Source organism: Oryza brachyantha, chromosome 11 (assembly GCF_000231095.2).
Source record: "Oryza brachyantha chromosome 11, ObraRS2, whole genome shotgun sequence".
In the NCBI taxonomy this organism is placed as follows: domain Eukaryota; kingdom Viridiplantae; phylum Streptophyta; class Magnoliopsida; order Poales; family Poaceae; genus Oryza; species Oryza brachyantha.
This window is the reverse complement of record NC_023173.2, coordinates 3355935-3500113: the sequence shown is the minus strand read 5'-3', so window position 1 is coordinate 3500113 and position 144179 is coordinate 3355935. Positions and strand designations below refer to the sequence as shown.

The 144179-nt window shown below is 40.2% G+C and overlaps 10 protein-coding genes, 1 long non-coding RNA gene and 1 pseudogene across 12 annotated transcripts; 10 read left to right on the top strand and 2 right to left on the bottom strand.

The window, feature by feature from the left end:
- The first annotated feature begins 6399 nt into the window (after positions 1-6399).
- LOC107305261 (atherin-like) lies at positions 6400-9737 on the top strand. Its single transcript, XM_015842330.2, has 2 exons — positions 6400-7452; positions 9018-9737. Exons 1-2 carry the CDS (start codon positions 6491-6493, stop codon positions 9082-9084), a joined length of 1029 nt encoding a protein of 342 aa, XP_015697816.2. The 5' UTR covers positions 6400-6490; the 3' UTR covers positions 9085-9737.
- Positions 9738-15847: 6110 nt separating this feature from the next.
- Positions 15848-21819, top strand: LOC102716729 (TOM1-like protein 3). Its single transcript, XM_006662744.3, has 10 exons — positions 15848-16139; positions 16241-16384; positions 17306-17384; positions 17649-17747; positions 17826-17939; positions 18142-18314; positions 19050-19131; positions 19944-20029; positions 20142-20381; positions 20613-21819. The coding sequence occupies exons 2-10, from the start codon at positions 16278-16280 to the stop codon at positions 21403-21405; spliced, it is 1773 nt and encodes a 590-aa protein (XP_006662807.1). The 5' UTR covers positions 15848-16139; positions 16241-16277; the 3' UTR covers positions 21406-21819.
- A 955-nt stretch (positions 21820-22774) lies between these two features.
- Positions 22775-24585, top strand: LOC102716451 (zinc finger CCHC domain-containing protein 10-like). The gene is made up of 2 exons (XM_006662743.3): positions 22775-22863; positions 23420-24585. Exon 2 carries the CDS (start codon positions 23464-23466, stop codon positions 24274-24276), a length of 813 nt encoding a protein of 270 aa, XP_006662806.1. The 5' UTR covers positions 22775-22863; positions 23420-23463; the 3' UTR covers positions 24277-24585.
- Positions 24586-30952: 6367 nt separating this feature from the next.
- Positions 30953-34629, top strand: LOC102706888 (protein disulfide isomerase-like 1-1). Its single transcript, XM_040528701.1, has 11 exons — positions 30953-31199; positions 31962-31992; positions 32099-32386; positions 32494-32682; positions 32794-32919; positions 33118-33255; positions 33332-33451; positions 33578-33695; positions 33839-33951; positions 34048-34265; positions 34349-34629. Exons 1-10 carry the CDS (start codon positions 30985-30987, stop codon positions 34258-34260), a joined length of 1551 nt encoding a protein of 516 aa, XP_040384635.1. The 5' UTR covers positions 30953-30984; the 3' UTR covers positions 34261-34265; positions 34349-34629.
- A 15811-nt stretch (positions 34630-50440) lies between these two features.
- Positions 50441-64844, top strand: LOC102716167 (ankyrin-1-like). The gene is made up of 3 exons (XM_040528783.1): positions 50441-51143; positions 60580-61190; positions 64080-64844. Exons 1-3 carry the CDS (start codon positions 50441-50443, stop codon positions 64842-64844), a joined length of 2079 nt encoding a protein of 692 aa, XP_040384717.1.
- Positions 64845-69903: 5059 nt separating this feature from the next.
- LOC102706330 lies at positions 69904-71662 on the top strand. The gene has a single exon (XM_040528743.1). The coding sequence runs from the start codon at positions 70257-70259 to the stop codon at positions 71361-71363; it is 1107 nt and encodes a 368-aa protein (XP_040384677.1). The 5' UTR covers positions 69904-70256; the 3' UTR covers positions 71364-71662.
- Positions 71663-71907: 245 nt separating this feature from the next.
- Positions 71908-76971, bottom strand: LOC102706048. The gene is made up of 7 exons (XM_040528742.1): positions 76603-76971; positions 75674-76399; positions 74609-74961; positions 73840-74051; positions 72777-73033; positions 72515-72693; positions 71908-72428 (listed from the first exon to the last, which is right to left on the bottom strand). Exons 1-7 carry the CDS (start codon positions 76838-76840, stop codon positions 72348-72350), a joined length of 2046 nt encoding a protein of 681 aa, XP_040384676.1. The 5' UTR covers positions 76841-76971; the 3' UTR covers positions 71908-72347.
- A 10967-nt stretch (positions 76972-87938) lies between these two features.
- LOC102705762 (B3 domain-containing protein Os11g0197600-like) lies at positions 87939-93284 on the top strand. 2 transcript variants are annotated; one of them, XM_040529177.1, is made up of 5 exons: positions 87939-88404; positions 90560-91094; positions 91603-91686; positions 91762-91925; positions 92658-93284. In XM_040529177.1, exons 1-5 carry the CDS (start codon positions 88183-88185, stop codon positions 92937-92939), a joined length of 1287 nt encoding a protein of 428 aa, XP_040385111.1. In that variant the 5' UTR covers positions 87939-88182; the 3' UTR covers positions 92940-93284. The 2 variants fall into 2 exon arrangements, with proteins under 2 accessions (XP_040385111.1, XP_006663274.2); XM_006663211.3 differs by having other exon boundaries at positions 87940-88404; positions 91582-91686.
- Positions 93285-95135: 1851 nt separating this feature from the next.
- Positions 95136-96114, bottom strand: LOC102705477. Its single transcript, XM_006663210.3, has one exon. It carries the CDS (start codon positions 95767-95769, stop codon positions 95284-95286), a length of 486 nt encoding a protein of 161 aa, XP_006663273.1. The 5' UTR covers positions 95770-96114; the 3' UTR covers positions 95136-95283.
- Positions 96115-110852: 14738 nt separating this feature from the next.
- On the top strand, positions 110853-115653 carry LOC102715702 (probable magnesium transporter NIPA4). The gene is made up of 9 exons (XM_006662740.3): positions 110853-111165; positions 112561-112617; positions 113286-113376; positions 113469-113629; positions 113713-113840; positions 113957-114094; positions 114437-114529; positions 114762-114867; positions 114944-115653. The coding sequence occupies exons 1-9, from the start codon at positions 111006-111008 to the stop codon at positions 115132-115134; spliced, it is 1125 nt and encodes a 374-aa protein (XP_006662803.1). The 5' UTR covers positions 110853-111005; the 3' UTR covers positions 115135-115653.
- Positions 115654-118564: 2911 nt separating this feature from the next.
- Positions 118565-120605, top strand: LOC102705202 (annotated as a pseudogene).
- A 21346-nt stretch (positions 120606-141951) lies between these two features.
- Positions 141952-143409, top strand: LOC107305279. Its single transcript, XR_001551410.2, has 3 exons — positions 141952-142579; positions 142663-142746; positions 143037-143409. It is a non-coding gene; the product is annotated as an uncharacterized LOC107305279 (long non-coding RNA).
- The last annotated feature ends 770 nt before the right edge of the window (positions 143410-144179 follow it).

Sequence of the window (144179 nt, the reverse complement as noted above, 5' to 3'; positions counted from 1 at the left end):
TATACTTACTTTTTCAATAATATGAACTGAGTTTAGACTACAACGGCTGTCTGAGCTAGCTTAGTTTGAGAGGTACATATATAATGAAAATACATTAACTCTACCTTAAAAATTTTCTGAACTGGGTACCCGGGAACTCCCTTCACTACTTCAGCTCCGCCCCTATTACATTCATACATATTTAGATAATTTAGATAAAACTAAAAAATTTTACAATTAAAATGATGGAAGTGTGCGAAATACGCACCAAAAGAAAAATCATTGTTACAAAGTAATTGTAAAACTAAGGACGACAGGAACTTGTGTGGTCAAATATTGAAGTTGTGAGATTAGTGTGGTATTAATTGTTACCACGAAGTGAAGTGGAAGTAGCTCAACTGGTTATGTTCATTTGTGGTAGAACATGTTCATCCATATTTAAATACTGGATTTGATTTAGATGCTTATATAGACAAGTGTACGTATGTTATAAAAGCACATGTGTGTTTACAATTTATTTCGCAAATGAAAATATTTAGTAGTATGACAATATTTAACTACACTACTATCGCTATAAGAATATTTAGTAGTATGGATGAGGAAAACAACATGAGAATTTGGAGTTTGTTTCTACTGATACTCTCGTGTGGTCATGTGCTGAGCTAAAATTAACTAGCTAGGTCATGTTTACAAGAAATGTGCTCATCATTTTCGTTTTAATGCTAAAATTTGGTCATGCCAAAAATGAAAATTGACGCTGACTTCGCCAATTTCAAGCAAATTTCCTGACAAAATCAATGTAATCAAAACCTCCAAAGTTTAGCTCGGTTCTTTGGGGCATTTTTTTCGTCGTCGGCCTAGCTCCATTACGGCAGCTTTGGTAGTTTAGATTAGTTGGCGGCGAGTTGCTGTAATTGCCTTTTTCGTTCGTTTTTTTTCTTACTAACTGTATTATGTAATATTTGTTGGTTTCATTTCTTCTTAAAATAAGACCCCATCTTATATAACATATACGTTGACGACGGCTGTTGTTGTTCGAACAAAAAAAAAAACTGTCACTCCAATTTTATTTTGGCTCTGGTTCGAACAACAAAGCATCATTTTTTTCCCCCTGCATTAGCCATGTACGCCCAGTTTTAGGGTAATGTTACGCAACCTTTGCTTATAATATAACAGTAGTGTATATATATTTTTATAAGTATATTAAATATTGTATTCTAAAATGTGGTAAGATATATTTCTTAATTTATCTATTAATATATGACAAATAATTTTATTCTAGAGTTATACTTCATGCATGACACCGTTGACTTTTAAGATTACGTTTGATCATTCGTCTTATTCAAAATTTATATCCAAATATGTAAAATTATAATGCATACTTAAAATTCCTATAATAATAAATCATACTATAACAAAATAATTAATAATTATATATTTTTTTAATAAGACAAATGGTCAAACGTGTACCTAAAAGTCAACGGCGTTATATAAAAAAAATATAGAGGGAGTATTTATACTACGCATACTAGTGTTGCAGTATAACAAAATCATATCTATTAAATCCAAAGTAATAGACAGTTCATCCTCATTCGAAGCCACCTTTAAAAAAAATCCCAGTTTTAACATACCCAGCCTTTGGTTTAATTTGGCTACAAAACTTTGCCATCACCGAATTTCTAAGCAGCACAATCATCGTGCCAAACATCTGGAAATTATTGTATTCACACATGAAGTCAAATTGATTGATCATGGTATAATAGTGCTTCATAAAACCTAATTAATTAGTAGGAGTATATCTATCATGACGGATAGGAGAAACGATTGATTACCTTCACACACAAACCGAATGCCACGTCACAGCTCGATCGAGTCCATATATTGTGGTGGCAAACGAGTTAAATTAAGCACAAATTATGTCGATGCACATTAATGGAAGTGATTAACTTAATTATATAATATCCCCACACTGATCGACCATATTATGACATTTCACTTCGAGATCTTCTGATCAAGACCTGTATCTGTATCTAATGAATATCTAATGATAGAAAGCCAGCGGCGTTTACTTTTTCTCCGTTCCATATTCTAAGACTTTTTATTAATGTATATGTTTTATATATATATATATGTCTAGATTTATTAGCACATATATGAATTTAATGAAGGCCAGAAAGTCTTCTAATGTGGAACAAAGTGAATATCTGATTATTTCAAAGTTTTGTGCTGTGGATTAACCATTCCTGAAAACGACATAGATTATTGTCATACGTGGCAGACAGATCGTAATAGTACTTGAGATGATTTTTTCTTTTTTTTTCTGAACAAAGTTGAACTAGTATTAATTTCCCTTATATTTGTATTGCACGCGTGAATGCATGGGTATTCTAGATGGTGATCGTTCATAAGACAAAGAAAGGGGCTTCAAAATTACAATTAGAGGAGATTATAACAATTTCAACACCAGGCATGCATGAACAGCTTTACCCATAGATTTCCATTTTTATAATAATTGGCATAATATCCTCCACAAAAGAAAACATTGACCTAAAAATTCCGACATTTGGAAATATCTCATCCGCACAAATAATAAAACATTTATATTCCCTTTTCATCCTTAAAAAAAGTAAAATTGTTCTGGGATTATAACTGTATCTGAAAAGGACAGATTTATTTGTCTTTCAGGGAAATTGAGATCATCATAATAATTGAAGAAGCACTTCTTCTCTCTGTTTTCCAAACAAAGCTAAACTGGTGTTAATTTCATTTATGTTGTGCAGTAAGCATGCATGCGCGCATGATTATTCTAGATGGTGAGTGTTGAGAAAGACTAAAAAGAGGAGATTACTGCAAATTGCAATTAAACTACAAATTGAACAATTTCCACTCCAAGAATGCATGAACAGCTTTACGAACAGAAAATCCAACTTTATAATTCACTCAACACCCTCCGAAAACAAAAAGATTGACCTAAAAATCCAACTAAGATTCGGATCAGCGAAAGAACACACAGAGACATCTCATCCGCATAAATAATAAAACCCTCCTTTTTCATGCCTTTTTCATCGAAATAATCGACACTACCATCCCTGTGAATTGAAACTAAAGAAAAGGTAGAATCCCATCGAAAGAGAAACCTTGTCGTCCCCCACAGGAAAAATTTGTACTCGTTTTTCAAAAGCCATTTCATTCTAGACACCCCAGTGGCACCCCAACCACCTGCAAAATAATCACCAACATCTAGAAACCCATGACTTCCTCAACCCCCTGCAAATTGAAGTCACCTGACCTCTCGCTCTCACACATGTTGTTCGATTGTGCACGCGGTGTGACGACAAAAAAAGAAGAAAATGGTGAACATCCAAAACATTATTAGCCTCATAATTTCTGAGATTATGTTCTAGAATCTGAAGAAACATGCTAGTTGCAAATTAATAGTTTAGTTCATCTTTTGCTTTACTGGAGACATGCTACAAGTTACAGATTAATATTTGCTCCAATTTTTAATAGATGACACTTGCTATTTTTATTATATGTTTGATTGTTTTTCTTATTTAAAAAAAATTATGAACATCCAAGAAAAAATATTAGCCTAGAAGAGATTATGTTCTAGAAACTGAAGAAACAAGCTAGATGCATATTAATAGTTTAGTTCATCTTTTGCTTTACTGGAGATATGTTACAGGTTACAAATTAATATGTCCTCCAATATTTGATAGATTACACTCGTTATTTTTTAGTATATGTCTAATTATTTGTTTTATTTAAAAAATTATGTAATATATATATATGCAAGTAAATAAATTTAATTATAAAACAAGTAACAATAAAATAAAGATAATTACGTGAATTTTAACAAAATAATAGTCAAGTGTATATATAAAAATTAACTGCGTCGTCTGCGGATAAACCTGAGATGGTACTGTAGTAGTAGTAGTTAGTTCATATTTTGCTTCACCTCGAGCGATGCCCTGGAGGGGTATCACGAACGAGACATACCCTTTCTTATCACGAAGGAGGGATATTAGTATTACCTTCGTTTCGTTTTATATTATAAGACTTTTTAGTATTGTCTAAATTTATTCATTGATAAATGTATATAATTTATATATATGTTCTAAATTCATTAGCATCTATATGAATCTAGTCAAGAGTAGAAAGTCTTGCATTATAAAAAGGAGAGACTAGTTTGATTAACCAGGCATCCTTACGTGGTTGCGAGATTTTAGCAGCTCATGTCAGATTTTCCATCAGTCCAAGCACGCGACCAGCCATCTGGATGGTCACTAAATTATGCTGCAATTTTTACAAACTAAATCGTTTTCATCGAGCTGTTGCCACGGTGTTAATGGAGGGTTGAATGGAATGGATCGGTTTTATTTCAGTGTCATGGAAATGCCCATATTTATGCAGGACATATATCACGTTTACAATGAACTTAAAAAAATCATGAACTGAAAAATCATAAGTATTATTTTGGTGTCTCGATTAGGGTTGCACGGGAATGGATGATCGGTACATGTCCCCTGTCAAGGAAAATATCACATTTTATATACCTCACACGTTTAGCACAAAAGTAAAGTATCACATAGACTAAACCATTGCTAACATTTCCACGCTCAATAAATATAAGAGTGTACCCTTGGTTTTCTTTATCGATTTGCATTAATTAGCAATCACCCACGCCCATGCCTATATGCCACGTAATGATAACCAGCTCATCAAATTACATTAACACCTGACGATAAAAGAGAAAGAGGTTGTGCAAACGACACGTAGAGTACGTGGTAAGGAAATTTCAGTACACCACGACTTCTACGTAAAACCCATGTCGTCTGACCTAAGTAATTATTAGAAAAACTACGGAACGGTTCACAGTTAATGAAATTTTTTCTTTTTTTTCCTTTTTGTGTTTTTCTTTTGTTTAGTCTCGGCCAATGGCGACCTACCAAATACTGCTTACTTTAAGGTGTTAAAATCAAGGCACAGAAGAGAGAGGTAGCTAGCAAATAACACGAGATAAGATGGAAGAGACCTTGGCTAATCACGAGTAGCTGCTGGATACTGCAGAGTGTACTACGCTACGACGGGACGCGGCGGCCTGTCCTAGCTGAACACCATGGCCGCCGAAGGAGGAGTAGTAGGAGGTGGTGGGGTCGTCATCGACGGCAGCGGTTGATACCATCAATTATCATCCGGTATCATTTGATACTTGTTGATACTAAGTGGTATTAACAAATATCAATATGGTATCATCCAATGTACAAATTATAACATATGTATACATATTGAAATTAGACGATATATTCTGGTATGATGTGATACCACAAAGTAACTACTGATACCATACTGGATGATACCTAATGGTATCATCTGGTATCGTATGATACCTGATGATACTAAGTGGTATCAACACTTGTTTTATATGATATCATCTAGTGGTATCATGCTGATACATATGATACCATTTAGATCAACACTTGTTTTATGTGATATCATCTAGTGGTACCATGCTGATACATATGATACCATTTAAAACCATATGATACTGCTTGGTACCATCTAGTACCATGTGATACATGCATTTTTTTGAGTTTTTCTTGTCACGCGACGCTATGATACCAAATGAAACCAACTGGTATCACATCAGTGGTATCATCTGGTACCAGCTACGCGCTGGTAACGTGAGGCGCATCTGAGCGCGAAGTCGGTAGAGGCGTACGACACGCTGCGGCGAGAGCGCGACGTCGGCAGAGGCAGACAGACGACGACAGAGGTGGGCAGAGGACGGCGGAGGCGGCGGCACATGGCGATAGCGGATGCGAGCGATGACGGAAGCGGGCGGCACGCGGCGATGATAGACGCGCGGGCAGGGTAGGCGGCATGCGACGTGCCAAATTTTAATCATTAAATATCCCGTACTATAACGGGATTCCGTAGACTAGTCGTTCTCAAGTATAATAATACGTGACAGTGAGAGCGTCACTCACAAACACATCTTACACAAAACCTCACACATTTATTAACGCTTTTATCTATTTACTATATACAAATAACCGTCGGTCGAATTACATGAACACGTGACAATATATAAAAACACACCCCAGCATCTGACATGGCACGAGGTTGGTGTGTGAACAGTGGCCGCTGTCTGAAGGGTTTTACCATGGCTACAGTTGTACGGAATGGACCCTCACCTGACGGACACCCATCAGCCGCGCGAGCTGCACTTTGCCAACCCAAATGATTAATTTAATCCAATCCAATGAATTTATTTAATTAAAATAAATAAAAGGCGTACTCCCTCCAAATTTAAATCCGGCCTTAAATCTCTCGCCTCCCACCAACGACTTGCTGCACCGCCATCGCTTTCCTCCTCCGCTTCTTCCTCCCCGTGCAGTGCTCTGCTCCCCTCCGCCCTCTCGATCTCCTCCACCACCTCGCCATTATTACCCACCCCGCCTCCTCCTCTTCCTCCTCTCTGTTCGTGCGTATCTTTCTCTGATTCGCGATGGTGCCGTCGGGGCAGAGGCGGCAGGAGTTCAGCTTCCAGGGGTCGTCGCCGTCGTCGATGGCGGCGGCGGGGGGAGCGGAGTTTGAGAGGATCGGAGTGAGGATGAGGAGCCCGCTGGGGAACCCGATGGCGCTGAGGGAAGGGGAGGAGGAGTCGCGGTGGCTGCAGGCGTCGCAGATCGGCTCGCCGGAGTCTGGGTCCGGCACGCCGTCGCCGCAGTTCTGGGGGCAGCAGCAGCACCGCGGGGGCGGCGGTCAGCAGGTGCACTTCCACCGGCTCTACCCGGCGTCGGCCGGGAGCTCGCCGTCGCGGGCGCAGGCGATCGCGGGTTACCGCCGCGAGATGCTCGACCTCGTCCGCGGCCTCCCCGAGTCCGCCTACGAGCTCTCCCTCCGCGACATCGTCGAGTCCCCGCCCGCTCCTCCTCCGCCGCCGCCGCCGCACCCTCTCCCTCCTCCTCCTCCCACCCCGCCACCAACCACCACCGCCACCACCGAAGCAAAGATCGCCGCCGCGGCGGCGGGCGCCATGGACGACGAAGCCAACAAGAAGCAGAGCAAGAAACAGGGGAAATCCACCACCACCACCACCAAGACCAAGACGAGGAAGCAGAGGACGCGGAGCCGGAGCCTCGACCGCAGCGCGAGCCTCGACACCGGCCTCCTCATCAAGCTCTTCCTGCCGCTCTCCGTCGGCGGCGGGAAGAAGAAGGTGTCCCCCAAGCCCCCCGCCTCCGGCAAGAAGAAGACGGCGACGAAGAAGAAGCAGCAGCAGGAGGCGCAGCAGGAGGAGGAGTGGTGGAACAAGGGCGAGTTCAGCGAGGCCGGCAGCAGCAGCAGGACGAGCAGCACCAACTCTACCAACAGCAGTAGCAGCGGCGGCGGCGGCCATGGAAGCAGCGGCGGGAATGGCCATGGCGGCAGCAACCCAAAGGCTCTGACAAACAGGAGTAGGAGCAGGTAATTAAAAAATAAATTTCCCTTAAAATTGCTATATTTTCCATTGTTTCAGTTCATAATTTATGTTTAATTTCACTGGATTTTTATTTTGTCATCTCTGTTTTTGTTTGAAATGGGAGTTTCATCAGTTTGTAGCTGTAGTATATTAGTTGGGAAATTAGTTAATTAATTTGTTGAATGGAATATTTAGTTCCTATTTTAAAAGGAAGTACTGTAGATCAGAGTTTGTTTGAGGATTTAGGAGTATTTTGTATGGATGAGCTGGGTTGCAGCCTAGGTTGATGGAACTTAATTTAATTGTAATTTGGAATTTCACACTTTGTAGTTAGACATTTTGTATGGAAATACCGAAATTTAAGAAGTAACCGGCTTTGGCATAATTTAATCTTCATTTTTGTAGAGTTTTCCCTCACAATACAAAAAATGAATTTGGTTTTCAAGAAAAATAAAAAAAACAATAATAATATGAATGTATTTCCACTATTGTGGAAGATTTTCTGCCTTTAAACTTTTTCCTGCCAGTTAGCATCTCTATCCCAAGAACCCTCTTTTCCAACAGATGAAGGAGACAAATAGTACCTCTAGAAGATAACTTTTTGAAGAAAAAAAACTAAATTCTGAGGTCAAGAGCTCACACGTAGCCACAAACTAAATTCAAAGTCTGGAGATGGTAATAGAATAGATCAAATTTCAAGGTTTGTCAGCAAATACGTCAAGTGTGAGAAAAAAAGTTCAGCTTAGGCTGCTAAAAACAAGACACAAAATTACACTGCCCCCATGAGGAAGTAAGTGTGAAGCCATCAAGCTTGGAGGGCAGATTGGTCAACACGGCTGGAGAAAGAGTCATAGCTTCAAGTCCATCTTTGTTTCATCACAACCTAACTTATTAGCAGTCAATCTGTTTTACCTGTAAAAAAGTGTTCTTGGCAAAGGGGCCATGACTTGAAATAGTCGTTTGTTCACTCCTGGTTTGGTTTTTGTAGGTTCAGAGTTTCAGAAAAAAAAATGCTTGGTTTATGGGTTTCAGAAAATCTTCCATATGCCCATCATTTTGTCGACAATTTGGCCCCTGTTTAAAGAATGTGTGTTTAACTTGTTTGCATTTTGGATTCTAGCATCACACATTAGTAATCAATAATTTCTGGGTTGCACTAGTGATCCTTGAAAATTGGTCATCAGATAGATTGTTTCAGACTAGTGTGACATTGTTGTAGGGTCATTTTGAATAGATTTAACCACAGTTGGATGCTAAATGGACTCCAATCATACATCCAGCTTCTGATCAAACAAAATTTTGCAGTAGGATCTTTCTTCATGTTGGCTACTTTCGTTTTTGTTTCTTTTGGAAAAGCTTAACCTAAGGCCGGCTTATTGTCACCTGAATCCCAATCATTGCATAAAATGCTTTAGGGCATTTTGACGACCTATCGTGCTATTCACCAGTTGCAATTCTAATCATCATCTTCCCATTAGGGACTAGAACATATCTAATTCAGCTTATGATCTAACAAACCCACTTGAACTTTAGAACTCTAACGAACACATTAATCTTTCGTTTGGTGCAGAAAGAGAATTGGGTGCTATGGTTTCTTCAAGGCAAACAAAAGCAAAAATGGAGGCACTGAAGATTAATAAATCATGCAGATGATGCAGTGGGCTAGCTACACCCAAGAGGATATAAAGCTCTTGTCTAGTGATCTGCTTATACAGGCATCAGCATCCAAAAGGAGCTCATGAAAATGATGCAAAATGGCCAACTTTTTGCATACATAAAACCAGTGCAAGATGCATTGAAAGATATGACACCAGTGGACTTGTAATTGTGCACCATTATCACTGATCCACAGTTTCACACACAGAGAAATTAGAGAGAGGGAATGCATAATAATGCATGGGACAATATCCTGCATTGGCACTGAGATCTTCTGCTTGCCACAATTTCCTGTACTTTCTGACAGTCTCACATCTCCTGTACTATTTCTCTGTCTGTACATGTCAATGTAATAATTAATCTCTTTGGTTTTTTGTTAGTTGCTAATTAAAACAAATATTTGTGGATGATGACACACCAGTTCAGTAGTTAGCTTTTGCTTTTATGAGTTTGCCTTTCTTGACAAAGTTGTGTGTTCAACCAAATGGCCAACTAATCAAGGATAATCAAGATCTTAAACAGAGATTCAGGCCTAATAAAAGTCTTCGAGGTCAACATGCAATTCCTAGCATCCCATCAATATGCATTCTATGGTTTTGCTTTGCACAATACCTGCTACAAAACAATGTTGGATAGATCATAGCTATCTTTTTAGCCTTCATCGCTAGTTCAGATGTAATGGAACGGAAAAAGCAGATTAGTTGAACCGATGAAGTTGCTTTCCATGTGAATTAATGATTGTTAATGCAGTGTGTGGAGCTAAATGGAATCTAGCTTCTTACAAAAAGGAATAAAAAGGATGGATTCTAGCCATTTAGGTTTCTAAAGTGTACATCTCAAATAAAAAGTTCCTAACTGTAGTTGAGGTGATCATGCAATGCAAAGGGAACTAATCACTTCTCCTTTTTAATGTGTCCCATGTGCAGTACATCTTGTGTACCATAAGTCAATTTTCAAAAGATAAAAAGGACAACTAAGGCGGCATTCGTTCCCATGCTTAGCAGGTCAAATTACCTATTTTTTCACGCACTTCCTAAACTACTAAAATATATATTTTTTATGAATATTTTTTTAGGAAAGTTGTTTTTAAAAATCATATCCATTTTTAAATTTTTATATGTAATAATTAATTAATCATATACTAATTTATATTAAGTATAATTTATTATTAAGTATGCTTTTCGCTCCGGTTAAACGGTAGACAGCAGCCTGCACTGTGCAGTGCGAGCAAGCGAAGCGAGGCCTAATTAAAATTAGGCTTGTGGGCTTGCTATTAAACCAACAACTTATGGAGGCCCATATTGAAAAGCTTAGAGAGTTTTCTAACACAGTAATAAGCATGTAGGCTACAGCTTAGAGAATTTTGTTTTCTTCTGAAATGGTAGAATACTGGGAAATCCTACATGCTTTCAAAAGTAGTATTTGTTTTTATGAAATATAGTATAAATATAGACACTGTATGTGGACGCAAACACTCACTCTTATAAATATACATCATACCTCTATAAGTACCTCTAAGATATTATACCAGCATATTTTAAAATTGACAGAGTCGGCACAAACACCTCATTATCACATACACCCCCTGTCACTAAAAGAATAATTAATTAGCCATTAATACGAGCAAACAATACTAGAATGGTTACAGCGAGGGTTTTATAATACAACAATAACCACTCGATTATCATGGTTATCGATCCTATTAAACCAGTGTACATTTAGAAACTGCTCGATAAACAACTTAGTTCCCAAAGCACAAACTTTTAACAAAATCCAGTAAATTATGCTTAAATTTCACCGGTTTCATGGATGGAACCGATAGAGAGTGATTAGTTGTTGACAGGTCTTATTTGTGAACCTGGTGATGGCTGCTATTGGCTGGATTCGCTGGAATGCACGATGCATGAGGATTAAGAACTCAACAAAACCGTATCGGCTACCAAATGGTCAATGTAGGAATCTAGTTACATCCATGCGACTGGAGGTCTGGAGCAGGGAAGCTTTGGAGTTAGAGCAAGTTCAACGGTACAACCAAGTACTAGCTCTAATTCATCTATATACAATCTAATAGTTAATTTATATTGTAGTTACCTACAAAACATCAATGTATGGTCTCATACACATATTTTACCTTGGAGCCTGTGTACAGCTAACTATAAATTAGTAGCCCACATCTTTTCTATCCTCTCTTATCTTTTTAAAATATACTTATAGCTAGCTTATATATTGTACCTGCTCTTAAGGATCATTTGTTCTGAAACTTGTACGTTGTATATGCTGAGGTTGTGTTCTTCTCTTCGTATTATTATTAGTTTTTTCCTCAATTTTTATGTGAATGTTTCATAAACTGCTAAACAATATATTTTTAAGTAGATTTTCTAGTTAACTCCATTGCTTACAATGTTAAATAGTTATTACAAAATCAGATATTTTTTATCTTTAGTTAGAAAGGAACACATGCTTTATTACCTCGGTGGTCTAAAAGAATATGTTTACTACTTAACGTCGGTAAACAAATTTTTGGATGTTTGTATTTGGGTTTCTAAGCAGATTTTAGGATTTAGTAGGTTTTAAAAAAGCATTTTTGCACTAATTTGCATGATTTTAATTATTTTAATAATTTCAGAGCCAATCAGATGCTTAGAAAATAAATCTAAACAATTCAAAATTTAAAAAATGGCCATTAAAGGGAGTAGAGGGGATTATTTTATAATCTACTTAATCTAAATAATGTATAAAAACTTTTTTTTTGAATGGAGGTAGTATTAATGATAGAAGCCCCAATACACGGTGGGTCGTGAAAGAAATTGTCAAGAAAACAAAACTGAAGATGCAACAGACTCACCGTTGAGAAGTTATGACGTCTTTTCGTGTACTAAGGCTATCCTCAATATAAGTTTTATGGACACGATTACCTAGAGTGACATGTCGTCTAAAAAGTTTGAAACTAGGATAAAACACCTCTCTCTTAATGCATAGTTTTATCTATTGTTGTTTCCTAAGTTACCTACAAGACACAAGTTGTCTAGGTAACAGTGCATAGTCATCTCCAAGAAACTCATTTCATCTCTCTTTATTAATATTTTGCCACATCATCAAAAATATCTACACGGTGTTCTATTTATTGCCCATAAAACTCCCATTGAGATTGACCTAATTGCGACACATGGGCCACTATAACTTAATTTCTAATTGCATATGGAGCCGTTTGGTGGAATGTTTATTTATTTATTGTCAAGATATATGTGGAACTTAGGCATAACAAACGAGGGAAATTGGGTCAACCAGCTCTACCCTTGCTTGCAACCACATGTAAATAAACCCACGAGGCCATGACCATGAAGGTATATCTTTGTCGCTTTATTTTTTTATTTAGAAATAGCTTTGCTGGTAATTAATTAAGGGTGGATTGAAAATGGTTAAAAAATGATAGGAAAACATTTTAAACCATTTCCACAACCATATTTTCTTTTTTTAGATGGAATCGAAAACAGTAACATATAAATGAAAAAATATATTGGAAAACCAAAAACAAAACTATTTGATTGGAAAGGTGATGGTATATATAACTAAATTTATCAATTAATGAATATACATATATATATATATATATTCATTATCATTCATATAAATCTAAATAATGCTAGAAAGACTTATATTGTGAAACAGAGGGAGTAATATATGTTGGAAACAACGAACTACAACATCACATAATTAACTATATCAATCTAGCATGATTGCGTAAGTAGAACCCAAATTCATACGTACTGGCTACATTCAACACAAATACGTAGAACATGGTTGGCAAATTGATAATAACTACTAATAAATTTGCTTACGTGATAATAATTATAAATTGGACTATACATAATAAATAATAAGTCAATAGATTATAATAACACGATCCACAAACACTACGTAGGTTTGGGCTAGTTGGTGGACTGTCGGGTTGGCATGGGCTTGGAGTATATCACAATAATATTTTAACTGTATTATATAAATGGAAATTATCATAATAACATACCTCTTTTGTTTTATAATATAAGACTTTCTAGCATTATCTAGATTCATTTGAATGCTAATGAATATATATATATATATATATATATTATATACATTCATCAATTGATGAATTTAGCCAAGACTGAAAAATCTTCCTATACGAAACGGAGGAAGTAGTAATTTAATAAAATGGTCGATAATTAGTCGAACCATTTCTTTCAGTTCCATATCATTACTGTTTTTGCTTTTGATAATTACCGTTTGTGTATTATCTTGTTGGTTCACTCTACGAACGATGTATAATCGGCTATTAATTATCATTACTTTTGCCCTCGGAGCATCTCCGACGGTATCCAATATATGTCCCTAAAACTTATTTTTAGAAAATTAGTCAAAAATCAATCTTCAAAGTGTCCAATATCTGTTCTAAATTTGTAAAAATGAGTTAGATTTGAAGATATTTTTAGTGCTCCCAATCGCTCTAACCGGTAAGCATAGGAGGACCGTTTGGAGTTAGAAAAGACTTATGTGGATAATTTTTTGAGACAACGCTGAATATAATAATTTTGAGACTTGATTTTCGGCTCTATCTTATATACGCTCTTTAAGGGATCCCAGAACCAAGGTTAGCTTTATGGCGATAGGAAGATCACGTCTTAAGAGTCAGATCTAATCCAACCTTAGTCTTGCTTAACCACAACAAAGAATTCAACAACAACAAAAAAGAGTTGGGTGGCAAACAGCAAGCAATTTTGGCCTGGAACGGCAAGGATGAGCAAAGCTTGCTTGTTTCTGCATCAACTGGTGTGCCAGCGCGGTTGATCGTCAAATGGAAATCCTCTTTGCCCAACGGAGACGGCGTTTTAGTGGGCGGTGGGCCCACCAAGCTGGTCCAATTTGGAGCTTTGATCGTCTACTGATTAAAGCTGAAGGTTGGTTTTCATTGAATAATTCATGTGGGGTTCGTTTACACTAGTAGTATTAGTAGTATTATGAATGGTACCAACTATAAATCATTTCAAGCTATATACCTATTAATTGTTATATGTTCTAATAATATGTACTTTCCATGTGATAGGAAATTAAGCACTCCGTGATACATTAAATACTCCCTAAGTTTAAAAATTGTTCCTATTATTTAGAGAAATACACTACAACTCTGCTGCTTAGAAGCGGAGTCATCCGTTCTTCTCCATATCCCACTTTATACAGAAACTATTACTTCAAAAAACCAGATACAAAAATTAAGTGATTTCTTTAAAAAAAAACTATTTCTTTAATCTATGGGCCTTCATCTACTGTATGACACTTTTTTCCCTCTATAGGCCTACACAGTCCATCCTTAATTGTATGGACCTGTTGCTATGCATGTGTATATATTAATAGTTTATCTAATGTTCAAAGTTTATTATGTTCGACAACACCAAATAAACATATTTTTAATTATACCTACCTCCCACTCTCCCACTATATTTAATAATAATAGAGATATTTAAGGATATGTCACTCTTAGATGTGACAGTTAACATATATGTCTATGCCATGTGGATTTGAGACCCACGTGTTTTAGACATGTAGAGTAAATACTCGATCTCAATAATATAGTAATGGTAAATAATTAAATGACCTTCATAAATAGGGAAAAGAAATAAACCAACCTATTTCTTCAACCAAGTTAACTAACCCAAATTCTCTCGTTTTTTATGTAATTTTCCCAAATATGTAATGTCTTAACATTTTATGATAAACAAAAGAGTAAAGAAATAAAACTGAAAACTACGGTTGAGAAATAGACTTATCTCAAAGATAAGGATATTAAATGAGTGAAAATGACTTAAACGGGATACGTTATATAATTTGTTTGCTATGTAGGTTTTCACATTGTACTTGTACCAGCCCTTGACGTAACCAAATTATAGAACTTGCTTACTTAGCAAGTATCCATATACAATGGTCCTACTTAGGTATTAGGAAAATGATTCCTTATGCCATGCCATAACCAGTGTTCACGATTCTGACGTCGGATAAAAACCACCCGTGAGCAATTTCTCTAGATTTTGCTAAAACCATTATTAAACCGGCAAAAACGACGAACTTTGGTCAACTTTTAAAAGTTTAAAATCCAGTTTGAATATTTCTGAATTTATCCCCAAAACCAAACATTTCATGTTATAGTTCCAATCTAGGAAGTTCAAATTTCGTGAAGTTGAAACCAATTTTCACTGGTTTTGTAAATCCTCGTCACAACTTGGTATGACATCTCACCATAACAGCATGCTAATCATCTATGACTTACTCACGTGATAAAAAGAAAAATTAAACCCTAGAAAGAAAACCAAACCTATATTACCATGATCTAGAATAACGTCGAATGTTACGTCCATACTTATTATCCCACGGTCCTAAACCATAACGTCATAAAATAGAACTAAGATCCCATAACGACATGTTACACGCTGCACGTAATTTCAATAGTTTATTTTTTCTAACGAAATGTTACGGTTTCCATTCTACAGTAATTTTACATGGTTTTATTGGCTAAACAGCATCATAGAAATTTCAAACTTTCTTTGGATCACAGGAATTTACAAAAAATTTTAGAGAAAATAGTTTAATTCCTCCTCCAAACTGAAGAGGGCCTTAAATTTGCATCAAACGGCATAGCACGAGTCACGCTGCAAACTGCATGAGATCTGACTCCCACGGAATATAAAGTTTGCAGGCTCTCGCTTTCACACCAGAAATGAAGAAACAAAGAGAGGAAAAGTCTTCGGCCGCGTCCTTGGTTGCCTAGTCTACCACCCTCTCCTACCTTTCTCATTCCTCCTCCTCGCCGAACCAAAAATTCCTCCAATCCTACACCTCGCTCGACTCCTCCCACGCATCCCTCCCGTCCCTCCCGTCCCGGGCGCGCCCAGGAACCCCCGGATCGGAGGAGGAGCCCGTCTCCGCGCTTCTTGCCGCCGAATCTTGCGGGGTTGGCCGCTGGCAGCTCAGATTCGGCGAGGGGGTTGGAGTTCTTGCCGGGTCAAAGGTGCGGTTTTGCGGGCGGAATTGGGCTGGGAGCGGAGGGTTTGTACGGAAAGGTGGGGGATTTTGGGGGGCTGATTTGGGTGGGTTTGGCTTTTGATGCAGGATTTAGGGTTTTTGTGTGTTTGGGGGAGGGGAGGAAATGGCGACGGCCGTGGCGTGCGCGGAGAGGGCGACGAACGACATGCTGATCGGGCCGGACTGGGCCGTCAACATCGAGCTCTGCGACATCATCAACATGGATCCCGGGTCTGGCCGAAATGCCTCCGTTGGATTTACCGTTCTTTTGTTTGTTTGGATTGCTATTTACTATCGTATCGTATAATATCGTGGGAAGGAGTGTTCATAGCGTTCAACCACGTGTGATTTAGTAGGGTTCTGATGGCATCGTTGCACAATTGTGTGATTCAGTTGTGATTGCGTTCGTTTGTAGTGTCTTGTTGAAGCCATGTTTGCTTACAAAATTGTAGGTTTAATGCTTCTTCCATAATGCCTTGAATATGTGGTTTTTGCTAGCTGTTTGTTCTGTGATTGCGGAGTATATGTGCTTTGATTTTTTTTTTAAAAAACAAACTATTTCAGTTTTTGTCTTTCAAATTGATTAGGAATTTGGAATATTAGGTTGTACAGTTGTTAGCTTAGAGATCATAATAATTCGATAATTGATGATAGTTTGTGGTTGGTTAGTTGAGCTATAATCTCATGGAGGGCACTGATCTTGGTGATGAGTTGGTGTCATTTGTTGTTGAGGTGTAGTTTTGGCGTGACATCATTTTTTGCCATGATGATATCAGCAACCAGTGCATAGGAAAAAAAGAACTTAGTGATTGTTGTTTCTCTACTCTACCATGTATTGGTTCCATATATAGCTTCGGTAATTTTTAAAGGCTTCCAAGATGACCATTATGTCTCACTGGCGGTAAATTGTTTTTTTTTCCTAATTTGTGACATTTGATATCATTAAAATCTGTGTATGTGACACCACTAATTTGGATATTTCGCTATTAATTTGTTGATAGTTCATTTCATGGTTTAGTGATACATATTGCATAATGTGTTTCATATATTGAAATTTGTTACATAATTGTTGGTCTTAAATACTGTTTGCGATGCAACTTTCAATTTGTCATGTTTTATACTAAGCATTCTGATATGTTTCCTGAAGTGCAGACAAGCAAAGGATACACTCAAGCTCCTAAAGAAACGCCTTGGAAACAAGAATTTAAAAGTGCAAATTCTGACACTTTATGTGAGTATTTCAAGACTCCTTGTATATTGAGACTTAGTATGCTATGTTCTGATATATTATCTTAACAACGTGAGTTTTATGTAGATTCAGTGATAAATTGAGAATTCGCCTATCTTCACTAGCTATACAAGTTTTAGATGTTACTTGTGCTTCTTCCAAATTTTGAGAGCTACAATCAGCGTATATAGGTTCTATGTTGACGTTTATCTCTTGTTTAATGTGCTGATTTGCTGTTTGACTGTGTCCATCTGTCTTCCTTTTCAGGTGTTAGAGACTCTAAGCAAAAACTGTGGGGACGTTGTTTACCAGCAAATCATTGAGCGAGACATATTAAGTGAAATGGTTAAGATAGTAAAGAAAAAGGTGAGGATAATACTTACATCCAGTGGCTAACTACTGCTTTCCTACATTCTTATGCATCCTATTTGATTGTGGTTTCAGCCAGATTTAAATGTTCGGGAGAAAATATTGAGTTTGATTGACACATGGCAAGTGGCTTTTGGAGGTCCATCTGGTAGATATCCCCAGTATCATGCTGCTTACCAAGAACTCAGGGTACCATCTATGTTCCTTACATTCTTTTTGTTATTTATCCTGATAACACTGAACTCGTCTGCTTGAGTAGTAATCCACTCAACTTCAATCTGTTCTTCACTTTGTTTTAATGGAAACTTAGATCTGCAACAACCTTTTGAGTGAGTATTCAATTGCTTCTGTCCAAACTGTGAACAAGATATCTTCTTGACCCTGTGTGCAGAATGCTGGTGTTGATTTTCCACCTCGAGAGGAAAACACAGTTCCGCTGTTTACACCTCCTCAAACTCAACCATTGAGGCAACCACATCTATATCCACCACCAGGTCAAAGCTATGAAGATGCAGCCATACAAGCTTCTCTTCAATCTAGTGCCCCTCCTGCACCTGCCTTAAGGTATTTTTTTTTTGTTCTAATGCAAATTTTGTTCCTTTTGACTTGTCCACTTCAAGCATACTGTTATATTCATCAACCATTTCTTTATGCCTTGTTTTGTTCCCTTTTCCCTAAAGATTGTTATTTGCCCTTCTTCCTTGAGGCTAAGACCCGCATTTATACTTTCCAGTTATGTAACATTTATTTTGTATAAACAAGAATGCCCTACTTTGGATGGAGGTTTCTCAAACTCACAGTTGTGAAAAGCATGTAACACAGCATCTATCAGAAATATCAATCAAGCTACAACCACATTAAGTTGCTAGTAAAATTTTTTTCTTGGAGTATCCCATCTAACAATCTCCGATCTAAAGCTAGAACCTCTAATTCTGATGGTTGTCATTGCCAACATCCTTGTTTGCCCTCATCATAAACTCTAAAGCATACCGGCAAGTAACAGTGACACATTACATTAATAGTAATTTTGGTTTCCTGCAAGATATTCATAGAACTAAGGCCATGCTAACTTTACAAGAATTTGATACGTACATTGGTATTTCTAACAACAAAATACAGAGGCGTTAATCATGCCAAAATGAATACTTATTGCCTCGTGACATTTAGTTTCATCATCATGCTAAACAATGCATGAATACCTGTAGTTGTGTTTATTAAAGTATTTCACCATTTTTGCAAGTTTACAGAACTGCTTTAGTTATAATCTGCCTTTAATTTCTTGTTCAATCTCCATTACAGTCTAAGTGAGATTCAGAGTGCTCGAGGAATTGTGGATGTGCTGGATGAGATGCTAAATGCATTGGACCACAGACACCCTGAGGTGACTTTCTAAAACATTAAAGTTTGGTGCATTAAAGTATAATCCTCATATCTCTTCTGTAGCTTCTTTTACTGGTAAAAGCTTTAATATGACCTGTCATCTTCTAGACCTGTTTTTCACAGGAAACATAAATCATGTGTTTTGTTTCATATGATCGTAATATTGTATGAAATTGTAATTTCACATCTAATGAGTCGTGAGCTGTGATATTTCGTATAACTTATTCTTGAATTACATAGACGAAATATTGTTAATATGCCGTCTTTGATTAGATCTGTGTAATGGATGATAAAGTAGTTTCTTACTAGACTTTCAAGTTCTAACTTAGTAACATTTTTGTAATACAGTGTGTGATCCATTTAGAGCTTATTCATCCATGCTTCCTCATCTGTTTGCTGAAATGTGATTTTTTTATCAGAATGGATAATGTTTAGCGGCATAGGAGACTAAGGTCATTAGAATAATTAAATAGAGATTCCTAAGCTTAATATTTTTGTTCGAACTTGGTCTGGTATCTTGGGTTAACATAGTATGCCCTGATGTTCTAATGTATTATGACCAAACATAGGATGATAGGAGAATAATAACAAACTATAAATCTCTGTACTATTGAACTTTATTCCATCAGTTTGTGGCAGTCCATGTGACTCGTTCAACTGAAATTGTCCTAGCCAGGATCTTCTTCTCATAAAAGCTGTGGCCTGGTTAATGTTTTTTAGACCAGTTGATTGTTCTTTACCATAACAAAACTTGCACTAGTTTGATGTCTCTATGCTTCTCTGTAAATTTTTGTCTAATAGTGCTTTATGCAGGGTGTGAGGGAGGAGGTCATTGTTGACCTTGTTGGGCAGTGCCGATCTTATCAAAATCGAGTCATGGACCTTGTTAGCAATACAGGGTATGTTTTTTCTTGAGTAATTTCAAAAAGCTATAGCTACTTTGGCTGAAATTTTTGTTCCATATATTTTTCATGTTGTTGTGTGACTGATTGTCCTGTATCCCCTCTGCAGTGATGAGAGCCTTCTATTTCAGGCTCTTGGTTTAAATGATGAATTGCAGCGTGTTCTTCAGCGGCATGATGACATAGCAAAGGGAGTTCCTCCTGGTACAGGGGCACCAGTTCCTACTGCTGCTAATGTAAACCGAGGAACAGCCCCTCCTAGGCCTACTGGAGTTGCATTTTCCCCACTTCTTAATGTACATCATGAAGACGATGAACCAGAAGATGAATTCTCCGTGCTTTCTCGCAGGCAAGCTATATTACTTTTCCCTCCAAGTACCTGCTACTAAGTATTTATCATACATGCTATTGCTATTCTAAGCTTCAGATGGTTGTGGCGATATCAGCTCATATCATTTTGTCAAATTGCAGACTGTTGACTGCTGTTAAGAAAATGTTTTGTTGATATGAATCAGGTTATGTTACCAAGATGCATGGTATGTTTAGTTTCATCAGCTGATGTACAAATATATGCTTGTAGGTCTGCAAGGGATGGCACAGCTGCACAGGGTAATCTGCTTTCTGCTCCAAAAAGTGAAAGGCCATACCCAAGCCCACTTCTTCCGCCACCACCATCATCAAAGAGGCCAGTTTACACAGAGCCAAGCAATGTTGACTATCTTAGCGGTGACTCCTACAAGACAGAAAAAGTATCAGATGACTTTATTAACCCAACTGCCCCAGCCAATATACCTGCACCATCCCACTCAAAAACAGAAACAAATCTACCGCTAAGTTACGATAGCCGATCAGAAAATGTGTCTGATGACTTCATAAACCCAACAGCAGTACCCAGCTTCTCTATGCCTTCTCGTACTATGAGTGAGTCAAATCGTCCATCTGTCAAGAGGCAGGAGAGTCTACCTGATGATGATGATTTTATAAATCCAACAGCTCTGCCTAGTTTTTCTTCATCTTCAAATGCTAACAAGTATGGAGATTCAGGTGAAGATCTTCCAAAAGCTCCGTGGGAACCAACACCTCCAACCTCCTTACCTCCCCCTCCAGCAAGGTATGGCCAAAGGCAACAGTTCTTTGAGCAACAGCACAGCCTTCCTAGTGGTAACAATGGAGGCGGGTACAACGGACTTGTGAGCCAAACAGAAGGCCTCTCTCTTAATCAGAGGAATACTGACAATGAAAGAGGTGCATCAGTTCCAACTGCATCACGGCAGACCAAACCTGAGGATTCTCTTTTCAAGGATCTTGTCGATTTTGCTAAGAACAAGCCATCTTCCCCGTCTAAACCAGCCAACAGCCGCAGGACTCGCTGACTAATGGGTGCTAGGGAAGCACTTTGAGTTGCCAAGCTAATTGGCATTACAGGTTTAGCGGCTTTAGAGATATATACCTCAAATAAGAGTTTCAGTCTGGCTTTCATTACCTTTGGGAATTATTTTGGATGTGCAATGTGTTGTGCATTCGACAGTTAGAATTCAGAGATATCAGATACACTCAGTCATGATCATCCTGGGTGTGTGTTTGTGTAGCAGGATGTCTTATTACCTTTTGCCATATTTTTTCCCCTTTTCCAGCTTCCTGTTCCCATTTTCATTTGCTGTATATATTACTCCATTTGACAGCAATATTCATAGTTCAGGTTGCAATTTGAAGTCAGTGATTACTTACTGTTTGTTTCAGTGTGGTAAAACTGTTAAAATGGCCAGGGAAAAATCAGTAAGCTTTATTTGTAGTGATTTCCTGTGTAGACTTCAGTTTGGCTGCACATATTAGACCACCAGAAACTTGACAAAATTGTGATGGTTTTGTGATAAGTTGTTTCAATTTTTGTTAGAACGTCCCAGTGGTTCGTACTTCCAGAAACTGAGATTGCTCTGTATTGGCACTGTTCATTGACTTGAAAAGTGGAGTGGGATCGTCTTTTTCTCTATCCACATCTAGGCTGCGTTCGGTGCCTCCACTAGTTATTTTATCTCTCTCTTTTTCTGCGGCATGTTTTCTGAACTGCTAAACGGTGTAATTTTTACGAAATTTTTTTATAGGAAAGTTATTTAAAAAAAATCATATTAATCTATTTTATATTTTATTAATAATTAATAATTAATTAATCATGCACTAATCTATTACTGTGTTTTCCGTGGATAACTGACCCACCCTCTCGCTGCTACCGGCCCCTAGTCACGGAAAAACCAGTGCTTCAAAACGTCAGAAAAAATCGAAGTGTTTTCTTTTAAAAAAACTATTTATTTTTTCTACCATCTTCATCCCTTAAAAAACCTATAAAAAATAAAGTGGTTTCTTAAAAAAAAGTGTTCCATGTCATACAAAAATCATCATTTCAAACAAACAATAAATAAATAAAGTGTTTTCTTTAAGAAAAATGTTGCATTTCTTGATGAGGCTGTGCAGTCCCTTACTCCCACGTTTCGTATTATAAAATATAAATATGAAAACTGATGAAATGCCAATTATACAAACCTACCAATAAAGTACAAAATGAGAGGCCGATCGGGCCGCCAAATCCAACGGTCACATCTCCTCCGAGCAGAACCACAGCCCATGGCCGGCCAACTTAGCGCTCGGCCCACCCCGATCCGTTCACTTCACCTCTTCCGATTCCGACCCGCTCCTCTCTCTCTCTCTCTCTCTCTTTCTCTTTCTCCTCGTGGCCTCGCCCCGCCGCCTCCGCCTGCGCCGATCTCCGCCGCCCCACCCGCGAGCGCCGGCGGTGCCTGCTGCTCCCTCCCGCCGCGCCGGATCCGTCCTCGCAGGTGAGCAACGCGCATCCCACTCTCATCCCTTCCTGCCCACGCTTTTTCCTCTTTGCCTAAACCCTAACTTATCTTCTAGATCTGGAAGCTTCTCTCCTGATTTGCCTTAACCCTAGTAATAGCAGTTTAGTTTGTTCCCAAGAAGGAATTTGGGGGGTTCCACCATGCCCCCACGTTAGATCGGCCCCTGGGGAAGTAGTTTCCACTACGACGATTTCGCAATTTCTGTGCAACTGGATTAGTGGAGAGGTGTATTCATCGGATTTATTTGCTTTTTTGAGTTGTACCTCGCAATTCTACGACGTTCTAAAAACTTTTAGCTCTAGGGCTGTTCTTCTTCTTCTTCTTCTTCTTGTTTAGTGATGATTGACCTGGACAAGTGTATGATAATTAGTTCATGCTGTTCTTGTGCTAGTAAACTGCCATAATTTTTTTCTGCATTAATGTGTGGATTTTGATCTAGCAGAAAGCTTATTTGTTGCTTGCATTGGCCTTGTTTTTTTTACTAGCCCATTACTCAATTAGTCCTAATTAATGCATTTTGATTTCCTTGCAGGATTGCTGGCTGTATATGATTTGACTCTTATTGGGTGAACCAAGATGTCTGGAAACGATGACAAGTCTCAGGCTGCTGCTGAGCGAATAAAAGCGCAGGCTTTATCGGCTGCTAAGGGATTGAGCAGAACACAAGCTGAGCGTGCTGCTGCAGCTGCCGCACGCAATGTCAATGCTTATGGGCAGAAAGAGGAGGGACCTAGCCGCTGGCAGGAGAGGAAGGAAGCCAAGAGGCAGATGTATCTGATGAGTACAGAGAAGGCTGTGATACTGGGAGTGAAACCAAAAGCCGCACCGGCTTCCTCTGGTGGTGCATATACCCAATGCCAGAAGTGTTTCCAGCCTGGGCACTGGACATACGAGTGCAAGAATGAACGGGTCTACATATCACGGCCCTCAAGGACACAACAGCTTAAAAACCCCAAGCTGAAGAAGATGGCTGCTCCAGTTTCCTACCAGTTCCAGAATCCTGATCTTGAAAAGGAAAAGGAGGAAGAGAGGAAGCTGATAAAAGAAAAGATGAAGCAGGAGAAGTCTGAGAAAAGCAAACGGAAGAGCAAGAGAAAATACCGCTCACGGAGTGATTCAGATAGTAGTGAGGCTTCTGTCTTTGACTCTCACAGTGAATCATCAGTTACTGACTCTGAACATTCTTCTGGAAGTAGTTCAAGTTACAGTTCCTCATCAGACTCAGAAGACAAGAAGCGGCGACCCAAAAGGAAGCAACAGAAGAGGAGGCACAGAAGGGAAACATCATCATCAGCATCATCGGAATCTGATTCAGAATCTGCATCTGACAGTGATTCTGATGACAAGGGCAGTCGGAAGAAGAGCAGGAAGCGAAGCGATAGGCGCTGAGTTTGAAGAACTGGAGCAGCGTACAAGGACATCAATTGTGATGACTATACTATTATCTACATATCATTTCTTCTCGTCATAATCGTGGATGCAGGTACCAGGTGTCCTTGAACAAGCATGTAACGATTTCTATCCACAACGAGGTGCCCAGGGCCAGTACTGTTTTTTTCCCCTTTTACAAGAGTAGTAACTGAAGCTCTATATCTTCATGTTGTGTGTATGTCCTTAATCACTGTGAGAACCTGTGAATCATGCAACAATGTTTATCTCTCAACTTTGGTATGGTTACATCCCGAAAGTTTTCTGTCACTTTGATACCTCGGCTCATCCCATGTGGTCATTTCTTGTCTTTAATGCAATTCTTGTTGCCATCCTGATGAATGATATCATTGAAAGAATCATCGTAACCCAGCATAACCAATATGACAGATGATACTTGTGAGCGTCTGATGGTTTAGTCATGCCTTCTGACGAGCTTGCATACAAATACACAAGCGAGATCTGTATGGTCAGAAAGTAAGCATACTGTCTTCGTAGCTAGAGCAAATTGTTTCAGAGCTGATATAATACATTATACATGTCAACTAAAGTATTATATCCTTCTTTGACTTATGTTGCTAATAAATCTAGGCACATATAAAATATATTCATTAATCATATATAAATTTAAGTAGAAGCAAAACATCTCGTAATATAATACCAAGGGAGTAGTTTGTTCAACCATGGATAGTCTCTAAATAGTTAATAAGGCTCCATCGGCTTTATATTATAAGACTTTCTAAGTTGTTTAGATTTATTCATGTATAAATGTATACGTGTCGATATTTATTAGTACGTATAAAAATTAGATAATTTCAGAAAATCTTATAACGTGTGGAACCTCTAGTACCATTTGGGTAAAAGAAGATAAAACCATTTTTTTCATTGTCCAACACATCCCTTTTGACGTCAGGATTGCAGGCTCATCCAAACAGAATGTGTCAAAAGCCCAGAGCACAAGTCAGCAGTGCATTGCGTGCGTGGGAGGGAGTAGGTGGAGGCGAAAATCTGCATGAAAGGGCATACCGATTCACGCCGGTTGCATCATCACAAGTATATATATCTTTATAGATTTATTCATTCATCCAGTATATCTTTAACGAGGGTCTATTTAGATTCATTTAGAATAGCAAATGTCAAATGACAAAAGTTTTGGTGACAAAAGTTTTGGCATTGCATTTTTGCAACTTGGTGTTTAGAGACATACAAAAGTTGCTATTTTTTTAGTAAAAGTGAGAGGTGATCCGTATCCCTATGTGCTTTTTGATAAAATTTGCTACTTTAGACTGTCAAATGCCTAATGCAAAGTTATCATTTTTTTACCCTAGTGTTTAGATCCATTTTACCAAAAGTGTTTCAAAATGATAAAACTTTTGCTATTTTAAAGTATCTAAACAGGCCTAAGTACATAGTGGCCGTGCATGATGCTGCATACTACTCGGATATATACTTCTTTAGATTCCACGTAGCAAGGACTATGTACTGATCATGTATCTGATCTCTATATTTTTGTTAAGCTACGTACACACGTGCCTACGTTATCCCAAGACAGTCTAATAGTAGTACCTTCGTCCAAATAAGTATATAACTGGAGTGCACTTATTTTAAGTACTTCAATTTTTATGTTTATGTAGGCTGTAATAGTTTGTGCTCAAATAACATACGTGTATGCTCGCTAAACTATTAAACAGTATATTTTTGCAAAATGTTTTCACCATCTTATATTTCTAAACTAGTTTTTTTTTAACTTGGTAGTAGTTTATTCTATTATTTATATTATAAAGTAACTAAATTTTTTATCTTTCATTTTCATTCTAATATAGAAGGCAGCCATAGGAGTGAAATTCTTTCCGCACAAATATTCACGTGTGTTCCTTTGAGAACCGTCAAGAATAGTGCCAAACAACCTTTTTCAGTTTGTGAAAGCTCCTTTCTGTCCGTGCACTTTTTCAGGCCACAGGGGATCACATTTGTACGAGGACAAACAGGAGCAAGAGATGGGTAGAGAGATGAAATTTAGTAATATTGAGACAATTGCTCTCTCTATTTACACTCTACATATGTGGCTCTTATATATGTCTTGATGTTTGAAAAACTGTGTTTGACAAAATTACACTTAAAATAGTGTTGCTTTGGTTTCCTGGCAATTTCCCCTTCTAAATTTTCTTTTCCTGTTACATTATTTGATAAAATTACACCTAAAATATTGTTTTAAATAAATTATAAAGAAAAAATATTTAAAATAATTATATTAATCCGTTAAGTTTTTATGGCTAATCCTTAATTCATCGTATGCTAATGAGCCACCTGATTTTTCGTGGTGCCAGGAGAGGGTTCTCGACCCCGCCTAAAGTCGGATCCTTAGGAGGGTAATTAATCTCTCGTGAATTGATCGATAGAAGAAACCAAGAAGTCTTCCCTTTATTGAGAAATTGTGCCTCTTAAAAAAAAATCTATTTTGCACCATTTTTGTATTGCACTGATGTGACAATACAATTACAAATTTCAAGTAAAAGTTTATCCAATCAATAAGAATAAGATGGCATATTTAATTGTCATATACTCAGGCCGCGTTCGTCGCATAAGTTAACTTAAACCCTGCCACGAAAAATTTAGTAATATATTAGTATATGATTAATTAATTATTAAAAAATATGAAATAGATTAATATGATTTTTTAAAAAAAAATTTTCTATAGAAAATTTTTAAAAAATATACCGTTTAGCAGTTTAGCAGTTTGGAAAGCGTGCACGTGGAAAACGAGAAGTAGTTAATTAAGCTGGTGTGTCCAACGCGACCTCAATAAGGTATGACGTTTTAGGTGGCCAAAACAGAAAACAAAAAAAAAAGAAATTGATCACAGGGCTAGAATTTTAGTAAGCCAAAAAACAGGATGCTTTTAGTATCACTTTATCGAAGCAAATCTGTAGAGTGCCAAAATATAAAAGCCATATCATTGGGACGTACTCCTTTCATTTCATATTATAAAATTTTTTAGATTTATCTAGATTTATCTATATATCAATGTATATGTTATATATATCTATCTAGATTTATTATCACATATATAAATTTAGACAAGACCAAAAAAGTTTATAATATAGAATGGAGGAAATAGCAATTTTCAGGACCACATTTATGGTGTTCCCAATAACATCACTTGTCACACAAGTATGAAAGCATATGACTCACGTCTACGTTGGGGAAAAGAACAAAATTAGTAAGGTCTATCTTTTCGTTTTTACTTATGCTTATAAACCGAAAATTAAATTTTTAACCTTAAATTTAGAGTTGATTTTAAGACTTTTTCACCAAAGTTTATTTTTCAGCCTGATCTTTTAGGTCGCTAAGAATACATGTATAAAAAATTTTATTCACAAATTATTTTTCGTTTATAAATATGTCGTTTGAATTTTTCATACACCCAAATAGAGTGGGTTTTGTTCTTATTTCACCCCGTTATTTCGGTATTCCCATCTGTGATTGTGTATCTTATCAACGACTCGGCCTGGATGATGAACCATCCAATTTGTGTCTGAAGGTATGAGCCTGGCACATAATTATTTTCTTAAAATAATGCAATAGGTATTTCATTAATAAATAAAATAACATCTCCATTTTTCTAATGAAAGCAATTTGGCTAAAAATTAGTACGAAATAAAGTTGGAAGTGCTTTTTCTTGGTCAAAGCTATATATTTCCTAGAGCAAATATCATAAAACTACACATACTTTGGTTTTTGATGCACAACCTTAAATCTATAGTTTTGTGATAAATTGGTAAAAGTATACGTAGTTGTATGAAATTTTACTCATATTTTTAAAACACAATACACACACAAAACCTTATATATGCCTACATGCACCATCCTTATAAAATACATACATGTACAGCACTCCTATAAATATCTTTAAGAGACCGGAGGAGCGACATAATTTAAGATTAACTAAGTTATCCCAAACAGCCCGTTATAATTTATTAGAGATCGAGCTAAAAGTTAGACTTCCTGTGAAGAATTTGTTCCCTCCAAGAAATGCAACTCCACAGTCCATACAACTACACAAGGTTCTTCCTCCCATAAAGTTTGACGCTCGTCCAAAAATTGACTTAGCCATCAAGATCAACAATCTGTCCAACAATTCCATCTCAAAGAATCGCTATCAGTTCATTTTTCTTTCATTTCACATGCACCATTAAATCTTGGTGCCATGTACCACACTGCATTCTTGGAAAAATAAAACAACTATATGCTGTGTTCGGCCACCCCAATAAAGTATCTGACCCTTCTTTTTTCACACGCACGCTTTCTGAACTGTTAAACGGGACAATTTTTATAAAAATTTTCTATAGAAAAATTATTTAAAAGAATAATATGAATCTATTTTATATTTTTTAATAATTAATAATTAATTAATCATGTACTAACCCCTTCCCCCTTCACCTCCGACCCAACGGGGCCATAGTACACGACCTTATAGATGTACTAAGTTGCATCTCGAATCGCTCAACCTTACTGTCAGCATTATTCAAATACAAAACAAACTCGATCCGTGATTAGTACGTTGGACACTAGCAAAGTAGCTATGTGCTCTGCCCATCATCGGGTTCTCTATATACATTTTTCTTAGAATATTAAATACATCTCCACAATTGTAGATGTAATTTTTCTGACTATATACACATCAATTTAAGTTTGTAATCGATCCAATTATCTTTTGTAACGAGCGAAACCATTCCATTCAACGTCACACTTTCTGGCCTCCTAGGTGCTATTCTTTTCTCACGAGAGTTTTATATTTCATACTATATCCGTTTCACGATTAAGACTTGTAACATTATCGGATTTATATGTGTACTGTTATATTTACCAACAATATATATTAATTAATAGATAAATCAAGGCACAACTAAAATATCTTACATTGTGAAACAAATGATGTATTTTATATAACAGCTAGGTATAAACGATATTTACTACTAAATAATTAAAAAATTTGTTGTATAAAGATTAAATGACAAACTTTCTACGTATAAATGTTTCGTATGAAGAAAAACATTTAAAAACTTGGGTAATGTGTCACCAAAAATCCAAATTCACAATAAGAAATGAACGGTTATTAGTTCCATTCTTTGTGCAATGTTTGATCGTGCAGTTTCCAACTGTGCAATGTCATAAAAACACATTTGAGTAGATAAATGAAACATATTCTCTCAATGCAAATTCTCTCTAAAACAGTTCCATAGGCTAACATATCATTTAAATGTTTAGAGATGAAACAAATTGTTTTCCGTTAAGGTTTTAATCCAATTTCATGATTTAGATAATTGTGTATATGATATTTTATTTCCATGAAACCTAATTCATTGATCTCGTTATAAATTCTATATCACACCATTACTTTTACAAATGTAGCATGTCATTTAATAAGATTGAAAGCCCATAAAACATACAATTAGAATGAGCTAATTGACGTATTTTTTTTGCAAAAATCTTTTTGTTTATGAACTTTCTTAATATTTTTTGTCCTAAAATATGAATAAATATATCGAGTTATTTTGCGATGGAGGGTTGTTTTAAGGCCATTATCAACTCCAGAATTCTTAATTCATTTATTTACTCGTACCTCAAACTATTATCACACATTATTTAATTCAACTTTGGAATACTTAATTCATTTAATTATTTATAACTCGAACAATTACCATAAAGTGACACCTCCATCTTTTCCCTTTGGCTCATATTTATAAGCCAAAATTTAAATTTTCAACTTTGAAGTTGATTTTAGGCTTTTATATCGAAGTTTATTATTTAGTCGACTTTTAGATCGCTAAAAATACGTACATAAAATTTTTTAATCATAAATCATTTTCCGCTTCAAATATGCTCCCTAACCATATTCAGCGATCATCGTTTAGCAAAAATGACATAGGAGCCAGATTGTGCCACGTCACGCCGTCACCTGCATCGCAACGGAAACGAGCTGCGATCCAACGCCGCGTCACCACCATGCACGACACGAGTCACAAGATTAGAAACATTTTTTATATCTAACCAAAAGTTTTTTTTACCGTATCCAAATCCAAAAGAGGGCAGTAATAAAATGCGCTCCCTAAATAATTTTACCCGGATCCGGATTTTGAAACATGCGTGGCGCTGGTGGGGGCGCAGCAAATCAGGGCTCCGCGACATGTCATGGGCCTGACGTGGCGCCCTCCCATTGGCCCCGGGCTGTGCAGGTACGTGTGCGGGCGCGGGGTGACGTGGCGCGGGCCGTCGTTAATCCCTTCCTTTATCGGCGCAGGATTGGATTTACATCTCCCGGAACACACCCTTAGGTTTAATATAATTACATATCAGCCCTCAATAGGGACGTATTTGTAATTTATTGGCCTAAATTTTAGAACATATTCGAACGGTTACACATCTTTATACTTACAGGGGGTAGCGCGTAATTGTGACCTCTAAATATCTCGTGACTCCGGTGCGCCGCGCCCACGAGGGAGTGCCGCGGGGTGGGGCCCGCATGGAAGTGTCAAGAGTCCATGTGGACCGGCTCCAGGTGGTCCCCGAATCGCGTTGTCCGCGCCTCCCACTATTAAAACCCCGTGGAGCGCTGCGGCAGCGGCGTCGTGTCGTCGTCGTCTCAACTCTCACAAGAGGAAATCCGCCATGGCGATCTCGAAGCCGAAGGCCTGGATCTCGCTGCTGCTGCTCGCGCTCGCCGTCGTGCTGTCGGCGCCGGCGGCGAGGGCAGCGGCGGAGGAGGCGGAGGAGGGGGACGAGGCGGCGGCGGGGGCGGAGGCCGTGCTGACGCTCGACGCGGACGGCTTCGATGACGCCGTCGCCAAGCACCCGTTCATGGTCGTCGAGTTCTACGCCCCCTGGTGAGTGGATGCTCCGTTGATGGGACATGCGTGTTGGGTTAGGGTGCGCGCGCGTGGATCTCGCGAGTGGGGGTGAGTTTGGGTGGGTTTTGGGGGGGGGGGGGGTTTAGATCGCGGGGTTTGGGGATGGGGATGGTTCAGATGCGGGGATTGGGGATGCTGGCAATACGTTTGGGGGCTCGGTGTGTGGTGAATTGATGGGGTTTTGGTCGCGATTCGGTTATTCGGTCTTGGATTCCCGCCCGATTCGATGATTTGTTCGAGTGGATTGCACGTGTGACTGCGAGTGCGGGTGGGCGGCTTCTTTGTGGATTCGTAGTTGGAGGTAGTGATGGTAGCTTGCGAGGCTCGATTTCAAGGTCTGTGCCAATACTAGCTTGACATGTTAGCTTGTAAGATTTCGTAATCAAATTTCAGTGATTTAGATAGCATTTGAGTTTGATTAAGGTTTGCCAGGTTTCATAGTCAAATTTCAGTGGTATAGATAGCATTTGAGGTGAACCAAGGTTTTAGCGTGTCTGTATCAGGGGTGCATCTGAGAATTTTGGGTGTTTTTCACTTTCAGAGGTCTTAAATCCAGATAGATTTGAGTTTTTTTTCCTTGAAGATACCTGCGAATAGAGATAAATTGTTGCGCTCCTCTGTAGTATTATTCTCTTTTTGTACATTAAAGTTTATGCTTTATGCTGCTTTTGTTATATGAATCAAATTTAACGAATGCTAATTCTAAATATGTCTTAACTGGATAAACCCAATTTGCAGGTGTGGACACTGCAAGAAACTTGCTCCAGAGGTATGCTTCTGTACAGTTGGATCACTTCCTTAACAGCATATTTTTCACAATTTCACCTAAATTACTTGATCCAACCTATTAAATATTGGTGCATGGTCTGTTTCAGTATGAGAAAGCTGCTCAAGAACTAAGCAAGCATGATCCACCGATTGTTCTTGCTAAAGTTGATGCCAACGATGAGAAAAACAGACCGCTAGCTACCAAGTATGAGGTCCAGGGTTTCCCGACCCTGAAGATATTCAGGAACCAGGGGAAGAACATTCAGGAATACAAGGGCCCGAGGGAGGCTGAGGGCATTGTTGACTACTTGAAGAAGCAGGTTGGCCCTGCTTCCAAGGAGATCAAGTCACCAGAAGACGCAACCAACCTTATTGATGATAAGAAAGTCTACATTGTAAGATCTTAATTCCTTATGATGTTTTCCCAACTTCTATTTGTTATTCACTGTTCATGCTTTAAAATTTACTGCTGATTTATATTTTCTATTGACTATTGAAATAGGTTGGAATCTTCTCAGAATTCAGTGGCACTGAGTTTACAAACTTCATGGAGGTTGCAGAGAAGCTGAGATCTGATTATGACTTTGGGCACACTTTGCATGCTAACCACCTTCCACGTGGTGATGCTGCAGTCGAGAGGCCGTTGATTAGGCTATTCAAGCCATTTGATGAGCTTGTTGTTGACAGCAAGGTTAGCCTTTCCTTCAAATACCACTTCATTGTTTTAACTATTTTTATTGTGTATGGCCACTGTCTCCTGTAGCTTATTAAGCGTATGCATTATGTTTTTTTTTTTTCTCAGGATTTTGATGTTAGTGCTTTGGAGAAGTTCATTGATGCCAGCAGCACCCCTAAAGTTGTTACTTTTGACAAGAACCCTGACAACCACCCTTACCTCCTGAAATTTTTCCAAAGCTCTGCTGCCAAAGTAAGCACTTGATTCTGTTCGCTTCCTGAAAAGCTTGATTACTATTAATCACAGCTGAATGTTGATTGATAATACATGTGCTAAATGGGCATTTATCGTGTTTGAAATAGCGGTTCAAAATATTGATCTTTAATATCACGTTATGCCAGTCAATTGCAGTTGTTGATGACTGACTTCATGACACCAAATTATATGCAGGCTATGCTATTTCTGAACTTCTCCACTGGACCATTTGAGTCTTTCAAGTCGGTTTATCATGGTGCTGCAGAGGAGTTCAAGGACAAGGAAATTAAGTTTCTCATTGGTGACATTGAAGCCAGTCAAGGTGCCTTCCAGGTTTGTTTCTTCACTTTCTCATAATTTTTCCAAACCATTATTGATGTACTTGATGCTAACGTTAAAATATATGCAGTACTTTGGGCTTAAAGAGGATCAGGTACCCCTCATCCTCATTCAGGATGGCGATTCCAAGAAATTTTTGAAGGCGCAAGTTGAGCCTGACCAAATCGTTTCTTGGTTGAAGGAGTACTTTGTAAGTAGTCTTTTGTACTAGTACTTACTAATATAACTGTTGACTATTTGTTTCTATTTATGTAATTTTAGGGTATCTGTTTAACCTGCACAATGTCTCACTAAACGTCTGTATCTTTATTTTCAGGATGGTAAACTGTCACCATTCAGGAAGTCTGAACCTATCCCTGAGGTCAATGATGAGCCTGTTAAGGTTGTGGTTGCTGATAACGTCCATGATGTTGTCTTCAAGTCTGGCAAAAACGGTACATACTGTTTTCATTAATCTTTTCAATGGAATGATGAGCCCTTTTTGTTTGAAACTGTTTTGACTCTTTATTCTTGTCATTTATTACATTGGGCCTCTAATCAGATTGGTAGCTCATTTATTTACCATTTTCTGTTTCAGTTCTCGTTGAATTCTATGCACCATGGTGTGGACACTGCAAGAAGCTGGCCCCAATCTTGGATGAGGCAGCCACGACGCTTAAAAGCGAAGAGGATGTTGTCATCGCTAAGATGGTAAATTTCCTCTATAGCTGTGTGGTGCCATTAGTTAAGAGTGCATTATCACAGGTACAAATTTATCTAACAACTACTTTGCAACCTTGTATGCAGGATGCAACCGCCAACGATGTGCCGAGTGAGTTTGATGTGCAAGGTTACCCCACCCTGTACTTTGTCACTCCCAGCGGAAAGATGGTCCCCTATGACGGTGGTAGGACAGCCGACGAGATCGTCGACTTCATCAAGAAGAACAAGGAAACCGCCGGTCAGGTGACGGAGAAGGCAGAGTCGGCCTCAACCGAGTCTGTCAAGGATGAGCTCTAAACAAGGTCTGTGTATCGATGTCGTCTTAGTATCTTTTTCACATCAAATTCTCCATGCTTACTAATCCAAAACTGTTTTTGATATGCAGTGAGTAGGAGAGGCATGGATGCTTGTGGCTGTAGACATGGAACGAGAAGGGACCTGACGCTAACATGTTTGACAGCTCCAACGCCAGATTTTGCCAATGTGCTCAAGGACGTGAGGGAGAGAGGAGAGGGGCGATAGTTTGATGTTCCGGCCGGCATGTCTGTGTCCCATTTGAGAAAATACTGTACAATCAACCCGTTAATTTATGCAAAAGTGATAGTCGGTAGAAAAATGGTTCTGGACAAGTTGAATAAAAGCTGCCTCAGTTGCATCACATCTGCTTTGTTTTGTCTGGTTTTTGTTGGTCTAATTATCTAATAACGGTGATGAATTGTGGGTATTCGAGGAGATCCATACTTTGATTAGCTTTTCATTAAAAGAAATGCGTCTAATTGCGTGGTCAACATAGCTTCAGATGCACGCCTGGACAAGAGCTGGCTTCTGATTGCCGGCAACCACGGAAGGGTCGTTGGTATGCCGGCAACCCAGATTCGCAAAGGGGAGAGAGGGGAGGCGGCTGACGGGTGGGTCACGCGGGGAGGAGAGAGGAGAAGGGGCGGCCGATGGCTGACGAGTGGGGCCCGCTCGTCAGCGGCTCAAAGCAGAGGAGGGGAGGTGAGGTCGGCTGGGAGTGGAGGGAAGCGGTGGCCGGCTGAGCGGGCGGTGGTGGGTGGTGACGGCGGGGAGAGCGGCACCCACGGAGGGCGGCGACGACTGACGGTGTGAGGGTGATGATGGCGGCGGCGAGGACAACGCCAGGCGCAAGTCGGTGGGCGGCGGCGCACGACGTCGAGGACGACGGCGACGGCGCGTGGGAAGGCGGGCCAATCGCGCGGGAAGAAGGGCGCGTCACCACTTCGGCGTGGCGGCGGTGACGTCGGGCGGCACTCCGGCGGTGACGTTCGGCGGTCCACGGTGCCCAGCGACGGTGCGGGTAGTCCGGCGGCGGCGGCAGGATGATGGGAGAGGAGGAGAGGGAGGTGGAGTTGCTCACCGGCGAAGTCGGAAGCGGCGGCGAGGTCTATGGGATCGAGGCGAAGGTGGCGACAAGGACGAGGGGCGGCTTGCGGCGTTCGGTGGTGAGATCGGCCGGCGGCAGCGAGATGACGGGGCGTGGCGGCGGAGAGGATGAAGGGGTGGCGAGGGTGCTGGGGTGCCCACCGGCGGCGGCGAAGGCCGGCGGAAGGTTTGCGAGGTCAAGGTGGAGGCGGCGACGCGACTGGACGGCAGCGACAGGTGTCCGGCAACTAGATCGGTCGATGGCAGCGAGGAAGCAGTGGCTCACGGGCGGAGAAAAAGGTGGCGGCGGCGCGGTGTGGGATTTACAGGGGAAGATGGCCGTTGGAGACCGAGTCGGCCACGATGCGGTCTCGGCGGCGGCCGTTGCGGGCGGCGGTGGAGCGGAGTCTGGTTCGGCTCCGGCGCGGGGAGGTGGCGCGGACTTGCGCGGCGCAGGCGAAGCCGGGCCAGGGCGAGGCGAGCGAGCTGGGCCGGCGGCCCAGGTGGGATTGAGGGCGCGCGGGAGGCGGCGCGGTGGGCCGGGCTGCACGGCCGGCCCACGCGGGAGGGAGGAGGGCGCGGAGAGGAGAGGGGGAGGCCGGTCGGCTGGGCCGGCCGAGTGGGGAAAGATGGGCCGGCTCGGCTGGGCCGGCCTGGGAGGAAAGAAGGGAGGGGAAGGAAAGAAAGGAAGAAAAAGAGAAAGGGGGTGGAAAATTGGACTTCAGCCCAATTTGAGGAGGAAGGGAAAAAGAAATAAAAAGGAGCGAAAAAGGAAAGCCCCACTTTGCCGAATTTTAAGTTAATTTTTGGGCAAAGTTTTATACTCTGCAATTTTAAGTTTAAATCCTGTTAGTTGATTTGGAACTTTCGGAATCTGAAGAGGCTGCAACAGTTCTGCTGGCCTTTGGTGTTCCGCTTTGACTCGTTGACAGACGTCGCACAAGGCGACATATTCTGTAACTTCTCTCTTCATACTAACCCAACAAAACTTTTTCTTGAGATCCTGATACATTTTTGTACTTCCAGGGTGGATAGAGTACTGAGTTTGATGAGCCTCTTGAAGTATCAACTCCTTTAGTTCCTTGTTATCAGGTACACACAACCTGTTTTCCATCCAGATTGTTTCATGTTCATTTTCTAAAAAATCTCGAGCTTTACCAACTCGCATATTTTTCTTTAGTTCAGCTATTTCTGAGTCATTTGCTTGGGCCTGACGTACTTGATCCACCAAAGTTGGTTGCGCCTCTAGGGCTGCCACAAAACCTTGTTCGACTATACCCAAATTTAGTCGTTCAAACTCCTGCTGCAACTGCTCACAAACTTCTGTGGTCACAGCGGTATTGCAGTAATTTGCTTTACCTGGGTGATAATGAATACTTATATCATAATCCTTGATCAACTCCAATCATCTTCGCTGGCGGAGGTTCAAATCCGGTTGTGTAAAGATATACTTTAAACTCTTATGGTCCTTATAAACTTCGTACTTGTTACCAATTAAGTAGTGTCGCTAGATTTTTAGGGCATGCACTATGGCTGCTAGTTCCAAATCATGAGTCGGGTAGTTACCTTCATGCGGTCTCAACTGACGAGAGGCATAAGCAACCATCTTTTCTTCATGCATCAGCACACATCCAAGTCCTGATCCGGAGGAATAGCAGTAAACCTGGAAGTCTTTCGCCTGATCTGGTAAAATCAACACTGGGGCTGACACCAATCTCTGCTTAAGTTGTTCAAAACTGGTGCACTCGACAGACCACTTGAACTTCTCTTTCTTTTTCAACAGCTGCGTCATTGGCTTGGCTATCTTCGAGAAAATTCTCAATGAACTGGCGGTAATAAACCGCAAGTCCTAAGAAACTTCTGATTTGTGAGACCATCTTTGGTGGGGTTCACTTTGTTACTGACTCCACATTACTGGGGTCCATTGCTACTCCTTGAGCATTGATCACATGACCTAGAAACTTCACTTCACGAAGCCAGAAATCACACTTACGAAACTTGGCATACAACTGATGCTCTGTTAGCTTCTCTAGAACTATCCTCAAATGTTGCTCGTGCTCTTCTTCTGACTTGGAGTAGATAAGTATGTCATCAATGAAGACCACCACAAACTTGTCCAAGTATTCCATGAACACCTTATTCATGAGATTCATGAAGAATGCTGGGACATTAGTAAGTTCAAACGACATTACTGTACATTCATACAAGCCGTAGCGAGTAGTGAACGCTGTCTTGGGAATATCTTCTTCTCGAATTCTCAACTGGTGATAACCTGACCTCAAATCAATCTTGGAGAAAACTTTAGCTCCCTTCAACTGGTCAAACAGATCATTGATCATTGGCAGAAGATACTTCTTCTTGATGGTGACATCGTTCAAAGCACGATGGTCTACACACATTCTCTTAGTTTTGTCCTTCTTCTCAACAAAGATAACCGGGACACCCCAAGGCGAGGTACTTGGTCGGATGTAACCTTTTTGAAGCTGTTCATCCACTTGCTTCTTCACTTCTGCCATCTCATTGGCTGTCATTCTGTAGGGTCTCTTATAGATCGGTGCAGTTCCAGGTACCAAGTTGATACGGAACTCGATCTCTCTTTCTGGCGGCATCGTCGTGAGATCATCTGGAAAAACCTCCGAATACTCACAAACCACTGGTATGTCTTCCAATTTCTTCAGATATTTAACTGCTTCTGCTGGTTGCTCTTTCGCTTCCATCTGGTTCAGACTTGTGCCGATCTTTAGAGACTCTGGTGACTGATAAGTCACGACTTCACCTTCCACATTGACCAAGGTGATGGTGCGCTTGGCACAATCAATCACTCCCTGGTGGTTGGTAAGCCAGTCTATTCCTAAAATGATATCTAGGTCTTTAGACTCAAGAAGGATAAAATTGGCTAGAAACTGTGCTCTTTCAATTTCTATGGCACATTTGGACTATAGCTAACCGAGGTCATGCTATTTCTTGGTTACTACCCTGCATTGGGTTTTTAAATTCTTTCTTTCTTAACCCATGCAATCCCACAAATTTCTTTGAAACAAAGGAATGTGTAGCACCAGAATCAAAAAGTACTATAGCAGGTACGGAGTTGACAGAGAATGTACCCAGTATTACTTCTGGTGCAGTCTCTGCTTCTTCTGCAGTTACGTGGTTGACTCAAGCTTGCACAAACCTCTGCCCGCTGCGCTTCGGCTTCGGGCACTTGTCGACGAACTGACTTGGGTCGCCACAGTTGTAGCACACCCGAGGTTTAGCACATGTATCCTTCCTGGCTGGAGGAGGCTGAGCTGTCGATGGAGGTGCATTCTGCTGTCGGAGAGCTGGTGTTGGGAGAGCACGTGGAGCGGGCGCGTGCTGGGACGAGCCACTGTTGTTGAAATTGTTCGGGTTGTAGGGACGATGTTGGCGGACAATGAAGATCGATTGCCCGTGCTGCTGACTTGGAGGGTGAGGGCCGGTGTGGAACCGGGGCTTCTGCGGGTACGGCTGGTTAGACCTAAACTGAGAGGCTTTCCTCTTCCTGTCCATTTGGAGGTGCTGGTCCTCCTGACGGATATTCTTGTCGACCAACTTCTCAAAATCAGCATAGTCGCCCGAAAGCAACTGTTTCTTCAACTCATCCTCCAAACCTCCAAGGAATTTCTCCTGCCTTTCGGCGTCAGTGCGGACATCCTCAGGGGCATATCGCGCTAGGTGATTGAATTCATGTAGGTACTCTGTCACCGTCTTGGTACCTTGTTGCAAAGTGCGGAACTCACGCTTCTTTTGCGTGACTATTCCGTCAGGGATGTGAGCTTTGCGGAAGTTGAGGCAGAACTCCGCCCAAGTCACTTCCGTGGTAGCAGTGCGAGTAACCAAGAAATTATCCCACCAAATAGAGGCGGGACCCATCAGTTGATGTGTCGCAAAGGAGACCTTCTCCTGATCAGTGCACTGTAGTAAGATGAGCTTCTTCTCAATGGCATGGAGCCAATCATTTGCCTCCATGGGGTTGGTGGTGCTCGAGAAGGTCGATGGGCGGACACAGAGGAACTCCGGCAACTTGGATTGCACCGGGAGTGGTCCATGCTGCTGGTTGCTCTGGTGCTGATTCATGAGCTGTTGTAACACTTGCTGGTGCTACTGCTGTTGTTGTTGCATCTGCTACATCACTAGTGTGAGCATCTGCGTCTGGCTGGCGAGGATCTGAGCGAGTGACGGGTTCTCTGGTGGAGGAGGTGGTTGAGGTCCCTCGGTGCTAGAGTTGTCAGTGTCGCGGTTGCCATTGCAAGTGTTCACCATCTGCAGGAGCGAGAGGGAACAGAAAGAGAAGGAAGAAAAAGAAACGACTAAGCAAACATGGGCTTTATTTAATTAATGAACTGTAATTGTCTTGCTTAAGAAACACACTTAAAAAACCACACAACTCCTGGCAGTACAACCATAACCCCACTACTGCTATGGTTCACCACTAGCCCCAAGTGAAGCAAACCTAACACACCAAATCTAACACACAACGACTAAAGAATGAAACTAAGGCGACGTCTAGTGCTTGGAAGGAGAGCGACAGTCGACGGCAGGAAACGAATCTTCTTCCTCGTCTTCGGAACAGCTCCTAGAGTTGTTGGGGAGACCGTCTTCATCTTCACCAGAGGCGGACTCACTACTGCTAGAGACTGTGACGGTCCCGTTGTGGTTTCTTGCAGTGTTGAAGGGGGAGACACCGTCCTCGGGAACCGGGGTCGGAGATGTTGGTACCATCTACATCAGCGATCTTGGTTCATCTGGGGCACCGGGGTAGGACTGAACTCTTGATGGCCCACGGGTTTGCTTCCTTGCTGTGAGACGAAGCCTTGCACCACCAGGCTTTGGAAGTCCTTTGAGCCTGGCGTTCTCCTTCTTTAGGCGATCGATCTCATCCTGCAGCCGGATGATCTGGGTGAGCTTGGCATCGTTCAGGGCCTTGGACGCTTCATGGAGGTCGTGATGCATCTGGTCAAGGCCTTGCAACACCGTGCACATCGTACCAAAGGTAGGGTCTTGCTCACTCCGGGCAGACCGAAACCTGGTGACCATGGAATTGGGTCCACGACTAGGGTGATAACGGTATGCCGAATGACGGAACGTCAGGTCGTGCCTAGCCCTAAGCATTGTCATCAGACTGCATGCGGCTTCCTAGCAGGCATGCTCATGTGAGCCTCCGGCTCCTTCTGCTTCCATGTTAGGGAGGTAGCCGGGAATCCCGTGCAGCTCCAGCCTGATGCGGTGGGGGAAGTCGCCTTCGAGAGGGTGGATCGTGGTATATTCCGGTTCGTAGAGGTATCCTGCCGTGAAGGACACTCTTGCCAACTCTGCCACGAACCCATCCATTCCACGTCCACGGTGGAACAACTGGTGGTTGGCCATCTAAAGAACAACAAGGATTTAGAATCAATGGATGCAAAATTTTGTTTCAAGATAAATAAATCATAAAAGAAACAAAGTAAATAAAGTTTTACCCGTAAATCAATTTACTCACGCTTTTCAACCAGAGAGATTTAGCTTTTAATTAACTCACGCCTTTGAAACGCACTAACATTTTCAAAGCAACTCTAACTTTCACAAACTATGCACAAACATGAAAAGCAGAGGACTCTTAGGGTTTCCATTGGGCTGATCCTACAGTCAAAGGTGGCTCTGATACCAACTTGTCACGCCCAGAAATTCCTCACACGAATTTCTGAACTTAATTGTGTATTAAAATATCTGTCCAGGACCAGCCAGGGTACACAAATAGACAATGTTGATTACATAACCGATCGTTCTTAGAAACAACTGAAAATAACACTTATTCTAACGAAAATGCAGCGGAAAGATAGGGTAGACTAGCTCCAGCGGGAATGGCTCCAATCCACAGGCAAACTTCGACGGCAGACCGGCTCACTCCTGAGAGTCACCTCCATCGGACTCAACTTCTAGCTCTGGAGGGAGAAATTGAGCAAGACTGAGTACAAACCACCGTACTCAACAAGCAGCACGGAAAAGAGGGTAATAAATGTTGCATAAGGGTCATCAAGGACAGGCTGGGGTTAGTTGCAATAAAACAGCAATTAAATAAATAACAAAGATTAAATTGAATAAAGGTAATTAAATATACTAAAGGATAAATAAATAAAAGTTGTAAAATACCACAACACTGCCCAACGTTACACCACGTTGCGACAGGCCCAGCCACTACTCAACGTTACACCACGTTGCAGTAATCTCAAGTGAAAGTCAGTTTACCCAAGTCATTAATGGTTCTACTAACCACAGTGAAGCTGGCAGCTCGCCCTTAACCGTGGGCACGGCTATTCGAATAGATTTACTCTGATCAGAGGTGTACTACTGTACCTACAAGACATAGTCCCACTACACTTGAACGTGCGCCGACATACCACCATGGCATATCGGAAAGGGAACTATGATAGGACCCGTCGCATAACCCTCCCTATTCAATCGCACCACACTTAAGGTTTCGCCCCCTCCTTTAAACCAAGTCGGGTAGCCCCCTTTTGTTCCTAGGTAAATCCAGAAGCAGCATAGGCCATCGTTACACCACGACTCCCATTCATACTCCATCACGCTCACCCTTGCCTGGGTACGTCGAATAGTTCGCAATTACACTTCAAATCCCACCGTTGTCCATTCTGGCTTGTGGTTAGCACGGAAATAACTTCCAGGGTTTTCCTGCGAACCGGTCCTTACTTGCCATGGGTGCGACTCTTAAAACCATGCACCCACGGCCCACCATTAGCAATATTTTAGTTGGCATTACCCGAACCGGGTAATGAATCATTATTACAGCTATTCAGAGTTAATCATGACTAATAAGTGATCCCACGAGCTACTTGATCTAAGCACGGCTAAGCATTGACCTAGGCCTAACACTAATCAAGTTACCCCTGGTCTAGCATGAATAAAGTTGGATGAACAACGGCATAATAATAAGGATTACCCGAAAAATAAATACAGTAAATACTTTAATTAAAACAATGCATATTTGAATAAATAAAGCAGGGAATTTGCAATAATAGGTTCAATATGATCAAAGATGAGTGCCACTTGCCTTGCCCTGGTCCTTGGGGAACTTCAGCGACGATCTCGAAATAAATCGGCTCTTCGGCGAGGTCCGAATCTAAGCAACAAAGCACAAAAATAAATAAAACATGCACAAACTCTACTGAAATAGTAAAAGAAAGTATTTTTAATGGATTGTTAACAATTTTATGAATTTAATGAAATTTTAATGGACCAAAACAGAGACTAGATGAATTAGATATGAATTTTAGAAGTTTTCTGGGGTTTTTTTAGCTAAACAGAAAAGTTCTAAATCAATTATTGCGCAATTAAATGGGGCGCTGACGTCGCGAGGAGAGAGGGTGGCGGCGGCGACAGGTGGGGTCCCCCTATCAGTGGGAGAGGGAGGAATGAGAGAGGGTGACATGCGGGGCCGGGGGGAAGGAGAGAGGGGAGAGAGGGGAGGCGGCTGACGGGTGGGTCCTGCGGGGAGGAGAGAGGAGAAGGTGCGGCCGATGGCTGACGAGTGGGGCCCGCTCGTCAGCGGCCCAAAGTAGAGGAGGAGGGGAGGTGAGGTCGGCCGGGAGAACAGGGAAGCGGCGGCCGGCTGAGCGGGCGGTGGTGTGTGGCGATGGCAGGGAGAGCAGCGCCGACGGAGGGCGGCGACGACGACAGCGACGATCGGCGGTGCGAGGGCGATTACGGCGGCGCCAAGGACAACGCGGGGCGCAAGTCAGCGGGCAGCAACGCACGGCGTCGAGGACGATGGCGACGGCGCGCGGGAAGGCGGGCCAATCGCGCGGGAAGAAGGGCGCGTCACCACTTTGGCGTGGTAGCGGTGACGTCGGGCGGCACTCCAGCTGCGACGTCCGGCGGTCCACGGCGCCCGGCGACGTTGCGGGTAGCTCGGCGGCGGGACGATGGGAGAGGAGGAGAGGGAGGTTGAGACACTGTCACGCCCAGAAATTCCTCACACGAATTTCTGAACTTAATTGTGTATTAAATCCCTGTCCAGGACCAGCCAGGGTACACAAAAAGACAATGTTGATTACATAACCATCGTTCTTAGAAACAATTGAAAATTACACTTATTCTAGCGGAAATGCAGCGGAAAGAAAAACAAAGGGGTAGACTAGCTCCAGCGGGTACGGCTCCAGTCCACAGGCAACGCTTCGACGGCGGAACAGCTCACTCCTGAGAGGCACCTCCATCGGACTCTGCTTCTAGCTCTGGGTTGGGAAAGTTAAGCAAGGCTGAGTACAAACCACCGTACTCAACAAGTAACACGGACAAGGGGGAAAAAGTAAATGATGCAACGGGATTAACAAGGACAGGCTAGGGTTAGTTGCGATAAAGCAGCAGTTTAAATAAATAACAGAGCTTAAACAACAAAGGTAATTAAGAACAGTAAAGCATAAATAAAATAAGCAGTTGTAAGTACCACAACACTGTTCAACGTTACACCACGTTGCAACAGGCCCAACCACTACTCAACGTTACACCACGTTGCAGTAGTCCCGAGAGATAACCAATTTACTCAAGTTATTAGGGTTCACTAATCACAGTGAAGCTGGGAGTTCGCCCTTAACCGTGGGCACGGCTATTCGAATAGTTTATACTCTGATCAGAGGTGTACTACTGTACCCACAAGACACGACTCCACTACACTTGAACGTGCGCCGACATACCACCACGGCATACCGGAAAGGAGACCGTGATAGGACCCGTTACACAACCCTCCCTATTTAATCGTACCACACTTCAGGTTTCACCCCCTCCTTTACACCAAGTCGGGCAGTCCCCTCTTGTGCCTTGGTAGATCCGGAAGCAGGAGAAGCTTTCGTTACACCACGATTGCCCGTCCATACTCCATCACGCCTACCCTTGCCTGGGTACGTCAAATAGTTCGAAGTCATGCTCCAAATCCCACCTTACCCATTTCGGCATGTGGTTAGCACTTAATGACTTCCAGGGTTTCCCGTGAACCGGTCCTTAATCGCCATGGGTGCGACTCTCAAAACCATGCACCCACAGCCCACCATTATCAATATTTTAGTTGACATTAACCCGAACCGGGTAGTGAATCATTATTTTGGCTATTCAGAACTAAGCATAATTAAATGTGATCCCATGAGCTATTTGTTCTACGCATAGCTAAGCATTAACCTAGGCCTGACTCTAGTCAAGTTACCCCTGGTCCAGCAATGAATAAAGTTGGATAAACAACGGCATAATAATAAGGTTTACCCGAAAATAACATAAAGTAAGTACTCTAATTAAAACAATGCACATTTGAAATAAATAAGCGGGGAATTTGCAATAATGGGTTCAATATGTTCAAGGATGAGTGTCACTTGCCTTGCTCTGGCCCTTGGGGAACTTCGGCGACGATCTCGAAGTAAACCGGCTCTTCGGCGGGGTCCGAATCTAAGCGACAAAGCACAAAAATAAATAAAACAGGCACAAACTCTACTGAAACAGCAAAAGAAACTATTTTTAATGGGTTCTTGATAATTTTATGAATTTAATGAAATTTGAATGGACCTAAACGGAGACTAGATGAATTACTTATGAATTTTAGAAGTTTTCTGGGTTTTTAACTAAACAGAAAAAGTCCTAAATCAATTATTGCGCAATTAATGGGGCTGCTGACGTCAGCGAGGAGAGAGGAAACTGACGGCTGACAGGTGGGGACCACCTGTCGGTGAGAGAGAGGGAGAGGGAGAGACTGACACGCGGGCCCGGGGAGGAGAGAGAGGAGGCGGGCGCGGAGACCGACTGACGAGTGGGGCCCACTCGTCAGCGAGAGGGAATAGAGAGGAGGGGCGCAGAGCGCGGCTCGAGCGGACGGCGGCGACCGGCGGGAGCGGCGGGCGACGCGGCGGCGACGGCGCACAGCGACGGCGGCGCGACGGCGACGGCGCGGCAGCGATGACGGCCGAGGCGGCGACGCACGGCGATGGTGGAAGGACAGCGGCGACGGCGACTGACGAGCGGCGACGACGCGGCACGCGCGGGTGCAAGCGACGGCGGCCAGACGTCGGCGACGCGGAGGCGACGACGACCACGGCGGCCGGCGGGAGGGGCGAGCTTTGGTCTCGTCCGGCGACGGCGCGCGACTCGGCGGCGGTCGGCCGGAGAGGGGGAGAGAGGGGAGGAAGATGCGGGTGCTCACCGGCGGCGGCGAGGGTGCGGACGGATCGGCGAGGCCGAGGCTGAGGTGGCGACGCGGGTGGGTGCGGGAGATCGGCGGTGGCGGCGGAGATCGATCGGCGGCGGCGAGGCGACTGGGCGCGACGGCGACGACGCGACGGAGGAATGCGCGGCGCGGGGACGTCCACCGGCGACGACGAGGACGGCGACTGGTCGGCGACAGCGACGCTGAGGTGGTGACGCAACAAAGCGGCGGCGACCGGCGTCCGACGACGAAGTTGCGCGGCGGCGGCTAGAGGCAGCAGCGCGGCGGGCGGAGGGAGGCCGGCTCGGCTGGGCCGGCCGAGGAGGAGTGGGCCGGCTCGGCTGGGCCGGCCCGGGAAGGAAAAGAAAAAGAAAAAGAAAAGGAAAAAGGGAGAGGGAGGAAAATTGGACTTCGGCCCAATTCGAGAAGGAAGGGAAAAAAGAAAGGAAAAAGGAGGGAAAAAGGAAAACCCCACTTTTGCCGAGTTTTAAATTAATTTGTTTGGCCAAATTTTATACTTCTGCAATTTGAATTTAAATCCAGTTAGTCGATTTGCGAGCCTCGATTTAATTGAATTAATTCCTTTTAGAGGGATTTTTCCTGAGTTAATTAAGCCAATTGTTATTTACGGATTTCTTTTTACGATTTAGGCTTGGGAGGAAACTCCGGGTGTGACAGACACTCACTAGCGAAGTCGGAAGCGGCGGCGAGGTCGGCGGGATCAAGGCGGAGGTGGAGACACGGACGATTGGCGGCTTGCGGCGTTCGGTGGCGAGATCGGCCGGCGGCGGTGAGACGACGGGGCGCGGCGGCGGAGAGGATGAAGGGGCGGCAAGGGTGCTGGGGTGCCCACCGGCGGCGGCGAAGGCCGGCGGAAGGTTCGTGAGGACGAGGTGGAGGTGGCGACGCGGCAGGACGGTGGTGACAGGCATCCGGTAGTGAGATCGGTCGAGGACAGCGAAGAAGCGGTGGCGCACGGCGGAGAAAAAGGTGGCGGCGGCGCGGCGCGGCGCGGGATTTAAAGGGGAAGGTGGCGCGACTAGGGCGGAGGTGGCCGTTGGAGACCGAGTCGGCCACGACACGGTCTCGGCGGCGGCGGTTGCGGGCGGCGGTTGCAGTGGCGGTGCGGCGGTTCAGCGGAGTCCGGCTCGGCTCCGGCGTGGGTAGGCGGCGCAGACTTGCGCGGCGCGGGCGAAGCCGGGCCGGGGCGAGGCGAGCGAGCTGGGCCGGCGGCCCAGGTGGAGAGAGGGCGCGCGGGTGGCGGCGCGCTGGGCCGGGGCGGACGGCCGACCCACGCGGGAGGGAGGAGGGCGCGGAGAGGAGAGGGGGAGGCCGGTCGGCTGGGCCGGCCAAGCGGGGGAAGATGGGCCGGGTTGGCTGAGCCGACCCGGGAGGAAAGAAGGGAGGGGAAGGAAAGAAAGGAAGAAAAAGAGCAAGGGGGAGAAAAATTGAACTTCGGCCCAATTTGAGGAGGAAGGGAAAAAGAAAGAAAAATGAGGGAAAAAGGAAAGCCCCACTTTATCGAATTTTAAGTTAATTTTTGGCCAAAATTTTGTACTCTGTAATTTTAAGTTTAAATCCTGTTAATTGATTTGGAACTTCGATTTAATTAAATTAATTCTTTAGAGGGATGTTTGCTGAGTTAATTAAGCCAATTATTATTTACGTGTTTCTTTTACGAATTTAGACTTAGGATAACACTCCGGGTGTGAGAACAACCACGTGGTCACCAGCATCTGCAATTTTGGAACAAAATCGGGAATTTTAGTTCTGGCAGTAGGGTTTGATAATGGTAATTTTTTCTGAAATTTTCAAAAATGATCATATATTTCATCCGCCGCCGCCACCGCCGGATCGTCAATAGTCAATGTCGCCGCCTCGCCGGCATGCCGCGGCAGCGGCGCCTCGCTGACGAAACTGCCCAGAGTTGTGTCAGAACTCAGAAACGTGCTGTGTCGTGGCTTGCAGGCTCCAGACATGTAGGTTTTTGCCTACTTTAAATACTACTACGCTACTATTTTCCTGTGGTTTTTACCTTGTATTTTTCTTAGATTTTTTTCTCTGCTTTATACATTTTTGCAAAAATATTTTGTATATAAGTTCATCATCTTACCTTCTAAAATAGATTTTTAATATTGTAGTAGCTAATTCCATTGCTTAAACCATCAAATAACTATCACAAAAATTAGAGGGGTGATTGTTTGCATTTTTCATAAAAAACCAAACGATATATTTGCAAATGAGAAATAATTTGTGAATAGAGTTTTTACGTATGTATTCTTAGTGATTAAAAGTGAAAGCTAAAAAATATATTTTTTGTGAAAAACATGAAAATCAACTCTAAATTTAAAAAAATAAATTTTTACTTATAAACATAAACATAAATAAAAATATGGGTACAAATAATCTTTCATTTAAAAGCTAGGAACTAAAGTAGCCCTCAAAGGGAACATTACCGAACAGGACTCGCTCGCCTAGGGCCTAGGTGAATGTTTTCCTATGTTGCCATTGGAAATATGGCTATATTTGGTTTGGTAATGCTAAATTTTATTTTAACATACTATGAATCAAGTTTGGGGAACTTGAGGATGGAAAGAGTCCGTACGTTTGCAGGTGATTTGGAATGTTTTCGCGTGTTGCTATTGGAAATACATTTAATTTAATTTGGTGATGCTAAATTTTATTTTAGCACTATGAATCAAATTTTGGGAAGTTGAGGAGATGGAAAATTTACAGCCCACAGACCGCGGGTAATCTGCTTGCAGATTGGGTTGTACGGAGTAACTTTTAAATTAACTGTCCAAACATGGAATAGTTAAATATGTGCCGACATTTTTTAGTAAAAATAGTCGAAATTTAGACCGTAGGATATTGCGTTGAGAACCTCATGCACCGTCGTCGGCGTCCACCTCCTGATCAAGTGATCATGTGATGTCCTGCAGCTTCAGCTAGCTCCGTGGTGGTGATAGAACCCGAATGAAAGCAGCTAGATTTAATTCATTTCGCTCACTTCCAAATTAAGTCCAAATTTTGCTGAAACATCTCTAGTCAGAAAGGCATGGGTGTAGAAACAGTTGAAGTCAGAAATTTTGGGTCATGCAGGAGATTATATATATTTGTTTCCAACCGTACATCTATGACATCTAGCAATGAGCTAGTGAAATAGCATGTACTCTTTTTTACGCTGTTAACTTTTTTTATCTACATTTAATCCTTCGTCTTATTTAAAAAATTATATAATTATTGACTATTTTATTATGATTTGATTTATTATTAAAGTAACTTTAAGTATAATTTATAATTTTATATATTTGGATAAAATTTTTGAATAAAACGAAGGGTCAAACGTAAATCAAAAAATGAATGCCATAAAAAAACAGAGTATATCCTCTATTTTTCTTTCATCAGATTACACCAAACATTTTATCTCAAACTGATCTGAGACACCGTCACATCAAAATAATCTGGTATGTGAGTTGGGAATAATTGTCCAAATTCCTCTCATGTCACCCCTTTATAACGATAATCCCTCTGTTTTTTTATTTCATATCATTAGCTTTTAGCTTTATTTTTAACCACTCGTCTTGTTTAAAATACATAATTAATTATATTTTATGATTTGATTTATTAGTAAAGTTATTTAAACATAACTTACAATTTAACATATTCGCATTAAAATTTTAAATAAGAGGGACGATCGATTCAAAATCAATGATGTTAACTTAAAAAACAAAAGTAATCATTCAGATAAATCATTTTATAAGCTCAAGAGGACGAGACCGGTAAGCAGAACACTAAATATTATTCCAGGTCGCAGTCGCACGATACGGCACACGGGATGCAAGACATGGTGCATGATGCGCGGGTTCGTACGTCGATCCGTCCATGGTTTTTGCACGCCACCCCACGATCAGTATGTTTTGTTTAATGTTTCTGACTAAGCAGCTGTGACATGTTGATTCTAAGTAATCTGGCAACATACCATACCGGGTTTAGGCTTGTTTAGTTGAAAAAAAAATTTTAGTAAAAGAGTGAAGATTCGTCTCACGATTTCCTCTGTAACTATATAATTAGTTTTATTTTTATCTATATTTAATGCTTTATATTTAAGTGTTTAGAGATTTGATATTATGTTTTCGGAAAAGTTTTCCGAAACTAATCAAAGCCTTAATTAGATTATTTGTCAGCCGCCTTGCTGCCACCGTACAAATGGTACGTACGTGCAGTGTAGAAGCTCCCCCCATTGCCCCTTTGAAAACTAATAATAAATGGAGGTCAAAACGTCGAATTAACTAAATTATGCGAGGTAAGAGCGGTAAACAATAACAGTTTATAAACCAGCTATAATCATATTTTAAAGAGATAAGAGAAAAGAGATAAGAGGTATGCTACTAATTTGTAGCCAGCTGTATACGGGCTTCAGGACAAAATATGTGTATGACATGTGGGGCTATATATTGATGTTTTGTAGCTAACTATTGTATGCATGGACTATTAGATTGGCTATATATAAATTGGAGCCAGTAGTTTGACTTGCTCTAAGTCTAACTTTCCAGTTGTGCATGGGTTCAGTCTTGCACAGCTTCCCATATCAAACTCTTTTATTTTTTAAAAGAAAGCTCGTCATATTTAGGGGTGGCTCGAGCCCCCGCTCGCTAGATCCTCCGTAAAAAATAGGAAAGAGGGAAAAGAGAAGAAGAGGGAGAGGAAAAAGATAAGAGAGGCCGAAGAAAGAAGAAGGTAACCCGTCCTTAACCTTTGCATCCTGTGTCCGTCGTTAGTCATATTATTAATTATCTATATATATATATATATATATATATATATAGAGAGAGAGAGAGAGAGAGAGAGAGAGCGAGCTCGAAAATTTGTCCAGTCCCTATCGCGGCGGTGACGACGATGGATCCAAGGCTGCTCAGAGCCGCGCGCGGTGGTCACCGCTTGTGGCTGGAGGCTGTTCTGGGCGCCGCCCCGGCGCCGAACCAAGTCGCCGTCAACCTCGTGGATGGCACCGCCGCCGGACCGCCGCCCCCTGCACCGAGACAAGAGCCGCCGCCGCCCTCCGCAGCGCCGCTGCTCCTGGACGTGGCGATGACGACACCGCAGGGAGACTCCGCGCTGCACGTGGTGGCAGCCTCCGGTGACAGCGAAGACTTCCTGAGCTGCGCGCGCACGATCTACCGCACCTGCGGCCGCCTCCTGGATCGGCCCAACGCGAAGGGCGACACGCCGCTGCACAGCGCCGCCAGGGCCGGGAACTCGGAGATGGTCAGGTGCATCCTCGACATGGCCGGCGAGGAGGAGCGCGCCCGGGCGAGAGGCAGGGTGGTGGAGGTGCTGGAGAGGCGGAACAGTCGTGGGGAGACGGCCCTGCACGACGCCGTCAGGGTCGGCGACGAGCACCTCGTCAAGCACCTGATGTCGCTGCATCAGCGGCTCGCTCGTCTTCCCGGCGGCGACGGGATGTCGCCGCTGTACCTGGCGGTCTCGCTGGGCCACGACTCCATCGCGGAGCTCCTGCATCAGCAAGGGGACGAGGAACTCTCCTATGCTGGACCTGCGGGACAAACTGCCCTGCACGTTGCTGTCCTACGAGGTGTAGGTACGTGCGCGAACATATACTCCCTTCACTTTTAATAATTCGTCTTATTATGATTTTATTTGTTATTAAGTGCATTTTAAGTATAATTTATAATTTGTATGTTTGCATAGAACTTTTTAATCATATGAATGACAAGTTATAATTTGTATGTTTGCATAGAACTTTTTAATCATATGAATGACCAAATGTACGCCAAAGAACCAATGATTTCATATGTTAAAAAGGAGGAACTATATATTTTTATCAAATGTCCTATTAATTTATTATCGGAATTTATTTTGTTATTTGTCAATCTTAACTCGTACGGTATATAGCTTAACTCACTCACCTGATATATTGATGTTGATCAGCACGTGACAATATATACCTGGTTTTGGTGACTTAGCCTCTGACATATATATATATATATATATATATATATATATATATATATATATATATATATATATATATATATATGACAAGACTAATATGTGCACCTCCTTAATATAAGCTATTCCACGCCCCTTCCTTCAAAAGCCTCCCAAGACCCATCTTACCTCCCACCATCCTCCCCAGGCCCAAAAACCACCCCCACCTTGTTTAAGAGTTGGTCAAAGAGTTAATCCCGTGGGTCAACTCTTTTATGGACTTCTCCTCATATATATCTAAGCTCACATCTCGTCTCACAGAAATTGTGTAGTAACACGACGACAAAAATACAGTAACACGACGACTAATTTGCAGTAATAATGTCGAAACATATCCATGAGGGATCTACTTTTTTAGAACAATTTTTTCAAATAATATGGTACAAAAGTTCTTAAAAAATAATATATGAGGTGAGGGATAAAGTTGTTTAATGTTGAAAATCTTAACAAATATCTATATATGTGCAGTAATGATGCGTCTCCTATACAGTAATAGCGTTATATTGGTATAAAATATATGTATTGTTACTGCACAATTGCAGTAACGTCATGATAGATGTATAGGAACGTCGCGATATACGTGCAGTGACATGTGTGTTGCACAGTTACAGTAACATCATGATAGAAATACAGTAACATCACGATAGAAATACAGTAACATCGTGACTGTATATCGTTGCTACGATACAACTAATGCATGTGAGAGAGCTAAAAGTATTGTATTCCCAATCTTTATAGAACAATATCTCATGTGTTTTATATTATTTTTTAAAACCGTTTTTACCACATTGGTTAAAAAATGTGATTTAAAAAACTAGATCCATCATGACTATATTTTAACGTTGTTACAGGCGTGTTACTGTATTTTTACCTTCGTGTTACTGTACTTCTTAGATAGACAGGAGTTGACAAAGGTGGGATGTGGAGAAAGGTCAAAGGAGCGGTTTAACCGGCGGGGGAAGGCTTTGACCAGGCTAGTTGAGGGGTCATGGGCCCTTGGAAGGGGGTGGGAGGTGGGTTTGGGCCTTATGAGGAGAGGGGGCATAGAATAGCTTATTTTAGTGGGGTGCACGTATTAGTTTTGCTATATATATATGTAAAAAAAAAATTTGCGTGTCACATCGGACGTTTGACCAAATGTCAGAAAAGGTTTTTGGACACGAATGAAAAAAATGAATTTCATAGCTCGCCTGAAAACCACGAGACGAATCTTTTGAGCCTAATTAATCCACCATTAGCACATGTGAGTTACTATAGCACTTATGACAAATCATGGATTGACTAGGCTCAAAAGATTCATCACACAATTTTCCCTAACTATGCAATTAGTTTTTTCATCTATATTTAGTGCTCCATTTAGATGTCTAAAGATTCGATGTGACGTTTTTAGGAAAAAAGTTTTTGGAACTAAACAGACCCTTTACACGGGTTTGGCACTCCTCAGCATAATAATCCCATATCATATTGGCTATTATATACCTCCATCCGTTTTTTTATTTCACACCGTTGACTTTTCAATTTATTGACCATTTGTTTTATTAAAAATATATAATATATAATTATTTTTACTATGATTTAATTTATTATTAATGAATCTTTAAATATAACTTATAATTTTGTATATTTATATAAGAAGTTTAAATAAGACATTGTCAAATGTAAATATAAAAATCCATAGAATCAAATAAAAAAAGACTAGAGAGAATATATAGGAGTTGATGTGCAACGGTATGCAAAAACGTATTGACCAACATAACTAAGGGATCCTGGCGAAAGGTGACTGGTTGTTTGGTTTCCGGATCTTTTTAACTTGGATGGCTCGATTGTGGATCCGGTGTTAGTTGTTTTGGATCCAATGTTTGCCCGTCTGCTAAGAGTATCTCTAACAATATGGTTAAAATTAGGCTCTTATCTCAATTTAGTCATTCATATGAAAAGATTTATCTCCAAATATATGCACATTTGAATAGAATCTTTATCCTTATTCTCCAAATCCTCTTTTGCTCGTCTTTCAAAAAATAATTCTTCAAATCCTAATGTCACACCCAGAAATTTACACCAAATTTCTGAACAATAGCATGCATTAATCTCGGTCCAGGAATCAGCCCGAATACACACTATGACAAATTAATACACAGCTCCATGACTTAAAAACAAATAAAAACAGTTATCTATCGAAATGCAGCGGAAAAGAAAAACAAGACTATACCATCTAATCTTCAGCTTCAGCTGACAAAGACAGCTCCACACCACAGGCATTCTCGACGGCGGACTGAACCTCACTTCTAACCTTGGGAACAACCTTCTGACTTCTGACTGAAACTCTGGCACTTGCTCTGGTGGGGGAAAAATTAAGCAAGGCTGAGTACAAACCACCGTACTCAACAAGTAACACCCAAGAGAGGAGAATAATGAATGCAATAGGGTATCAAGGAATAGGCTAAGGTTAAATTGCTCAAAGCTGCGGTAATTTAGCAAAACAGTAGATAAAATAGACTGAAATAAAAGTAAAGCAAACATTTAAAATAATCATTCGCTGTCCAACGTTACACCACGTTGCAACAGGCCCAAATCACTGTCTAGCGTTACACCACACTGCAACAGGGTCAACCCTCTGTCCAACGTTAAACCACGTTGCGACAGACCCAAACCACTGCCAACGTTACACCACGTTGCGCAGGGTCAAACCAGTTCCAAGATTGATCAGATTATTAATGGTTGAACTAATCCCAGTGAATCTGTCAGTTCGCCCAATAACCGCGGGCATGGCTATTCGAATAGTTTTACTCTGCAGAGGTGTACAACTTTACCCACAAGACATGGCTCCCAAGCATGTTACCATGCCCCCAACGTATCACTACGATACCTCAGTACGGAAACTATGATAAGACCCTTCACCTAACCCTTCCTAGATAATCACACGGCACTTCAGGTTTCACCCCCTCCTTTAGACCAAGGCAGGCAGTCCCCTCTTGTGCCTTGGTGAATCCGGAAGCAGCAGAGGCTTTCGTTACACCATGATTGTCCGTCCATACTCCATCACGCTCACCCTTGCCTTGGTACATCGAATAGGGACAAGCTAGATTACGAGTCTCATCGTTGCCCATTCTGGCTTGTGGTTAGTACATGTAAGACTTTCACGGTTTTCCGAGAACCGGTCCTTAATTGCCATGGGCACGACTCTCAAAACCATGCACCCACAGCCCACCATAAGCAATATTTTAGTTGTTATTAATCCACATCGGGAGATTAATCATGATCAAAACCATTAAAGGTCTATCAAAGTCTAATCAATAATTAAATAATAATTGTGAGCTAGTTGAACTAAGCATGGCTAAGCATTGCCTAATCCTAATTCTAGTCAAATTAACCCTGGGATTACAATAACAATGAGTGGGAATCAACGGATATAAAGATAATTGCCTAATAGATAAATAAAGTAAATAGATTTGCATAAAGCAATGCATGTCTGAATGTAAAGCGAGGAATTTTATAAACATCGGGTCAATATGATCAAAGAAGACTGCCACTTGCCTTGCTTAGACCCACGAGGAACTTCGGCGACGACTTCGAGAACGAACGGCGCTGCGACGGGGTCAAAACCTACGACAAACAAAGCAAAAACAAGAAAAGCAGACTATAAAACTACTGAAACAGAGAAAGAAACTATTTTTAATAGATTCTTGGCATTTTTCTTGATTTAATGAAACTTGAATGGACCTAAACGGAGACTAGATGAATTAGCTGTGAATTTTAGAACATAAACTGTGTTTTTAAACTAAACAAAAAACCTTATTTGATTTACTGCGCAATTAATTGGAGGGATGACGGCAGCAAGGAGAGAGAGGGAATGCTGACATCCGGGCCCACAAGGCAGTGAGGAGGGGGGGTAAGAGTATGACACGTGGGGTCCACTGCTCGGGTGAGAGAGAGGAAGGGAGGCTGACCGCCTGGCCCCACGGGTCAGCGAGAGAAAGGGAGAGAGAGAGGGGATTGTCGGGCGGGGCCCACATGTAGGTGAAGCAAGGGACAGACAGGTGGGGCCCATAACCCATAGAGAGGTGGTGACCGGCGGGTGGGCCCCACCGATCATTGAAAGAAAGCAGAGGAGGGAGGGGGTCGCCCAGGCGAACAGAGGGGAACAGGCGGCGATGGTGCTTGGCCGGGCAGCGGCGTGGTGGCGACGACCGGCGACCGGCGTGGTGGCGGAGCAGTGTTCGGCGGCGGACGACGGAGGCGGCGCTAAGCAGCGGCACAGCTAGGCGGTGGCCATAGAAGAGAGGAGGCGCATGGCCGACGACGGCGAGGCGACCGCGGGGAAGAGCGGCGGCGGCAGCGGCGCGAGCGTAGCGGCGTGAGCATGAGCCGAGGAGGAAAGAGAGAGGGGAAGGGAGGCGGCGACGACAGCCGGGGAGAAAGATGCGGTGGCCTCGGCGGAACGGTGGCCGAGCGGCGGGAAAAACGACGGAGAGGAGAGAAGAGGGGGACGATGGCGACGGCCGGAAGAAGGAAGACGGCGGCAGAGGAGATGGCGAGGCACGTGCGGTGATCGACGTCCGGCGGTGAAGACCGTCGACGGGCGACGACACGGAGCGGCAATGAGAGGCAGGCGTGAGGGAGATCGAACGGGGCGGCGGCGGCCGGGAGGAGGGGATCTAAAGGTGGTGGCCGACGCATAGGGCGGGGAGGTGGTTATCGATGGTGCGGTCGTTGCGAGCGCGCGGATAGGGCGGCGGCGGTCGACGGCGGTTAGAGACCGCGTCATGCACACGGGCAGCGGAGTTGGAGTCAGCGGCGGCTTCGGCGTGGGAAATCCGGAGGGCGCGTAGGGGAACACGGCGTGCACACGGGCGCGAGCGAAGCGAGGCGCAGCGGCTGGCGGCAGGGAGGCACGCGCGGCCATGGCAAATGTATGTTTGCATAGAACTTTTTAATCATATGAATGACCAAATGTATGCCAAAGAACCAATGATTTCATATGTTAAAAAGGGAGGAACTATATATTTTTATCAAATGTCCTATTAATTTATTATCGGAATTTATTTTGTTATTTGTCAATCTTAACTCGTACGGTATATAGCTTAACTCACCCGATATATTGATGTTGATCAGCACGTGACAATATATATATATATATATATATATATATATATATATATATATATATATGACAAGACTAATATGTGCACCTCCTTAATATAAACTATTCTACACCCCTTCCTTCCAAGGCCTCCCAAGGCCCATCTTACCTCCCACCATCCTCCCTAGGCCCAAAAACCACCCCCACCTTGTTTAAAGGTTGGTTAAAGAGTTAATCCCGTGGGTCAACCCTTTTATGGGCTTCCCCTCATATCTATCTAAGCTCACATCTCGTCTCACAGAAATTTGTAGTAACACGACGACAAAAATACAGTAACACGACGACTAATTTACAGTAACAATGTCGAAACATATGAATCCGGAGGGCGCGGCAGGGGAACACGGCGTGCACATGGGCGCGGGCGAAGCGAGGCGCAGCGGCTTGGCAAGGCGGCGCGAGGCAGCAGCTGTCGGCGGGGAGGCACGCGCGGCCATGGCACGATAGAGAGCGGAGACGTGGCAGCGCTAAGCGGCAGGACGGCGTGGCAGCGCTAAGCGGCAGGACGGCGCTGCGACGCGGCAACACGGCGAGGTGCGGCGCGACGGGATGGGTGCGCGGGCGCCAGGCGGCGACCAGTAGTGCGAGCGGCATGGCGCGGCGCAGCGCGGTCGAGCAGCGACGAGTGGCTACGCGGTCGGCACAGCGAGGTGACGCCGGCCCGAGAGCGGGGCGGTGGTGACGGCGAGCAGCGGGAACACGAGGGAGGAGTGAGGTGGTGGCGTCGGCCAAGCGGCGACGCAGCTTGGCGGCCGAGCGGCGGACGCGACCGGAGCGGCGGACGCGACTGGAGCGGCGGCGCACGACGATGGCGCAACCGGAGCAGTGGCGCATGACGACGGCGCAACCGGAGCGACGGCGACAGGCACGGCGTCGCGACATGAGCGTGGGCGGAGAGCGGCGCAAGCAGAGGCAAGGTGAGGCGGCAAGGGGTGCGGCCGACGGTGCGACGTGGAGGGGCCGGTGGCGCGGCGTGGCGGGGAAGCTGCGCGCGTGCGGTGCAGCACAGTGCGCGACGAGGCAGCAGCCCCGGCAAGGGCGTGACGCAGCTCGGTGCAGCGGCGAGCAAAGGACGGGGACGACCCCGACAGGTGGGCCCACCTGTCGGTGTCCAGATGAGAAGGGAGGTGGTCTGGACTTGGCATGCGCGTGGTGGCTGTGGGCCGTGGCTCAGCCTACGCGCGGGAGAGAGGAGGGGTCGATGGGAGAGAGGCTGAGGCGAGCTGAGCGACCAGTGGCTGACGGTAGGCCCAGTGGAAGGGAAGGAGAGAGGAGTGGACAAGGGAGGCGATGTGGACTTTGAGCGCGGGTTGGGCCGCGGCTCGGGAAATTGAGAACAGAACGCATATTCGCAAAACATAACTAAATCGTGCACGATCAGAGATTCGTACGATGAATCAGATCCGAAACGCGAAACCGTGAACTGTTAATGGAACAACGGCAGGATCTAACGACCCGTTAAATCGAAATTTAACGACTCGCTAAACCGAAAACCAAATGACTTTAACATAAAACCAATCTACGTGTACGAAATTGAATTTCATACTGTAGATCAATCTCATGCTAGCCAAAAGATTAGAAAATCTAAGCAATTACACGGTAGATTAATTTAGATTGATTCGCAAGAATAAAATATATGGAAACCTGAAGATTGGTGACAGATTAGATCGGCTTTCGCTGCTGCGAATAGGGATGGAGGTGCACAGGAGAGGGAGACGAGGGAAAGAGGCCAGGTTGTGGGGGGTATTTATAGGGAGAGCTATAGATAAATCTAGTTATCCATCTCCTATTAAAAAGGAATAGATAAGGTTTCAAAAGTGATAAGAATTAGAGTCCTAATTAATTGGGATTAGTTTTGAGAGAGGTGGAGATCGGCTCACGGCTAGAAGGAGGAGTTGGGGTGATCGCACAAGGAGGAGGGCAGGGAGGGAGTACGACAGGGGGAGGTGGAGGTGGAGTTCGGCCAGGGAGGGGAAAAAGAAAAGAGAGAAAGAAAAGGGAAAAAGGGAAAAAGAAAGAGGGAAAAAAGAAAGGAAAAAGGAACGAGGGGAAAAAAGAAATCGCCTCCAATTTTGCTGATTTTTATTAAGTTTATTTGAACAAATTTTATTGACTGCAATTCAAATTTAAATCCTGTTAATAATTTTAAATGCTTTCGGGATATTTTAGAACATCCGAAAAGCTTCCAATTAAATTAAATTAATTTACACCGGGTTTTTCTCCTGAACTTTAATTATCAAATTATTTTTAATACATTATTTAATTAATTCTTGGCTTAGGTAAAACTCAGGACGTGACACCTAACGACTAGTTACCATTATCTAAATTGTAGAAACTCCATCATCCAATAGACTCTCCATATTCATTTTTTAGAAAGTATGGGCCATCCTTGTGGGATACATAGATAGCCTTCCAACTTGGTGGGAATGAGATTTGCTAGATTTGGCCATTGAGCAGGAAAGTTTAGTCATTCTAATACCATGTCAAGTCATATGACTAGTCTATCAAAGGTTAGTTTTACAATATAATTTCTAAAATTTAGTATAATGAGTTATTTAATCATTCTCTTGGAGATTCTCTAGAAAGTTATATATTTATTTCCCTAAACCCCAAATTCCTAAAGGACTCGAAGATAATCTCGTGTCTTCTCATAGAGTATTAGTCTAGTCTAAGTAGTTCTATGTAATTCTATCATAGTCAGATGTGACTGCCCCTTAGGGCATATTCAAAGGTAGAGCCCATTATCGACATCTGATCCACGTCAGCAATAAGAACATATTTTATGATACGTACAAATGTAGAGTCAGGTATAGTTTCTTAATTAATATAATAAAACATTTTTTATTACACTAGTTTCCCTTTTTATCTATCGTCATGCAAGGAAGTTTTCTTTTTATCTACCCTCATGCAAGGAAGTTTACTTTAATAAATGCTAAAAATCTACTCTAAGTCGTTGTCATACATGACAACACCTTTTGTCTCTCATTACTTCTCTTTCCTCCACATCACCATATTTGCTTACGTGACGATCGAGAGAGTTGGGTAATAAGCACCTTTGTACGTGCCCTTATTTCTTCTATAAAACATCACATATTTTATGGGGCATCTTTATATGTGTTTTTGTATGTGTATTTTTCATGTTATCATATGTCAGTCTGGCGTTTTAGGTATGTTTAGATTCATTTATTGATCGGTATATATTGCTTTCATTTATATCTGTATTTATTAGCATTTATATAAATGTAACTAATATTGAAAAGTCTTACATTATGGAACAAAGGCAACATTTGTCTTTGGAGTTATACATGGACATTGAGAATGTATATAAAGTAAAGTGGTGGATGATTACGGTTGGTTGAGATGATGAACTGGTGGAGAAATTAAATAGGGGTGGTTGTGATTTGTTATGATGATATATGTATTGCTATATTTTAGGACAAATTTGATTGTTAATTATATTATAAATATGCTGTAGAATGTAGAATTTACTTTAGTTGCTTTTATTAAATAATAAAGATGCATTCCCATGGGTTTCTAATCGTGTTTTTTTAGTTCCATAGTAAAAATTTACCCGAACAGAGTACAGTATATTCATTTCCAAGCTATAATTTTCATTAATGAAATAAAGAACATTCGTGTGAACAAGTAAAGAATACAACCATAGATGCATAGAGAAAAATCGAACACCCTCATCTTTTGGCTTTAATTTATACTTATAAATCAAAATTTAAATTTTTATCTAAAATTTGAAGTTGATTTTAAGTTTTTTTTATTGAACTTTATTTTCTAGTCTTGGCTTTTAATTCACTGAAAACATACAAACAAAATTTTTATTTTGCAAATACGCCTTTCACCACCTGGTTTATCCACCTTGCTTTGTAAATGAAAGAAATGACAGAAAAGATACTGCAATGGAACAAGGGGCTCACCGGCGAAGCTGACGCATCCGGCAGCACGGCGCTCCACTTCGCAGCCTCAGCGGACGGAGCAGAGATCGACCTCGAGAACAGTTCACTCCTCCGGTGGATCCGCTTGCGATGGCCGTGCTCGTGCCATGGCCGCCGGACATCAACCCAAGCTCTACTGAAAGCCGACCCATCCTTGCCCTGCCGGCCGGACAGCAACGGGGAGTACCCCATACACGTCGCGGCGTCCATGGGCAACCTCAAGCTCGTGGCCCTCCTCCTCCGCAAGTGCCCGGAGTGCGCCGGCCTTCGCGACGCCCGTGGGAGAACCTTCCTCCACGTCGCCGTCGACCAGAGGAGGGAGGAGGTCGTGGAGTTCGCCACCGACGGCGACCAGCTGCCGGCGGCCATCCTCAACGCGCAGGATGACGACGGCAACACCGCGCTGCACCTGGCAGTCGTCAGCGGGGTCCTAAATGTGTTCTGCTACCTGCTACGGAATAGCAGGGTGTTCTTGGATCTTCCCAACAATGGCGGCCTCACTCCGGCTGACCTGTGTAGGAGCACCATTCCTGCTGGGCTTCACTACAAAACGGTAAATCATTTTCACTTCACACCCTCCCAGGTTTCTAATTAACGTACACGTTAATCGAAAAGAAAAGGCTTAGAGGTATAATACTTCACGCACCATACATTTGGTGCCATCCATGATGCCAATTTGTCTCAAATTTCTAAAAACATATTCTTCGTGCGATAGAGAGGGAGCATGTAAATTTGTTCACTTTTTACGGTACATAGCTACTAATTCTAATGTGACGGTAGTAGGGACCAGTACAATTTAATCACATATAACCAGTGGCAAAGCTAGAACAGAAATTACCAGGGATCCAACACATACTAGTTATTTAATTTTTGTAATTATACATTAACTAATATGATATAATTTAGTAAAAATCGGATAATTTACCCAGGTCCTTAGACCCCGGGAGGATGACTATAGGTTCGTCCCTGCATATAACTAATCCTTCTACTTCGGTAATTCTTGTTGTTTTTAGAGAACGGCACAGTCTTCTGAATCTATCTTTAATTATGATTTTCTATTACAATATAAGCAAAAGTTAAACAAATGTTTAATTTTTTATTATAGTATGCTCTTTATGATTTGTCTATACATGTTGTCATACTATTTTCAAACTAAATATTTTAAATGCTATTATTAATAGTCCAAGTTTAAAATGTTTTCCTACATAATTATACAAAATACCAAGAGTTATAGAACTAGGGGGACCAGTTGATTTTCATGGGTATTTATAGCATGTTATTTCATACTTAACTAGTGTTATTTTCATCATTTAGTTATGTACTGAAAGTTTGTAACATGCCATATGACATGTGAATTTATCATACCCAGTACTATATATCTAAGCTATAGTTTTACACTTTTAGTCCAAAATTTCTACTATGCACACTACATGGCAGAGAAATACACAAATTGAATATAAACAACTAACAAACCATAATCACTCTAGCAATGGCGTAGCTAGGAATTTTTTATCGGGTAGTCCAAACTCTAACGTCTCAAGTCAACATAACACACACATACTTTTTAGCACCGCAATGATATATATATATATATATATATATATATATATATATATATATATATATATATATATATATATATGAGTACAAATTCAATTAAAATACGATAAAAATATAGAAAACATCTTACAACATCGATAATTAACTAATTTAACAAGCAACTTTAAAATGTACAAATATTATACAGATAACTGGTTCAAATAAGAATCTGACCATTCATAAATCATTTGAGCAGTAACAATAAGGAATTTATCCATTCACTTTGAGATATTGAGAAAATGAATAAGGATTTGAGATTTTTAGATTTGTGTCACCTTGGATTGGAGTTGGATATTATGGACCTAACTGAGAATGTGAGGTAGGAAGCTAGAGGCCAGAGGCCTGATGCAGGGGGCAGGGACGAGACAAGTGGACTGGCAAGGTAGCACGGCGTGCCACACCAACGGTGACCACGAATGGCAACCCTGGGGTGGGGGTGGACTCCAGGGAGTGGGCGACCGGTGGACACCCAAGTGTCCGACGAGCGAGTGCCAAGAGGGCAACAAGCCGATGATCAGGGAAGCTCTACGAGATTTGGAGACAAGAGCAGATGGCGGTCCACGGGGAGAGAAGAGGGAGGAGGTCAGGAGGGTGAGAGTGAGGCGGCGGCGTTCTGCCCAATATCGCCTTTCCTACCACCAGTGGGAAGAAGGTAGTGATCTTCGTCTTCGGTGGGAGGTCCGGATTCCGCATCCACATCCAGCACAGGAAGATGGCAGATTGGCAGTGTTTTGCCTATACACCATTTCCTCCTCAAATTCTACCTAATGAAGTCAATTTAAATTGATTCATACTTTATTGGGGGTTATTTCTCTTAGTTTTTCTTTTGTACGTTTATTATACTTAAGAAAGTATCCCAAGGGTGATAAAAAAAAGCATTGGGATATCATTTGGCCCTACAACTAACCGAGCTCCATTATATTTGTGTTATTGAGCTTCGAGGCCACTGCCACTGTCGATGATTCATGCTAAGCGCCTTGGCTGCCACTACCATGGGCCTTTGAGTCGCTGCGCGATGCACCTCCAGTCATCATACGAAAGTGAGGTGGGAGACGTGAGAGAAACAAGATGGGAGAGACCAAGAGAGACGGGAGCGAGATATACAGTAGAGTAAGAGACTGACATATGGGCCAATCGAATTTTTTTTTTGAACCTTTATAGCACATTGCTGACTGGTTTGACACGCGTGCGACACACATGGGATTGAAACCATCATGTACTGATGTACCGTCCTTAGGGAAGTGATGAAAAGTTATAAAGTTCAGTATTGGAGTTGAGAAGGGTAAATCAAATTTATATGATAGTTGAAGGGCCGGGTGAATCAGATTTAACCGTATTTTAAAAGTAAAAAAACTCCTATTTACCCTTAAACTATTGCATTCATCCAAACTTTGTCCCTTAGTTAAGATAATAGACACATTTTCACCACTTCTCTCTTTAAGCTAGATGTTACCCTCAGGATAATGCGAAATGGTTTTAACCTATGTGTCGTCCTAGTGAGCAGGACAAAATACTCAGTTCAAGTATATTCAACTATCTCATAAAATGAAACTTTTAGGTAGATTTTTGACTAATTTTCCAATTTACGTTAATAAAGTTGTCGTAGATCTACTCATGTTTATCTTTTTCTAGTGCAGTTAACTAAAGGGCAAAGTGGTAATTTGAGCTATTTTCCTAATTGTTGTTCACAAGTCTAACACCCTCATACGGCATATTCGAAAATGAAAAATAATTTATAACTAAAACTTTTAAATTTAAACTTAAAAATTTAAATTTTAGCTTATAAACATAACAAATGGGAATAATAATCAATCAACTAATGCATGCATATTCGTTCACGCAGAATGCGCGAACGTGGATACTCTGGTCCCTGGTGGTAGCGAAAGCCTCCGGCGGCAACATCCGGCGCGATCACTTCCAGCAGCAGTACGTGCCCAAGCTTGACGAGAGCACCGAGTCCAAGAAGATGACGGAGTCGGCGCAGATCCTGGGCATCGGCTCCGTCCTCGTCGCGACCGTCGCCTTCGCGGCGGCTTTCTCCCCGCCCGGCGGCTACGCAGCCGGCGACGGGAATGGCAGCCTCGCCCCCGGAACTCCAGCTCTGGCCGGGCGGTACGCCTTCGACGCGTTCATGTACGCCGTCGCGGTGGCGTTCACCTGCTCCATGCTCGCCACCTTCAGCCTGATCTACGCCGGCGCGGCGGCGGTGGATTGGACCATCCGGCACATCTACTTCAAGCATTCCCTGTCGTGGATGCGCAAGTCGACGAGGAGCCTGCTGGTGGCCTTCGCCCTCGGTGTCTACCTGGTCCTGGCCCCGGCCTCCCGCGCCACCGCGATCGGCGTCTGCGTGTTCACCGCCGGCACGCTGCTCTTCAGGAACAGGGAGGTGGTGCGGATGATCGTCTGCGCCCGCGTGTTGCAGAGGAGGATGGGGGTCGCGGTGCTCGCGAAGATTGGGGTCCCGATCGCCTTCGACCTGGTGAAGTCCAACCTCGTCTACCTCGTCATCTTCGGTGCCCCCTTGTGGACTCCGCTATGCGTGCTGTTTTTTGTCTGGAGGCTATCGCCAAAGATACTAAGATATATCCACAGAAAGTTGATATGATCGATGATGGGGTGAACACCTTTCATTTGGTGTGCTGATGTTGGTTTATCCGTGTATTATTTCGTTTTCAAGGTTTAATTATATCGGAACTTCCGTACTTAACACGTGTCACATGTGCACTGAGCTTGTATGAAGGATTTTAATAGTGAGTAAATCTCACAAAATTACCGGACCCTAATTCAAAATAGTAGCAAAACATCAACGGGTTTAGACTTTATACAGTACCGACGGAATGCAATGTGTCCTGTTCTGGTCTACTCATCTGGTTATAATTATAGGAAAATTAAGCAGAGGAGAAACACAGCTTCTCATATGCGTGGTGACATTGTGACAATAAGATATATCGACGCTCTCTCGAGCATTGACCTGCTTAATTCCATATCTTCTCTCCCATCGAACGATCTCAACGTATTGATCGAACGCACGATGGTCGATGGATCCCAGGTTGCTCAGAGCGGCACGGTGCGGCGACTGCGCGCAGCTGGAGGCTCTACTTCTGGGCACCGGCGCCGCCGCCGCCGCTGCCGCGACAGCAAACCAAGTTGCCATCGACGTCGCGTCTGCACCCGAGCGTGCTCGGCCCGCGACGGCGGCGCAGCCGCCGGTCCTCCTCCTGGACGGGCCGACGACACCGCGGGGAGACTCCGCGCTGCACGTGGTGGCGGCCTCGGGCGACGGCGAAGCGTTCCTGCGCTGCGCGCGCACGATCTACCGCAGCGCCGGGCACCTCCTGGACCGCCCCAACGCGAGGGGGGACACGTCGATGCACTGCGCCGCCAGGGCGGGCAACGCGGCGATGGTCCGGTGTCTCCTCGAGATGGCCAGGGAGGAGCAGCGGCAGCTCGCCGGCGCGCGAGGCAGGGTGGTCGAAGTGCTGGAGAGGCAGTCGTGAGACGGCGCTGCACGACGCCGTCAGGCTCGGCGACGAGCGGCTCGTCGGCCACCTGATGTCGGTGCACACGCCCGCCCTGGGGCAGGGCGAGCGGTGCAACCGCCCAGGGCCCCGCCGAGCCGAGGGCCCCCTGACCTTGCATACTTAGGGTGTAATTACATATTTTCCATTGTTAGTTATGTACTGCGTCCTACGTGTCATACAACTTTGTCCATGGAAAGCAAGTTCGCTACATGGACGAGTTCAACCAGCATGCATGGCTCTATCCTCAAGACAATTATCACTAATTTTAGTGCTACAATTACGGGATAAATGGATGTCATTGATTATGTTCCCACAAACACTTAAAAAAATTGACATAATTGTTAATGATTTTCTATTCATTAATTCATAGCACTAGAAGCTGTTGTCTCTAGGTATGATGGACAATTTGCACATGTATTGAGTAGTCATAAACCCACACCAATGCTCACCCTTTGCGATGATCTCGTGTATTTTCTCTATTTTATATTATAAGATTTTCTAGTTCTGTTTGAACTTATGTGCAAGTTAATATATCTCAATATGTATACAAAAGACATATACATATTTATCTATAAATAAATCTAGCCAGAATTTAAAAAAATAATATAAAACGAAACAAATAATATGTAAGTTCAACCGAAGCATCCACCTTTCCATATCTTAAGAGGAAGGGGAAGGAGACAAAGGGTCGCGTTCGTTAGAGGAGGGGATAAGTTAATTTACCCAGCATGAAAAACGTAGTAATAGATTAGTACATAATTAATTAATTATTGAAAAAATAAAATATATTAATATGATTTTTTAAAACAACTTTTCTATAGAATTTTTTTTAAAAAAATACACGTTTAGCGGTTCGGTTAGTGTGCGCACGGAAAATGAGAGAGGTAAATAAGTTGACTAATTCGGCTCGGGAGAGATATGCGTGCCAAAGAACGTACCATGTACTGCCTTTTGTTTTATCTACTTTAAGTGCTGTACAAATCTACTTGCTGTGAGCCTTGTTGTTGCGTGACGCCACCGGGTTTCCCACGATTCAGAAGGAAGCGTTGCGATCATGATGGACACGGCCGGGCTAATTAATCTTTCTTTTGTTGAAAATTACCCACTTCTAAAGGAGGCTTACATCTTAATTAATTCTTTTATTCGGAGTCTCGTGATCAACTGATCATTGTTTAAAACTTGGGCAGTTTATTTTTCTTAGGAAATATTTATGTATTGACAGTACGTGTTGTGTATAAATTTCATAAGTTATAAACAATCCGTCTCAAATTTATTTGTAACGGCACGAAAATGAGGATGGAGTAATATTCCATGTACCCATGCTTTAATATGTTTCATTAGTGTTTTTTGCTGATCTAACAACGGTGATGAATTGTGCCTGTTAACTCGTACGCTTTTTCATGCTTTGGAATCGGATACGCTAAAGTAGCCTACCTTTGTTAGAAAGACATCCATATTTTGATATTTTGATTAGCTCTTCTTTATATCCCATGGCATGGTCACTGGCAGATGCTATAATACTCCCTTTGGTTGTAATGTTTGACCCTATTAATTTTTAATACATGTTTTATTATTTGTTTTATTTAAAAATATTATGTAACTACCATTTATATACTTTAATAAAAAAAGGTTATGGTATATTTTATCATTACATATACTTTGAGATTTACTCATATTTTTGAATTTTTACATAATTTCTTTAATAAATTGAACGGTTAGATATATATAAAAATCAACTGAGGAACCAGAACCGGAGTAAGTGTTTGTTTTGTTACCTCACGGTTTGGTTGCACGTCTGCACAAGAAAAGGTCAGAGCAGAGCAAAGCTGAATTAAGGAGGCCACTGACTTCTGCTTACCCGCAAATTAAGCTCTGACCTTTTCCTTTCACCTTCTTTCTTGTGTTCTTTTTGGATCCCTTGTTATGGAGCTTGCAGGCATGCTTAGTGTTTGTGGCGTGAAAGAAAGTGAAATTTTACTGTTATTAAGCATGATTATAGTAGAGGTCCAGTACTTCCAAAGAGAAGGAAGAGACTTGTTTTCATTTTGCTCTTGCCGTACTTACCCTGCTGCCTTTTGTTCCACATCTATATATACTCATGGAAGTTGGAAGTACATCGGGAGAAGGGGTAAACAAAAAAAGATACAAGTATTTATGGGGTTGTATATTTGTAGAATTAGTGGTTCTGTGTAAAAAAAATGCTGATTTAAGCTTAGCAGCCTTATCTTTTCACTTTTGTTTATGTTTATAATCTAAAATTTAAATTTTTAACTTTAATTTTGAAGTAGATTTTAATGTTTTTTATCGTAGTTTATTTTCTAGATTTGACTTTTAGATTAGGAAGAATACACATATAAAAATTTTATTTATAAATATGTTGTTTAACTTTTTTCTGCATAAGTCAAACAGTCACCTCTGGAAAAATATTATGACTCATGAAAACACAACCCTCTAGAAAACACAAGAATAACAAAATTGCACTTGGACCAGAAGTCTATGTGTCACACTCAAGTTACATGCGGATAGACTGATACATAGTTGGCTTTCTGGTCATCAGACTATCTAAACACCTGCGATTAGACTACAATTTATTATCCGGTCTGATCAACCAAACACTTTGCGATCACACTGGCCTTTTAAGAGCATCTCCAACAGATCATCTAAATTTAATCATCTATATCTTTATTTAGATGATCATCTAAAACAATTTTATTCTCTATATCTCTTTGTACTCTAACAGATTATTCATATATGATATCCTCCGTATTTCTTAGGAGGACGAAGAGAACATACAAATATAGAGTTTCTCTCTCCAAATATGGATGATATCTAAAAATAAAGAATGAGATAGATGTTTTATTGGAGCTTAATCTTTACCTTTCATTATCTATTTTTAGATAGAAGGTGAAATAGATAAACTGTTGGGATACTCTAATTACGTGAAGCCTTTGATCTATATCTAAATATATATAGCCTAATTACCTTTGGTTTAATGTCCAATTTAATTGTCAATACATACAAGTGTACATAAAGTCGAACTTGGCCACCTGGGTCCTTTGGAAAATAGATAAAGATCGTTTTTTTCATATTTCTAGAGTTGTGATTGTTAAAGGTGATGTGCCCCTTCGGGATAAAAATGACAAACTTCCTCACGTAATCGCATCAGCTGAGTTAATTAGAGTACCCGTAATGTACTGCTCCATTGTACAACAAAAATATAAATCATCACACTTGACATCCCACCTCAGTTTTGTCCAGTACTAAAACCTAAAATTGTCCATCGCTAAAACCTGAAATCCATTGACAGTTTGCCACAACGTATAAAATACTACATGCATGCATATGTCCTAGGAGTGCAGGAAAACAGATCCAATTGTAAAATGGAACTGTATTTTTTTCGTTCTGATTTGTTAGTTTATTTGTACTATACATGCATCAAATTCAATCTTGCAGGTAAGTTAGAACATACTCCCTTCGTTTCACAGTATAAGTCTTTCTAGCATCACCTAGATTTATATGGATGCTAATGAATCTAGATACATATATAAATTATATACATTGATCATCCACGAATGATTTAGGTAAGGCTAGAAAGACTTACAATATAAAACGGAGGTAGTACATGACATAATAATATGCATTATTATTGCTGTAATTAAGTTTTTAATTAGTAATTACTTGAATCGCATAAATATAAAGACACACGCCCTCAAGAACTTAAAACACTTCCCTTAATAAGATAGTTAGAAAGCCATGTTCTTTTGCCATTTTCAATTTTAGATTTTTTTATTGGCATGTTTCCCAAGCTGTTAAACAACATATTTTGTGAAAAATATTGTTACTCATCTAACCTTTTTAAAATAAAGTTTCAACTTTATGGTGGCTAATTTAATTGTTTATACCCTCAAATAACTATTATAAAATCAAACAATCTAGAAAAATCTAATAATTCTCATAAGAAAACAGCAACACACCTATAAAGGGTGTGTCATATTTTTTTTCCTAAAGAAGGCAGCAAAGGGCCCCATGCATCCATCCATCCATCCTTACAAGTCAATCCATAAGTTACTAGTAGTTGCCACTACATCCAAATCAAAGACCTGGCTAGCTAAAGCCCCAAATTAAGGTTGTTTGGTTGGTGAGTTGTCTCCAAACTCCAAAACAACCTCCTCACATCTTCACAACAAATACCAAAACTCAAAAGAGAAAAGTGCTAATTAAGTAATCTAAAGGTAAGGTTGGTGCATGCATGGAATAGTATGGATAACTATCCTCTTGCTTCACTCATCCTCATCTTTTCTTTCAAAAAAAAAAAACAACCTTGCCTAGTCCTCCAAGAAAACCCAAGTTTGCTACCATGCAAAATGTATATGCAAAATTGCACCACATAAAGATGAAAAGATGATCCATTTCGATCGTTTCATCGTTTGCTTGTTTGATCCTCTGATTCTTGATTCTTTGGTGTTGTGTATGCGTGAATTGAAACTTGAAAGACCATGAGATGTCTGAGGCTTGCAGGTGGTGGTCGCCGGCGATGCCAGCTCCTCGGCGGCGACACCGCCGCCTTCTGCGCGTCTCTGGTGGATGGGCTCGCGCATCTGGAGAGGACGCTGCTGCGTGATGAGGACGATGGCGATGGTGGGGGTGGGGGTGGTGATGGGGGTGGGGCGGTGTCGATGAGGTGGTGCGCCGACGCCATGAGGATGGTGATGCGGATGCAGCGGGAGCTGCTGGTTATGTTCAAGAAGGCCGACGTGCCGGTGGGCGGCGCCGTTTCCTACGGTGGCGGTGGAGGAGGAGGCGGCGGCGGCGACGATGGCGGCGGGTGCTGGTTCGAGCACTACATGCAGGAGACGGCGGCGCTGCTGGACTTCTGCAACGCGTTCAAGTCCGCCGTGTCGCGGCTGCACCGGTACTGCATGGTCGTCGACTTCGCCGCGCAGGTCGGCTCCCTCGTCGCGGACGACGGCTCGTCCGGCGGGTGGCTGCAGGAGGATCAGCCGGCCGACGACGCCGTCCGCGACAGGCTGTCCGACGTGAGGGCGGTGGTGAGCGAGGCGGAGCGGCTAGCGAGGAAGATCATGTCCAGCACCAGCAGCGCCGGCGGCGACGACGACGACGACGCCAGCGGCATGGTCGTCGTCATGCTCGTTGCCAAGATCACCATGGCCGTCGTGTCGATGTTCGTGCTCCAGGCTCTCACCTCGCCCATCATCCCCCTCGCCACCGACGACCGCTGCACCTTCGGCCACGCCGCCGTCCCGGTCCCGGAGCTCCAACCATGGCGCGAGTCCCTGTCCGTGATCACCGACCGGTTCCCGCGGCGGCCGAGCGTCGCCGAGCACGAGAGGGTGGCTATGGTGGTGAGATCAATGATGGTCAACACCAAGACAGAAGGATCAGAGACTGATGAAAATGGCAAGCAACAAGAAGATGAAGATGAGATGGTGAGACATGTTGAGCTTCTAAGAACAAGATCAGGTGAGCTCAGAGAAGGTGTGGAGATGTTTGATTGTGTTTTGGATGAAGTCTTTGATGAGGTGATCAAGGGCAGGAATGAGATGCTTGGTATCTTCAGAGACAAGGCCCTGACATTGGGGTGAAGTTTTAGATGCAGCCTCTGAAATTAAATTTAACCTTGTGCAGTCTTGAAAGATTCATAATGATTCATGATGTAACTGGGTGGATGCTAATTGACTGATCAATTGGATTTGTTTTGTTGAGGAGAGGGTAGGGGTTCTTGCAATGTGTGAGTTTGTGTTTATGAAGGTGTTTATATCTGCTGTTTCTTTATATTTTCTTATCTTCTTTGGTTTGTAACTTGTTTGACATTGGTGATGTACTGATCAATAAAGCACATGATGTTAAGGTATGTATTATATCTGTCAAAAAAAAGTTTAAACACCAGATGCAATTTCACATCCATGTTGCAGTTGAAGCAAAAGGAATGATGGATGTTCAGTCAAAGTGAAATGAAGTTCAGAGAACAAAACATAAACAGATGATCACTCCTCTTCATGTTGAAAGAATGCCCATTTACATTGAGCTGTAGCTGAGAGGACAAAACACTAACAGGAATACACTTCATTTCATGGTCACTTCTGATCTAGCAAAATCACAAAGGAAACCTGGAGATTCCACAGATTCTGGCAAAAAAATTTGCTAATTTGCTATCAGGGAAATTATAGAGGGTTGTTGCCTGTTGTAGTATTACATTTCAGTAAGACCATTGAGGATTACATTGAATCATGTCTTCACTTCGTAGTTCATTTGACAACCATATGATAATACACAGTGCTAGCTAGTTCTGGGGGTTCATGCCCCCACAACTTGTCCTAGATCACCCCAAAAGAACGACCAAAACTTTACCAATCGTTCCCTGATCCACCTTTGTCAAGCGTAAAACAGAAAGGCGGCAGGAACTGGCCTGGAGGATCATAGAGTACAGGAGTAAAATCGCTTGCGACCTTATATTACGCTTAAATTCCTCGGCAGGAGCATAAATCTTGACACTGAATAGTCATCCTGTGCTATTCAAGGTAAAATCCTAAAACTTCCTTGCACCACCCATTCTGCGAAAGAATCTGTCATCTTGTTAGTTGCGGACTGCTGCGTCTCTCTTCTGATCGATGATGGAATAGCTTTGCAATTGATCGCCTCTCACAATCCTGAACAATCATAGAATAATGTGTAAATTTAATTCAGTATGTCTGCATTCAACCAAGTTATGATGATCCACTGTATATGTACCCACCTTAAACATATTGAGGCGAAATGGCTTCTCTGGATTCGTTCTTCTAAGCTTCAAATATGTGTATGCAAAGCTGAGCTGATCACGGGGTGTGAATCGATCAACCTCATTGAACCATAGGCATGAAAATAAGTTGGACATTGGTGTGTGTTCCCTCACAATGAAAGAACCTTCAGGGACATCTGTACCAAGTTAAAAGAAGAAAAGAAAATTAGGTAAAAACAGTTCATACACTAGCAATAAACTAGCAGGCGAGAGTGCATACAGCTTGGTAGCAGCTTGTTGGGATCCAACGGATTGAACTTTGTCAGTCCATCTGCTTGGTAAAACTCAAACTGCTGATCAATTATTGTATGGTTGAACTTGTTCAGTTTTTTGTTCTGTGCAACTTCCTCCCAAACACAGTGCCGATCATAATGATTGGAAATAGCATATTCATAACCATGCCGCCAAAGGAAATATTCTAGGATAAGGATAGGATCATTTTGTAATCGCAATTTGCTGTCCAACCAGATTGAGAACCTGACACAAGTAGTAATGTCCTTGGGTATGAAAAAACAGGATAGTAAAACAAGCACAATAAATTTATGGAGCAAATATTCGCAATACTTATTCAAATGAGTACATTCACCTAACATCAAGATGACAGGATTTCACATTCATACACTTTCTAGATATACATCAAAATATATTGAGAAGAAATTGAGAGTTCTGTGTTTCTCTATATATAATGTGGAATAGAGAAAGGTTATGTAAAAACACCCTAAATATTGTATAAAGAGGATTCTCAGTTTGTTTTGGTCAACTGGAAAGAGCAATAAATACATGTGGTAATTGAGGCATTTGTTCTAGTGATTCCAATACAACTGGAAAAAAGAGAACAAATCAGAAAAGAAAAACATAAATTATAATACTTAGTAGTATACGCCCACATGAGCTCAACATATATGAGGCCAGCAAGGCACCAATACTGATATAGTTGAATTGAAGGAACCAGGATTATGCGCTACTAGTAGCGAAGCAGTCAGGAGTGCACAAATTGATAGGAACAGGGCAGCATGGGGTTTATCCTTGGGACAAGAAAGGGTGAAAAGCAGAGTTCCACATTGTGCCAGTTCTTATCAGTGGTAATTTTTTGGCAGTAAGGGTTGGCCTATATTTTAGAGGAAAAAAAAAAGATAGTAACCGGCTGATAATTGCTTGGTTCCAAAGTTGATTTTTCTTGGCAGATGGGAGTTACTGACCTGGCTCAGTTTAGCCGAGGACTAATGGCATTCGCACATACATATGAAAGTACGGCCAGCATATGTAAGAACATTCATTTTTACCTTGATGATGGGAAAAGACGATGTGCCAGGAATTTTGGTATTTTGCCGACTCTCCGCATGTCATTATAAGGCATATTCTTAATCAGTATGATCTTCCATATGCCAATGAAACCTGAACTATCCATTTTTTGGCCTTCAGACTCCAAAGTTTGCAATGTGATTTCATCCAAAAACATAGCAAAGCATACTGTCTTCTTTGATAGACTGGTGATCTGCATAGATATCATATAGAGCCATTTCTTAGATACTACCAAACTTCCATAGTTTTTTTAAAATAAAAACTAAATCATAACCTTCTGAAGCACTTAAAAAGATTATAGGAGAATTGGAAAAACAGAATGGAAAGGTCAGTAATTGTTTAATCGAAGTTATGGAGAGTGATGTTATGGGGATTAATAAAATGTGAAAAACGAAATTGTTTGATTATGTTCATGTACAGTTGTATATCCAAAAAAAATGATCCAAAGTAATATTGCAGAAGGTTCAGTTGCATTTAACAAGTCTATTATATATGGTTTCTGTCTCATTAGCTTATTAACAGGGCAAATAATGTTGTATGTCAAGAAGTACCTACAGTAAAATAAAGCTACTGAGATTATAAACTTCTGAGGCAAACCATTGAAAGAACAATAATTTTTCTATTACCAAAATATACAAGAGAACCAAAATAAATACATTGATAAGAGTTATATTGATTATAACTTATGGCTAATGCAAGATGAGGGTGTATCATAAATTTTTGGTGTTTGCTGGCAGAAAAATAACATACTGTTTTCCCAAACGGCGTCCTCAGACGATCAGAATTTCCAAAGATGCAGGAAGATACAGCAATGTGGCATTTGCTCATGTATTTTCTGTTTTCCTCCGATATATCAAAACCAGTGCTTGTACCATTGGGGCCCTTAACAAAAGCACATTTTAATTGTTGGTCATGAGCTAAGTATGATTCCTCTCTTTCTTGCAGACTCTGATGGCCAGCAAATCTTGGCTCCCAAAACTCTGAGCCAAGAGGTTTTTCTTCAACTCCCACATATTCCAAATTAAAACTAGCGAATTTATCATTTTTAGCAGGCTCCACGAGTTGAGCAGTGGAGTTCAGAAACCTCATTTCACAAGTTGAACCTGATTTATGTTTAACCAACTGATTAGAAAACCATCCAAAATAACAAAGGCTAGAATAAGCTTCATCTTTGTACCTAAAAAACACATGGTGCCAGGTATTCACTAGATATGTAATCGGTTGCAACACATTTGATACCAAGAGTATTTCATGTGATATAAAATTATCAAACATAGAAATCATATTGACAGCTCACAGATATTTTATACTTGTACAGAATACCACATTAATACAACATGATACTATAGTGCTACTAACATCTCAATCGTCATAAAAGGACACTAATATTATGGCACTAACATATACAGTATTAGTTGGCAGTCTAAAATGGGCCTACGCTGTTCAAGTTGTAAGATACCTGGCCAGCAAGTTCAATGTGCATGTCAAGTCAATATGTTATTCATGTTATGGCATAGGTAATGCCTTAGTACAATACACATGCTGTTCATGTCACGATGTAGGTAAGTACAAGGTAAAATAGCACATAGTCAGTACATTGTTACAAGAAGATTCTGTAATTAGTGTTTCTGATATCACTGCAGCAAGCTAGAATTACCTCTAAACAGTACAGAAGGCTATTTAAACAAAAGCATGGTGAAAGCCTAGCTATTCTCAGTAGTAGTACCAAAATGTCCACTAATCTAAACAAGAAATCAGGTTTATGAATTCAAATCGCCTGACTCAAGCATTTAAATTTCAGGAGGGACAACTCACCGGGCTTCTTACGCTTTGATTTCTTCTTTGATGCATGTTTTTTATCACCAGTCCCCGAAACCTTCTTTTGGTTCACATCAGCAGCATCACTAACATCCCCACCATCACTATGACCCCCACTTGTTTCCGTGTGTCTCTCTGAGGCGATCTTTTCCTTAATGTCAGTGCTATCGTGAGCAATGTTTTCCTTACTCTCGGTGCTCTCATGACTACTGTCACCAAGCTTCCTCCCGCCATCAGATGAATGCAACTGAGAATCATCAAGATCGTCCTGTGCGTCGATGCCATCATCATACTCATCATCTGGATCAACCTCCCTGATCCCAGTGCCCGCAGCTCCCATAGCATCCGCCTCATACTGCTCGAGCTCTTTCCTGCCCCCCTCATTGTACAAGGTCCCTCCTTTCCCACCTTCAGCTACCTCAGTAGCCTCCTTCTCGGCACCACCGGCATCCAGGGGCAACCCTTTCTCTTCAACAACAGGATCAGAGGTCACAGCACCTTTGTCACTGACACCAGCATCGCCGGCATTTCCACTTGTACCCGAGATCTTCTCCTTCTCGTCCTCCGAGTAGTCCTCATCCCGCCTCCGATCGTCCCGGTCCCAGTACCTCGAATCCTGCGCGCTCCGGCCGCCCCCGCCATGGCCGAACTTGAGCTCCTTCCAGTTCTTACTCCGGTTCCACTCCGGTAACCCCTCCCCGCCGCCCAAATCTTGGCTGATCTCTGCGCACACACGAGATCGCATTGAGACAAGCAACGACCAAGTCATCAAATCGAGCACGCCGAGGCGGCAAACACGAAATTGGATCACGAATTCTCCATCCGCACCGAATCGCGTCAAAGATGCGACTTTTTTTTTTCTACTCTCCCTCAAAAGAAAAATGAAAAACACCGGCAGGCCGTTGGGGGAAGGCAAGGACACGAACCTGCGGGTTGCCGGGAGAGGCGGCGCGCGAGGAGGAACACGCCGGCGAGCAGGAGCGCGGAGGCGACAGCCGCGGCGGCGGCGGGGGAGCGGCGGCGCGCGGGCTTCCCGGGGCGGCGGATCCGGGAGGGCTTGGCGGGGTGGGCGCGGTGGTACTCCGGGAGCGCGTGGTGGTGCGCGCTGCCGCCGCCGCCGAGTCGCGAATCGAAGAAGCCGCCAGACTGCCTGTACTGCGCCATTAGAGGCGGTGGTGGTGGTAGTGGTGCTCGTCGTGGCGGTGGCCGCGCCGGTGCCTGACCACCATGGACGGAGAAGAGGACGGGGTGGTAATTCGGCGAGAAATGGAGGGGCTTTTCTGTAATTTGGGTCGGTTGGTTGGTTAATTGCACGTGATGATGATGGGGTTAGGAGACAAAAAAGACTATTGGTGCCTTTGGTCTCTCTGTCATGGAGGTTGGTGAGATCAAGATGGAGGAGTACATTATTCTAACCAGATTTTAGCCATGGGGTTTAACATATATGGGTGTTTATTCTGTGACTGAGATAACAAATTGTAAATATTGAATTATTTTATGATATGCATTGAAATGGCAAGTGCATTAGTGTCTAATAGTATATTATTTCGCTATCGACTCAAGTTTAGCAGAATAATTTTTACTCACCGATAGATGTCGTAGTTATGACAACAAATCTAGCATGCTAGATATGGTGAATCTTTAAATCGTGTAGCACACAAGTAGAATGTCAATGTCATTGGGAGAACTAAATTACCATGTTTGAGATTAGCTAATATTGAACCTTGAATCAAATGATACATAACTGAGAATAGAGAATATAAATAACATTTTTTAAACTACAAGAGAATTATATTACCATAAGGGTATACCTATAGCTGTTGTGGCATGAGCGGAGAGAAATTAGATGATAGGAGAACCAAAATTCACTATATAAGGGTCGACTCAGTACAGTTTACACATATTTATCTTTTATCTTTTATTTTTTCAAACTTTGAAGTGTAATTTTAATGGATGTTCATGCCTAGGAAAGGTCTCTAGCCTAAGCTATCCTACTCCTCGTACCATCCACGATGGTTCTCTAACCATGGAGTCGTAGTATTCTTCTATATGGAAACCATTCTGTGACCCTTGCTTGCATGCACGAGTGACAGAATGTGAAAACAAGTGTGACATGGAGGCCGGTAGTGGAACGAATGGTGGAGAAACGTGTGCCCGAGGGACGATTAGGTATTTATATGGGAAGGATGGTATAATTGGGTAAATTTTAAATGTGTAGTTTGGGATGGGGAATATACGTAATTTTTAATAGTATGTGGAATCCAACCTTATGGTGTTTACTATAAGTTTATAAGTTTTTTTGAAGTTATGTGCGGTAAAAAGTGTGTAATTGGTATATGTAGACTCAACTTTAGCATGAGTACTATAGTAAGTAAATCTAGTTCCTATGTACGGTTATTAATTTCTCTTACAATGCATGTCACACATTTAACTCATCACCATCATCTAATATACTTTTATACTCGGGCACCAAAGACCTCTTGGAGCGTTGCGTCGTACATGTAATAAGGTTGCATTCAGTAAGGAAGAGAATAAGTTAACTTATCCAGCGTGGAAAATAAAGTAATAGATTAGTACATGATTAATTAATTATTAATTATTTAAAAAATATAAAATAGATTAATATGATTTTTTAAAACATTTCTATAGAAAGTTTTTACAAAAAATACACCGTTTAGTAGTTCGAGAAGCGTACGCGCGGAAAAAGAAGGAGTAAGTTATCTTACACATGCAGGCGAACGCGGCCTAAGTGCATTCATAAATTTTGGTAATAGAGCAGTAAATTTAGTGGTTGAAATCTCATGGCCAGACATACACTGGATGTGGATGTAGGGATACTACCATTTGAATATTATTATTATTGAATAAGATTTGTGAACAAATAAGTCAATAAATCGTTCTCTGAGAGGTTGTCAAACGCAACTGTATAGAGAAAATAGCATAGTGTGATATTTTTGATATTTATGGGCTCCTGCCGAACATAAAAAATTCACAATATTTTCATATAAAACAGTTCAATTCCTCCAAAATTTATATGGAACTCATCCCAACAAAATAGGCGATAAGAATCTTATTCACGATCTATCCTGCCTAATAAATTGAAATATATTTTAGTCTACACCATCCTCTTTATGTTCATGACTAGCTGGTTAGTTTATTCTCACTAGATATTTACTTTTAAATTTCAATTTTGAATGCATTAAGTCATCCAATATTCCAATCTTTTAACCTGAGATAAAGGGAGTAAGGTCGTGTTCGGCTACCAACCTAACTTATCTAGATTCCCCTCGTTTTTCGCGCGCACACTTTTCGAACTGCAGCGCATTGTTTGTAAAAAAAAATATAGGGAAATTGCTTTAAAATATCATATTAATCTATTTTTAGTTTTTATAATTAATAATTAATTAATCATGTATTAATCTATTACTTTTTTTCCGCTCTGAATAACTTACTCCAGTTGCCCATTTCCAAACGAACGCTTCCTAACTCCTTTAAAACAAATTGAATCATTTAGAATTTTGGATGGTTCACTACCATCACGGGTTTAATCATTTAGAAAATGTGCCTCTATAATAGAAAAAACGAATTTATAGGTGTGAATCTATATAGTATATATAGATTCAAACTCAGAAGTTTGGTTTTTTTCGCTTGAACATCTTGATGACAAGATCGGTGACGAAGATATCAAAATAATTAACTATTTGTCACTCTCATATGTGACGTTTAATCATTGTGTCTATGACATGTGATTCCAGAACCCACGTATCATATACATATAATATAAGATGCAAATATCTAAATTCGTTACTCTAGCCGTGGTAAAAAGTTAAATGCCCCAAAGATCCTGGTTTCAACTCGATGGGCCTACAGAGAAAGTAAGATGGGCAATCCACAAGTTTAACTGCCAAAGGCCTAAACTCATTCATATATACTTGTCGGGCCCATATTCTTCGATGGATCTGAAATTAGGCCCATAAAAACATGTGAATGGACCTGGGGATAAGATATATGAGAAATGTACAAATTATGCTATTTTCATATAGAGAGCGGATTTTAAAACCTACATTTATGTAGTTGTCAAAATTATTACGGTCTCTGTTTCATATTGTAAGACTTTTTAGCCTTGCATAAATTTATTTATCGATGAATGGATATAATTTATATATGTGTTTAGATTCATTGACATCTATATGAATCTATGTAATGCTAGAAAGTTTTACATTGTGAAACAGAAGGAGGACTCTCTTTCGCAAATGCTCGTTGGGTTTGATCATAAGTATATGAACTTCAACCGCCAATTTTTAAATAGCAAGAAAACGAATAGATTTATATGTAAGATATTAGTGCAATGCTTTCGCTTACAAACTTAATCATACAACCTTGATGATGAATAATTAGATTATTTAATTGCTGGTCAAAAGTTAGCAACCCAAAGTGAAAACCGGCAATTATTTTGAACGAACGGACTTTTTTTGCTACAACTTTAGTTAGTTATGTTAGCAGGAAACTACGATATTATTAGTTGAGTGTTTATAAAATAAATGGAGTTTTCATCTTGACTGGCATCAGATATGTGCAATACTCGTGCTGTTGTAAGTTGAGTTCGCATGCCAAAAATAAATAAAATTCTAGCTAAAATTACATTTAACTGATTTTTTAAAAAAAAAGTAGCTACTATCTCTGCAATTCTAAAATCGTCTAAATTCATTCATTGATAAATATATATAATTTATATATGTGTCTATATTCATTAGCATCCATATAAATCTAGACAATACTAGAAAGTCTTACATCGTGAAACGGAGGGAGTATATTTTTTTCCAAATTTACTCTCTCGCAAGCTCTGTGTCGATGGTGGTAACTTGTAAGGAAAGATCTCCGGGAGAAAGGCAGTTTCATTTTTTTTCCTTGAAGGGATTTTCAGCTATTATTCCGTTCATTCACTTTTAATAGCACCAGTATATCTCATTTGAAGTTTTAAACATTGCTTAGATTTTCTTCATGGGTCGTTGCATTCACATCACACAGTTAATTAATTTTCTGAATACCTAATTATTTACCCTCATCGAGTTCACGATTGTAATCAAAGATGCATGGCGTGTTTACTTGTAGCAGTGTGAGTAAGCCTAGTTCTAAAATTAGGAAGTTGATAAGTTGATTTCAAAAAGGTTCTCTAAGGAATAATGATAAATAATGTTCTTAAAAAATTATCAGTATCATTTACCAACTTCGAAACATGCTTATGATAATCCGCATCAGTTAGCTTAAAAGGAACGTTGATGGTCGTACTTTGGATAAATTATTCTTTTGGCAATAAGTGTTGTACCCATCAATAACGAGACGCTCGTTGAGATTTTATTAATCTCAAGATATATTGGCCTAGTATTTGAATCTGCTTATAGAGGTAAAGTGTCTAAGTGTGCACATCTAGAGTGTTTTTTATGGCATGTGCCATCGGTAACATAGTACGATATTCCCCTTCGTGTTCACAAGTATTATACCCCTGCGAAGCACCTTGTCCCCCCCACACACACACACACAAAAATACAAACGAGGGAGTTATAAAAGGTGTATAGTCGATAAAGCAAAACCACAAGTCACCTTTCTGATCTTTCCACCAAAGATAAATTCAAACACGCTAACTGCCGACCCTGGAACACGCAATATTTATTAACGAGGTTTAGCCAAGGCATAATCCCAAACTCTAATTCATGTGTGATGCTCCACAATCAATATAGATCCTACCTGATATGAATGGATGGCCTTACCTTCATCCTTTTCTTGCATGTCTATGCTACATTATTATCACCATGGTTACGTTATGGTGCCACCTCTATTTAAAGGGTTGTTGGGTTATAGAGTCCAACTCTAACTCCATCACTGTACCACCTAATACAACTTCAAATCTAATTGTAACCTAATAGAATTAGTATATTCAACACCTATTCTTATGGAGGGCACACCAAGCAAGAGAGAGAGAGCGGGGAAGCAGAAAGCAGAAGCAAGAGGAAGACACCAAGGACAAGGATGACTTGGGGGAGATGTCGCTATCAATTAATTTGTGTTGCCATTGCTCGAGGTGATCCACCGTCGTTCAAATTGTGACGAGGAGCTCCGTGCATTGCATGTTGTATGTCATCGCTACTCAAGGAGCTATGTCATCCCTTTATCTGCACCACCATCACTAGAGACATCTTGATCTACACAGTTCCACCGAGCTTTTTAGTCGATCATATGTTGACGAGGAGTGGATGAAAGCAAGTGTGCTTGAGGATGAGGAGGAGGGGGTGGCACAGTGTCTAGCGATGAAAGATGCGAGAATGTAGCATGAAGAGGGACGAAAGGACTTGGTAGTAGTGGAAGGGGTTGACAGAGATTAGGGAGAGGCCACAAGTCGTCGTGTGTAAGCGGTGGTCATTGGGTTCATCGGGATTCAGGAATCAAATGGTTTGAAAGGGCCCAACTTCGTGGGAAAAGTAGGAAAGAGATTGTATTCTTCCAGTTATATCACTGATAAAGTAGGAAATATATAGTATATTTCTTCTTAAATCACTTATACATGGGTCAACGGAAATTTTCTGTATATTATTTCTAGACTAGAACAAAGAATGATATATAACCAGGACTGAAAAATTTATAGGGCTAGAATGCCAAAATTATGTTGGTCTAGCACGGTATGGTGCATTGCACACAAAGTTACTATATGCTACATATGACCTAAAGCAACTTCATATTTCCTCTATTCCAAATATATCAACTACAACTAAAGGACCAAGAACATAATCAAGAAACTACCCACCATGCTAACTATATTATATTTTTGAGCTATTTATCTTGGCTAGCCATTCCACTAGCCAAATGGGGTAGCTAGCTAGCTAAGTTTGGCTAGCCAAACTAACGAGATATTCGTCACCTCCACTCATTTACTATTAGGACCCGCATAAAAATATTGATTTTGGATAGTAGGCATAAAAATATGACTACTCACTTCTTTGCTAGCTAGCCATAAGGCCATTTGGCTAGCATCTTAGAGATGTTCTAAGGGCATTCACAATTCAAAAACTAAAATAATATCTATAGAATTAAATGAGTTATCACATACGATAAAAGATGAAGTTGCAATTGAGTAAATGAAGAAGGTGAAAAAAAACCATGTCTTGAGTGATAGATGGTTTCTATACAATACTCAATGCATAATAAGAGATGAGTAGCATTAGATTTAAATGTGAATGTATAGTGTTTACATTGCAAGAGTGATATCTAGTACTAGTATTTTTTAACGTGAAAGATATAAAAATTATTACGAGTGTCTTGCATTAGGATTGTACTAAATTGATCTTTACTGTCTCAAACTCCATTGAACTTGTCCTCCACTTTTTTAAAGTTCAATAAACTTTGTCCCGTACTTTCTTAAACTCCAATAAATTGTCCCTATTTTCTTAAAAACCAATACAATGCTTACTCCAAAATAATTTTTTATAGAATAAATATTTAAGTTATTTTAAAACATGAGCCATATTTTTTTAAAGTGAGAGAAGCGTTTGCCTTTTATTTTTTTGTCACGTGGACTGTGAGAGCACGGCGAGAAGTGCCCTTGCGCAGAGAATGCCTTAAAAAGATATCCTATGTAAATGGTGAGTTCGTGGCTAGATTATTATTCAGTTTTTACATGTAAATTTTCTAAACTGATAAATGATACCTCTTTAATTTTATATAAAAACTTCATCCTTATATATTTTTAAATATATTTTTACTTTTATATTAGTTAACTCTATTATCCATTCTATTAAATACTACTACGGGCTGCGATAATCATGCAGGCTGTGACAATCTCAGGTGTCCAATGGGAATGATGGTGTCCATGCTCTGCTTCCGGAAAGGACAGGCAATCCAAGGGGAAAAAAAATGATGAAATGGAAGAGAAATCTATCCAATCGTCGCAGCAGCACATGGATGCTCTGCTGCACACCGCCGAAAGACGGCCATCATGTCTGGGCCTGCCCCACAATCCGTTCGTGTTTACCCCTTCAGCACGGAGTACAGACGTGTTCATCGTCACTACAAGGACCAGTGTGTATGGCAGTGCTTTGCTTTTGTACTGTACTTTTGTAGGATGGAAAGGGAGCGATGGGATTGCTGGACATGTCCTAATATTCGTCCATGTTAAAATATAAGTAAAATTAGGTTTTATACAATATCTGCCATGTAAAGAGTGTATTTTTTTTGCTTATTTTCAACGTGTACTTCTTATTTAAAAAGGTTTTATAATTATTTTTTATTGATATCAGATGATAAAACAAAAAAGAACTTGAGATTATTTTTAAAAAATTATATTTTTTTAAAAAATACGAACGGTCAAACGTTGGACATAAAAGTTAACAAATACAGTTAAACTGGAATAGATGTAGTAATATAATTATTTTTAGTACTATTTACAATATAATATCACAAGTTTCATCAAATCACTTCTTATCTAAATTTTAATTCATATTGGTCCATATCTATTAAGGGTGCAAAAATCCTCTATTTTTTAAAGTTGAACACAAATCTTTTCCCTTTAACCTTAATTTTAGCTCAACAATCCAAAAATATTTATATTTTACAACATAGAGACTATTTTACTTAGATTATGGACGATGTCGTTCTAAGGAATTAATCAAATAAAGTAGAAATGATGGCCCTTCAAAATGGAGAATAGGCAAAGAGATTTTTGAATGATTCAAATTCCTTATGATTTTGTATAGACCCCTTTGATTCATAGCAGATAGATTTTTTAAATAAACTTATGTTAATTCCATTGAAAAAAAAGCAAGAGGTTAGATATTTTGGAAACTTTTTATAGCTCAATTTTTCTTTGTCATGCATTTAAATGGCTTCTCTTCCTGCTTCATGTATCATTGAAAAAATTTACTGCTTTGATTCTGGTGGTGAAGTCGGTCAGTGACAATGTGAAATCCAAGCTGCCGACAACAAACGTTGCAAGCAGTTAGCAGCGAAGACCAGCAGCGGAGCCCGATTGGCCGCTCAACCGGGCTGCGAGGCCTTGTGTAGCTGGCAAAAATTTTTTTAAGTAAAAAAGTCATGTGAATGTTGATCGGATGTCGGAGAGAGTTTTTGATACGAATAAAAAAATAAATTTTAGATTTCGCCTGGAAACCGCAAGACGAATGTTTTGAGTCTAATTAATCCGTCATTAGCACATGTTGGTTACTGTAGCACATATGGCTAATCATGTCCTAATTAAGCTTAAAAGATTCGTCTTATGATTTTTTCATAACTGTGTAATTAGTTTTAATGTTTATCTATGTTTAATGATTTATTTAGTTGTTCAAAGATAATGTTTTTAGGAAAAAAATTTAGGAGCTAAAAAGGGCCTAAGTTGGATCTGTTACGTTCGATCATGCTGGCATGGTCTTCTCTAGTTGCAAGAGGGCGTATATCCCCAGATGGTTTTTCAGACTATCAAAAATGGTTTGAGACAACCGCAAATTTGTTGTTGGTTTAAAGTGCTGTTGCAAAATTAGTAGTAGAAAATTATAAAAATACTATTAGAAATGTTATTTGGCATTATTGTAATATAGAAAAACCAGTAACAAATTTGTAAAAGTTTCAAATGGTTTTTACAAATGGATGAACTTCTACATGTGCGAGCACCTAAGGATATACCTAATGCAGTGACGTGGTTAGTGGTCATAGCTTACCGAAGCTGACGTGACTATGGGAAGAGTGGTCTAGTGAGACTCTACGGAGCTCTACGAAATTTTAGTATCTCAAGCATGTCTCAGATGAAACACTATAGTTTGTATGAGAGGTAATATACATGTAAGTTTATTTGTTAAATCTAGTTTAGATCATACTGAGTTGGAAGGTACGTGGCTTACTAGTGCCTAGTGGTCTTATGGTTGAGGCAACGGGTTGAGGCTTATTATTAGGCTATGGATGTCCTAAACGACTCATATGTGAGAATCATTCTCCACATGCGGGCACATAAGAAACACACCTAAGAAAATGTTTCTCGATAAAAAAAAGTAAAGTTAAACATCACAGAAATACAAGAATCGATTACGTCCATTCAGACATATTCAACAAGAAAGCACTGCGACAGCAGTACACAGCGGCGGAACTATATCAAGATAAGGGGCACCTAATATTTTTTTTCTTATGCAGCCAAAATATACTAAATAAATTGGTATCCATTGACTATATTATTCTCTCCATTTGTATTTCAATTTCGGTCGTATGGATTTTGGGAAGACTTCAAAACTGACTTTAGAATTGATTCGCAATACCATTAAAAGCTACTACAAGACAACCTCATACTAAGTAATTTAAAATACAGATCCACCGGTGTAACTTTGCACATTAAATGGGACCAAATCTTTTACATTAAAACATAATTGTTTTGTCTCCACATCATCTCGTTTAAAATTAGAAACACCGTGAGACTTCTCATTGATCTTTGATTTGACAGCCATTCCATCCGTTTCACGACGTAAGACTTTCAGTCTTATTTAGATTCATATAGATGTTAATAGATCTAGATATATATATATAAATTATATATATATATATATCAATGGATAAATCTAGCTAGGCAAGACTAGAAAGTCTTATATATAATATGAAAATGATGAGGTAATATTTGATTGTATGAAACCAAGGCACTCATCTTTTGGCTTTCTGTTTGAAAAAAGACAAACGACATATTTGCAAATAAAAAATAATTTATAAATAAAAATCTTATATATGTGTTCTTAGTGATCTAAAAGCAAAGTTAAAAAACTATGATGGAAAAAACCCCTAAAATCAACTCTAATTTTAAGGCTAAAATTTTAAATTTTGACTTATAAGTATAAAAAAAATTTGAAAAGATGAGCATGTGGATGTTCTTCACAGTAAAATGCTTTGTATATGTGAGTACTGAGCCATAGCTCAATGGTTGGCTCTCGGTGGTGCGAACTAACCGGTGCGAGTTCGATTCATAAATTGTCATCTTCCACGAAAGAATTTCCAATTTCACGGTAAAATTAATCGTAACTAAACACATGTACACATATACTTGCTGTGGGCAGTGAGAACTAGCCGGTGCGAGTGCGATTCACAAATTGTGGTCTTCCATAAAGGAATTTCCAATTTCATAGTAAAATTAATCGTAACTAAACACATGTACACATATCCTTGGTGTGGACGTGTTGCTCATGAATCAGTGGCAAGCACCATAGTACATTTATACTTGGTGTGGGTGTGTTGCTCATGCATTAGTGGCAAACATCTCATGAATCAGTGGCAAGCACCATAGTACATTTATACTTGGTGTGGGTGTGTTGCTCATGCATTAGTGGCAAACATCAAAGTACATTTGTCCTTCAAGTGGAAGGTGTGGGTGTGTTGCTCATGCATTAGTGGCAAACATCAAAGTACATTTGTCCTTCAATCGCTTCCACTTGTAGCATGTTTCTCATGCATCACTCAATGGTATCATAGGACATCCATCCTTCAATCTCCTCTAAAACAACTCTTGTGTGAGAGAATGTTGCTCATGCATCGGTGACCAACACCATAGGACATTTTCCTTCAACCTCTCCCACTTATAGGATGTTTCCGTCCTTCAATCTCTTCCTTGTGTCGCATACATTTGAGTATCAACCGAGTTTGATGGTGTCGCGTGCATTCTTGAATATACACTATCCAAAAAAAGAACACTCGTATTCATGCATTGCGCGGTAACAATCACCATGAGTGTGAGAGAGAAATGCCACCCCTAAACAAAGATCCAAAATTTCAGGATTCCTGGATCCTATCTCTTTCAACACAACATACACCAACAATTACCACGAAAAATATATCTCAAATATATAATACAATACAATTCTCTCTAAAAAGAAAACATATCCAGAATCAGTACGAACACCTCCCTCAGAACTCCTAGATTGTGACAATCTCATCACGTCCTAGTAAGTAGTACTAAAATGTCATCAGGTGCTCAAGCAGAATCAACAAAGGAACAGTAATGTCACCAAAGTTCTCATCTTGGAAAAGGGTCGCAATCCACGCCAAAAAGGAGCACCAAAATCTTCACATTTTTTCCCCTCATCTGCAGGAGCACACACGGCTGCAGCGTCACTCCACTATAATGCACACTACCCGAAGAGGACCGTCGTGTCAGGAGGAGGAGGAGGCCATTTCCGCTCGTGCTGACAGGACGGACCAGTTTGCCCCCTCACTCCCAGGTGCAAGTGATGAGGGCCAGGACAAAAATGGCAGCTTTGCTGTCTTTGCGCTGTGCCTGTGCGTGCCTCCAGCGTCGAGCGGCGCGGGCGCCACTCCCGTCCCCTGGAGGCTGCGCGCAACGCGGCGGCTGCCCGCTAGGGGTATTAATAAACCCTTCCTCCATGGCTGGAGAAGGTTCTTGGCGTCTTGGTTTCTTGCTGCTGTTGTGGCGGCGGTGGTAGCAGCAGCAGCAGTAGTAGATTGGTGGTAGGGAGTGCGAGGAGGAGGAGGAGGGTATGAGGGACATGGGGCGGCGCAGCAGGGAGGGGGAGGGGGAGGAAGAGGAGAGGGCGGTGGCTGCTTCCCGTGTGGTTCGGGAAGAGCAGGGTGGGCGGATGGAGAAGGAGAAGAGGAAGGAGAAGGGGAAGGGGAAGGAGAAGGAGAGGAGGGAGGAGGACAAGCACTTCGGGAGGAGCTTCTTCCGGGTGCTTCTCACGCCGCAATCCCTGGAGCGGATGGTGATTTTTCTTCTTCTTGATTCGCTCCCTGCCTGTGCATGTTGCTATTGCTCAATCCCGTATGAATGGTTGGATGATTTATTGATTGGTTGATTTGTTCGTTCCTGGGGTAGTAATAATGGTGTATGCACTTGTTCGTTTTATTTCTTTCTATTAGGAAAATTGATCAGATCGAAGACATACATAGATTTAATGTGGAAATTCTTACGGAAAAAAATACTACTGGCGTCAACCGACAATAACCACTATGAGAAGATGATTACAGCGTAGGGGAATACACCGGGCCGATCATATCTCTAACACTTTCGGTTCACCAGATGGTGATTGTGCTAGTTGGATTCATGATTTAGGATTTTAGGAGTGTGATGTTTTCGGGACCAAAGGTGGTGGCTGTTTGATTGCACGGTAGATATATGTATTGTTTCTTTTCCCTTTTTGTGAGTCCCACATATGCCGATTGTGCTCGTTCGATTAATGATTTAGGAACATGTGCCCATTGTGCTCGTCCGATTAATGATTTAGGAACATATGCCGATTGTGCTCGCTCGATTAATATTTAGGAGTATGTGTTTGAGGCCCAAGGTGGCTATTTTTATTGTGGGATAGCGGTACACCTTTCTTTCTTTTTATGAATCCTATATATACTGATTGCGCTTGTTTGATATATTTATTTATAGAAATATTTGTTTCTTGGTTTCTTGCTGCTTTGGTGGTGGTGGTGCTAGCAGTAGTAGTACTAGTAGTAGTAGATTGGTGGTAGGGAGTGAGAGGAAGAGGAGGATATGAGGGGCGTGGGGCGGCGCAGGGAGGGGGAGGAGGAGGAGGAGATGGCGGTGCCTGCTTCCCCTGTGGTTAGGGCAGAGCAGGGTGTGCAGATGGAGAAGGAGAAGAGGGAGGAGGACAAGCACTTCGGGAGGAGCTTCTTCCGGGTGCTTCTCACGCCGCAATCCTGGAGCGGATGGCGATTTTTCTTGATTCGCTCCGTGCCTGTGTTGCTATTGTTCAATCCCATATGAATAGTTGGATGATTCATTGATTGGTTCATTGCCGGGGTAGTAATAATGGTGTATGCACTTGTTCCTTTTTATTTCTTTCGGTTCATCAGGTGGTGGTTGTGCTAGTTGGATTCATGATTTAGGATTTTAGGAGTGATGATGTTTTTGGGACCAAATGTGGTGGCTGTTTGATTGCAGGGTAGATATATGTATTGTTCTTTTCCTTTTTGTGAGTCCCACATATGCCGGTTGTGCTCGTCCGATTAATGATTTAGGAACATATCCCGATTGTGCTCGTCCGATTAATGATTTAGGAAAAAGGCCGATTATGCTCGCTCGATTAATATTTAGGAGTATGTGTTTGAGGCCCAAGGTGGCTATTTTTATTGTGGGATAGCGGTACACCTCTCTTTCTTTTTATGAAACCTATATATGCTGATTGCCCTGTTCAATATATTATTTATAGAAATATTTGTTTTTTTATTGTGGTAGCTGCTTATTGTGTCCAGGCGTCCTTTATGGATAGTCGAGGGATTATATAGATACCAATTCTGTTTTCAGGCATCGGTATAAAACTGCCACCTTGCAATGTGTTAGTTAGCTGTGCAAAAATGGGAAATGCATTTCAACTAAATGTCAGAGTTTTTGATATGGGTATGTATATTCCTGAGTGTGACTGTGAATGGTTTGCTTTGATTTGTTAGTTGTCTTATACACACACAAGTGATGATTAAAGCATTAATTTTGATATGTAGCTCTTCATTTGCATGACATGGTTGGACTTTCATGGTTAGCGTCAGCATCTTGATTTCACATTGTTTCGTGGTATGTGTATTCCGTACAAAACATGCTCTAATCATTCCCACTACCAAAGTAGAGAGATTTAATGTGTACGATTAATAGTTGAACATATAAGGTCGGTACCAGAATTTCATTTAATCCAGGTTTGTCTAACACTCTCAGGTGTATTGGCCAGGATTGCTTTACTGGTCGTGTTAGATAATTTGATTCCTTTGAGGACAATTATGTTACGCAGCATATTGTTTTTGTTTGATATATTTGTTTTGGAATTAACACTTCATTGTACTATTGGTTCACAAAGTTAACAAGTAGTCTAGATAAAAAAAAGTTAACAAGTTTTATACTTTGGTACGATGCAGAAAATTCCATCATCATTCAACCAGTGCCTTCAGAATCAGCCTACTGGAATGGTTTCCCTGGCTGATCGAAGTGGCAATACATGGAGTGCAGAGCTGACTTCAGATTCTGAGGGATTCTGTTTTGTGCATGGATGGAAACAATTCGTCAGGGATAACTTTATTCAGTGCGGACAATTTGTAGTCTTCACTTATGACAAGCGCTCACATTTCTCAGTAGTGGTGTTTGATCCATCAGGAATTGACAAGATGCCATCCCACTTCACTCACCTCTCAAAAAAATTGATCATCAAAACAGAGAGTGATGAAATGGGCATTGACAATGCAGCTATCACTTCAGAAAAAATGGCTCCCCTGCCGAAGGATAATAACAGAACCGCAGGAAAGATAGCCATAGATGTGGATTGTCATATGGAAGATAGGGTTCTATTGAAGAAGTCCAATGAGGCTAATGTTTCGGGAAGTGCTAAGAGAAAACGTTCACGAGCTTCCCTTGGCAAATCTAAGGCAACATCAATAAGCCATAACAGTACCAAAGGTAAAACATTCCTCTATTCCTTAAAATGTTATATACATTAATATATTTATTTTGGCATCATCAGCTTTATTTTTGTTAAGAAAATGGATTGAAACCCGGCCTCTATATCCAAAATGGATATACACAGCCATTTGGCATAGTCAGCTTAGAAGATAACAATCAAAAGTCAGTTTATTTTGATTTGTTTGAGGGGCCAGGAGTGCAGCATAACTGCACAAATTGCTTTTCACATCCATTTTGTTTATCAAAATTATTAAATGCACTCTTGATTTGTTCCATGCATGGCCATAAGTCGGGAGGCCACATGCAGTGCCAAAACAGGCAAAGTAATTGTGAAGAGGCCTATCTCTTATCTCTTGGTTAGAGGTGGCATGTATATTTTTGTTATCACATATTATGAAAATCATTGTTGTAGATCATACATGTTCAGATTCCTAAGGATTTTTTTGCTTATGATTTCGCATCAAACTTACTTTGGACACTATAGACTCCTCGAACAACATGTCAGATGAAGATATGTCTTGTAGCAAGTCACCAAAGGCACCATTCCTAATGCGTTTTATGTCTGGTGAAGTGGCTCGACGTGGCAAATGTAAGTTATCTGTCCCCTAGACATAGTGCTAATAGATGACTTCTTTAGATAATTTGATGTGGTTGCACTTTTCAGGCATGTCAAGGGGTCAAAGGCAACTAAGAGTAATATCACAGAGGCGTCCGGTAACTGAAGCAGAGAAGGACCATGCTCTTCAAAGGGCAAAAGAATTCAAATCCAAGAATCCTTTTGTTCTGCAAATAATGATGGAGTCATATGTCTATGTGGGATTTTTCATGGTAATGCTACTTTCATGTGTTAATCTTCATTCATTATTGAACTTTCCCATTTTCTATGTTCTTTGTTCATCATTATTTGCACAATGACACACTACAATTTGAGATTTTTGAATTAGTTCTGATTTGAACATCCCATCTTGATATTTGATTTCTATATATCACAGTTTGATAATGTGATCATAAAAAGTTGACAACTACATGAATCGCCAATTTGTGATAGTTTTCCTATTGTAGCATATCACTTTTATGTCAGAAGCATTTCTTTTGTGATAGCAAATTTGCAAGACTTCCTTATGATACTGGAAGAATCAACTCCCGCCTCTTTCACAAAACACAATATAGCCCTTTTGTACATAATGTATAAAGTGGCCATTGTGTCAAAGACACACTAGGCCTTATTACAAAGTTTCTGCTTACAGCATAGAGGGGCCTATAAATAAGCAACAGGCCATAGTAGTAATCTGCATGCATTCGGTTAATAACATCAGAAAATAGTCAAATTTAGTGGTTTGGACTGTTTTTTCTTAGATAAACTTCCAATTTGCCTTGAATTGAGGAACTTTTTTTCCAATTATGGCATTCCCCTGGGGCGGTACATTTTTCACTGAAAGGTTCATATTATATTTCTTGACGTTCGTCTATATATATGAGTAGTGTTGTCATATACCTGAATACTTTTACTCAACTATGTTGTTTAGTCCTGACTCCCTTACTTGTTTTTTTATATTGCAGAATATCCCATGTGAATTTGTCCGTGAGTGCCTTCCCCGGACCAGCAAAAGGATCACACTTTGGGATCCACAAGGGAAGGCCTGGGCAGTAAACTACGTCTACTACAGTGATCGTTCGGTTGGTTCTTTCAGTGGTGGCTGGGGCAAGTTTGCTGTTGGAAATAATCTGGAGAAGTTTGACGTTTGTGTCTTCGAGCTTGTCCAGAAGGATAACATAAAAGTGCACATCTACAGAGTTGTCCCCGAAATTACTCCACCCAAACTCCAAGCCGACAAGAGGTAACAGGGGTATCTCGGCGTGTTGGAGGCTTCAATTCCATTGATCTGAGGCTGTAGTGGCAATACCAAGGCTATTTATATGTTGGTGGTATCTAAAAACAAAATAAGTGGCTGGTTAATAAGCAAACTATTGTTCCGATTGGGTTGTTGAATGACTAGTTAGACCTGGTTGTATTAGTTAAAGAGTACTGTTGTTGCAGACGTGCAACCATTATAATGCTACATATATGAACAATGTAATTTGCATTTTTTTTGTGGTTGTTAATTATTTTTATGTCACATATATATTCATTCATATTATCATCAAAGTATACTGGTCCGAGAGCAGAAAACCAGATGATCTCATATGCTTCACCATATCTGATCAGCTTTTACATGGGCTAGTGCTTGTGCACATGTGGCTCTAGTGTGCAACTGAAGCTTTGATGAAAGTTGGTTGTTTGCTATGAAATGTTCTGATCTTATTGCTCAGGAAAAGAAAAGTTTCTCATTGTTGCCTCTTTTTTTGAATGAAAGACTACCAGGCCTTGCCTAGTAGTGTTTTTTTATCATCGTTGCCTCTTTCAGGGGAAACTGTTACTGAATTAGCTTCTCTTGTGATCCTGTTTTTTTCTTCGACCTGAAACTTTTGCAGTGACACCTTTGAGATGGCAGTTCAGGCATTAAAGAACCTAGAACTCAAAACATGCAGTTTTTATGCTTGCAGCAATTCTTATTCAGTTTCAAACTTGTTTATGGTAGAACAATTCTGATTCAGTTTCATGCTAGAAAAATTATTCATTTGTTCTAGCCCTCTGCTGCTAGACATGCTGTAGCATGATTAGCTTATGATGATGTGAGAATAGTTTGTTTCCTTTTTCTTGCATGAATATGCCCAACATGCAAGTGCAGATTGGTGCCCAGATTTTCTGACAGCGTACAAGGGAGTACACAACTAATTCTTCTGTTTGAGACCAACCGGTTGGTAGCTGAATGCCTGAATCCTCCTCAGCTCCAGCTTGCCTAGCTGACCTCATTGTTGCTTCACTTTGTTACTTTCAGGTCAATATACAAATATCTCAGATAACAAGATGCCGTGCCACGTGTCGGCGTCTCGCTCAGCCTGAGGCCTTCTTTCTTTCTACTCCAGTGAGCAATGGAGAAATCTGAATCAGAAAGACAGAAAGTACCAGCTCAGGTGACTTTCAGTGTTGATGTGTACTATGACTGCGATGATTGACTTACTTGCAGCACTGGTTATCAACGAGGTAAGGACAACTGCTAATAAATCAAACTGTAGATATCTAGGATGAGTTAGGTGTGAGTTTGAAAATTGCTCTGCGACAGATTCAGTTGACAGGTTAAGAGCAGAGGAATGCTTCATCTTCCAGGTATTTTCTGATCAGTTTGACAAATTACAGAAGTATCTCTGCCTGGGACAGTTCTTTTTTTTAAAAAAAATAAAAAAGTATGATCTGATCAGAAGAGAGATTATTAATACAAACTATATGATCAGTAGTGCATTGGGATTACTAATGCCAGCATTTCCAGAAGATGAACAAATGATTGTACTGTGGATCCTAGTCTGTTTTGGTTGCAACATTTATGAAGCTGAAGACTTGGAATCATCTGGCACTGCCTCACAGAGAGATTTCTGGTGAAGTCACCAGAAAAACTTGGCTAGCTCCTCCCTTGACATTTAATAGCTCCGTCATTCCGGTAGGTTTTGATGGGCAAGGCATCTGCATCTACGAGGTTGGTGCCATCAAACCAAATACCACTAAGATTACATTTACATAGCAAAATAATTCAGATAGATTTCAGAGTACTCACAAATGGTCAAGGTTTATAGAACTTGATTGAAAGACAAAACTTTGATGATTCAGAGGCCAATATACATTCTGGAGCCTTTTTTACCATTTTAAAAAAAGTACCTCGAGGTACTTCATTTTTTTAATAAAAATATTTAGTACCTTGAGATACAATGTGTTTTAAAGGTATTAAAATTTTGCACTGAAATTTTTAGTACCTAAGGTACTTCTCATGAGTGGTAAAAAAGATATATAACTAATAACATAAGAAGAATTAGAGGGAAGAACAGGAAATGATAATTATATAGGAAAATACTACATATTGAATTATTGATTACAAGAAGAACACATTGTTCAGAGAAAGGAAGAAATTTACCTCCTGGGTTATTCTACCCTGTGACAGAAGCATCAAACATGTAGATATCAATATATACAGATTACTAGTTTACACTCGGGTTTATAACTCATCACCATGATCATCATCATCATCATCAGTTGTCGGTTTTCTTGATTGCGGAAGCCTAGAGTGGAAATCTGATCCACTGATCGTTTCAGACTTCAGATCGGTGCAGTTCTTGCGTTCCTCGTGTTCTTGGCCAAGAAGAGGTTCTTGAGCAGCCTGAGCATCAGCAGCAGGCTCCATCTCCGGCGGCGCCGGACGATGCTGCCGGAGTACATGCTCCTGTCACGCTTCGCCAGCTGCTCGCCGCCGCCGGCCACGATGACGCCGAACCCACCGCCGCCGTCGACGGCGCTGAGCCACGCGTCCTTGGCCATCGGCGTCAGCCCTCCGCCCTTGATGTTGAGCGGGCTCAGAGGGCACACCGGCGGCGTGCGCGCCAGCTCCTCGTTGAAGTCCTCCCACAGCAGGTCCATCTTCTCCTCATCCTCACCACCGTCGTCGTCCTCGGCGACGGCGGCGAACACCCACGGCGGAGGGGAGCCGAGGCCGCCGAGATGATCACGACGAGGAGACGACGACGCCGCTGGAATCTTGCACTGCCCTTCTCCTGCCAAGCCGGGGAAGAAGGTGAACTCTTCCATGATTGCACGAAAGTTGCAATCTTTGAAACGAAGTTGCAATCTTTTTGATCTGTTTGTGTCTATCTCCTTGATGTATCTACTCTCCTCCTATATATATGACATGAATGCTGATAGCTATAATGTGTGTATGTATGTGTACTATGTATGAAAGCAAGTGTATATTACAAGTGGTCACTCATGAATGGTCTCACTTTCATGTAGGGTGAAGCATCCTCATCTAACTACTTGAAATGTGCAGCTGTTGGGAGAATTCAGATATGGTTGCCCAGAAGATTCAGAGTTCAAGACAGGATGGCAATAATGATTCAGTGATGATATGGCGATGAGTTTTCACTGTTTATGCAAGATGGTACTATGACTGATCCAATGCCTCTATTATAGAGCCAACGTTGAGGGACAAAGGCTGTGTAGATAGGCTGTAGGATGCAGCATCCTCGTTCACCTACCTGCATGATATGTGCAGCTGTTGGGAAATTCAGATATTGCTCCCCTAAATCTTCAGATGGCAATAGTTATGCAGTTATTACATGGTCATTACTGAATAGTTTGCACTGTTTATCCCAAAGTTACAAGGGACAAAGTCTGTAGGATTCAGTGATACACCACCCTAGGAAGAATGTTCATGTATCTGACCTGCCTAACAGTAACAGAAGATGCAGGTTGCTGCACTGCACTTGATTTGGACCAACCAATCACAAATTTTCGAAGTTGCAAAAATGAAAAGATTGCTGTTGCATTGTTAGTGTGATTGAAAAGCAAAGGGAAGCTGGAACCCATAGGCAGGCATGTGCAGGAGCAGCAGGATGAGTAATTGAATAGTTTTAGAGTGTGTGTGTGTGGGTGTGGCAGCAACAGCAACAGCAACAATGCAGTTATGCAGAGCCAACAGATGATTCAGGGATTGCTTTCTTTCCGATGGCTTTCTGCCAAAGATGTGTGATGTTGCTTGGAAAGATGGAATCTACCTTACTCTCTGTATGCTGTTGTGCATGCAGGAGTACTACTTTCAGGTAAAGAGTAAAGATGACTGAATGAGATGTTCAGCATTGGTTCTTACAAAAAGGAAAAGATGATTGAATGAAGAGCATGCCTTGTGTAATAGATTGTTTTGGCTGGCTCTGCATTGTTTCTCATGGGTGTAGTTGGTTTGATGTGACAAGATTCTAGACACATTGAAATTCTACAAACTATAATACTACTAGTATAGTGTAAGCTAGATTGTTCTTTCTTAGTTTTAGGTATGCCTTGCAGCCTTGCACATTCCAATTTCTAAACATAGGCATGTGAGATATCTACAATATCAGTACTATTATAGTGCTAATTGAAATAGCAAGAATGCAGCTCAGCCTTTTTATTTTGTGTAGGATAGCTGAGAATGATTAATCTATATGTGCTTTAGTTTCACTTGAAAGAAAGGATGGCATGCCAATGAAAAATTTGGAAGGGCATGATGACTTATTGCACATTGCACACAAAGGGGTTTATCAAGCACAAAGAACTTGACAAGTGGACCTCTCATGGAACTTTTGGGGCTATTTTTAGCTTTTGTATGGATAAAAGATTAGGTGATTCAAAGGAAGCTGGAATCTTGATGGTTTGGCTTAAAAGAAGCTAAGTGTTTCAAAGTACAGGTGACCCAATCATTGAGGATACATTTTTTTTTCTCTTGAGCACTCAAAAATGTCAAAGTGGTAAGCTTTTTCCTTAAAAACTTGATTTCTCATTTTTTAAAAAAAAGGTCCATCTTTTTTCTTTAGTAATAGTTGATCCATGCAATAGATTGCAAATGTTTAGGCCTCCTCTAAAATAGAGGATTAACACCTGCAAAATACGTACATTGAAATTTCTATGGGACATATCACTTTGTAGGAACTTAAGACGAAATTAAAGTTTTTGAGGTTTTGCGACATGTTTTCTTGCTGTCGTGTAAGTTCTTCGGTCTTTCTAGTATTTCATCAAAGCAACAATTACAAAACTTTCTCATTTTTTAAAAAATACCATAGGAATTTCAGGGAGTTGACACTTTAATTAGTATATGAATCTAGAGAAAACCAAATCATCTAACAACGTGAAACGAAGATAATACGTTACGCGTACCCTGGCGAGTCATCTCATGCAAGATTGAAACAAACCGAATAAATCCATGAACACGAACCCCTTCCGTTACAACATTCTCTCCCCCGTCCAATACATGATCAGTGGCTCAGATTGAACGGATACAGTACAAAAAAGCAAAGTACAGTTTTGTCTCGCAGCAACATGAACCCCTGTTGCTACAGTAAGGATGCAGTGTTTAATCTGCTCAGTGATTTGGATCCGTTCTAGACAGCAATTGCCAGCATGAGGTCAGACTCACACATACCATTGGTTTGGTCTTATCACTACCTCTGTACCATTGCAAATAACTTGCAGGAAAAACACATATTCTTACATAGGTAGGGTATCTTCCCTCTTGTTTCTACTGTACAAATGTACTCTATCCGAATTTAATTTGTCTATGTGAGGACTTTTAATTAGGTGAAACACCTTCATCATAATTTTGGTTCAAACTTTTAACTCTTATCTTGGTCACCATTTTATCTTTGTGTATAACTGTTGTGAAAAAAGGGATTCATTTTGAAGAATTAAAAAAGTTTGCACACACCAAATTGTTCAGACAGCCAGCATCCTTACTCGGATCCATAGATTAATTTCTCGACGAGATATTGCTCATATTTCGCGATATTTCGATATCTTGGAGCCACCCAAGATATTATTTCCCCTACCAAAAATTTTGAGCTCAATCAAATTTCTATATTTTATTATATTTTATTCAAACTCTTCTAATTCAAATAAAATTTGATTAAAAATTATTTTCTCTCCGCGAGATTTTGTCCAAGATAGAAAACTCCTGCGATATCTCACTATCTACGGGGATCTAGTTTTCCCATTATTGTCGACATTTTGAACTTTCTTCGATGCTTTCATGTATTTTTGGTCATGCCTATAGAATTTTTGGCCTCGGAAAGATAATCCAGATATTTAAGAACAATATTCCAGATCTTTTAATAATTATATATGGATTTATTCAAGTTCCAGTGAATCTGAGCATATTCTTCTCCACGAAAAATACAGAAGAATAATGGACCACTGCATGAGGGCCTTGTCTAATTGTGTGGCATGAAAAGGCCCAAAATGCCACAGCATTGCTGGTCCAGTAGATGACTCCCTAAAAATCTTGAAGACTTGGACACTGTATAGTGCAACTGTCTGTATGTATTGAGCTTTTCCTGTGAGAAAACATTAATTAATTACAGCCACACATAATTTAATTATGAAGTTAATTTGGTCGTGTGATGTGTGGCATGCATTTGGTGAGGACATGTGACAACAACTAACCAGTGGTCCAAAATTCACCAAGTCATCCGTGCAGTTTTGTGGTATATATGGAACACCTAATTAGGTGTTATGAATGCTGTGTTATTAACCAAATGTTGCCTACCTTTGAGAGTGAGTGGAGTAGACGAAGAAAATGATCACGCAAAACATGGCATCCCATCACTGACCATAAATTTAGTGCTAGATATCGTAAATTTAAAAAATAGATTAATGTAATTTTTAAAGCAACTTTTATATAGAATTTTTTTTGATAAAAACATAATGTTTTACAGTTTGGGAAGTATGCTCACAAAAATAAGAATTGTCTTTCTTACCCGTAAGAACAGCCTAAAAGCATCTTCATCTTGGTATTGTTCGGGCGCATTTTGTATAATTAATGGTTAAGGTATACATACTCATAATTTATAGGAGCACAAATAATACCAGATAAAACATTAAAAATCCATACCTATCCAAGATCTCTTGCCCTTGTGTGAATGTAGGTGCAATGGTGATAAAACAATAGCTGCCTAGTGCAATTAACTTATTGAATGTCAGTGGATAGCAAACTTTAACCATGTTTCCCCATGGCAAAAAAAAAAAGGAAAAAAGAAAAAAGAAGCATGTCTCTTCTGCATTCATATGTGATCTACAGATTTCAATGGCATGGAGAACATTGCAATAGCATTGTGGTCCAACTCATCAACTGTGCATAGACAAATATGTATCTGCATTTACCATGTGACAAATATGTAGTGGTGACTAGAAGCTAATTGAACGATATTGTAATAATGTCTATTGACACTAATTGAAGGAGAGTTTATTTATTTATATATATATGGATGCATGAACAACGGCTCACCTAATAATGTGTTCCAATTCATAAATTGCATGTAAGATGCACATGAATGGTATTTGTAAAGGAAATTATCTGTTATACAAAGATAATTCATGGTGAATAAGGTACAAAGAGTATATCAAACCTTTTCAATCTTTTTTTTACTGATCTGCTTTGCATTTGCATAAAAAAGATTAATAGAGGCAGGGATAGAAGAGTGTTGTTTTCTTAATTAACTAGAGTCAAAACAAATAACATCTATGTTTTGAGTGTCAATTTGAGCATCTGATTAATATAGTGTGTTGTTGAGGACGGAAAATCAGAACGATCTATTTTCCGTCAATCGTTGGGGACAATTTAATTTGATTTAAATGCGAGAAATAAATAAATAAAAATCAGAAATGTGAGTCCATTACTTCCAGAATTCATACGTTTGCGTAGAAATCCTGTTAATTACATCTCCGAGGAGAAAACCCCTGATTAAGAATTCCAACATAAATAAATAAAGCTTACATGGATGCTATAAAGCTAAAAAGTGTAATTTATCCTAGAGCTCCTAATGTTTGTTGAGCCAAGCATGCATGCGTATGGCAGTACTTTCATTTGTAAGGTCCGCGCCAGCAGCACCTGTAGATGGCATGGTCGGTTTAATATATATATCTTTTTTAAGTTATACGCGCAGACTTATTTTGGCGGTGATATAACCAAGACACGCCATATGGAGCATATCACAGAATTGGAACAGTTATTTAGCACATGTATTAATTAACAACACGCCACGACATCGTGGCGCGTAAGCGAGATGGATTTTCGCCTATTCCGATAGTCAATTACCGCGACATTGCTATGAATTCATAATATCTCACTTTTATTTTTACTACGGCATGCGCGGTTGCCAATCCAACCCTCAAAATAGGTGGATGGGAAACATACAGATGTCGAAGTATAGTTATTTATGCTATGTATATAGCTTTATTTATCATAAAGGGGAAATGTTTTAGTTGATTAATTTTATCTATCACTCCATTCCTATTATAAAATGAAGTGATCAATTTATGAATACTCTTTCACAACTCAAGGCAGGTATTCATAGTAAGTGAACCCATGCGCGAAGTGCGGCGATGATATATTCTGTTAGCTTATTTTGACATGATTTTTGGTATTCTTTCTTTTAATTATGACTCATGGCAGGTATTCGTGACGAGCGAACCCATGCACGGAGTACGTCGATGATATATTTTATTATGTTATTTTACCTTGATTTTTGTTTCTTTTCATTACGACTCATGGCATGTATTCGTGACGATAGAACCCATGCGCGGAGTACGGCGGTGATATATTTTATTATGTTATTTTAATTTGATTTTTGGTGTTGTTTCTATTACGACTCATGGCAGGTATTCGTGACAAGAGAACCCATGCGTGGAGTCTGGCAATTATACATTTTGTTTATCTCACTTTAACATGTTTTTTGGTGTTGTTTCTTTTCATTATGACTCATGGCAGATATTCGTGATGAGTGAACCCATGCGCGGAGTCCGGTGATTATATATTTTGTTAGCTTTAGGAAGCATGATTTGACACTTGCTCATGATCTCGTATCAATGAACCGAGTCGAAGAACAAGACTCATCCCATCCTGGCGTTGTATCAAAAGACCAAGCCAAAGATTAGGGTCTTCGTACATCCCATTGTGATTTGTATCAAAAGACCAAACCTACAAACGGGGTCTTAATATACTCTTGTTTTGTAAGAGACAGCAATTAGGAGGAGGCACGAACCAAGAGGATGGCAGGCTGCTTGGTTTTCATGAAGCATTGAGGAGGCATTCGCACTTTACCTGTTCACTACCTCGTTGCCAGCGGAATCACCGGTGCCTCCCTCCTGTTTGGAACGGTGGAGCAAGGAGACAGAACGGCAAGCTTGCAGCAGCGTTCTATCGTGTCCTGCAAGAGAAAAAAAAGCAGTGTGCCTCGCCCCTCCCAGCCTTCTTCCCCGCTCTCTTCTCACTTTGAACCTCTATTTATAGGGCAAGAGAGGAGAGCACTTGGATTTTTTTTTTTGTGTGCGTGGGTAGCTTTGTGGCATAGTGGGTTTGACTGCATGTATGCATGCAGGAAGTGGAGAGAGAGTGGGCTTGACTTGCTTGTGAGTTTGTTTGGGTGACAAATGAGCCCCTTTTAATTTGAATGGTTTATTAGTGAATATTTGCTAATCATGTATGCATGGTGGTGAATGTGTGTGAAGAGTCGATTTATTTTGGTACGCGCTAATTAATTTATTTACGGGACACGTGTATGCATTATATCAAAGTCTACCTCACATATTTTGTTTAGTACTGACAAACATATGGGGCATTTCTTTATTTCGCAACAACTGACCTGCACGTATATAACAAATTTTATTTATTTTAGTCACCACTGGAGATAAATATTATGCGGTTCGTGTATTTTCCCCTTTTTTTATTGCTATTGAGTATATGATATCACCCGCGGTTGAATATAATGATTTCGTGAGCCAACAAGATATGCCTATATATATATATATATATATATATATATATATATATATATATATATATATATTTCCACACCATAAATATTTTTATCCGCGTCACGAATATTATTATTCATGCCATGAATATTTTTATCCACGTTGTGAATATTTTTATGCACACTGTTAATATTTTTATCCACGTCGCGAATATTTTTATCCATGCCATGAATATTTTTATCCATGTCATGAATATTTTTATGCACGCCGTGAATATTTTTATCCACATTTATTTTATATAACCTTTCGATCATTTCTATCATTTAGTCTGGATTATTATTTAAATATTAAATTCGTAGCGCATCGGGGACTATCTATTTAATTATATTTAATCCCGAGCCAAAACCCGTGTCAACAGTTGTATAAATTTTGTCCGATTTTCCCCCAAAAATAGCAAGACAATATGTTTCAGGACTGGCCACAGGGTGTTAAAACTAAGTCAAAAATACAACCTATTATTTGTTCTACTACAATCTGTTTAATACAGTTACATTAAGAATTTGAAATGATGTTTTTTATTGGAATTTACTTCCTGGCGGTCTATCTATGCTGAAACTGACCTTGGCATCGAACTTCTCAATGTCCCTTTGCATGCAGAAGCAATATCGCTGAAAAATTCGACATATGGATGAAACACACCGACCGTCGAATATATAAAAGATCAATAACCTAGCTCTAATACCACTTGTTATGAAATAGAGGCACAACCGAGACACGGATTCAACGTGAAAACCCTTACGTGAAAAATCACGGGCTTCAACCGATAAAAACACTATGAGATAAGAACGTACCATTTGACTTAGAGAAAAATACATTATGTACCACTGACTTTAGAACAATTCCACGATTTACCACCGAGTTTGTCCAGTTCTACAATATTGCATTGACTTTTGCTTAACTTTTACAATTTACCATCGTCGTACAGTCATCCTCCACAAGTACTGTTTGTTTTTGTTATAATAACCAAAATACCCTTAGATCAAAACCTTCCAAAATTTGGAGAAAAAAATCTAAAATATCAAATTCTAACTTTTTGGCCGAAGTTTAGATGTTTTACAATATGAAATTTAATAATATTTGAAAAAATTGAAAGTTTTTGTACTAGGAGTATTCGGTCATTAACACAAAAATAAATTGTACTAACAGCGCATAACTGGACGACGATGGTGATTTATAGAAGTTAAGCAAAAGACGATGGTATATTATAGAACTGAACAAAGTTGATGGCAAAACATTGAATTCGAACAAAGTCAGTGATATACAATAGATTCTCTCTTTGACTTAGAACGTGAGTCCATTGGCTACTACGATGTTTTTTCAGAACATCTATTCACCCCCGCTAGATGGCTCAACGGTCCTTTCACTTGTAACCAAACTAATCTCTCACGCTGGAATAACACAATTTTAGCAATGCACAATTTCCGAAGAACAATAATCTCCACTTAAGGTGTAGTGTAGTACCACAATAGAATTCACATAAGCTGATTCTATATAACAGAAGTTTTCACCGAATCAATAATACAACTTTGGATCAACAGAACTCGCATGGGTTTGTGTTCTATGTGTGTATCAAATTTAAAGCACATTATTAGGAGACCACCCATTACTAAACCATACCTCTTTTCGGCCCCATGTCGCCGCATTGCATGTTCAGGCCTCCAAGGGCGAGCTGGACATGCATGCTGGGTCAACAATGGCTTCCTCCTAACCTCCCAGCATCATTGGGTGGCAGCAAAAAAAATAATGGTGTTGCTATTGATGCTACCTAAGGTGAGGTGATTAATTTAGTAATCTCCTGTTAATTAATCTAGGTGCCTTAGCAACTTTAATAAGGTTAATGATTGAAATGTGGCTTGCTTAGGAGTGCCTCCTTTGGAGTGTAGGTCTACTCTACATGGGACTTCCATATTCAAGTCCAGCCTTTCCTCACATATAAAGAGACACATTATCTAATACAAGGAGAATATATCAAATGCAAACAATTGAATGGTATGATGGATGGACATCAGGAGTTCAGATCAGATTTGGATGGCCTGAGAGTCCAAATGAATAATTTGCCAGGTGTAAAATCAATCAACTGGCTGCATTAGAGACAGAATGTAGTAGTTGCTAGAGTCAAATTTTAGGTTCACTCTTTTAAGTAAGGCCGGGATCTCGGGGGTTGTTTGGATCTAGAGATTTTTTTAGTCCTTGTCATATTGGCTGTTTGGACGTTAATTAGGAGTATTAAATATAGACTGATAATAAAACTAATTGCATAAATAAAGGCTATTTCATTAGACAAAATTTTTAAGCCTAATTAATCCACGATTAGCAAATGTTTACTATAGCATCACATTGGCTAATCATGAACTAATTAGGCTAAATAGATTCGTCTCGTGAAATAGTCCAGAGTATAGGGTCGGTTTTATTAATAATCTATATTTAATATTTCTAATTAGTGTCTAAACATTCGATGTGACAGGGAATGAAAAAAGAGTCGAGGGAAACAAATACACCCTTAGGCTAATAACAAAGTTATTAGTAGGAATGTAGAATGGCAAGTACTCCTTTATTATAGTACAGGCTGTCTGTACATATTGTTGTGTTTTCAGCCCAAGACACAAAGCTGACATCAAAGACATGGGCACCATGCATTCCTTGGCCTGTACCCAACAACTTTTGTCACATCTTCATTTGAGTTCCAAAAGCCAAATTGTACCATGCCAAGCTGGGCCTGAAGTTTACACCTTATTGTAACCTGTAACCAAAAACCAGGTGGTCACGTACTAGTAGTATATATTAGTCTTCTACTAAGTGATCATGTAATTATTGAGTAATGATTAGCTACATCACTCCCAAGTATTCTGCATTTTATAAAAACTAAAATGAATATCCATTCATGGATCCTTAATGTTACTTAGATTAGAAAATAAAATATGATAAAAGAATTTAGATTTTAAAATTTAAAATTTAACTTATAAATCCAAGTATAGTTACCAGATGCGAAGAGAAGGTTTTATCGAAGCAAGGAGACAAGATAGGCTGTTGCTGTCATGCAGAGTGAGCAGTTCCAGTGGCAAGTATAGCCAAAGCGGTAGCAGCTTTTGCATTTATAGCTGTGACTGTAGTTGATTGTTGATAGGAGAAGGAAAGAAAAAAACGGAGAGAAATCACATGAACTGTATAAACACTTTCCATGAATTTGCTAGGTGGGAAACAGTTTTAGTATACCGGTATATGTACATCCGTGTATTTGTATATCATCTAAGTAATCACTAAAAATATGGAAAAATTTAATAAGATAGATTAATATGATTTATATCACTCTACAAACATGCAAATTTAAAGGCAACTTATATAAGTTATAGCAAAAAACAAATAAAAATAAAACTATGTATACGCATATTCATAATTGTTTTTATTATTTTTCCTATAACTTGTAGAAGTTGAATTTAAACTTGTATATTGGTGGAGTGATAACTCATATTAAACTATCTTATTAATTTTTTTATATTTTTTATAACTATTTAGATAGTATGTAAGCAACAAGTGTACATACACCCGTAGGAAAAAAACTGCTTCCCTTTGCTAGGTGTACTGCTTTGGAGCGAATGCAACTAATAACTGTCCCCTGCTTCTGTGTTTTGTGTCGCTCACGGGCCAAAAGTCCATGACAAAGTGTTCTTAAAATAAGGGCAGAGGACAAAGCGGTGATATTGACAACAGTCAACTGTAGGACAAAACATTAATTAATCAATTAATTTCTATTTGTTTTCTATAGAGTACATTTGAGATAAGGTCATGTTTAGTTTAAACACATGAAATCGAATCTTTTGATATCTAAATAAAATATTAAATTTATATGAACATTAAAACTAATTATATAGTTATGGTGAAAATAATGAGACAAATTTTTTGAGTCTAATTAGTATATGATTAGCCATAAGTGCTACAGTAATCCACATGTGCTAAATGATGGATTAATTAGACTCAAAAGATTCGTCTCACGATTCCCAAGTGGATATGTTTAATACTTTAAATATGTGACCGTACGCGTCGATGTAACCTCTTTCCTAAAAATTTTTGGGACTAAACGGGAACTCTGACTATTTTGTTAAAATTATCAGTTTATTGTAACTTAGCTATTTTTGATGAATGCAGTGGTAATGTAAAATTCTGTCGTTCAACTGCAACTTTATTTGCTGATAAATTTGGGCCCAACCGCCATACACATATGCAAATATTCACACTGTTGCATGTTGGTCCACATGTCACGTCCATATAAGAATAAAAGTTGTAGTTTTCGTTTTTGATAAAATCAATAGCTATTGTTGTAGCTCGCTGAAATACCTATTAAAGTTGTAGCAAGTTGATAGTTTTGATAAAATTGTTGTAGTTTTTCTGAAATATACTCTTTTCAATACTTATCCTAAAATATAAGTATTTTAGAATTTAAAACATGTTCTGCAATATAAGTACTTATATAAATAGTCCTATCGATTACTCTTTATTTAAATATTTTGACTTGTTATCCTTTAAACCCAACCATTCCCTGTTTAACAAGGAACATATAACAAACCTTGTTTAGACTCCCATTGAAATAAAGGATTGCCATATGAATATTGGAGGATTCAACTTTGTAAGAAAATTTTCATATGGAGCCCTTCGATTCATAGGAAATGACAGAAGAATTTTCGTAGGATTGTATTCGTATGGCTAAATTTCATCGGATCATTTGCTTGGTTTGCTTCCTATGGTGCTATCAAAGAGCTCTTCTCATTCATGTTCTTTTCGTTCATTTAGGACGGGAGAACTATATCAATTTAATTCCTATATTTTTTTATATCCTAGACACTCTATTTATTTCTAATTATGAATTTAGACAAAACGATAAGGCCAGGCTCAGTGAGAGTTTTATGGACAATAAATAGTGTGCCATGTAGACATTTTTGATGATGTGTTAACGTATTAATGAAGAGAGAGATAAAACTCTATATGCACAGTTATCTAGACAGCTTGTGTCTTGTATATAACCTAGGAAGCAACAATAGATGAACCTATGTATTGAGAAAGTGGTGTTTTATCCTAGTTTTAGATATTTTTAAATGACATGTCACTCTTAAATAATCGTGTCTATGAAACTTACACTGAGAATGACCTCAGAAATAACTATATTATATTTTAGATTGGAGTGTAGCCAGAGTCATATTTCGGTATCGATGGAGTAATAAATTTCAATCCGTTTTCTGAGTAGGTGTATATGGTTGGCAGTACTATACAAAGAGTTTTCTTTTTTCTTTTCTTTTTTTTCCTCTGGCTCAAAATCTATGTCAGGCGCAAGAGGGTAGAAGAGGCTCCCACGTCTCCCAAATTCAGAACACGACAGACATGGACGTATTTGGTAAGAAACAAATAATACAACACACTACTACAGGTGTTTGGCTGGCTGGCTTGCACTGCGTTTTGTCCTTTTTTAAGTCAGCTGAGTACGTAGCCTCTCTGTTAAGTGAAGTATTTAATACACCAGTTACGTGATTATTTCACCATTATATTATATGCTGCTGCTCCTACATGAAGACGAAAACATTTGAGTGTCTCGAGAACATACATGCATGTTGTGGATTTGATAATCAAAATTTCACACTGTGGGCTCGCTAAAAACCATCAATCCGATTAGATTTGTAATAGAAACAGTCCTCACTCCCATGGATTCTCTTTGTGACATTAAATCAACCCGTTGGAACTACGTAAACTGAACAAGTCAAAAATAAATCTGTAATACCAAAATCGAAGAAGATCCGTAGGGATATGACCAAACCCATGAGTCTAATGTGAAAATCCATTACTAAAATGAAGTTACATCAGCATAGTTCCAGCAGGATACTGACAGATTTGATGAAGCTCCATTTTTATAATATATAATATGTTTTAGATATGCCTAATTTCAGGGACAGACCTAACCTAAAAATCGAGTGGGTGCATCTTATTAGGATTGATAGTGTGCTACTGTGCTCAATATTTTTTTTACTTAATTACATATTAGTAATATACTAAGTATTCAAAAATCAGTAAGAACTAAAAAAAATGGTGGTAATATATCGTGACAATTGTAACATATCATACACTTCTCATACCTAAACCGTGATTATCAGTATAACGAAAACTGTCCACGAATGTTGTGATTATCGATACTACAAAAACCATCATGATAATCACAACATAGCGATGGTTTTGCCTTCAAAACCAACTGCGGAGCTCAATTTAAATTCTTTCATATTCAAATTCACATGATTTTTATATAACAATCATGATAATCGGTGGTTTTTCCTTGAAAGGCCAGGACACAGTTTCGACTTGTAAAACGATTTTGGAACCTAGTAGTAGTATATAGTATAGCACAGGGGAGGCTTTAGCAGGGGCAGAGGCATATTCCACGTGCTACGCCGACCCATCCAACCGTCCCCACGTCCCAACGCCACCCGACCCAACCCAACCAGCTGGTCTCTGGATTCTCCCCAAACCCGGATGCTTGGAGCCGTCCGATGCAGGGATGGACGGCCGGATGCTGACGTCCCGTCTGGTTGGACGAGTTCTGACAACGCCTGCCACCCGAAAACACATTTATTTCGATTCACCTGGAATTTCGGGGGATTTTTGTAATTTGGCCCCTCTGGAATTTGGGTGCTTCTAAGTTTGGGCTTGTTTACTTGTTTTGGGTAACTTTTGCTGGCGGTTTTTTTTAATTTTTTTTAAAGACATGAACCCATGGTGTGATGTTACCGTCCGAGAGAAGCATGCCAAGCATGATTTACTGGGTATAAAGTTAGGAGAAAAATGCAAAGTATGGTTTTGCGACGAGAGAAAAGAGGCGAGAGACAGATGTTGTGCGTTAATTACTTCACCTGTCTCAAAATATTAAAAAAAGTTCTAGATTTGTCCAAATTTATTTTATTAAGTTATATCAATACAATAATATGTTTTTATATTTTAAAATGGATGATGTACCATGCAACTTAATTGGAAGTTTATACCTTATATGCATTCCATATACTTTATATAACTAAATAATTAATTATACTACAAACAACCCATAGTGAGTTGTTTATCCATGCATGCATCACGTGGATCGATTATACTGTGCATGTTTGGTTTGAAGGTAAAATTCATTTACCCTACGAAAATATTGATACTTTAAATAGTAATTTTGGACATTGTTTAGTTGGTGGTCAATATTTGTTAATAATAACTCGCATATGTTACTAAAATATTAACGTTACCCAAAACTTTGCCATTACTAATATTTTAGCATAATAGTGAACCAAATAAGCTCACAGACAACAGCTAATAAACGCCATTCATGCCTTGATAGAAGAATGAGTTGGCACTTGTAAGGATTAGTCCTCGCGGTGAAGTGAACACGTGCTAGTCATATTAAGTAAGCATAATAAATACAGTGATTGTGACCAAACCCAATAATTACGTTTACCACAGCTCCTTTGAGTCCTAGAATCTCGGATGCATATAGCGTATATAGTACGAGCCATCCTTTCATGTATTTACACATGCCACGTCTATGACATAAATAATTCGTGGAAATTAAGTTGGGAATATGAATAAAATATATTCTTATCTTTTTGATTCTGCTTATATTTATAAGCCAAAATTTAAAATTTTAACCTTAAATTTGGAGTTAATTTCAGAGCTTTTTATTAATTTATTTTTAGTCCTAGCTTTTAAATAGATAAGGACACATATATAAAAGTTTTATGTAAAAACTATTTTTTATTTATGAATATGCTATTTGTCTTTTTCTATGAAAAAACCAAACAATCACCCCATAACTTTAACAGAAATTAGAGACTGGTTTTATACGCCACTGCAAATATAGAGATGAATAAACAAAGTTCGATAAGCTTGATGTGAAAATTTGCTCCCTTTGATTCCAAATAAAATTCCTTTTAAGGCTTATAAATAAGAACTAATAGAACAATTCAAATAGCTTTGTCTCCTTCATCATGGACTAATAATTTAAAATAGCCACAACATTTAAATGAAAAGCCGAAAGAAATAAGAAAAAAAACTCAAAACAAAAGACACAAAAGTTTTAAAACGACTTAAAATAAACCTCACACAAGATGCCAACTCCAACTAAAGCTACAGTTAGTCACGGAGTAGCAGTGCTATTAAGAAAAAAAACTTTTAAATTAGGGAAAGTGTTCCAAAAACGGATATTATAAATATATTCCACAAAAAGGATATTATAAATCTAAACCAAAAAAGAAATAGAAATACGTGAATCCTCGAGGGCCTGGGCGCATAAAATCCACTCCCCTTAAAAATTCCCACTCCTTCACCGTCTTCTACCTTTCCCTCCCGCTTCCGATTGCTCCCCTCCTCCCTCCACCTCCGCCTCCACATGACCGCGTCGTCGGCGTCGGCGGCAGTGGCGGAGTAGTCGGATTCGCCGGAGCAGCGACGGCGAGGTCTACCCAACGGAGGTTGCGGCGATGGCGGCGCCGGCGTCTGCGGCGGCGGGGCTGGGGGCCATGTCCACCGACAACGCCAAGGGGCTGGTCCTCGCCGTGTCGTCCAGCGCCTTCATCGGGGCCAGCTTCATCGTCAAGAAGATGGGGCTCAGGAGGGCCGCCGACTCCGGCGTCCGCGCCGGTGAGTCCTCGCGCGCCGGTGCTGCGGCCGGCGTGGCTCGCGGCGCCGCGGCCCACCGTTGCATGCTCTGCGAGTCTCGCGTCGTGGATCTCCCCGCCCGGTGCTCGGCCGGCCGGCCGGCGATGGAGTAGGGTCTACGCGGTTTCCTCCTCGCTGGGTTGGGTTGGATTCGTGGGGGTAGTGGAATCGAGCGGAGGATCTCGCTGCTTTGCATCGCGACGCGGTTTTCCGGTAGCTTTCCTTGCTTTATCGGTTCGCTCGGTGGGAGAGAGGGATCTGTCCCTGCCATGGAAAAAGAGAAAATAATGCTCCCGCGAGCGAGGCTGCTGTGCTTGGGGGTAAATTTGTACTCTGATTGAGTCAAGGGGATTTCTTCGTGGGAGTGGAAATTTTTGCCTTTTTCTTCTCGAACTATTCTTCATCTGGATTTGGTTGGCTTGAAAAGGTGAAACTTTTTTTTTTGGCTCCGTGACTCCTTTTTGGCGGTAGATTCAGCTGCGGGGAAAGAATAGCTTGATTCAAGTAGTGAACACCTCGTTGCGTCGCGATTGGATGAGATGATTTTTTTTTCCGTTGTCGCGGTGAAAAGGATTACAATGATTCACGCGTAGAAGCTGGAAAGTTCTACTCTACCTGCAAAAGTAGTTCTAGTCTGAGTCAAGGATCTTTACTTTACTTGCAAATAGGATCAGTTGACTCGGGGAATTCTTCTGTTGCTTTACATATGAGGCGGCATTTGTTCCTTGTTGCAAGTGAGTTGGGTGAATCTGGGGAAGAAAAAAAAAGTTGTCTTTTGTGCTGGTATCCTTGGCCTTTTGCAACAGTACTTCCATTATTAAATTTGTTTATTTACAGGATGGTGTTCAATGCCCGTGGTACCAATGCATGTATTGTGGATCGTGTTAACGTGAGCTGTCTGATCGAGTCATTGGATGGTTACTGTGTGGGTTTGTTGGATTCGGTTGTGGAAAGAGTAAAGTCAAGTCAAATTATGGGGTTGCTACTTGATTGGTGGCTTGGTGTTTCTGCGATTAGTGGTTAACTGATATGTATGGTTCTTCAATATGCCAGGACGAAGTTAGATCTTTTTGGCTGGCTAGGTGTTCGCTTCAATGATAGCGATGTCACATGTGCAATATTTTATCATACCATGCCTTCCACTATGACACTTTCTTCTCTATAATTGCTTAACTTAGGACAGCCTAGTGGTAACGTATGAACAAAACATGCGCTTACATCCCAACCAGATTTATGTCCTTATGCACTTTTATCCCAACCTGAATAAATCGACGTCAGATGAATTCACCTATGTCCATGTGATATTTCATAAATTATTGTGTTGCAAATTTTAGAAGTTTCAGTGCAAAAGGTAATATGGTTTCTTGCATAAAACAGGATATGGAGGGTTTTCTTACTTAATGGAGCCTCTATGGTGGATAGGCATGATTTCTAGTAAGCCGCGTTCATTTCCTTTTAAATTACTAAATATTTTTTTTACTTCATGGAATGTTCATTCCTCTCTTTTTTTGTCACATTATGTGCTCAATGTTTTCCACCATTGGATTTATCAGTTTTTTCCATTCTAATCTAACATAACTTGCTCTGCCTGAACATTACCCTGCTGTTGCCTTACTAATGTCATATTGATCATATAACCATATTGCCTTACAATAAGATGATTTTGTGTCTTGAGAATCAGGATACGATAAATACAGTTAGTTTGTATTAGCAGAAGCAAACATTTTTAATTGGGCCTGAATTCAGTGAAGCTAAAACTAAATTCTCGTTACAAGTATGCAACTAATATCAGTATATTCTTTGGGCTTAAACTGGAGCATGAAAAGTGACTGTACGGAGCAAATGGTTTCTTGTCATCTGAATATGGCTCCTTATTCCTTAGCACGAATAGCTATTACTACTGTCCTCTCCTAGGGATTCTGTTGTTTCTTCCTAGTTATTCTTTCAGTAAGATATTTGGTGAAATTTATTGATTGATAATGAACATCAAAGTGCCTTTTTTCTGATACTACTGAAGTTGCTGTTTCATTTTTTTTAGAAAAAACAATGTCATTAAGGAAAGAAACTTGACTAATGGCATCTTATATGGCTTTTATGAACAGTGATTGTGGGAGAAATTGCTAATTTTGCTGCTTATGCATTTGCTCCTGCTATTCTTGTTACTCCTCTTGGGGCACTCAGTATAATAATCAGGTAACTTCATAAGAATCAAATACACTTGCTAAAATGTGTTTTTCCTATCTAGATATTAAATCAAAACCATAATCTCTTATTAATTTATGCAGTGCTGCACTTGCACACGGCATTCTGCAGGAGAAACTACACACCTTCGGCATACTTGGTTGTGTTCTTTGTGTAGTTGGATCTATAACAATAGTACTCCATGCTCCACAGGAGCGCAATATCGACTCTGTAAGGGAAGTTTGGGATCTTGCAACTGAACCAGGTATATGGTCGTCAGCAACCTGACTGCAAATTTCATGGGCAAGATTAAATGACTGATTCATTATTGTTTTCTTTTGTTTCTAGGTTTTCTTTGCTACGCAGCTATAGTAGTTGCAGCTGCACTAGTTCTTATATATTTTGTCGTCCCTCAACATGGACAAACAAACATCATGGTGTACATCGGAGTCTGTTCTCTTCTAGGATCTCTCACCGTATGCTTTCCTGCCAAATATATGATTCGATCATAATCAATTTTAATGCTTTTTGTATTGTTATTTTAAGTTTCCAACTAAATTCCATTGTGTATCTGATAGTGAGAATTTAACAGGTGATGAGTGTAAAAGCTCTTGGCATTGCATTGAAGTTAACATTCTCAGGAGTGAACCAGTTATTCTATCCACAGACATGGGCTTTTACCCTAATTGTAGCCACATGTGTGAGCACCCAGATTAACTATCTAAATAAGGTACATGATGAGATTGAACTTAAGTTTAAGGGTTCTTCTAACAGCTCGTCTCATTCAGTTTCATAGCACCTGCCCTTAAAAGAGCCTTCGTTAGTTCTAATAAGGCGTAGGGCATGGCAACCCGTGGGATTATCACTGAACACGCAATAGGTTTTGATCTTGCTGTAGGGATTGAAAATAGAATTTTCGTAGCAAATACTCAATGTAGTTAGATTTGTCCGTTCACAAAAACTTTCTTGGCTTGCCACTGGGGCATAGCAACAATTACATAGCTAATTGAGCTACTATTATTTTGACATATGGATTGCAACAGTAATTTTTTTTTCTCTTTGTAACTTGCAGGCATTGGACACCTTCAATACAGCAGTTGTCTCACCAATATATTATGTGATGTTTACTTCACTAACAATTATAGCCAGTGTGATAATGTTCAAGGTAACCTTTTATATAGCTTCCATTAGGCATTCTGCCCTTATTGTTAACTGAACTTTGTCGCAAAAAAAGTGATGAACATTTTTTTTTGGTATGCCCTGCTCTGCTAACATTTCTGCTGTGCTTATTATTATGCATAATGTGAAACAACCTTGCATTGCACACTTATTAATTCCTTTCATGATGGAAATAATGCATGCTTATGGAAACTTTATTTCCTCAATTTTTGATATAGGACTGGGATCGGCAAAGTCCAACACAAATTGTCACGGAGTTGTGTGGTTTTGTGACCATCCTTTCTGGGACATTTCTCCTCCACAAGACAAAGGACATGACTGACAGTATGACACGATCTGCCATTTTACACAATATTTCTGGATACCATTTCATCGTGTCTAATGAGAATTTCCGAAATAGGTACTGGATCATCTTTATCGACAAGTCGTTCAAAGGGGGGCAGCCAAAATAGGTTTGCAATTGAGGTCATTCCATTAAAATACCGAGATTCCGTGGATGATGAGACCTTGCCATTGTCACTTCCCAAAGCTGACGATCGCTACCTAATGGAAGACATTCCTGTTAGATACAAAAACCTGAATACTGTCTGATAAAAATAATTCTTCGCCAGCACATTCTAAGAACCTATTCGGAAATTTGGCGCCTCATACAATGCTCAGACATGACTAGCTGATGAAGAACTGGAGGTGCAGATTTTACAAAGTACATGACGAAATTATAAGTTGGCACCTCCTTTCTGGATGATAATTTCTCTAATCTGGAGAAAGCACAGATGGTTCCAACCTTAAAGCCAGTTGAGAGAGTTATTCTTGAATACCAGTTCTTTAAAAGAATGAAGTGCACTCGCGCAGGGTGGCATGCCTCCACTCCTTTTTTTGTTTTATTTTCTTTTCTTTTTAGGCAGTGATGCAGTTTTGCTGCAATTTGAGCTTACCTGATTTTTCTAGGAAGATGTAATATAGGGACATCAGGCTCCATTTTTTAAATTTTTTTACCTGTATCTACCTGATAAAGTTGCTGCCCAAAATAGTTGTCAATATGTTGACTGGGAATGTAAGTATCGAATCATACTTTCTGACAGATAACTGGTGAATCTAATGTTCATATCATGTGTCGTCAATAATCATTCTGCCTTTTTATTTTCTTGTCTTCAAACAAGCAATTCACCGAACTGTGATTAAAACAAACAAAGCTCAATGAAGGGAAAAAAAAAATGAGCTTTTATCATCTGTAAGCCGATGAACTGTAAGTCTGCAATACGAAGGCCCGGCCCAAAATATATGGGCCGCGCGCATGCCACGTCTGCGTTGGGGCCCAACTCATATGGGCCACATTGCGGCCCGCTTCAGGCCCAAAACACGTCTACGGAAAGGAAGTGAGCTGGTGCTTGCATCCGCCGGCTCCGACGAGGCGGCGGCGGCGGCCGTGGCTCCGACGGCGTATGGTGCACGGGAGCTTCTTCTTCTTCTTCTCCGTGCTCGACTAAGGTGACGGGTGATGATTCCCCAGTCCCCACGACTCCTCTACTCGCTGGTCGCTGCTGCTGCTCAGGTCCGTGCTGCATTTGGAGGCCAAATTAGGTTTCCTGGTTAGTCCGATTCAGCTTTGGGATACGCGCGAGATGCTTAGACGGTTCACACCAAGCATTTTGTCTGTCCTGTAACTGTGATTAGAATTTGATGATGCTTGCACGGCTACTCATCCAGAAATGTTAATATTACTCCCTTGTCAAAAAACGAATTATTCGGTTTTCGTATCTAACGTTTGACCATCGGTCTTTTTTGAAAAATTTTCAGAAAATTAAAAAAAAATTAGTCACACGTAAAGTACTATTCATGATTTATCATCTAATAAAAATAAAAATATCAATCGCAAATTTTTTTAAAATAAGATGAAAAGTCAAAAATTAAAGGTAAAAAATGAAAAATTATTTTATTTTAGGATGGAGGGAGTACTTGGTAGTCAGGACATGGCGTTCCTCTGGATGGCTTCAGCTGACAGTGTAGGTTAATCTATTCTGTTCTCGCTGGAAATATTTGCAAATAACCTGTAGGCAGGCATATATGCAGCAATAATAATGATTTTTTGGTATAAGTTTGACAATTCGTCTTATTTAACAAACTTGTGTAGTTTACTTTATTTGGTTGTGATTGGATTTATTACTAAGTTTTATTTTAGTTATAGCTTGCATTCTCGTATAGTTGCATAAGGTTTTTGAATAACATGAATGGTCAAACATGTGCTAAAAAGTCAACGGTGAATTTGAAAGGAAATAAAAGCATGTAGATTCTTTTCTCAACAAAAGAAGTATTTTTTAGGGCCTGAAACCAGGGCATGGAAAATGTTGTGGATAATTGCTTAGAGAAAATTTTCTGCTCCTTCTCTCTTTTTTTTCGAAATCTTAATGAAATTGGTATGCCTTTCTTAGGTCTATCTGGCTAAAAAAAATTTCTGCTTCTTACTGGCTGAAATAGCAGTACTTGTGCAAAATTTTTGCCAAAAAAGCAAAAGATGAAATGGCGATTTTGTTTTGTTCATATGATCGTCTGGATTTTGCTAATTGTTGGAGCATTTTATTTCGTCAAATCATTACACACTTTGTTTGATATTTTGTCAAATAAATATTAATTTAAAGAATAAATTAATATGTTTTTGTATTATATGTTAATTTTAAATCATATTTATAATTTATTTAATATGATTGACTTCGAATTATTACTTTTATAAAAAAAATATCATCAAAATAAACCGTATCATATACTCAAACCGAGCTTGAGCCGAGCTCACGAGCCTAATCGAGCTCAAGCCGAGCCTACCTAAGAGCTCAAAGCTTTGATAGGTTTGATTCGAGCTCAGCTCGAGTCTGTGTGGAGCTCAAGCCTAGACAAACTGGCTCGCTCAAGCTCAGCTCGTTGACGGCCTTGGACCAGTTCGGGCCCAACTACTATGGGCCACCAAGAAGCAAGAGAAGCAGCAGTAGCAAGCACAGGCTGATCACCTCCATGGTTACTCTCAGCACTTTCTCCATCTCTCCTCCTGCAACTTTGGCCTTGTTTAGTTGCCAAAAAGATTTTGCAAAAATATCACATCGAATTTTTGGACATCTAAATAAAACATTAAACATAGATAAACCAAAAAACTAATTACACAGTTATGGAAGAAATCTTGAGATGAATCTTTTGCCATACCATTGCTATACCGATCAGGCGGCATGACAGCGTTGTCTTGCTACGCCACCCATACTGGCGTGGCCAAAAGGTTCAGTTTTGAAAAAATTTTGCCCGGTGGTTTGGTAATAAAATTACTTGCTAAAAACATTTTTTTTTGCGGGGATGCTAAAAATTTCACGATTTACACAGAGCAGGCTTCGTCTGCGCAAGTAAGTGAGAATACACAGAGAAATACAGAGAAGAGGAACACACGTTCAATGTTCATGATGCATCATAATCTCCCCAAAAGCACAGAGGCATACAAAAGGATTATGAGCCTGGAGAAAGCATACTCTTTTGGCTTTTCCTGCAAACCAGCTCAATTACTAAACGATTTCAGTGCATTTGCCCACCCGAATGGCTGCATCTGCCCAGTCAACTGAAACTATTGCAAGTCCAGACGGCTCAACAAACCATGAATCGGTGACAGCGAACGTTGGCCGTGCTCAGTCAGTCTGCTTGACCCCTGCCTACCTGTCACCGTTCTTGAACCCAGCTGGTGTACACTTTGCAGTCCACATGTCTGAAGTTTGAACTTTCTTAGGTTGAACACTGTGCTTCTCTCTTGATAAGGATTTGAAATTCTGTCATCGCCATGATGCTATATATCTGAGTTCAGAACATCAGATGTAACCAGTCGATATCTTGAATCGACAAGGTTGCAGGATAGACGGAGAAAGTTGTGAGAGTAACCATGGAGGTGATCAGCCTGTGCTTGCTGCTGCTGCTGCTGCTCTGGCCTCTTGGTGTGTCCATGGCAGCGTCCACCCAGCAATTGCCACTTCAACTGAACATGTCTCAGGAGAACATCATGCGAGATATTATGAGTTCAGTAAGTAGCGTCACCAACAATTGGAACACTAGCTCAACTCCATGCGAATGGAGTGGAGTTCACTGCTCTTCTGCTGCATCCTCTGCCTTTGTCACCGGGCTCTCCCTCTCCGGATATGGCCTCTCCAATGCCACCATCATGGAGTCCATTTGCCATCTAGACACCTTGCGATCTCTTAATCTCTCGAGAAACTTGTTCACCGATTTGCCAGGCCAATTCTCTCCTTGCTCCATGAAGGCTGGATTGCAAGAACTAGATCTCAGCAACAACAGGTTATCTGGTCATCTTGGAAATTTCTCTGGTTTGCAAGAACTAGAGGTTCTTGATTTGTCCTTCAACTCTTTAAATGGCGGCATAAGTACCCAGCTGAGTGATTTGCCAAAACTGAGAAGCTTGAACCTCAGCTTCAATGGCTTTGAAGGCCCTCTCCCGACAAGCATGGTTTCATCTCTGGAAGAACTGGTTTTCTCCCGTAATAATTTCGGTGGAAACATCCCAATGGGTCTGTTCAAGCATCTAAATCTTACTCTGTTAGACCTCAGCCAGAATAATCTAGTTGGTGATGTCCCAGATCGTTTCTTGAGCTTCCCAAAACTCAGGATTTTGCTGCTTTCAGAAAACAACCTGACTGGGAAAATTCCAAGGAGCTTGCTGAATGCCACCACACTGTTTCGGTTTGCAGGTAATCACAACAACTTTGCTGGCTCAATTCCTCAAGGAATCACCAAGAACACTAGGATGTTGGATTTGAGTTACAACATCCTCAGCGGTGAGATTGCCTCTGATCTCCTCTCACCTGATAGTTTGGAGGCCATTGACCTCACTGCCAATAGACTTGAAGGTCCAATTCCAGGGAATTTCTGGGAGCCTCTACCAACTGAGACTCGGTCAAAACATGCTAAATGGAAGCATCCCAGAATCAATCGGTAGTGCCATCAGTTTGGTTTCCCTGGAGTTGGATGGAAATCAGCTCAGGGGACCTATTCCTTCCCAGATCGGCAAATGCGACAACATGGTGCTCATTGACCTGTCAACAAACAATTTGCAAGGGGTTGTCCCTGACGAGCTAGGCAACCTTAAGCAGCTGGTGGTCATCAAGCTCCAAACCAACAATCTCAATGGATACATCCCAAGAACATTTTCTGGAATGGCGAACCTGGAAGTATTTAACCTCAGCGAGAACTCATTCTCTGGAGAGATACCTTCAACGTTGGTCAGGTTGCCCAAGCTCTGCTTTGTGGATTTACACAGCAACAAGCTCAGTGGTGTGATCCCATCTTCGATCAGCTCCCTGCACTTCCTCAACAGCCTCCATCTCGGGAACAATCAGCTGACAGGAACCATTCCCACCATGCCAACCAAAATGAGTGCCCTTATACTAAATCACAACCATCTCCAGGGGCCTATTCCATCCAGCATTGGAGCTATAAGTAACCTGGTGTTGCTTGATCTTTCACACAACAACTTGTCCGGCCCAGTGCCATCCTCGCTTGCAAACCTGAAGGGATTGATGTATTTGTTTCTTTCTTATAACCAGCTGTCTGGACACATGCCTGAGTTGCCTAGAGGGGTGACTGTTGATGTAACTGGCAATCCAGGTCTCACAGAAGGTACAGAAAATTCTGACAGTCAGTACAATGTGGCTAGAACCCAAGATGACTTCAGGTCAACTACATGGGTTGCAGCAGTTTCTTTTGCAGTTGGCTTCATCATCTCCTTCTACTGGGTTGGTATCAGGAAGTAATGTAATTGATGTATTCTTCTCATAGAACAGCGTGAGTGGGAACACGATACCAGCTTAAAGCCTAGTTTAAAATCCCTGCAAGTCACAAATAGAGTTGCTTAGGATGTGTTTGGTTTATGAACTAGGTAGGATGAGTTAGAGTCAACCCAGGATCATGTGATGAGTTGGTTCCGTATTTCTGTCTAATTGAAGGAATGAGTTGAACGCTATTTTCCATTTGTATGGAGGGATAGGATTAGATAGAGTGATCCCGTGACATGTTTAGATAGAGGGATATATGTGATGTGACCTGATATGTTGGTGAGATTATCTTCCATAATGACAGTTTCAAATAAAACAATGTGTTTGACTCACATTTAACAAATTGTATAAATTAATACAAGCAATATTTGAAACTGCACATAACATTTTACCAGTAATAATAGGCAAATAATAAACTTGCCAGTAGTGTTTTCATTTAATTCGACAAGTAAACGAAAATTGTACCAGCACTCTGCAGTACAAGAAAAATTAATATGGAATCTGCATCTATATGTACTCATCATGTTTTTGTTTGGACTAATTTTACAGTACTTAAGAAGGTACCAAGAGGTACTAAAATTTTAAGTACTAGAAATTACCAAATTTTATATTAAAATTTTGGTACCTCTCAGTACCTATTCAAGTACTGTAAAATTGCTCCTTTGTTTGCTATGAATGGGGCATCGGCTGCTGCTTGAAACCATAAAAAAAATAATCAAGTATACAGTATGCAGTAATTAATCAAGTATATGAAAATATTAGAAGTTGCATCTATATGTACTCATCATGTTTTTGGATAGCCCCTCAACACATACAAATATAATCAAGTATACAGTATGCAGTAACTATTTATTAACCAGTAGAATAAAACATGGATGGCCCCTAAACACATACAAATATATACCAGATTTGCTCCGATCTAACAAAAAGTAACTCGAGGTACTAAATCGTTTCCCACTATTATATATAGCTAAGAAGTATGTGCACAGTTAGATTCAACGATCAGAACTACGTTACTGAACCGACAAATCATTTTGTTTGGTACGAACGGGGGGCATCAGCATTTCATTTGAAGGGGTCAAGCAGGCTGAATTAGTGCATGTTTGTTTTCTAGGAATTTTTTTTAGTCCCCGTCACATCGAATGTTTGGATACTAAAGAGAAGTATTAAATATAAGCATTTTTTCTATCTTTAAGGAGATACCATGAAGTACCACTATTTTCTATATAAAATTTAGTCCTTTCTAGTATGTAAACATACCAGTTGTACCTTTTTTACCTTCTCAAGGATAGTAAAATTGCTCATTAAATATAGACTATTAATAAAACCTACTCTATACTCTAGAGCATTTTGCGAGACGAATCTATTGATCCTAATTAGTTAATGATTAGCGAATGTGATCCTACAGTAAACATTTGCTAATCGTGGATTAATTAGGCTTAAAAAATTGTCTAATAAAATAGCCTTTATTTATACAATTAGTTTTATTATCAGTCCATATTTAATACTTTTAATTAACATCCAAATATCCGATATAACAAAGTACTAAAATAAAAACTCTCTAGATCCGAATAACCCCTTAGCACGGCCGCATTCGTTTTCAAAGCTTTTGTGATGGCGTATGGAGCAGAGCATAGCAGAGACAATTCATTGTGCAGTCACCTGCATTGGTTTCACTGGGCAGATGGTGCCATTCAGGTGGCCAGAAGTCAGAGTTCAGTCATGTCACATTTTTGACTGAACCTTGACAATTTTTTCACTGGGAATGGATCGTTTGCACCTTTTGCAGGAATACTTGCAACCAAACGGCCGGGGTGAGATGTCGCAACAGAGATGGGACGATAATTAACATCACGACATTTTTGCTGTCAAGCGTGTGACACTGCGTACACACGCAACAATTGTATAATACTCTCTACGTGTTTTTTATATAATACCGTTTAACTTTTAAATCTATGTGGAACTGTTTATTTTATTTAAAAATTTTATTCAAATATACAAAATCATAAGTCATTTTTAAAGTTCTTATAATAATAAATCAAATTATAACAAAATAATTAATAATTATATTTTTAATAAAAACGAATAGTCAAACATAAATATAAAAATCAACGGTGTCATATAATAAACATGAAGAGAGTATTACAATAGACTGTGGGCGATCAAACGCAATGTCGCGTGCTACAGCAAGTCTAATCTAATCTCCAAAATGATTGTCTGACACTATTGATTTAAACATAAAGAGATAATTATATACTTATCCCCTCCGTTCAAAATGAAAATATTTCAACCACACACCCTTTGAAAATATAGTTATTTCTCCACCTAATGCATTATTTCGATCAATCACAATTATTTCTCATTTAGGTGTCCATCTTTTGGTGATGGAATAGGTCAGATGACATATTTCAAATAAAAAATAATATATGAATAAAAATGTTATATACGTGTTATTAGTGATCTATAAGCAAAAATTAAAAAAAACTACGATGATAAAACCAAAAAATTAACTTCAAATTTAAGGTTGAAAATTCAAATTTTGACTTATAAACATAAATGAAAAGATGAGAGTGTTAATTTTCTCACATATGTTCTCTTTTCAACCGGTTATAATCTTTCTTCGATTATTTTAACCTACTTTTATAATCCCTGTTCCTAGCTTTATAAATAGGTATATTTTGGGACTGGGGAGTAATTGGTAGGATGAAAACAATCGGAAATGTGATGGTTTATTATTATTATTATCTTTAAACTAATAGAAAATAATTAGAAAATTTCCATATTTATGAATTTAACCATTAGTGTTAACTTCAATGTGATGGTTTATTAGCACTTTCTCCATATTTATGATATATTTGTTTGCTTCTTTCCTCTACTTTTACCTTTAAATTAGTAGCGCCATTTTCTTATTATATCTAATGATATGACAGTATTCCATTATAATTGTATCATTTATTTATATTATAGTAGATTATTTCAAGGATTTTTTTGCGAAAATATTTTAAAGTTGTTGTTCTTGGTTTAGCTGAGTTGGAGCCTTTTAAGATCTCTTTTGTTCCACTATTTATTTTTCCCGACCACCGCCAACAATCCAAATGTCATTGCCACAAATTCTTAAACACATAAAACCCTCTATTCAAAATTACACAAAGTCCCAAAATCTCCATGCCAATATTCTAGCTAAATGTTTCTTAAAACTTGCCAAACCTTCACAAATTCATTTGGGGCCAAAACCCTTTAGGCCCATCTTCTCCTGCCCCAGGATGGCCCAGTCCAGTCCAGGCCGGCCCATAGCCCACCACCACCTTCACCTACTTTCTCTCTTGCCTTTCTCTCTGCCTTGCTCTTTTGGGTTTTGGACGGTTTGCCACTTTGTTCATTGCCGCATTCTCAAATATCGTTGGGACCCACAAATTATTGATTTAATGCCATAATCATTACCTTCTTCCTCTACATCAGCGCCATATCATCCAGGCAAATTAACAGCAGTTATGAAAGGACATTGCAACCCCTAACTTTTTAGAGCAAATTTAGCAACACCGGAGATAGTTTATGTAGAAAATGAACACATTCATCCGTAAACTTAATTCCCCTGATTCATACATCAATATATCATAAGAAATAAACGTATATTTTCCTAGCAAGTACACTACATAACATTCACTTCATGCAACAAAAGAAACATGTCATAGGTTTATAGTTTTCCAACATTTCCCGTATAAAACATGGCTGGCATAACATGATCCTTGCCGCTAGCATGCATGCCCAGATCCCAAATTCCGGGTGCATACAAGATAAGTAATATAGGTTCCCACAATGACATGAAAATAATCTTTAACATGCTTTTTGACCACAAAAGACAACTAATTGTTTGCATCAATGATTCTTCCTGTTTTGAGGAGTCAACTTCTTGATGGGGTTCTTCTTGGCAGGTGCTAGTGATAATGTTGTTGGTGGCGGTTCTTAGAACATAGCCAATTACCTTCTTGTCATTGGACAAGGTGAAGGCTGTGAGCCTACTTGTACATCTATACTTAGTGGTGTTCCCGTGGCCCCTCCTTGTGTTGCCCCAACAACCAAAAGAGCAGTTTGACTAATAATAAAAACCCACGATAGATTTTGAAGACTGTATTGTTGTACAAAACGACAAGAATTATCAAAGTAAAGGGAGCATATATTGGGTAATTATCAAAGTAAAGGGAGCATATATTGGGTGGAGTACGAGGTGCGTCAAGTCCTCTTTTATTATGTGTGGTCCAGTTTGTTACCTCTCTCTTTTCTAAATATAAGTATTTTTGGAAATTTAAATATTATACCAAAATATAAGTATTTACAGTATTATTTAGAATACTACTTATCGTATTAATCGGTTATCATTTAAATTCTTTCTAGTTTACCCCACCTACCCTCACACTCCCACTATTTCTCATTTATTAAGGGCACCAGGATCTTTTCTTCTCCAACTTAAATTCTTGCTAAACAATCCAGAAATATTTATATTTAGGGACAAATAGAGTAGTCAATTTTATACAGGCCGTACAGCGTAAAGTACGAGATACCGTGGGTGCCTTTGATGTATTTGGTCGGCCTTTTCCGTACGTACCTTCCATAATTAAACTGATGGCATTTGATTGCACTAATCACTAACTTGATATATACCAAGCAGCCGGCACAAGCTAGCTAGCCAAGAAGTACTCTCTCAGACTAAGCCTCCAACAATCCATATCCACTTGGCCATTCAAGCGATCGAGATCGACTCGTTTGAAGCGACGATACGATGGCCGGTCAGTGGTGGCGGCGAGTCTCGCCGGCGGGAGAAGCGCGCCGAGCTGGAAGCGAGTATCAAGAGCAGAGTCACCTTGCAGGCGTACACCGGAATGGCAGTGACGGTGATGACCTACCTGGCATTTACATGGTCGACGGTGGTCCTCCTGGGTGGCTTCGTCCGCTCTATGCAGAAAAGAGATTTGTTTCGATACAATAAAAATATCTCGAGATACTAAATCGTTTTCTATCGTGAATCTAGCTGAGTACGATGTGTAGTGTTAAATCTAATGATCAGAAACGATTTGGTATCACGAGATACCGGTACCACAAGATACTTTTTATTACTTTTTGCTGAACTGAAGCAAATCTCTTTATTTATATTAGAGGTTTTCTGTAGTCCAACAAAAAGTAACAAAAAGTATCTCGAGGAACCGATACCTCGCGGTACCAAATTGTTTCGGATCGTTGGATCTAACCCTACACATCTTACTCAGCTAGATCCAATGATGGAAAATAATTTAGTACCTCGAGATATTTTTTGTTGGACCGGAGCAAATCTCTTTATATTATGTTTCCCAAAAAAAATCAACAAGAAACGTGCAAATATTACGTTATGTTTTTATCTTATAATGTAGAACATTTTGAAATTGTATTGAATCCCATCAAAAGAATATTTTTAAACAGATAAATAATAAATTTATAAATGTGTTCAGTGCGATGATGACAACCCATATTTTCTCATAAAGACGAGATATATCGTTGCGCGATTATAAAGGATTTATTCTAAACTTGCAGGCGGGGACAGTGTTTGCATGGGCCGGTACTTTTGCTTTCTGTCTCAATGTTCCTTTGGCCTGATGAAAACTCTTCCCAATTCCCAAGACTTCCTGTCCTGTTCTGATGCGCCGGTAATTAAGGGCATGTACAACGCCCAATCCTTCTCACAGCCTGAGACATCCCACCCGTAGTCTCGCGAAGCAACGGCCACGGGACACTTTTAATTATACTGCTATTATTTATGCTTGATATATTTTAATTATACAGAAGGCTTCAAACAACTTACGGACAATAAAATAGACTATGGATTGTATGAGGTGTTTTTTAACTGTCTATCTGGATAAATTTAACTTAAAGAAAAAAAAAACAGCGGCGCTGTACCTACGTTTTTTCTTTGCGATGGAGTTACGAAGAAACGGCGACACTGTTGTTCAGTTATGTTACCGTCACCCTGCTGTTTGGCTCCATTCACGCGCGCTCATCGGTGTCTGATCGTACATTAAAATTCGTACGCACAGTATTTTCCAAAAAAAACTATCACCTCCATTTCAAAATATATTTTCTATTTATGCTTATAAGCCAAAATTTAAATGTTCAATCTTACATTTGAAATTAATTTAATGTTTTTATTCTAATTTATTTTTTTGGCTTTTATATCGCTAAAAACATGTATATAAAAGTTTTAGTTATAAATTATTTTTTTATTTATAAATATACCATTAGATTTTCCTTGAAAAAACCCAAACGATCACACCTAAATATTTTTAGATTGTTTATTAGAGATTAAGGTTGAGGAGAAAAAAATATAGTGCCCTTAATAATGAGGAATGGATGAGGATGTGAGATTAGTTAGGGGATAAAATGGGAAGAATCTTAAAAAAAAGTGATTGATAAGATAAATAGTATTATGGATAGCACTAAAAATAATTAATATTTTGGGATAAGATTTAAATGATAGAAATGTTTATAGGGATAGCAGGAGTAATTGCTAGGAATAAATCTAGGCTATTACTACGGGACAGAGGGGTACTGATCATTCCTCACATTATAAGTTCATTTATCTCAGGAAAGAGAAGTGGGGCAAATTCTTTTCTCACACCAGAAGCATGTGTTAGATCTCTGCTTGGGGACCAATTTTTCTTTGATCAAAGCCTCACACTATAAGCATATGTAGATCCCTTGGCTCCAGGGCTGAAATTTTCCCAAAGAACAAAGCACAATGGCGAGCAGGCACAAAAGATTCAATTCCCTATTCAGATTTTGTGTCGGGTCACTTTGTTTTCACTTTAAACCTTACAAAATTCTGGTACGACAACAGACCGACCAAACATATTTTCATGAATTATTCGAAATGCATGAATTTAATAGATTTTCACAAGAAACAATTCAATTCCTCCTTTTTTTTCTTTGAAAATCTTCTAAATTGAAGAGGCCTTATCATTATTACCTTAAAGTTTTACAGTTAAAAACTCTACCAAATTCTAATAAGATCAAAATGTACCAAAATATGGTAGGGTCGAAAGTGACTAGATGAACAAGCTTTGGAGGCTTTGCCAATTCATGGACCAAATGGACAAGAACGATCAAGTTACCACAACTTGAAGATAAGCAGAAACAAAAAAGATTAAGCTGTAGTATTTTCTGATTAAAACAAATAGTTAAATATGTGTCTAAAATTCAACGGCTTTAAATATTAAAACCGAGGGAACAGATCTGTGCGAGAGCAGAGCACATGCAAATGCTGATTGAGCATAATCTCATGTCGTGGAAAACAGTTCATCATAGAAATCTATGTTTACCATTACAGCCTTACAGGCACCTACAAAAGCAGCATAAAAATTACAATTTATTCCTTTATTGGATTTTTTTAAGGTACCCACAATATATATGAGCCGTCCATTGTGACTAATTCAATGGCTTAAATATGTTAATAGTATGGTGATTAGATTAGGCAGTAGCGTAGTAGAAGAATAATATGGGTAAAATTATTATGGCATCATTGTAATTTAACGGCTTGAGTCACGATAGTTAGCGTCTTCTTCGGCAAATGATTAGAAGAGCATCTTGTGATTTCGAGTGTATTCCGGCGGCAGGGCGCGCGTGATATGTGCGGCAAATGATTAGAAGAGCATCTTGTGGTTTAGAAGAGCATCTCTGCACGTATATATATTTTCTGCCCTATACAATTTCCAAAGATACACATGTGTACGGATCCGTGCTCGTGGGTGTTTGCCTTGCATGCGTCCGTATAAATATTCTGCTATAATTTTCTTATTTACCTTTTTTTCAAAAACATCACGGATATAATTCTTGATTTCCTTTTTTTTTCCCTTCTGTTGTAATCTATGCACGTTCGAATTGCAGTTTGCTTGGATGGCCTGCTATCTCAGCTCACTCAATAGATAAAACAAAAGGACTAATTTGTCCCTCTCTTTATTTAAGCAAATAACAAAAATAGCCATTAAAATCATGCACCGAGTACGCTACTACGTCTGTGGGGTACCGTAAAAGCGCTCTTAAATAAAGAACAATTTATTTAACACACTTGATGGACAACGAAAGAGAGCAATCAATAATAGAAGCAACCAACGACAGACGACATCGAGATCAAGATCTAGCGAACAAGCCTTTTCAGTTCTTCCTCAAGATCAGAGAGGAGAGGCCTGGCAGTCCTTTGCAGACCACAATCGTTCTCACCAAAAAGCATGCAGCTTTCAAGATTTGCCATGGTTTTCGAAACCACGGACAGCGATTCCACGAATTTATTCCTCTCATCACTAACATAGGGGTTGCGGCGCATAATTGACGCAGCAATCTGGCCGCAGAGCTTGACAATCCTTAGAGAGATAGGCGTCGCCTGATCGTTGCCATCCACGACATCCTTGAGCTTCTTCACAAGTTGATCATCTGGGCCATTGTCTTGGATCACAGGGCTAGAGCTTTCTGCATAGAACAACTGTGCATGTAACAGCAAGGCCAGGGACAGCTGAGCTTCTAGCAGTTCCTGATTTGCTGGTTGATCTTCTCCTTTGTTGGAGCTATCATTTGTTCGTTCATCTTTCTTTTGGGAACTGTCGTTTGCCTGTTGATCATCATCTTTTTTGGAACTGACATTTTCGTGTTGATCTTTGTTTTTGCCACGAGATGACTTGCCATGGGCCTTCTGGCCTTTCTTGTTTGGACATTGCTTCTCCAAGTCGCCCCCCTGGGAATATTTTTTGCGGATGCCTACTTTGCTTCCCGGGGCGGCTGTGGTGATTTCTGATTTTGTGGATGTTTTCAGTATTTCAGTAAGTACCTGAAACAGTGATGCGAAAAAAAAAACATAGAACTCATAAGTAAACAAAACAAAAAAGGGTTTTTTTACCATACTTGAAAAGTACCTTAAGCTACTAAGAATTTTAGTATAAATTTTTGATACCTCAAGGGCGGTATCTTGAGGTATTTTTTTCAAGGATGGTAAAAAAGCTCAACAAAAAATCATAACCCACAAAGTACCATTTTGCGTTGCAACTTGGAATGTGAGAAATTGTATGGAGAACTATTTTAAGCACTTACATATCATCTAAACAGTCATCAATAAATATGAAAAAAAAATTGACAAGATAGATTAATATGAGTTATATCAGTCCACATACATGCATGTTTAAATTATAATTCTACATGTTGTAGCAAAAAAAAAACTAAAACTAGCATACGTACATTCATAATTATTTTTGTTACATATGTAGAAGTCGAATTTAAAACTGTATGTTTGTGAAGTGATATAACTCACATTAATATATCTTATTAAATTTTTATATATTTTTAATGACTATTTAAATTACATATAAGCACACGGATGAATATAAAAACTGTGTCCGAAATCCTATAGACAGCGTTAGGTTTTTTTCTCACCTTTCGTAGCAATGCTTCTTTGATGTGTTGGTCGCAGTGGGTACAGAGATTCTCCAAGATCCTAGCTGACATGGTTCTGTCCCTGATGCTGTGCTTGCCATCAAGCATCCCAGAGAGATGATCAATTATGTCATTGCGTTCTCTTAAGATGAACAAAGAGATAGGTTTACACTTGGAAAGGATTGACACGAGTGTCTCCCCTGCAGTAGCTGTAAGCATCCTCTTGCTATCATATTCTCCAGTTGCTTCAACTCCATCTCCATGTGGGAGGAAGATCTCGAGCTGCTTCCTGACGAGCTGTTCTCTGGTCTCGCTAGAAATGCTGACAGAAGAATCCAGGACTAGTTGGGTGAGGACCTCCATGGCTCGCATCTGCAGTTCTTGGCCGATGGCTTCGGCTGCTTCGCTTCTTCGATGAAGAATGCCTTCGAGGTTGCTCATCGCGTGTTCGTCAGAGGAGATCTCATGGCGCAGGCTGCCTGCAGCTGCAGGAGCGGTGACACGCACACGGATGAGCTGGTGCACCACTCTGAGCGAGGCGTTCGCTACGTCGGCCCACGGCTCGCTGCCGCCGATGTCCTGCATGAGCGTGGCGGAGTAGAGTGGCGTCGTGATCTTGGCGACGAGGCGTCGATCGGTGCAGATTTCCGTGCAGTTGCGTGCGTCGGGCGCGAGCCCCTCGAGGATCCTGAGGCCCTGCAGGATCAGCTCGTTCGAGGATGATCCTCCTCCATTGCCACCGCCACCGATCTTGTTCTGCTCCTGCAAATGATCACCAACTGTCGCAGTATGGAGGTGGCCATTGTTGCAGTATGGCTGGCCGGTGGTTTCAAGCAAGGTTGACACAGACCGAATCGCTCCGGGGAACTGGGACAGCCGGATGCCGCCGGCGAGATCCGCCACGATCCTCGCGGCGAGCACTCTGATCTCCGTGTCGTTGTTGCCATTGCCAGATCCTGCCGCTGTGCTTCTCGACCCCAGCGTGTCGAGCAGCCTCTGCACCTTGGACCTGGAGCCAAGAACGATGCTACGCGCGTCTTCGCCGTCGTTGATTAGCACGTCGAGGATCCTTGCTCCCGAGAGGTACTCTTTCTGCGACTCGGCATCCAGCAGCCCAATGGCGTAGGTGAGCAAGCTGCTCGCCTTGGAGAGGCCAGGGTCGCTCTCGCATAGCTCTCGGGTGTGCTGGATGTACGCCGTGACGGACGTGTAGCACCACTCCCTCGGAAACAGGCTCTGCTCGTAGAACGAGAGGATGTTGACACCGTCCAATTTGAGGAGCCGGATCAGCAGGTAGTAGAGCAGGCTCTGGCAGAGAGCCAGAGCGTAGAAGAAGTCCAGCGCCGGCGTCAGGTTCGCCTCGCCTCCGTCACCGGCGCCGCCGCCGTGGTGGTAGTCGCGGTGATTCAGACGCCACAACGCGAGGCCGATGCAGATGTACGGGCCGGAGACGTAGAACAGGACGAGGACGATGAGCACGGCATTGGCCAGTTTCGATAGCACCACGTCGAACAGAAGTACCAGCCGCGCCCACGGCGCCGACGGCGATCCAAGGCGCCTTATCTGTGAAACCAACGGCAGAAGCACGTCGTTTCCGGTCGTCCATGTTCGTCGCATTTTCCAGAAGCCGTAGAAGTTCGGCCGCCCGCGCGACTCCATGTCGTTGAAGATGCTGTCGCGGCGAAACGAGTAATAATAAGCAAAAAGGAAAAGAGAGTGCATCAAAAGAAGGCTAAGCATGCAATTCATGCATAAATACACCAAAGTTATCCGTCCGTCTAGCCGTAATTTGTAATGAACGGGCGTTCGATCTTGAATTCACTAACCGGGTTGCGTCAATAACAGTGATTACAGTTAAGCACTGGAAGTCCTTTCTCTGCAGAGAGCTGACGAAGCCACCCAGGAGGACCACCGTCGACCAGGTAAATGTCAGGTAGGTCATCACCGTCACTGCCATTCCGGTGTACGCCTGCAAGGTGACGGTGCCCTTGATACTCTCCTCCAGCTTGGCGCGCTTCTCCCGCCGGCGAGAATCGCCGCCGCCGCCACCGGCCATCGAATCGTCGCTTCAAACGAGTCGATCTCGATCGCTTGAATGGCCAAGTGGATATGGATTGTTGGAGGCTGAGTCTGAGAGAGTACTTCTTGGCTAGCTAGCTTGTGCCGGCGGCTTGGTATATGCTCTGTCCGTACTAAAATGTTTGACGCCGTTGACTTTTTTATATATTTTTGACTTTTCGTCTTATTCAAAAAATTTACATAATTATTAATTATTTTTATATTATGCATATATATAGATTTACATATTTGATAAAAAAAATAAATAAGATGGATAGTCAAACGTGTATAAAAAAGTCAACAGCGTCAAACATTTATGGACGGAGTTAGTATCAAGTTAGTGATTAGTGTAATCAATTGCAATCAGTTTAATTATGGAAGGTACGGGAAACAGTTTTTAACACAGGTGTAGGTACACCCGTGTGCTTGCATGTCATCTAAATAGTCATTAAAAATATGAAAAAATTGATAAGTCATTAAAAATATGAAAAAAATTGATAAGTCATTAAAAATATGAAAAAAATTGATAAGATAGATTAATATGAGTTATATCACTCCACAAACATGCAAGTTTAAATTCAACTTCTACAAGTTGTAGCAAAAAAAGCAAATAAAACTGAAACTAACTATACATATATTCATATATTTATAATTATTTTTGTTATTTTTTCTACAACTTGTAGAAGATGAATTTAAATTGCATGTTGGTGGAGTGATATAACTCATATTAAACTATCTTATTAATTTTTTTCATATTTTTTATGTCTATTTAGATGACATGCAAATAACGGGTGTATATATACCCGTGTGCTTAAAAACTGCTTCCTGAAGGTACGCCGACCAAACACATCAAAGGCACCCACGGTATCCCGTACTTTAGGCAGTACGGGCAGTATAAAATTGGCCAAGTATTTCTAGACGGTCCGTCTAGTGATCAAATATTTAATTTTTTTAATTTAATCAATTAAATCCGGTCATTGCTGTTGGATGATAATATAAAGGCGTACATGCAAGTTAAAAAGGTCATACACGCCTTCCTCCATGCATTGTGCGGGTGTTTGACAAGAGAAAAAAGATCAAACGCTTAATCATTAGCAAAAGTGTTTCTAGACTGTTTACCAAGAATTAAGTTTGAGAAAAAAGATTATGGTGCCCTTAATAAATGAGAAATAGAGGGAGTGTGAGGGTAGATGGGGTAAACTAGGAAGAATTTAAATAATAAGTGATTAATAGGATAAGTAGTATGGCAAATAATGCTAGAAATACTTATATATATTTTGATATAATATTTAAATTCCAAACATACTTATATTTGGAAAAGAGAGGGAGTAACAAAGTAGACTGCACACGACAAAAGAGGACTTGACGCACCTCGTACTCCACCCAATACATGTGGTTGTTTCAGTTCGATAATTCTCATCGTTTTGGACAATAATATGGTCTTCAAAACCTATCTTTGATAGTAACTTTTTATTACGAACATTTTTTTCATCTTTAAGAAGATACTACGAGGTATCACTGTTTTCTATATAAAATTTAATACCTTCTAGTATCTAAGATATCAAGAGTTACTAAATTTTACATATAAAACAATGGTACATACTTAAGTATGAAAAAATTGCTCTTTTATTATTAGTTAAATTGCTCTTTTGGTTGTTGGAGCAGCACAATGAGGAGCCGTGGGAACAACACCAAGTGTAGCCGTTCAAGTAGGCTCACAGCCTTCGCCTGGTCCAATGACAAGAACCCCTACGAGCAACATCATCACTAGCACCTGCCAATAAGAAACCTATCAACAAGTTGACTCCTAAAAACAGGAAGAATCATTGATGCAAACAATGATGTTAGTTGTCTTTTGAGGTCCAAAAACATGTTAAATATTATTGTCATGTCATTGTAGGAACCTAAATTACTTATGTTGTATCCATTCGGAATTTGGGACCAAAAATTTGATATATTGACTCTTTTAGAAAACACATTTAGAGAATAGATCGTATCAAAAACTAATTACATAAATAAACCGTCAGAGCTATAACATCTCAGCATCACTAATGCGTCAAAAATCTGACAAATCATCCGAGCTAGCCAGCATTATATGGTCGCCAAATCTATCAATAGCTTTGTCACGGTGCGGTGGTGGACTCTTTGCCCTTTAGCGCAACGGCCTGCGTTCAATCCCTGCTTGCCTCCTTTTGTTCTATTCTTTTTAAAAAGAGTATGTTTTATTTCTAAACTTGTTTTATTTTAAATAAGTTTATTGTATGGTGTTTTCAAATTCTTATGTTATTTTCATACGAAAGAAATGTTTGCACATGCCCTTTTTTGATATTGTTCGAAAAATAAGATGATTTATTTATAAATGTTTTATTTTGAATTTTTTAAAAAAAATCTGAGAATAAATATAGTAGCATGTGTCAATTTTTTCATACAATATGAAGAAAAAAATATGAAAGAAGCATGTTATACACCCGGTATAAACTTTTCATCAAGAAAAATAATTATCGTTCAAGTTATTACATTTGCCACATGCTACTATCTCTATTCTTAGATTTTTTAAATTCAAAATAAAACATTTTATAAATAAATCATCTTATTTTTCAAAACAATATCAAAAAAGCAAAGCAAGATAGAGAAAACGAAAATAACACTTGGAATGAGGAAATGGTGGTTGGAAGGCCCCAACTTAAGTTAAGTTAGAAGGCCTCAACCACTGCAGCAAACTATTTTTGTTTCGCTAGTTAGCTACGCATTTATTTAGTATAGCTCTCAGCGCCAAAGCTAATGGTGCTGAGATCGGATGATTTGCAAATTTTTTGCCACGAGAGCTCAGCGCCAAAGTTAGTGACGCTAAGATGTTTTACCTCAGCGCCAACCTTTATGGCGCTAGCTGACGGTTCATTTTTGCAATTAGTTGTTAGCACGGGCTATTCTTTAAATATGCTTTTGAAAAGGATCAATATATCAAATTTAGCGAATTTGGGATGTCTGGGCATGCATGCTAGTGGCAAGGACCATGTTATGCTAGCCATGTTTCATCTAGCTATCTGGGAAATGTTGGGAAACTAAAAACCTATGACATGTTGCTTTTGTTGCATGAAGTGAATGTTATGTTGTATGCTTGCTAGGGAAATTTGTGTTTATTTTGTATGTTATGTTGATGTATAAATCTGGAGAGTTAAGTTTGTGAATGAATGTGTTCATTTTCTACAGAAACTATGTCTCTGTTGTTGTTAAATTTGCTCTAAAATAGTTAGTGGTAGCAATGTCCTTTCATTACTGCTGTTAATTTGCCTAGATGATGTGGCGCTGATGTGGAGGCAGAAGATGATGAGAATGGCATTGAATCAATAATTCTTGGGTCCCAATGGCAAAACATTAAAGTTAACCAGAAGAATGGCATTTGGAAATGCGGCAACAAACAAAGTGCCAAATCATCCAAAACCCAAGAGAGCCAAGCAGAGAGAGAAAGAGGTGAAGGTGGTGGTGGGCTGTGGGCCGGCTTGGACTGGACTGGGCCATCCTGGGGCAGGAGAAGATCGATGGGCGAAAAAGGGTTTCGGCCCCAAATGAATTTGTGAAGGTTTGAAAAGTTTTGAGAAAGATTTAGATAGAATATTGGCATGGTGATTTTGGGACTTTGTGTAATTTTGAATAGAGGGTTTTATGGGTTTAATAATCTGTGAAAATGACATTTGGATTGTTGCGGTGGTTTGTGAAAATAAATAGTGGAAGAAGGGAGGTCTTAAAGAGGCTCCAATTCAGCTAAACCAAGAACAGCAACTTTAAAATATTTTTGGAAAAAAATCCTTCAAATAATCTAGTATGTTACAAATAAATGATACAGTTATAATGGAATATTGTCATTAGATAAACTAAGAAAATGGCGCTAATAAATTAAAGGTAAAAATAGAGGAAAGAAGTAAACAAATATATCTTAAAATTTAAATATCTTTGATGTATTGTATTGCTGCTTTGTAGGCATATGACTGACTACATTAATTAGAATATCAAACGTATAAATTTGATCAAGTTAGGTCAGAGTTTATAATTATATTACTGTTTTATATACTTTCACAATAAAATGTGAAATTATATATGTTATTTTGGGGAAAAAATTATAACGATAGTAGCCATGCAGACTTCACAGGTCCTAAATATGTAGGACAATTAGTACACAATTATCTCGTTATGTTTACATGAATACATGATTAGCATTTATCAGTCATTTTGGACTTTAGTACGACGCTGAGCTAGACTCGACGTCTGATCCTTAGTCTTATTCAAAAAATATTGTAAATAATGTAAATATATATTTTTAGGGATAAAACAAGTTACAACAAAATAACATTGTACAATTTCTACGTGTGCGTGCGCTTTTGTGACGTTTGGCAGCAAAATGTCATGACGTAATTATCATCGCATCCGCTTGGTTGCAAGCCTCCTACTTTGACGGTCTGACTATTCCTTTTCCTGCAAACCAGCTCAAATTGCGCAAACGATTTCGGTGCTTTTGTCAACTGTGACACCGAGTAGTGGCTACCTGAATGGCTGCATCTGCCCAGCAAAATTACTGCAAGTCAATAGCTACAAAATGACTGGTCTACTTCCTTCAGTTGAGAACTTCAGATGTAACCAGTCGGTATCCTGAATCGACAAGGTTGCAGGAGGAGAGATGCCATGGAGCTGGTCAGACACAGTGCAGGTTGACAGTCTGTGCTTGCTACTTGGCGTGTCCATGGCCGCGGCCACCGATCAATCGCCAACGCAGCTGAACAGCGCGCAGGAGAACATCATGGAGCAAGTTCAATAGTATAGCCAATTACTATCTCCAATCTAACTATAGTCAATCTAATAGTCAATTCATATAATAGTTAAATACAAAATATCAATACATGGTCCCATATGTCATACACATATTTTGTCTTGAAGCCCGTGTGCAGCTGAGTACAAATTAGTAGTCCACCTCTCTTCTATCTCCTCTCTTATCTCTTTAAAATATACTTATAGCTAGCTTATAGCTTGCCATGGTACCTGCTGTCATGGCTTCATCGGTCACCAATAATTGGAAGAAACTCAACTCCATGCCAATGGAGTGGTGTTCAGTGCTCTTCTGCTGCATCCTCTGCTCTTGTCACCAAGCTCTCCCTCTCCGGGTATGGCCTCTTGAATGCCACTATCCTTCCATCCATATGTCGTCTTGACACCTTGCGATCTATTAAATCTCTCGAGAAACTTCTTCACCGATTTTCCAAGTCAATTCTCATCTTGCTCCATAAAGGCTGTATTGCATGAAGTAGTTCTCAGGAACAATAGGTTATCTGGTCATCTTGTAGCTTCTTTTGTTTGGATACTCAAGCAATTGGTTCTTTTAGTTAGTCATTTGTTTAGGCTTAATAATGAAATACTCGGTTGTAGTGCTAAATCAAATGCAAGTTCATATCAATACTTTTGTACCGATGAGGTATAAAGATTAAACCTTTTTTCTTGACAAATTATAAAATATAGCACATGATGTTTAAGAAGACCTGCAAATGTGACAACCACAATGATGCCACTTTCTTTGTAAAATTTAAAATCTAGCAACATTTTTTTAATCTAAAGCTGGGTACAGAAGAGCCTAAAAATTGTGTTGGCAGAGGTTGTCCATGAACATATTAGTAAATGATATATGTAGGTTATGTAGGTTATTTGAGCTGTTCTAAAAAATTGAGCGCACCTATGTACAATACAACCAAGGTGTTGCGTTTGATTCAAAATTTAGTAAAAGTCAACTCCAAATTCATTATATGATTTCATTGATTTTTTTACGACCTATAGTTGCTTACCTTTTTTGTTGTGGCTTAGAACTCAAATTAGAGACTGATTAGAAAAGACTGTGAGTTATGTAAAACACGTGAGTTATGTGAATTTGATATTTAATGATATTTAAAAAAAAGGTGGAGTTATGTGAAACATGTGGTCACTTTTGTTACATTTTTTATAAATCTAATGATTATAGTATGTTATAAATTAGTGAGTGACATTTGTTATAAATAAAATGATTATAGTACATTATACATAATTCTGGCATTTCATGATATATATTGTTTAGTGACAAATAAAACTATAGGTATCATATTTTTGTATCATATTTTTATTATCACAACTAGATAGTTCTTCATGTTAATCTTGCTAATAATCACTTATATGCTAATTTGCGAGTTAGTCATGCTAGATAATATTTTATAATTAAACACTTTATATTTAAAAATTATACCTTAAATAAAATTATTTTATAATGTATTATCAAATATATTATGGCACCGTAGCATTAGCACGAACACATTATTAGTAGGGGTGGACAGAAAGCTCGTGGCTCGTTAGCTCGCTCGACTCATGACAAACTCGGCTCGGCTCGGCTCGTTTCATTTTTCTAACGAGCCGAGCTAGCATTTTAGCTCGTTAGAGATAACGAGCCAGCTCGAGCTGGCTCGTGAGCTGCACGCGAGCCTAATGAGCTAGACCAAAGATATGCGATTCGTTAGCATTTATTGATTCCACCCCGGAAAGCATGTATTCAATACTTTATAGGTTCATCATGTGATTTGTTGGTTCAAACTTTAATATTTAGATACAATTTCATATGATTTGCATGTTTGAACTGAAAATTTGCTTACATAATCTATTAAAAAATTGTTTAAATTAACTTTTCATGCATGGCTTGCGAGCTTAACGAGCCAGCTCGAGCTTTGTAACGAGCCGAGCCGAGCCAACTCGTTATCTTAATGAGCCAGACCGAGCCGAGCCAAGCTGGCTTGTTATCCACCCCTAATTATTAGTTGTCAAAAAGCTAGTTTTCACATTAATCAGTAAAAAGAAAAGATGATATTAATTAGTTAAATTATATGGAATTCACACAAAAGCTTCTACCAAATCTATCAAATTTTGGTACACAAAATGTAGATCTAACAACTCATATTTATTTGCATAAAATCAGTAGAGAGAGTCCAAAAACAAAAGATGTCTGCAACTGCATCTAGTCATGTTAACCAGTGCATTATCACACTAGTTAGCCGACAATATCAAACTAAAGTTTTAGATCAAAGACTGCATATAGTTCAAACAGAAGCCCAATCACATATAGCCCAAACAAATCTGAAACTACATCAAAAATGTGTTTCAGATAAATAGTATGAGAACTTCCATTGGAACAAAAGCAAACTTAGATCAATACCTAGATAAACCGTTTATGTCGATAGAACAATATATGGTTGAAAAAAATAATTAGATCAGATCATTGAATAAATCTGAACAAATAGATGAAGTTTCTTTGGTTATTGGATCAGTTTATAAAGTAAGAAAATTATGAATAAAAAAAAGAACTTAACCAAATCAAAAAAGAATGACAGTGAGAGTAAAATGGACCAAATCTAACGTTAAAAGTAAGAGAAGAAAAAACAATCTAACTAAAGTTAATAAAGAACTTACTTATAAATTATACTATTTTTAATAAAATATGGTATTAATTACATAACCTAAATTTATAAGATAAACTTTATCTTGAATTATCTTGGTTACTTTCTAAGATAAATATATGGTAATAAACATCTAAATATTTAAACTTGACAAAGTTGTTCTTATTAAAGTTATTTGCATGTTGCATCTTTTGTCAACAAGAGAGAATGATAGCATATTGTGTTCGATCTTTCCAAAGATAAAAAATAGTAAGTTCTTACAATTTAATAGAAAGAAATAATAAAAATATTGTTTTAAAATGATGCAATCAATCTCAGACACCGTAGAGGCCAAGGCTTCCAAATAAAACCAATCTAGCTAGAAAATAGATCTAACAATTAGTAATAGAAAGATGACGACTTTAAAAATACGTCACATGTTAGTTAGAAAAAATGTTAAAATAAACATTAATTACTATTATCTTGTATGGACACTTTTCTAAACAACAACGCAAATACGCTGATTTTTGAATCTGGCTAGTGAGCAATATCTACACAAAAAACAGACCATAGCTAAGAATGACATAGTTTGAAGTTTTATATAAATGATAAATATAAGTCATACCGGACCCTTTTTATTCACTTGTAGTATATTTTGGTTCCTTTAAGGTATGTCAGAAGCATTATCTTTCACATTTTTATTGGACTTTCAACAATCACTCCCTGCACATCAATCTCATCATCCTCAATGATCCCACTCAGACGAGTAGCACTCTACTCGGTGATCGCATTGTTCTCAGTAATACCATTCTCATGAACCACACTCTGTTTTTGTTAGTTGTTTCAACTGTTACCCATTGAGGTTCAGCAACCATGGCATTTTTATCAGTTATTGTAGCAAGCTTGCTACCCTGAGTTATAACAGTCTTTTTTTTACTTGTTTCAGCATCCATTGCACTGTTAATTTCAGTACCTGCACTCTTATCAGAAATAGTAGTCATCTACTTGGTGATCATCACTAAAACAATATGTTTGGTTTGTATGTATGGAATACAGATTTGTACATAACTAAAATTAAATTGCATTCTAATGAATAGTTGCAAATCACAACACAACAAACATGGTGAAATCAAGCTAAGCCACGACAGAACAAATTAATTCCATTTAGCAGAAATTAATGTTCAGTTCATGGCTTCATGTGCTCACCAATGAGGATAAATGCCGATCTAGCAGCTCGAGGGTGAGCAGATCCTTATCTCTAATCAGCTGTAGCTGTATGTGGGGGCAGAAGAATGTGGCTCGGATACCGTAGGCTGCACGATATGCAAAATGGAGGTGAGGGGACGACATAGATGGCCGAGTTCGACAGTGCTAGGTGGAGAGAGGAGCGATAACCCTGATTCTTGTAATGTCGTCCCTCCCTGTACCTGCCCTACCTGAGGCGGAGGCGGCGGGGCTAGGATGTGTGACGTGGTTGCTACTTGCAGGGTGGTGGAGCAGTGGTTGCGATGGGATGGATCGTGCGAGATCGATCGGTAGGGGAAGTGACCCGTGGGACGGATCGCGCGAGCTCGATCGTCATCGTCGGCGGTGGCGGTGGCCACGAATTGCTCTCGCGTGATCCAAACCCCTAGTTTTTTCCCCACCCTTTTCTTACCCGCACGAGGTCTTTTTTTTATCAAAGCAATTGATTTTTTTATAGGAATTTAACTTTTAACCACTTTTGTATCTGGGAGCTCTTCAAATACCCCTGTTAGTTTGGTCTTACAAATTTGCTATCGGAGAGAGTCATTTTGTAAACTATTTGCCACTTTTACCTACGTAGTGTGTGCCACCCTAGAATATCACCGTGAAAAGCAACATGGGCCATATGTTACGTCCTCCCCTATCCTGTCATCGCTTGCTCATCCTCCCCTCACTGCGTTGGTGAGAGGGGTGTTTGGTTCACTGACACAGTTCGACTAGTTCGATGGCACGGCGATCGTGTAGAAGTTGTTGCCGACGTCGCACTTCGAGAGCAAGGAGTGGAACAAGGGTGGAGACTACCGACGGACGTGACCATATACGGTGAACGAGGCGTGGTTGGCTGGGCTAGACCTTGACTTCCACACAACACATGTGGAGGATTTCAAGAGGTCGGAGGCTGCGGCCACGACCACAACGAGGATACTACTGATGGACACGACGACAGCGATGCTGCTCCAAGCGGACGGGCACCCGAGCCAGTTCAGGCCCCTTCGCTCGTGCTTCGCCGCCAGCGCTGCCCCGTGCTACTTCGTTCTCGCACCTCTGCACTTCCCCTTCATTGGCTTTAACCTCCCACCACTTTGATCCCCTTCGCTGGCCTTGTCCGTCTAGGGGTGGGAATGGGTCAAGGCCCGTGGGTTCTTTCACAACCCTATTTAATTCTTAAAAAAAATTTAGCTAAAAACTCTATACAATTTTATTTTCAACCCGTTTTGATCCCGACCCTTCAATTTTGTAGGCAAAATGGTTATACCCATTACCACCTCTACATGCACCAGCGCCTGCCTTCTCCGACGGACCACTTTCGTCCTCCGCGTTGTCTCGTCGCCAGCGTCGATGATATTGATGTTACCAGTATAAATCATATCAATTAGTATCATATGATATTAATTTGGTACCTCACCTAATACCAAAACACAAAACTGAGGCGGCTTCTCCTGCTAAGCGAAAGCACGCGAGCAGGGGTGGAGGGCTCGGTCAGGCAAGGTGTGGCGGCTGCCATACCTTGGCCGCCGGCCGGGGACCTAGACCCCCCACCCCCGGCGGTGAGACGATGTAGTTGCAGCCTTGCAGGGCGATGCGATCTGGAGGTCGCCAGCAGGAGGTCGCGGTTCGGCGTAGGGGCAGGCAGGAGTGCACGGATGGGCTGGCCCAAAATGGCCCAAAAAAACCCTAGGCGAAAAATATTGAGGACGCAAGCAACGCAGTTGCACTTCGCATCTTCGCTGGTTTCCCCAGTCGCTCGAGTCCGAGACAAAGCAAGCAAGCAGTCACCACGCCACCGTCGTCTCGTCGTCGCGCCTTGCCGGAGGCGACCGATCCGGCCGGAGCGGAGGCGGTCCAGGCAGGTCTCTCCCCTGATCCCCTCCCCTTCTCTCCCCACTCCTCATACCTCATTTTCCCAACCCGGCGGGCGGCGGCATGCCGGCAACAACCCCATCCCCATCCCCAGGTTCCAGGCAGGCAGCGGCCAGGCTCCCGCCTCCCAGTCCTAGCGGCGGCCGGCGCCCGGAGGCAACGGAGGGGGCGGCGAGCCGGCAAATCTGTGAGGTGATTTTTTTGATAGGGCTATTGTGATTTCTGATTTCATTTTTTTGATGTACTCAATCACAACTGTGAATTGTGAATCTCAGATTCTGTGATTGAATATTAGTTCAATAATTAGAAGAATAAAAGATGGATAGGAAAGGAAAAGGAAAGATTTGCGGCACAAAGAGGTATAATGGTTAACTTGTGATTTGTGAAATGTGATCATTGATATATAAAAATGTAGATTAAGAAAATCATTGAGCGAGAGATTTTCAAAGGCCTTGACCTAAACCAAATTAAAAAATAATTTCAAAAACTGAAAGATAGACAAATGCAATTGCCTAAATCTCCTAAAGTACCTAGACTCATTGAAACATGTTTCCGGTACAGCTTTATATTCCTTTTCTATTTCTTTACATCAATATATCTATCTTCATTGTCAATTTACTAATATTTTATTGATTTTTGTTTTGCACAGGGCAATAGCAAATTATTTATATCTATATCATCTATGTATTATGCTCCCCTCCTCTAGCGCCGAATCTACATTTTATTAAGCACATTTTATTAAGGTACAATTCAATTTTAATGTTCGCTTTTGTGTTTTAAATTTAAATGTTAGACTTGTTGTAATTGTAGCCTTATATTATTATGTAAATAAGAATTTTTTAGTGTGCACTTAGCATTACACTTAGTTGTCTACCATACCTCATTTTTCTTTCGTCCTCCGCCACTGCACGCGAGCGTGCGGCGGCAGGAACATGGTGCGTGGACATTGTCAAACCCTGAATCTCGCCAGTTTCTCCGACACGTGGAGGCAGAGGCGTGAGCACTGGAAAACAGTTTTTAGCACACGGGTATATGTACATCTTTTGCTTGTATATCATCTAAATAATCATTAAAAAATATAAAAAAATTGATAAGATAGATTAATATAAGTTATATCACTTTACAAACACGCAAGTTTAAATTCAACTTTTATAAGTTGTAGCAAAAAAAACAAACAAAATTAAAACTAAGCATACGCATATTCATAATTGTTTTTGTTATTTTTTCTATAACTTGTATTTTTTCTATAACTTGTAGAAGTTGATTTTAAACTTACATATTGGTGGAGTAATATAATTCATATTAAACTATCTTATTAAAATTTTTCATATTTTCTAATGACTATTTAGATGATATGCAAACAACGGGTGTATATACACCCGCGTATTAAAAAACTGTTTCCGTGGGGCACCGAGACACACGGCAGCAAGAACATGTGTTCGTAACTTCTCCCGCGTTCAACGGAATCCCATGGTGTAGTCTTTTCACTCGGGTAATCCCACCCCTAGTGCGCTTACCGAGTCATATAATGTCGTCACCTACACGCTATAGAGAGACATGCCACCCTTGAGCACGAGCTCCCATCATCGACGAAAAGGTCTCTATTTCCTCATTTAATCAGTGCCACGTTGGACGGATTTGCTAATATGGCATCAGAAAGGCTCAAAGGCATCTGATGAACCCTAAATTTTGTTTGTGATTGACAACCCATCTTGCTGTATTGCAGGTCTGACGCTGAAAATAAATTAAACTCTACTTGATCAGTTGGAAAAACACACATCAATAGCTCAAG

Bases quoted from the DNA above. Each gene is read 5' to 3' on its own strand.
- LOC102706048 (XM_040528742.1), bottom strand. From the start codon at position 76,840: ATGGCGCAGTACAGGCAGTCTGGCGGCTTCTTCGATTCGCGACTCGGC. The intron at 74,962-75,673 runs GTGAGTTGTCCC...AACATAAATCAG, and splicing joins ATCAAAGCGTAAGAAGCCCG to GTTCAACTTGTGAAATGAGG. The intron at 72,694-72,776 runs GTATGCACTCTC...AACTTGGTACAG, and splicing joins CAACAAGCTGCTACCAAGCT to ATGTCCCTGAAGGTTCTTTC.
- LOC102706330 (XM_040528743.1), top strand. From the start codon at position 70,257: ATGAGATGTCTGAGGCTTGCAGGTGGTGGTCGCCGGCGATGCCAGCTC.
- LOC102705762 (XM_006663211.3), top strand. From the start codon at position 88,183: ATGAGGGACATGGGGCGGCGCAGCAGGGAGGGGGAGGGGGAGGAAGAG. The intron at 88,405-90,559 runs GTGATTTTTCTT...GGTACGATGCAG, and splicing joins CGCAATCCCTGGAGCGGATG to AAAATTCCATCATCATTCAA. The intron at 91,687-91,761 runs GTAAGTTATCTG...TGCACTTTTCAG, and splicing joins AGTGGCTCGACGTGGCAAAT to GCATGTCAAGGGGTCAAAGG.
- LOC102715702 (XM_006662740.3), top strand. From the start codon at position 111,006: ATGGCGGCGCCGGCGTCTGCGGCGGCGGGGCTGGGGGCCATGTCCACC. The intron at 112,618-113,285 runs GTAAGCCGCGTT...TTTTATGAACAG, and splicing joins GTGGATAGGCATGATTTCTA to TGATTGTGGGAGAAATTGCT. The intron at 114,530-114,761 runs GTAACCTTTTAT...TTTTTGATATAG, and splicing joins CCAGTGTGATAATGTTCAAG to GACTGGGATCGGCAAAGTCC.
- LOC102706888 (XM_040528701.1), top strand. From the start codon at position 30,985: ATGGCGATCTCGAAGCCGAAGGCCTGGATCTCGCTGCTGCTGCTCGCG. The intron at 32,387-32,493 runs GTAAGATCTTAA...CTATTGAAATAG, and splicing joins ATGATAAGAAAGTCTACATT to GTTGGAATCTTCTCAGAATT. The intron at 33,696-33,838 runs GTACATACTGTT...TTTCTGTTTCAG, and splicing joins CTTCAAGTCTGGCAAAAACG to TTCTCGTTGAATTCTATGCA.
- LOC102716451 (XM_006662743.3), top strand. From the start codon at position 23,464: ATGTCTGGAAACGATGACAAGTCTCAGGCTGCTGCTGAGCGAATAAAA.
- LOC102705477 (XM_006663210.3), bottom strand. From the start codon at position 95,769: ATGGAAGAGTTCACCTTCTTCCCCGGCTTGGCAGGAGAAGGGCAGTGC.
- LOC102716167 (XM_040528783.1), top strand. From the start codon at position 50,441: ATGGATCCAAGGCTGCTCAGAGCCGCGCGCGGTGGTCACCGCTTGTGG. The intron at 51,144-60,579 runs GTACGTGCGCGA...TGTAAATGAAAG, and splicing joins TGCTGTCCTACGAGGTGTAG to AAATGACAGAAAAGATACTG. The intron at 61,191-64,079 runs GTAAATCATTTT...TCGTTCACGCAG, and splicing joins CTGGGCTTCACTACAAAACG to AATGCGCGAACGTGGATACT.
- LOC107305261 (XM_015842330.2), top strand. From the start codon at position 6,491: ATGGTGCCGTCGGGGCAGAGGCGGCAGGAGTTCAGCTTCCAGGGGTCG. The intron at 7,453-9,017 runs GTAATTAAAAAA...CGTTTGGTGCAG, and splicing joins ACAAACAGGAGTAGGAGCAG to AAAGAGAATTGGGTGCTATG.
- LOC102716729 (XM_006662744.3), top strand. From the start codon at position 16,278: ATGGCGACGGCCGTGGCGTGCGCGGAGAGGGCGACGAACGACATGCTG. The intron at 16,385-17,305 runs GTCTGGCCGAAA...CCTGAAGTGCAG, and splicing joins ATCATCAACATGGATCCCGG to ACAAGCAAAGGATACACTCA. The intron at 20,382-20,612 runs GCAAGCTATATT...ATATGCTTGTAG, and splicing joins TTCTCCGTGCTTTCTCGCAG to GTCTGCAAGGGATGGCACAG.